This window comes from Lates calcarifer, linkage group LG20, assembly GCF_001640805.2.
Source record: "Lates calcarifer isolate ASB-BC8 linkage group LG20, TLL_Latcal_v3, whole genome shotgun sequence".
Lineage (NCBI taxonomy): Eukaryota > Metazoa > Chordata > Actinopteri > Centropomidae > Lates > Lates calcarifer.
Genome location: NC_066852.1, coordinates 1595431 through 1703724, shown reverse-complemented (window position 1 = coordinate 1703724; position 108294 = coordinate 1595431). Strand labels below are relative to the sequence as shown.

Below are 108294 nucleotides of genomic sequence, written 5' to 3'. Positions count from 1 at the left end.
GCCAAAGACACTAGCGGAGGAGACTCCAAAGGTCTGAAGTCTGTTCAGAAAAAACTTAAGCAGACATTTAACGTCAGAGCGGGTATTTCTAAAAAAAAAAAAAAAGAAAAAGAAAAAAAAGAAAAGAAGAAAGAAAAAAAACCATCTTTTATAAACACAAACTAAACCAGAATAGAAACTTGTACAATTAGTTTGTTTTAAAGGGCGTTTTGATATAAACAGCAGGTCCCACAGTTACATGTGGTTGAGTCATTTTTCCCTGTTACATCTCACATATCTGCTCCAATTCCCTTGTAAATTCAGGATGTCCTGGAAGACAAAAACTTACAGGCAGTTTTTAGTTTTAAGGAATTGAAACTTAAGTTTGAATTTGCTTTTGGTACACTGGACTCTACAAAAAGAAAAAAACAACTAAATGTCATCTGAGGGGGGATATGAAATGTTTTTTTTTATAATTTAGGCTGATCAATCAAGAAATCAGGGTTTCCTTTAATTTTGAGAAATGAATTATAATTCTAAACCTATTCAACTTTTTAATCTTCCACCCCAGAACCTGGAAGCATCAGAACCAAAAAAAAAATTACTGAAAACTGTTTTTATTTGTCAAAAAAGCTCCTTTACAGCGCCAAGATTTTTCAACCTGTAAAGTCAGCAAACATGTAAAATACAACCCTTACAATACATTAGAATCAAAACAGGTACCAAAAAGTACAGTAAAAATTACACTTCCATCGATGGAAATGTGGAAGGGACGAGAAAAAAAAAACACTAAAGGGAAAAATAAAACTTAAAAATGATAGGATTTAAAAAAAAAAAAAAAAAAAAAAAAAAAACAAACCAAACAAAACAAAACCAAACATGGAAAAGTTACATTTCAGGTGTTTTCTGTACAAATGGTCTTCTGTCATAAAAGAGGTCGAGTTCAGCCCAGTGTGCCCGTTCAGCAGGATCACTGGAGTCCTGAAGGAAAGACACAAAAAAATCTGGTTAAATACAAAATGTCTAACACACCAACTCAATGATGCACAAAATGATGAATGGAAAAGAAAATAATCCTCTCAGAGATTCAGACATTTTGTCTCATGTTTCTCTTATTCAATATAAATCTAGGTAAAGGTGTCTCCACTGTCACTGACAGGCTCAGATTGTTGTTATAGGCGTCTAATAAAGTTTTGGGCAAGATTCGTAGAGACGCGTTTTTATTACAAGAGTAAGATCCTTCTTTCAGCCAGAAACATTGTGTGATTGCTGCCAGACTCCATTGACAAAATCAGTCATTTTAACGAGATGAGCGGGAGGTTTGCTAGCATACTGCTGCCTCTATTTTGTGTTATTGTGTGACTTTCACTGGTCAAAGAAGTATTCAGGTCCTTTACATAAGCAAAAGTACCACACAACAACACAAACTAACCAACCGATCGAGGCATTGTATTCCAGGATCTCCTGTGTTCTGCTCAGTAAAATTAATGATTTTGTCAATGGAGTCTGGTAGTGATATGTAGAGATGTTTTCAGTTAAACAAATGGATCTAACTCTTTAATAAAAAGTTCTCTCTCTGTAGGAATCCTACCCTTAATCATAATAGGTTCAGACAGGCCGGGGTTTACCAGCTGTCAGTCCTAAAACTGAACTATGACCTCATGCAGATGGGATTTCAGTTTCAGCTTGTGCTTACAGTATGTAAGGAGGAAGGTACTTATAGCTGTGGCTTACCTTGCAATACCATGTGATCATCAGTATGGCTTGTAGTTGCTCTGGTGTGACCCCCGTCTTGGGGTTTTCCCGTAGCTGGCGTTGCCCTGGTCTGTGGAGCACAGACGGGTCAAACACAAGATTTTCCAGCTACTACTTCTGGTAACTTCCTGTACTCAGACTATGGCATTAAGGTTATCATAAAGAGAACTGTCTCATCAAATCACTGACTGACTGTACTTACTGTAATCATATCCGGGACCGTATCCATAGTAACCAGAAGAGTAGTCATAGTTGCCATAGCCGCTGTATCCACTGTAGCCATAGCCTTGGTTACCGTAGCCCTGGTTCCAGTAGTTTCCGTAGCCCTGGTTCCAGCCCTGGTTCTGACCTGAGACACAAAGTTATTTACAGTTATTTACAAGTCACTGTGTGTCGTGTTTGTAGGTTCAGATTCCTTCTCTAATGAGGTTTTTACCAGGAGCTGAATTATCCTCAGAGGTTTCGACCACTCCAAAACAAACAGACCCCATAATTAAAACTGAAAAATCACTGAATAAAGTAGTCTCGTTAAAAAAAATCTGTTTTCCTGCTGCTCTTCAGTGGACACAGGAAGTCAGTAAGGGGCTGACAGCTGTTAGCTGAGCTGCCGCTAACGTTAGCCTGGCTTGTTTTTATTGTGGGAGGATTTTTTTTACTGGGAGCCAAATTATCCACAGTGGTCTCCTGTTAAGTGTTAAAATAACACTGAGTAAAGCAGTTTAATGCTACAAATCAGTATTTCTCTGTGGTGCTGTTGAGCTTGTTTCTCTGATTACTTAAGAACCTTCAGAGTCCCAAAGGGGACATGGAGGGGGAAAAAAAAGATCCCAAAAGACCTCGCAGAAATTTCTCAAGATCTTGCAAGGTCGAGCAATTTTTGCGAGATGTTGAGATCTTGTGAAACTACTTCTTCAAAGTACAAAGTGCATCTTTTTTCCCCCCAACCTTAAAATTTCTTTTCTCTCCATGTCCCGTCCTGGGCTCTGTAAGAACCAGACGTCCGACGACAAAAATCCTTTGTCCGGATTTTAAAAAGAGATGTAACTTAACAGTAAGAAAATATTCAGCTGAAAATGTTTCAATGTCCGACGATTCACAGAGATAAAGCTCTATCTCTGTTTGGTCCTGTTTATGTCAGACCTTTTACTTTACAGATCATTTATCAAAATGTCAATATGGCCAAGTGTGACAGTCATTACAGTCTCCAGATGTGAAGGGAACAGGGTTGTTTGATACGCCTGCAGGAAAAACAAGCAGACTCCTCGTTCTTACCTCCACGGCCCCTGCCTCCCCGGCCGCCATAACCGCCACCGCGTCCTCCTCCGTACTGCTGCTGCTGCTGATACACCTCCTTTGGCTGGGCGATCTTCAGCTCACACTAAAAGGAGGAGACGCAAACACACACTTTAAATCCTGAACTCATCCGCCTGAAATCCTGAGCATCATTAATCATCCAGAGCTGCTGAGGTAAAACTGTTTGTGTGTGTGTACACGTACCCTGCTGCCCTGGATGTTGTGGTATTTCTTCTCCAGACACTTCTTGACGCTCGCTTCGTCTTTGTATGTGATGAAGATAAAACCCCTCCTTTTCTTCGATTTGGGGTCGATGGGGAGCTCGATGGTTTCAATCTGGAAGGAGGCATCCGTCAAAAACATGTTTCAAAACATTTCTAATTCTGGGTAGCATTATTATAACACAGGTTCCTTTCTATCAGAGGCTTGTCCTTTGAAGCTTGAACCAGAAACTTGGTTTTAATCAGCCACTTGTTCATTAGCCAGTAGCTTAATTAGGAAAGGCATCCGTGTCCAGCTCAGGGATTGGACTGATTAACCAAAGTGTTGTGCAGCAGTCGCAGGATTAAAATTGACTAAACCATCCTCCCTTTAGAATTCTGTAGGAGAGAAGTGTGTTTGCTCTCAAATTACGTTCAGGTCAATAAGACTGTGATTTAATTCTGTAAGAGTGTTCAATGCCTGAGCATTCAGGGCTACTGGAGTCTAAGAAAACTAACCTCTCCAAAAGCGCCGAAATATTCCCTGATGGTGTCCTCGGTCGCCTCAGGGCTCAAACCTCCGACAAAGATCTTCTTGACGGGCTCCTTCTTCATGGCCATCGCCCTCTTGGGGTCGATCTGACGTCCATCCAGTCTGTGTTCTTTCTGCTCCAGCACCTGCAGACACACACACGTTTTATTAAGAGCATACACAGGAATGAAATGATGCCGTGAGAACATGGACAGATGCTCCTGCATTGATCTTAAGTCACGTCAGTGAGGTTAACAAAAACGGTCTGTGTAAAAACAACAACACACTGCACCCAGTTCACTCCATGATCTTTCTGGTGCTTTAACTTTAACAAAGATCCAGATGTTACTCGTGTTAATCCTCAAGCATCAGTCCTCATCTGATCATAACAGAACTATTAATGTGTTGGTTTCTCTCGACTTTATGACTCACCTTGTCCACGCTGGCGGGGTCTTTGAAGAGGACAAAGCCGAAGCCCCGGGATCGGCCGGTGCTGGAGTCCATCTTGATGGTGCAGTCCGACACCTCGCCAAACTTACTGAAGTAATCCTTCAGGTCTTTTTTACTCGTGTCCCAGCTGAGGCCGCCCACGAACATTTTACTGCAAACAGAAAAGGGACGCCGTGGTGTTTATTTCTTACTTCTGACACAGAAGACACACCTCGTTTCTCTTGGCTAACTTCTATTTCTTGTGTATCACTACGTGATTTGCACTTGACCCACTGACCATCAACATCCTTGCTAACAGCTGCTTGGCAACTTCACACACAATTATCTCTAATGTTTTTATCACCACTCTGTCCTCGACAAGGCCCCAGTTCAGTTTTTAGTTGGCCGGAAATGAAACTATGTTTACCGTTTTTACTGAAAACCAACAGTGCCGGTCCCAGGGGGAAAACCAGAAACACTCACCCTGCATCCTCCTCTCCTTTGCTAGCATCGATCTTGCCTCCGTCTGTGCCGTTGTCCTGGCTTTCTTCTTCTTCTTCTTCTTCTCCTCCTCCCATCAGCTCCTGCTCGGCTCCGTTCTGGTCCTCCTCTCCCTCGTTGCCGTTCTGCTCCGATGTCTCCATGAGCAGATTCTCAGTGTCTGACATTGTGACGGTGGGCTCTTCAAGAGACTGAAAACAGGACATGGTCGCTCTTTTAATGGAGTGAACAGCGGCCGATGCAGCAGCAATGGGTTAAAGTGACGCATCCTTAATTTATATCAAGTACAGAGCATAAACAAAGAAAGACTCCTAAGCTTTAGCATTAAATAAACATGTTGTGTTTTTATCACTAGACCTTTGCTATTTATTAATCTGAACAGTTTACAATGCAATCTATTGTGAGATCATTTTCCATTTTTCGTTTGGGGACCCTGAGGCACAACCAAGCAGTAGGGCTGCATTTAACACTTATTTATTTTAGCTTAAAACAAGCAATCGTTTAGTGTATGAAACAATAAAGTTTGTGTCTTCAAATGTCACGTTTTGCTCGATCAAAAAGGCCACTAAATGTTATGTTTACAATGATATATGTGCAGAAAACTCTCTTTTCAGAGGACTGAAATCTACTTTATTATTTGCACTTTTTTTTAAATGACTGAAACGATGCTGCTTATTATTCTGTAAATCCAAAGCCAATAAATCGACTGTTTCAGCTCTAAAACCTGTGCATAATGTAATTATTATTACTATTATTAAAAAGGGCATGAGGCGCTAAGAAATAAAAACGGCATCATCTAAATATTTATTCACATTTATTTATTTATTTTTAAAGTCATAACAATCAGTATAACACCGTGAAAGTTTATAGTAAGTTACAGTTTCGGGAGCTATTTGCATGCTAGCATATAATTTCCACAATACAATTAATATCTTTTAACCGCATCAGTCGTATGTTTGTGGTCATACACCTTGCTTATTGTGAGTATTGTGACAGAGCTGGTTATGAGTGAACACTGCTGAATGTGTACATGTTCACAAAGACGAAGCAGCAGCAAAGACCAGTGTGAATGGACCGCGCTTTGCTCCGTTACCGCTCGTCCCGAGTGAAGGCCCGGCGGCTACTAGCTAAGCTGCTGGTCCTGAATTTAAAAAAAAGCCGGGAAAGTCCCTATAAATGGTCCAAGTAAAATCTCAATTACCGTTCAAAAAAGCCGCAAGTGCTTCGTTTCTACTACAGCCCGCAGACGAGCTTTCATTCAACGTAATTACCGCGATAAACTACATTAGCAACTCGGTGGCTAACAGACGGCTAGCTAGATTTACTGCTAACAAGAGGACACCGCACGGATAAAAGTGGGCGGGAGGGAAACAACGCGACGAAAGAAGTCGCTACGCTGAGCTGAACTTCCTCGCCCGAGTTTCAATGTGCAAATAAAAACAAGAAAACGTGCTTACTTTACGGGGAAATACCAGAGACACCGACTCGCTGCTCAAAATGGACACTCTCCAAATTCGCCGCTAACTCGTGGCAACATATATACCACCGGATGTGACCAACCGCTGGCACACATCGTAGTGAGAACGTCTGTGATTGGACGCGAGGCTCTCTCGTGCGAATGAAGGCGGCATATGATTGGCCGATTGCCCGCACAGATGAGAAAACATCAAATAAAGCAGCCAAACGTCCTTCCTGCTTCCTGTCCTCTCTCCGACTCTGTTGTTTCATCGTTAATGAGACATTTTTTTTGTTATAGAATCGGATAATCTTTATTTTAATCTTTATTTTTCTACTATTTTGCTCGATAAAATAGAAAATTCTCAGAAGCGGCTTGAAAAGTGTAAAAGCTGTTTATCTGTGTGCGCAGTTTCTATTTTGAGTACAGGCCGGGTGAAGCTCCTGAGGAGACCCGGGGCAAAATGTGTTTTTGGGCCCCTATTGACTGTCGACAATTGATTACCATGTCCACACTAACCCAGTTGTTGTAATTGCTAGAATAAAAGTCCAACAAGTGCGTCATTATTAAATCTATAATGCTTTCATGCAGAAGCGTTGCAGTAAATATAGATGTTCATGTGCAAAAAGTAAAATTATGAATAAATTATGCAGAAAGTCTAGATGTAAAATATTTTTGTTGACACAAAATTTTTATGAACTTTATTAGCGTAATTTAAAAAGGCAGCGACCTACAGATTAAAGGAATGGTTTGTCCCAAAATGCTTCCTCGTGGATTGAATCTCAATCACAGTTTGTCTTTCTCATGTGATATTATTATCATTTGAGTTACAGAGCTCGGTAAACATTTGTGTTCCTGAAAGTTAAATCCCTGACAATCCAGAATTACCAGTGACACAATACTTCTAACATCTGAAAAAGAAAATATTCAAGACGCTGCACATTAGAAAAGATTTTTATCCCGCTTCTCGGAGCTGAAAAACTATTTCCTGTTCCAAGGAAAGGTGTTTCCAAGCTGCTTCCAGTTGGGAGCTGTTGTCAGATGTCATCCCCCTCTCTCTGGCCTGTGTTTCTCATGTCAAAAATCTCATCTTTAAAAAAAAAACTGCAACAGCAAACGACACATCTCTGGTATGACTGGGAACAAAAATCATTTTATTATCAGGTTGCATGAAATAACATGAAGCTAATGTCAATAAATATGGGTAAAACAGACAGAGAGTTGCGGTCACATGAAACACAGCAAAACTGGCAAATCCTGGGGCTCAGGGTGAATGTTTTGCCTCCACCGACTGCTTCACCCATGGCAACATCAACTATACCTGCCAGCCAGGGGCAAGTTGAGGCATGACCTGAGATATAGACACACACACACACACAATAAAGTGTAGCTGTGGAGACGGTTGTGTTTCTTCAGCAGCGGTCACTTGTGAACAGAGCGGCGAGACCTGCAGCGACCACAGGTAAGAACACAGCTCCCGTCCATTCACATATATACACATTTTATACAGCTCAGTAATAATCCACTCCAGCAACAATCTGCTATCGTTTACAGGAATGTTGCTTATCCAATCAAACTTTCTTCAAGCAGAAAGTTTTCACTGTAATCAGGTGTTAGCAGCCAATCAGATTCCTGCTTCCAGTGTGATTCAGCTTCATGAAGATCCAACTGAAAGGAAGTTCAAAACAGCAAATGACTCATTTTACTGTTTCCTATTATTTCTGACTCACATTGCATAATTAAATATTTGCTAATTAGTCTGAAAAGCATGAAACCGATGGCAGAGCTGTCTACATGAGAGAATTTAACCTCAGCATCAGAGAAATTAAGTTTTTCCCCCTTCTCATACAGCTCAGTCTGGGACCTCTTCAGGGGTTGGTAAGCTACTTAAAACAGATTTATAATCAGATTATTTTGTTGTCTTTTGTAAATTGCAATGTACTAAACTTTTGTGTTTGTCTTTACAGATTTAAAAAAAAAAGAAAATAGGAAAAATTGTAGTACAATGTGGTGACTGGATACTTTATTATAATTCACTGGACTATTTCTTGGCTGGGACCAGTGGTGCGAGTACCAGGAAATAGTCTGGCACAGAATCTTCTGTGAAATCGTGAATTGTTCTTGTAAATCAGGTCACTTTTAGATTAATTTAACTCATAAGTTAATGAGTGAGCTTTATAGAAGCGAATGAGTGGGGTTTTTTTCTTTGGACTGACCCAGGCTGGCTGTGTCCAGTCTTTGTGCTAAGCTAAGTTAGCCGTCTGCTAGCTTTAGCCTTACATTTACTGTACAGACATGGCAGTGGTTTTGGAACTTGCCTCCAACTCAAATTATGATCAGATAATCTTCATCAAACATGGGTTTTCATGTTAATGTCCTCAACAACCTCTGTAGTCTCATTTACTTACTTGTTAGCATTGTTAGTATTCCTGCACCACTCTCCTAACCAGGCGATGATCTTACCTAAATCCATCAAGCAAAACCAAGTGATTTTTTTTTTTTGTACCAACATGTTTCTACTATGTCGGGCCATTTTCACACTCCTTCCTGATGGTGATTGGGGTTGCTGTGCAGGCAGTGTTGTTAGCTGATTGTTCTTAAACACCAATCACTAACTACACTACCAGTACAACCACCACCACACACAGGCGCTCAGACAGGAATGAAATCTTAAACCAAGATTGTACAAAACACAGACGTGTACGATCATAGTTACGGTTTTTAAAAATTTGTTCTACAACACTGCCATTTTGCAGAATTGAAGTTTTTTTGTTGATTGTAAAACTGTGTGTTTCTTTGGGGTGAAGAAACTTCTGATCAGCTAATTTATCCAAATGACCACTGGACTGTGATGATATTTATGATGGCTGCCATAAATAATTTAGTTTATTTGATGTACTTTTAATGTGTCTAATACCCAGAGGACATTAAAGTTTTTCTGAGTTAGAAAGATGGACCAAAAAAATGAAACAGAAGAACCACTTTAGAATAACCAGCAGAGCTGACAAGACGCTTTTATTTCTTTTCAATGACAGTTCAATGTTACTTTATTCACACTTACTTTAATTTAAAAACACATTTAGAAGGGAAGGTTTTAGTTAAAATACTTGAATAATTCAATCTGTAAAAACATGCTTTGACAGCATTCCTTTAAATCATTATTACTTTAAACCATATATGAATAATAAACTCTCATCCTTTAAAGATACATAAACTGTCCTGACACTTTTTTCCCCCCATGGTGCTTTGATCCGGCACCGCAGCTGCTGTCCCGAGCAGCGACCCTGCTCTGGTTCTGGGTTGAAGGCTTGGTTCGCCCTAGGATCGGGATTTACTGACCCAGTGGTACTTGTCAACGCGAGGCCCAGTGAAGGTGAACGTGGCTCGGTAGGACTTGAAGCCTTTCTGGCCGGAGAACTGGGAGGTCGGACCTCCAGGCGGGGGAACGTGAGGTGGGAAGGAGTCCCCGGCGAAGGCCTTTCGCTTCTCCCTCAGCCAGGTCTGAGGGGCGCCAGGAGAAAACTCACTGAACTGAGGAGGAGAGGGTTGGAGGGTTACAGTTAATTTATATTCCAGACTATACCTTAATCCTTTACTGTACTCTACCTACCCGATAGACGCTGTTGGGGTTGCTGACAGTTGGGATGGTTTTGGGTTCAGGGTTGGTGGGTGGGGCTGGAGCAGGGCAGACAGTCGCTGACAGGCCGACGCTGCTGCTGCTGCTGCTGCTGCTGCTGCTGCTGCTCATGCTGTTGTCTCCGCCCCCCTCCTCCTCGTCTGAGGAGCTTCCTGATTGGACGTCAAGGCTCGCCCGCTCCACAGCGTCATGGATGCGGCGGGAAAACTCCCCATCTCCACGCCGACAGCTGTCCACCACAGAAACGCAGAAAGGAGTGCTGTGTTCGCCGTACCTGCACGGACGGAAAAATCAGAACCGTTCCTTTAAGGTCAGTTTTAAAGGAATAGTCTAAAGATGGCGGCAATCTTAGCGAACATGGTTAATTAGGAAGTTCTCATTTGAGGACATTGCGAACGTGAACGTGTAAAAGTATGGGAACATAAGTTGGGAAGTTCTGAGACAAAACCAACAGTTTACAATTGGATAAATGCTTAATTAGTAATAGTTTACATTTATTTTATTTTTCTTGTGTGATACATTTACAGGGCAAAAAGTGTGACTCTGCTCATACAGACAAAATGGACGTTCCTAGTTTCAAGTATAGAGGAAGGAAAATTTGTAGAGTTACGAAATGTTAAATAGTCATAAAGTCTATCTATTTGATGTGTTGCCCTGATGGCAATTTTGTTTTTGCACAGCCATGTTTAGGCATTAAAATAGTTTTCAAACAGTTTTATACACAGGAAAATAAACCCATTGTCCCCATATATGGGCTTCAAGCGGCCTGACCTGCAGGACACCTCTCCGGGGTCAACCCACACCGTCAGCTCCAGGGGAAGGCCGAGATCCTCGTACCGTACCGTACTGCGCTCACAGGCCTGCTGCAGCACCGGGTCCTGTAGCCGCACACGGTTCATACGCAGACACCTGAAACACACAGAAAATTAATAAACAAAACAACTCTTAGAGAGCTTCTTTAACCTTCACAAGTTTCAGCATTGCAGGAAATGCATTTTCTAGTTTCAGTTACATTTCCTCTCTTGCCTCAAGTGCTTGTGATGAGTTAAACTGAGGTTTCAGAACTCATGAAGAAACTTACATACATTTTTAAAGGGCAACAGGGAAACTATCATTTTCACGCTGAACCGGCTTGAAATGATTTGTAGTGTAGCTCGATGAAAAAAAGTGTTTACTGACCTGTAGGCCTGTCCCTTGGTGGGTGCGCTGGGGTGCCAGTGGTTCTTGTAGTTCTCAAACAGAACGGAGGTGAGGGCGGCAGCAAATCGCTCCCTGCTGTCATTATCCAGACAGCCATATCTCTTCACCAGCCGAGCCACAAAGAACACAGCAGCAGCGATCTCCTCCTTCATGACTACACACTCGCTCTCTAACCTCTCGTTTAATAAACCCAGCCAGGCTCAGCAAGCCGAATCCTGTACTGTTAAAAACTCCTCAGACAATAAAACACGTGTAGGTTGATCCTACTGTCACAGAAAAACAAAAGATAACAAATAAAACTAACAAGACAAACTGGAAGCAAACAGATTTGCTGCTGCAGCTCTGGAGAGAACTCAGCTTTGATTTCTAATGCTGCTACACCAATAAATAACATATGTATATTTATAACTGTCTGAATCTGTGTATGAAGCAGCAGCTTGTTCAGATACAAAAGAGTCACTCCCTCCTCAGTTTCTCATGTGGTTTAAATGAAACCACAGTTCAGCTGTGTGACCAGGTGACACACCTGAAGCTGGTTAACTTAATGACCGTCTCTCTCTCATGGCACAGAATGTTAAAGCACATTTAGATACCAAATTTGTCTCTAGAGAAAAAATATTAAAGAGTCAGGAAAACAAAGACTTAAAAGTTAAATTTTTGTTTTGATGAGTGTTTCACCGACGTACTGTACTGTAATCTATTTCACCTCCTTCTTCTGTCAGCTCATGTTTTACAAATGTCCACCAAGACTATTGTTTTAATCAGTTTAGTACAGGAGTTTGTTATTGTTGAGGAAGTAATGCCCGTATAGATCATATTTTTGATCCTTCATATTTAAAAATTTTTCTGCTCCCGTAGCAATAAGGTGACCCCTGTTTTCAATCCTCAATAAAACAAAAATAAAATAAATGTAAAAAAAGGTTTTCTCTCTGAAAGTACTGCTTTAGTAAGTATTACATGTGTAACCTTTCAACCATACACTTTAGTTGTTAGTTAGTTCATTCGTCTAATTTCAAAAGAGATAACGACTAAAGTTAATTACCATAAAGCCGTGATGATGAGTTCAAGCATGTCAGGTTTCAGATCCAGGTCATATGATTGCAATTGCATCAGTTTTGAGACCTTGTTTACCATGATTGGTCTCATTCCTGAAATAATCAGATGCATGGTCTGTGGTAGATGCTGCTGCACGCAATGGATCAAGGTACCAGAGGGTGACAGCAGCCCCTCAGCCTCCAGGGACCTTTAATTAAAAAACAAAAAAACAAAACAGTGCGTTTAGAGGTACAGCAGGGGCCCTGTGAAGTTACTTATTCTTCGTTCAACAGAGAAGTCATTGACATTCTGATGGGAGCAAGTGTTGTTTCGAAACAATATTTAATTGCATGTTATGAGTTTTTTGGATGACTATTCCACAGATGGACCGCTGCCTGTCAATGAAAAGGTTTGCCTTGTTTGAACTGTTGTCAGGGTTGGATATAAATGTCAGTGTTTAACTGCGCTGGTCAGAATATTTCCCTTAACTGAATGGAAAACACAGCAGGTAATGTGAAGGTAAAAAAGCTGCTAAATCTGCATCAGCCACTAGGTGGAGGCAAACATCCAATAAAAATGCATTTTAAGTGTTGCGAGGTAGGAAAATCCTCAAATGTTAGAAGCTGTAAGATAAACTGTTTTATGTTTATGAATTCAAAAATGAATTAAAACAATCAATTACCAAATAGTTAGATCTACTGACATCGGACCAGGTGTAGTACTTTTCCAGAGGGGAAAAAAGCATGTTGCTTAAAGGAAAACTCTTGAAAACTTTTGAACCTGGACCGATCTTTTCCTATGTTTATGTGTGTAAATGTTTTACACACATCAAGTTGATTTCACCCGCCCAACTGTACAAAGAAGAAATAAATGGATACAGAAACAATCACAGCATATATTTTATTTGAGTGAACACTGAATTTATATAAAGCCAAACCCATTTTGTCAAAGAAAATAAAAAAGTGATCTCCACTTCCACCATAGAAATTCAGTGAGTCAACGAGGGAAAAGGTTATAGACAGTAACAGTACAAGCTGAGCAGACACCAAAGTGCAAGTGATCAGTGGAAGTGAGGAGAAAATTTACAAAAATATTTATAGATTTTCTATCCTGTCAGACTGCTGCACAGATGCAGATTTGTCACTTAATTTCCACACTATAAATTATTTTTAAAATCAGAATGACGAAACATTTTGCCTGAACTCAAGCCTCTGAAACAGCATCTTAATAGAAGGGACAACAAAAACAAACCTACATGAAGTTTGGAGTAAATTTATTTTATCAACTGATAAAATAAATGTCCAGATGCAACAATCAATCAATCAATCAATCAATCTACAGGTTTTTTCAGGTTGTTTTATCAGGAGGAATGATGCTGACTTGGCTAGGAATCCAATAATAAATTTATGGCGAATATCTTGAGACAGGGAAATGTGGCTCTGGTTACGAAAACACAACACAAAAACAGACAGATTTGAGTCAGTCACAGACAAATAAACAGACTGTAAGGAGAAAGATGGTGCCTGAAAGGTAAAATGAATATTTAAGGTTGTGAGAAATCTGACGAATGTTGAACTACTTTTGAGGTAAAACAATAGAAAAGCATCAAATTAAAGAAACCACCATAGTAACTGAGGAATCCACTGATTTAAAGCATTTAAAGATGAAACCTTAAAAAACAAATCACATGGCACACACTGGTGAGGTTCTCTAACTATTTACTGACTTCCTTCTTTCTACCAGTCACAAGCTCTCTCTCATTAACACAAAGCACTACCTAATCACAATCAGTGTATCTAGTGAGAAAACAAAAACACACATTATTAAAACATGCTTTAGTGCCACAGAGCAGTTTTCTGGATCTGTTTCCTTTTAGTTCCTTCCTTCTAAGCAAAGCTAATACTTTGCCAAAATCATCTTGACTCAAGGTCCACTTTCCAGAGCTTTCAACTGAGAAAAATCCCATCTACTGATGAAGACTGTGAATGCAGGTACAGTATTATAAACGGATAGCGAGACAGAAACCTCACTGAGAGGAAGACTGTCAACACTACATCACAGAACAACAAATCCCATGCTCTAAGCCAGTATTATTAATTAGCTGCCAACTCATTTTACACACAGCTGGTGTGAGACGAAGAAAATATCAGTTTACACTCAAAGTTTCTGCTAAAATTAGGCCACACAAGAGGTTCCCTCTTCAATTAAATATTATTTCTGAACTCTATTCCTTCCAATCTGTGAATCACAAATTATTCAGGTCAAGTTCAACTCACTAAACTTGCACCATTTACCAAATAATTTGCAAAGATGCACAGATTTATTTCACTGGAACTATTCGACAGTTTGGGAAACACTCTTAGCATAAAGGGGAAGCTCTAAAGCGCACTAATTCATATGCAGTAGCTTGTTTGTTTAATCCACTCCGGGAGAAAAAGCATAACTGGTGAAGTTGTGGTTTAGGAGGGAGTTACAAGCTGTGATTATTTCTTTACTTCTTACACACCTCAATTTGTTCGCCATGAACACAAAATGGCGGCTGAGGGGAATGAATCATGAGGCAAATAAGTGAAGGGTTGTCAGAGCACTTGGCAACAGTTCAAATTAAAACAAAACAAAGCAGTTTACAAAAATGAAACAGACAAGACAAAGCCAGTGTCAGCATTAATTACTTTTTAAAGGAATCAAAGCAGGAATGAAAAGCAGCATCAGCTGAGCTGTATTCAGGTTGACTGAACACAGAGTCGAATAAATAGATCACGCTCATCAACATAAAAGCAGAACTCTTTCAAACAATTAGAAAATAAAAAGCTTAAAACAATTTTAAAAATCTCCCAAAAAATGATTCAACAACAACTACAGGACTTTAATTTGGATCTTTTAAAAGGTGCCACTCACTGCGCTGGCCTTCTAATTTACCAGACCAGGTTTCACATTCACAACACTGTGCGAAGGAGCAGCTGTTAAAACCAGCCTGAATCTGCTGCATCTCGTCAGTCCACCTTAAGAATGTTCATCTCACAGTTAATTTAGTTCCATTCACTCAGTTTTCACTGAATTAAAATGATGAAATTCACCTTCCAATGTACATTTACTGCGTGCTGTGATACTACTGCAACTTATATGAACACTGTATTGACCACACTAATATGTATAAATCTGAAAGTGCTGTTTTCTGAGAGGTTTCCATCCACACTGGCTTTTTAATTTATCAATTATTTAATCTATGAAATGTGAAACAAACCCAAAGAACCCAAAGAGGAGAGCTTCAAGTTCATTGTGTCTGAAATTAAGATATTCAATAATTTTCTCTGATAGAAATCAAATAAAAGCAACAAATTTTCACATATGAGAAGCAGGAGCTAGTTAATGTTCTGTTCGTATTGCTCAGCTAATTACTTTGGATCTAAAAACAACAGAAAAACAGCAAATGTTCTTTTTCTTCCATCTCTTTTGGTCTGTTAAATAAATGGTAAGTGGATTAATCTCAGGACTGTGAAGCATCGTCAGTGTGGATGGAAACCAAAACCAAAGGAATGAATGAATGAATCTGTATCATCTTTGACAGCCTGACACAAATCTTAGCTGCATCTCCACCTGACCTCTGACCCCAATCCGGAGTCCTGAACCTGTTCCTACGAGTAACCCCGGCCAGCTGATAACATGTGGTCACTCCACAAGCTGATTAAACGTCATACGATGGAGACAACATGAAACACAGACAGTTTAAATGGCTCAGGAAAGCATGGCCACTGCTGAGGTAACAGAAGTGGGTTTTAAAACTTCAATAATGAGAACTGTATAACACAAACAAATGAAAAAACTCCTCAACTCAGTATGTTAATGAGGCATCAGAACAGGCAGAGGAGCAACATTATCACATTAACAGGTGATCATTGTAAAGTGTAAGGCTGTAACAGTGGGAGTCTCCCAGGACTCCAGGACTGCATTAAATTATCTTTACACCAAGTTCATGAGAAAGGCAGAAACACACCGGGAACACCTGACGTTTTCCAACACGCACTGGAAACCGCATCCCAAACTGCACGACATGGAAAAATGACAAGATGAGGTACACTTTAAAATGAAAAAAAAACAAACAAACAAACAGAGCAAATTAAAACTGGCTGTGAAAGTGCTGACAAAGCTCAAAAAGAAACTAATAACTGCCTGGAAATCTGACTCTCTGAGGTGACGTTAAAGGCCAGCAGATAAAAGCAGGATAAAACAGAAGAACGGATGAAACAGCCGGGCTGGTTCACAATTCGAGCAAACAGCAGCACAGACCAGGGGATATGAAGGATCGACCAGCATCAGCTTACATGTAGAAGTTACAGCCTGTTTTCATTGTGCGTCGGTTACAGTACAGGATTCACCAAGTTTGCACCGTTACAGCAGAAGAAAGACGACTTGTCTCTTCTCAAGAAAACTTCGAGACACTCGTCTGATCAAAATGGCTGCCAGGAAGAGAATCCTTCGACTGACTAAAAAAAAAACAACCCTGCTGTCATGAGAAAAAAAACCCATCAGCTTTTAAAATAAATAAAAAATACTAAAAATATAACAACTGACATTAAAAAAAAGTCTGGTGATGAAGGTGGATGAAAGGATGAGGTCCACTGACCTCACCTCAGACGAGACACACAACTGGTAAAGATAGCGCAACAAGGCATCGTATGTACACCTCAACATGCCGAAGATTAAGTACATCCACCTGTGTGTGTGAATGAGTCTGTACAGCCATTTACATCGTGCACCGGGTTTGTCGTCTTGTGGGGTCGGTAAAGACAAACGGCAGCAAACCACAACTCGTCACCTCCAGACACTGCAGCTGACTGGAGGTGAGGCAAAACTGAAAAAATAACTCTCTACAGCAAAAATAAAAAAACTAAAACCTTCAATCGGAGTGATTAATCTGGAGTCTGTGTTTCTTTAACAATATAAAATAAATTATTATTTGGTTGTGAATGAATAAAAACAGCATAAACATGTCTCCCTTTTCTCATTAGAGGCTTTGGTTCAGATTTCTGATTGTTCTCTTTAAGATCACAGAAGTCTGGAGTTTATATTTCAAAATGTCTGAACAAATACTAAACAATAAATAGAGAAGCTTCAGATTATGTTCATGTGTTGAGTGATTTTCTGGTAACTGACCTACATAAAGTTAAAACTACACAAATTTCAGAGGCTTTGCGACCCCATTTTTTGACACCAAACCAAAGCTCATAATATGTTGTGGTCAGGGGTGTAATGATTTGGTTCAGACCTCGATCTGTAATCTCAGGATTATTAGTCATTTTAAGTTTATTAAACTAGGCTAACCAAAACAGTCACGACACAGACTGTTGGAAGAAAATAAAGTAGGTGTAATGTTCTGCCCTAACTTTAAACAGGATAATTTTGTGGTTTAAATGTGCTGTGGACGGTTATTTTGTGGGTTCGGTCTGCGTTTCAGAATCGTTACACCCTCTAATCACTGCATATCATTTCCAATACAAAGCCTATCTTCTTCTGGAGTGCCACTGAGCAGTATTTCCTCCACTCTGTGCATTCTCTCGAAGGACAGTGACTACTCGTAACAGTCAGTTTAACATCCATGCAATTCCTCAACATTCAACAGGTAAGTCTAGACTTCCTTGCACATTTCATGCCATGCCTACGCCCTTAAAAAATACAGGGTTCCTACACATTCAGTCATTTTTAAATTTTGTATTCTTTTCTTCTTTTACTCAGTCATGTTTTTCCAGATCTGCGTTTCAATCGCCAAAGCTCACGAGGTTCCACTCACCAAATCCACAGTGGTGAACTCCATGATTCTCAACAGCTCGCGGAAATAAACCTAGTCTTCCAAACTTTCAGTCTTCAGCTACAAGCAGATATTTAGCTGCCTGAGGGGGGAGGGGTGTCAAAAGGTGGCTGAGGGCGACAGTAGTCATCAAAGCAACAGTCCTTAAAACTGCATGAAATAAAAGAATAAGTGAAAATAAATAAAACACAAATAAAAAGCAGAAATCATTATTGGATTTTGATGAGCATGTGCATGAGCATATCATTTCTATGGATTCAGAGGGGGGGGGGGGGGGGGGGGGGGGTGAAAATACTGGTGTCAAAACTCCAGGTGCTGCCGCGCTCACACTCCAATTAATCCCTGGCACAGTCTGCAGACCGGCGAAGTCCCACCTCCCTGCTCGTGTTAAAACGGGAGCTTCTTCAGCTGCTCGAAGGTGATGAAGAACTGAGCGAGCGTGTTGAGGAAAACCTCGGGATTTACATCATAACAGGCTGTACAGGCACACAGCTTTACCCTGAAATGGACAATTAAACTGGAGATTTCAGAGCATTTCCCTTCATTTTATGATCAAACTTACTCTCAAATAAAAGACTATATTCATATAGAGGCAACAAAAACACTGACAGATGGTTAAATGTACATTTCAGCACTGACTCTGTGAGAGCAACAACATGGTCATGTTTCTGTCACTTCAAATCAGCCACAGTTTCTTTTTCTTTAAAACTGCAGATATTTGAAGCCTTCCAGAAAGACTGAGAGACTTATTCTGAAACATCCGAGCTGGAAATGTTGAGTTTAATTGACTGTAGCTCAAAAGTAACTTTAAAAAGCCAAGAAATAGAAGTGACTGGAGAAAACTGATGAAGAGTACTTTTGTTAGAGTGTTAGAGTTTCTGAACTGTGAAGTCAGAATTTCCAAGTTCTCAGTTGGAAGTTTCAACTGGAACACCCCTTAAAGTCGGATTTACTACTTGGAAAGTCGCAAGGACCTCAACAGCCCTGACCTCAAAATCCAAGATGGCTGCTCTGCGCATCACCAGCACTGGAAGCTTCGGAGAAGAATGGAAACTGGAAATAAATTGAGTCTCCTATATAAGCCTGCATCAAATTAAGGCCTGGTTCGCTTTAAGGCAATAAATAAAATAATACAAAGCAATAAGAATGGTATATAAAAATGAGGTAGAAAAATTAGACTCAGGCTGTCAAAAGAAAACAACTTTCCTTAAATATTCTTCCTTTTACCGGTTGTCCCATCGCTGGCAAGTGGGTTTATGAGATTAAAGATGCAGCTATTTCAGTATATACTGAAAATCCTCTGATGATTTCATCTCATTATCTCACTAAACTCAAAAAATGTTCAATTTCAAAGCTTAAAGAGTCTAGTGTACATTTCAGATTCTATTCCAGGCTTTTTACCTGGAATTCTGTTTCTGTTTTTCCCACCTGTGAAGGAACTGTTTGGTTTTAAAGGATACAATGATGTTCCAAGGCCCCAGTCGCAGCCAGTTCGGCCAGAATCCCTTATAGAGAGCGAAGAAGCCCTCGTTCTTCCATGTCTGCATCACTCCATCCAGAGTCCCTTTGTACATGGGGCTTCCCGACAGAACTCGCTGGTTCATCATACGAGTCCGGACCACGTCTACAGGGTTGGAGGCCAGCGCCCCCGCCAAGCCACACGTGAAGCTGGAGCTGTACACACACACACAAGGTTAACGGACGAGTTCAGAGCTGAGGAGTTTCATCACTGAGGTGTTATATGTGTAGATACTGTTTACAGTTTAGGCTCCATCGCAGTTTTAAAACACCCACCATCTTTGTTCTTAACAAGAACTTCAGAGCTCAGTTTAACATGGCAGTCTATCAGTGTTCTCTGCGCTTGGAACCAATTTATTCAAAAACAGTGAGTCACGTTACAATGAGAGTCACGCTGGGTGAAAGAGGACACATTTCCCCCACATCTTCATATATAAAGTGTCTATGTAGGTTGGACATTGTGGGAATTAAAAGAGGTTTGAATCAGATTTTTGGACAGAATTTTCAGAGGTGGCAGTTAGTTTTCTCAAAGCTGCTGAACTAGTTATGCGCTGTAATTTGAGAGCGAGCACATACTGAACTTACATGAAATGAGCCAAAATGGTGTCTCCCATGAGGCCAGAGCGAAGCAGGTGCTTTTTTGTGATGTCATAGACAGGAAGTTCCACCCCGACGACAATGGCTGCCCGTTGCGCAGTGGGAATGACACCCTGAGGAAAAGCAGGATGAAGAAAATAAGCTTGACTGTAACACTGCTATAGTATAACTGAAATTGCTATATAGCATTGTGCTAAGCTAGGCTAAACAAAAATCACACAAAACAGAATGCAAAATTGATTCATAAGTCATCGTTTTACAGGGGGTTATGTGCCAGACTAGTTCTTGTCTCGCTTTTCTCCTGAGAGCAGTAACATCCTGGCAGCTACAAAAAACTTGATCTGACTTGTTCTGTGAAACGAGCTTCAGTTAGCAGCTCTTCAATGAGTGAAAAACTGTACCCACTCAGCTCTCAGTGCAGCTGTTATTGGCACAGTATCACCACCACTACTCACTCTCCACAGGCCTCTGGTTCCCTCTGTCTGGTAGATGTTGATGAAGTTGGACATCATGCTGCCTTGGAGCAGACTGCCCTGCGCCTGCATTCTGATCTGGAACAAATACAGACACACAAGAGAAGTTCAAATACACTTGGTTTTCTCCCCTGATTCACAAAAATGCTTCCCTCAGTGTCTGAATTCAGATCTAAAGATTCATTTGTACGGTAAAGGCGTAGGATTATTTCAATATTCAATGTCTACACGACTCATTTCAATGACCCTACTGCTGTGGGGTTAGTCACACAGTGAAAGTAAATGTAGGTTTGCTGGATGTTGACAGAGAGTATGAAGCTCTAATGTCTAATGCGGTGGTCAGGTACACTATTCTTAATCAATACTGCACCAATTCCAAAGGTTTTTGTCCCTATCAATCGTTTAAAACCCAAAAACACGGAGAAAATGAGGCCCCGGTTCACTTTGGTAAATTCCCAGACATTTTAGTTTGAGCCTCGTCCCGAGCATTAAGAATCACCTTGAGGACGTCAGTGGGGTTGGCCAGAGAGGAGGACAGGACTCCAGACACGACACCACAGAAGACATTGAGGACCATTGTCTCATCTGTCGGAAAAGAGACAAGAAATTATATTAATTCACACACACACACACACACACACACACACACACAGCCAAAAGCACACAAACACAATGTAGTTATGATTAGCCTGTAATATAATATATATATATATATGTGTGTAGAGGTCTAAAGGAATGTTTTTTCATTCCCATAAATCATAAAATCATTGTGCAGACTCTCCACTTTAAGAAATCATGTGTCACTTTCAGCACATTAGTTGATCTTGTTTGTGTTCATGCCCTGATGTTTCTGACAGACGGATGTAAGCTAATTTACCTTGAGATAAAATCATTTTACACAAAAACATCCGAGCCGGAGTATGTCTTCTAGTAAATATCTGCCTTAAGTTTCACTTCATTAAAAACTCTGTCATGGCCAGCAGGTACTTTCTGGATCTAATTTAGAGCCTGACTGATAAATCAGCTGAGCCTATATTAGCTTAGCGTTGTTTCTGTATTATAGTGTAGGTCTGCTGATAAGTAACAAGAAACTTGCACTTTATATATCCTAGGGACGTGTGATTCAGGGCATAAAATCTTAGTATGCATATGCAGTCAAATTAACGTTTCATGTGTTTAGTTGTTGTTGTCTTGTCTTGCGCGTTGGTCCCAGAGAAATGTTTTCTTATTCTACCGTGTACAGAGATGTACAGTAAAAAGACAATGAACTAGATTTGATGCTTGAATTCCCCAAACAAGACACAATCTAGAGTGTGTTGAAAGTGACACATTCTGTTTTTTTTTTAACATCCTGTTTGATCCTGGCTACAGATTTAGCATCGCTCTAAGTTATAAAATGGAAATTATTATTTACAAACTACAGCTTCACATGTGTGTGTGTATTTAAGTCATAGAGAGATTTGTTATTGTCAGAAATAAGAAATTATCATGTCTAATCTGTTGGAGAGACTGCACACTCTGTACATTGGCTTTAAATAAACAGAAGCCATTGTTAGCAAATTAGCCTCGGCAGAGTTTGTCAGTGTTAGAAAGTGGTGGATCTCATTAGTAATAACCCAGTGTGGTTTCTACAGTAAAGTAAGAGAAGAGGAGGAGGAGGAGGAGACATGGATTGAGTTTAGAACAATAGTTACAGTAATCCTTGATCAATCTGACCAACAGTTAGTGTGGCGGTCCTCGCGCCGCTCATTTTATGGGGGGGAGGGGCAGGGGAACGGACGTTCGATCCCACCACAACCACAGGGCAAACCCAAGCCTGTATCAAAACAAGCATTCAAAACACAGTGGCACCATCGTGGCACAGGGCATGCAGAGTGGAAAGGCAAACAATCAACACAAACAAAAAGAAAAAACAAAAAAAGAGCTCTTTATATTTTGGCTAAAAACAAACATATTAAAAAGTTTTGTTGCCAAAAAGCTTTGGCAACAAAACATCTTCATCCCTTCATTAGTTTCCCTCCAGGCACCCTTCCCTTCAAACCTCTGACTTCATATTTTCAACAAGTACACAAGACGTTTACCCTGGTTTATTGGTGCTGACGTGTAGGCGTGGGACGATATACGATTTCATCGCCCATCGCGATAAAAAACACAATAAGTTGATCATAGTGAATTTCCATCATTGGGGTAATCGTTAATATCCTCAAGAGTAAAAAGCTCACCAACGTTCAGTCCTGTATTGATTTTATTTTAAATTACCACAAGGGGGAGCTGCATCTTTCCAGTCATTCCAAAATACTGAGCCTGTCACCGTAGCTGAAGGTTCTTCCCGTTAATATTATCGTCAATTCCCATGGAAAGTTTCCAACTTTGAAAAGTCCTGGAATTTTGCAACCCTAGTTATACTAATGTTGACGTTTATCTAAATGTTTGTTACGTTGTGATGCTATTTTAGTGACCAGTGAATTAAACTTGTTTTTCACTAGAGATAATGTTCATTAAAAAAAAAGATGTGTCTTGTCTGTGAAGCAGTAAAAATGTTTGTTTCTTACCAAAATTTTCACGATCATGGCAATAATATCATTACTCGCAAATATTCTGGCGAGGATAATTGTGACATGAAATTTTCAGATCATCCCATGCTACTCACATTTGAAAAACAGACTTGCTGCTGTAGATGCAGAAGCAGATAAATAAAATAAAATAAAACTCCCTTTAACCACACTTCTGTTCTTCCTACCTTGATCTGCTCTATTATTCATGTCATCTGGCTTATGTACACTAATTGGCCATTAAATATTGAGAGGAGCAGAAGGAAAGAGAAACAAAGTGGGAGAAAGAACAAACTCGGACTGGAGGTAATGAAGGGCAGGGCCGGATAAAGAGGGAAGCAGTCAGTGGGGAAAAAGAGAAATGACAAATAAAACAGGGTGGAGAGAATAAAGGAAGAGAGAGAGCCTGTGGTCACAAACCTCCTGTGAGTCTTAGAAACGTGTTGGCACCGGCTAGTCGCTGATAAATATAGTGCAAACCCATTTCGGCTGATAAGTGAAGAGGCTCTCTGAGTCTGTCAACACAGGATCGTCCTCTGAGGTCCTCCTGGATTCCACTACTCTCTATAGGGGCCTGAATGTTTCTGGAAAAAATATCTAATTGCAATTTTTTCTGACAGATATTGCGATCACAATTAGATTTGCGATATAATTATTGAAAGTCAAGCTGTCAGTGGGCGTATACACAGTCGCTTTGACTTGGGCCAAGGTGATTAAACACTGCGTCAGAGTCAGGAGTTGTAAAAATAACTGACACCTTGTGGTGGTAGTAACGCATTACTTACTCCAAGGCAAATTATGTTTTTTAAGTAACAGAAATTTACTGAGTTTTTGCAGATTCAAGAGGCTGAAATCAACAAATGTTGACTTTTTTTTAACCTGAAAAATGATCATTGTAACACTGTAGTTCCAGACAGCTCTACTCTAATTCTGATGAATGTAAATAATGAAGTTTCTCTAAACATCAATCATGCAGTTTTGTGCTATACTGTTTATAAAATGAAAAACACATCGCTCTTACAGCTGCAGTGTGAATGTTGCCTGACTCACTGTCTAATTCTCCCCTACCTCTCTCTCTCTGTCTCTACTATCCTCTCTCCCTCTCTCTTCCTTCCTTCCTTCCTTCCTCCCTGGAAGCTCTTTGCCTCTTATTTAGCTTGCAAATTAGTGCCGGAGGGTTAACACACTCACTCTGCTGCCAGACGGGTCAACACAGGTTGTCACGACACATCCAGGGGGTGTGCGGCTTACAGTGACACACTCAAAGGCACAAACAGTACACCTAACAGAGATCTGTTCAGTGGGAATTTGTTGGTCACTGCACCAGTATCACCAGGGTAAACTGCTGTGCACTTTGTGTGGTACAATTATCTTATATATATGTATACTTTATTGGTCTCCAGAGATAAATTCACATTTTTAAATTTCTGAATTGAGTCCAACCATGTTGTGCCTGAAGCCATTTGCAACAAAACAAATGATTATCAACTTTTCATCCATGTAAACAAACAACCTACCAACCAAAACACCAGACATGCATGATAAGTGTCCCAACACAAGCAAAAAGCAGAGAAGGCTGGTGAGAGGTTTGTGCAGTCTGAGGCACAGAAGTTGTTTTGAGTCCAAACAGAAGGAAAAGAAATGAGAGAATCAGAAGAAGAATGCAGCATAAGCAGGGTCATGAATTTACTTTTTTGGTTCACCTGCCTCAACTTTTAAAGTTTAGAAACATACTAACAAAGATTTGTTGAAACCCATAAGGATTTACAAACCGTAAGGTTCATTTTAAAGGTGCTACATATAGGTTTTTGCTATTGCTACATAGCCAATGTTAGCATTAACAGCTGTTTACTTATCAGTTTAGAAGAAACGTGCAAGTTCAGCATCAAACTTCATTCCTTTGCTCGAAAAGCTGCCTCCACAGGTGGAAAACAACAGCAATATTATCTCGTTTTGCTTCTGTTCCTATCACCTCTTTTCTTCTACTGAAGTTAGCATGCTATCTGGCTAGCCCCAGCCCCAGCTCGCTGAAGCTCTTGTTAAGTAAACAGCTGTTAATGCTAACGCTGGGTATATAGCAATAGCAGAAACTTACGTATAGCATCTTTTTTTGTTTTATACCACATGACAATGTAAAACTACTGAAAACATCACTGTGGTATTTTGCTGAGATGATTCTTTGTTCTATAAATAAGATTTATTTAATTAAAATACTTTGGCTGGATGCACCATTAGAGTAAAATATTTGACTGCACCTCAGGTTTCCTTCAGTTTAACTACATTGAACATCAAGAAGAAGGAAGAAAATCCGATTTTTTCCCAAAATCATTCAGCCCTACTACATGGCATCATCCTGTGCCCTGATAGCATTATCCTAATGTCAATTCATGCAGAATAAAGGTATTATAGAGCACTGCACCATAGACTCATCAATCACAGGTGCACTGCATTCAACCTTATTCTGTCTATAGCTCACTTTGAATAACACCATCAGTTAAGCTGCTAAAAATGTACATTTAAGTAAATGACTTTGCTGCGACTACTGAGGTGGTCTATCCTCACCAGTCTCACTAAGTTTAGGTTGTTTTCAATCAAAAAATCACACTGGTCTTTGAGAGTCTTGCTCATCGTGGTCCTGGAGTGCTCACTGCAGTTTTCGGTGGGGGAGGGCTTCTGATGCTTAAAAACTAAAACTTACTTTACAGGAGATTGCATCAGCTTTAAACCAGTCAGAGGCTGAATGCAAATATCAATCTAAATGTCAGATACATCACCATTAGTATCATTCAAATCACCTCCCATAGTTCACTGCTGAGCACAACTGATCGTCTGTAAACGCAACTAATATCCTGTAGTTGAAAATGCTGTCAGGGTTTCAGGTGACTTCTGTGGCACAAAGCAACTGAAGCCTGTGAATTAAGAAGCTAGTCACCTCTCCTGGAAGTTTTAGACCCTTAAGATGAAAGAGTTCACAAGAGAAGGAGATCAGAAAGGAAGGAGACAGGATATTCGAGGCAGCAGCAGTGACACCCACCTTCTGGTCGACTGACAAACAGCCTCTTCAGAGAGTTGTAGGTTCCTATCTTGATTGTGCCATAAGAAGCTTGTCTCAGCAGAGCTGGAGAAATCCTGAGGGAGGAGGTACATCATGTTTATTAACCTTTACCCCTGAAGGCAGGTGCTGAAGAGGAAGGAGAGCTTATCATTTACTTCCTCACCCAATTTTTTTTCATGCGGCTCAGGATGCAAATCAACAAAATTTCAGTTTCATTCAGGAGTGTGACATCCAGGCTCATTTCACATTCGAAAAGCAGCGCTGAATCTTAAATAACTGTGGCTGCGAAACACTTGAATCACACCCTCCGCTTTAAAAGTCAAAAGAAAAGCTCCTTGTTATCCTGTTTCAAGACAGAATACATTTTCTGTCCCACTGGGAACTCTTTCAAATCTGTGGTCGGATTCAGCGGTGTCACAGTTCAACCCACAAAGTGTAACAGCTCTCAGTGCGGAGCTCATTACTGCATACTGTAACGAACACAAGCTGTTTGCGTCACTGCGAGCGTGCAGCAAGAAGAAGTGACTACATTTACTTAACAGCACGTTAGAGTTTAACCAAAACCTCTCTCCAAGTCCCCGATGCTGAAAGAAATTCTTGTGATGTTTAGACGTAAAACTTAAAACTGAATCCAAGTGTAAAGTGTATTAGCTTCAGGTGAAAAACTTAATATACAATTAGTGCTGTATCACAGCCTGTTTATTTTATTCCCACCAACTGAACAGCGTTAATGGATTTAAGACTGCCCCTGTGTTGAAAGCATCATTGATTGCACCTACATCCATGTCAGTGATCATCTATTTTATGCAAATCTACCAAAATAAAAGCTCAGTTTGTTATTAGTTTACAACAGCAGTAATTCATCTTCACTTAGTGTCCAATTGATGTGATGTAAAAGCTAAAATGTCCTTTTTTTCCTATTATGGCTGATGCTGGTGCAACCTGCATGCTAACAAAATGTTGCCCTCCTGTGACCAACAGGGTTTAAATGAAGTATAGCAGGGGCAACAACACCTCCTCCACACTGGGCTAAAAGCTCTTGTTCATTCTCAGTAAGATCATCACCTGGGTGGTTTTTTGGTGAATTTAATGCCTTTTCAAATTGTAAAAAGTTGCTCCATACCCAGAGTATAGCGCTCGGATGCCCTCCTCTTTGCCGATCCTGAAGAGGGCGTGAAACATGCCTCTGTAGCGCACCTCCGTGTACTGGGACTGACCCTGGACCTGTAGTCGAGTCTTAGTCAGGTCAATGGGAAATGTCCCTGAGGATAAAGAGTAAAAATAGTAAGAACAATGCTCACAACAAAGATGGACTGTAAAAAGAAAATGAAGGTAGTTTTGCAGGTGCCCTGTAACTTGTAACTTTTAATCACGACAAAAAACCCTCAAAGAGAATCGATAAACTGTCAGCTTCGTACTGCCAGCTGGCTCCAGTCTTCTCCTCTTATGTATCATCAATACATTTAAGTTGCAGTCAGTTATACATTTTATTGTTTATTTTTGTACTCAACATAAAGGGCAACTTAGACAAGCAAACAAAACAGACATCAACACAGAACAACTGAAGTGACACATAAAAACATAACAAGCTGATAGAAGAGAGAGAGGAGTAGGTGTTTGTGTTATGAGGCAGTGTAAAGAGTAGAAAATTAACAGATGGGATAAGGAGCAAAAATAATTTTATTGGCGATACTGGTGACAATAACAACGACGCCAATGACAAAATTAACAGTGGTTATAATGTGATGGAGGAATGGGAAGTGAGACCACAGTTAGTGTGATAAACTGTGGGATTTTTAACATCTTTCTGCAGTTACCATCCCTGTCCAGGTTCATATTTCCTTTCTTGTTTTGTCTGACAAATTCTGCCTCAGGTCCTGTAATTATAAATTCTATCTTATATATAAAAAACATATGTGATAACACATGAAATTATATATCTATATATTAAAATATATATGAAAATATATTTTCTATTTTTTGTGCAGAAAATAAAGCATGCAGTATAGATATTTACCAACAACATGACTGAACTCTAACTCTATGAACTGTGTATATCTGCAGGTGCAGGATAATGCATACAATGTGCACCACAGAGCTGTGATATTTATTCAGCTGAATGCATCATTCCCGTTTTGAAGCCAGCGCTACCATCACCCTGCTGCTGCTGGTGCAGGATTTTTCATATGGATGAAAATTCTGGGAATGCGACAGACTATTTGCATAAATCCTGTATCTCCGTATCATAACAGCGAAAGCCTAATAACATATATGTCGGGCAGCGTCTGCATGATGTGGTGCATCACGTACCGAATTCTGCGACAATCGAGGCCATGCCTCCGTAGATAAACGGCTTCCAGTTCAAGTTGGTCATCTCCGCGGCGGCGGCTGCTTCCACCTGCTGCAGCCCCGCTAAAAACAAGAGTAGGCCGCCCAGACAGAGGTCAACACAGTGATGCAACCGCAGACAATACAACATGTCGAGAAACATTGAGACCAAATGATGCTACAGATCAACGAGGCTCCTCAGCATCAGCATCCCAGCACACTGCGCCGGAAAGAGACGCCCGCTGTGTCGAACACCGCTAAGAGAGCCATCATATTTGTTGTGGGGCTGCTATTGGCTGCTGAGTTCTGTCAATCAAACGTTCCGAGCGATTCAATTGGCTGGCGTGTCGGGGGAGGACAAACCATGAGTGACAGCGACAGCAACAGTGTCACGAGAATGAAAGTTATTTATTACCATTAACGCATATGGTCACATAATCAGCACATGAATAACGAAGAATAAATCACCCTGCTTGTTATGATGTGCAGTTTAAATAAGAAACCCGCCCAGTTTAACAGTCTTCATCACAGAAATGACCGTGCCAACTGTTTCTAACGGTTAGCTCGAGGCAGATGGCTCCTGCTAGGCTAACTGCTAACCCGCTAACACTTCTGTAAATTACTAGCCCGCTTGTTGGCGAGGTTACCGATTAGCAACTAGTTACCGTTACATTCAGCCGAGACGTCACGTGCCGGCGGTGTCGGTGTCAGTGTCGCGACCTGCTATTTGACTTGGTTTTCCATGACTTAATGTAAATCCGTGGCTTGACTTTGGTAAAGTGCAAGCAGAAAACTTCTCGCCTGCTGTTAGCTTCCCATTTCAGCTAATGTCAAGTACGTCAGAAACGGTAAAGAACAGGATTTCCGTTAATACTTTCAAAATAAAATCCTCTGTTGACGAACTGCGTTGGTCTCCATTAGTGGATACAAAACAAAACAAAATAATAAGAAATTTTAGTTTAGAATAATGTGTGGTAAAGTAGTGAATACAAGCCCTAAAAGTAAATAATACCGTGAATAGTTTGCCTCATACAAAGTGCAGCAATTCTCCTTGGTACACTTGCACATAGTTTTTCAAGGTACTTGACAGGTAGGTTTTTCAAAGCATCTTGGAGAACTTGTTCTGTGGATTTAGGTTGTTTCAGTGTCTTCAGAATTTGGGACCAATCAGAAGAATCTAAACATTTTACAAATACATTTTCCCCATGTTTTTTTCAACACCTTTCAATGGTTTGTTTATGTTTGTTTGAGGTCATCTGATGGCTGTATTCCCACACACCACGAATGCAGCATACCCTTGCAAAGGACAATGGGTTTGGCACTCTGGTAACTATAGAAACACAGGGGGTTTCACAATAAAAGTTTGCACTTAAAAAAATAATAATTAGACAACATAGATTTATTGTAGATTTATATCATTTATTATTGTTTTATTTATTCATCTACAGTACATTTAAATTATGATATGAAATAAGTCTCCAGACACACCAGCTGAAGCAGAACTTCAAGTTAAAGTCATCAATCGTATCATCTCAGTGGACAGTTGTCATAGCTCAGTGTTAACGCTCAAATCACCACTGTTTTCAACAGGCAGCACAGAATATTAGAGCCCATTCACTTCACTCAAGCATTACAACTAAAATTATATCTGTGATCAGCTCTTTTACCACAAAACTTCACTGTAGCACATTACTAAAGATTAGATTTTTTTTTGAAAATGCTTCATCTCGGCACTAAAAAGCTTGCTCTGGGTATTGCTGTGGACGTCTGTCTTTTTCAACATCTATGGAGAAACTGTCCTCATCACAACAACACATCAGCAGCTTTTTTCATACAGTCTACAACAACAACAACCCATATTTATGTTTTCCTGACAAGCTACCTCACTGTAAGCGTTTGAAAAGTTGAAGCTGTTTTCTTACGCAGAATTATTCCCTGTGGAACCTGTTGTTTTCTGTGGAGAATCCACCATAACAGGGACATGTTTTTAAGATTTAGATCCTCTTTTAAATGTCATTTTCATTGCTTTGAGCTCCACAAACTAAATTCCATTCACCTCCTTTCTGTTGCCGTAGAGGCACAAAGCTCAGAGATATCTCAAAACAGTATCTGCACACAACCAGTGGTATGTAACCTGGGCCGACCATCCCTCAAAGTCGTTTTAGTTGCTGTAAACGTGAAAAAAGTGCTGCAGCTTTTTCCTCATCCTGTCTGTAGGCAAGTGTTAGTGCTCTCTCTATTTCAGTCGACTGCAGTTTGGATCAGATCTGTTTATCCTCAGGTCTGCTTCAGATCGATTGTGACTCTCTCTGGGCCCCCTTCTTGATCCAGTCTCCCCTCAGATCTTGCTCCTTGTTGGGTTTGGGTTTGGTTAACCCCATCGCCTCACAGCAAGAAGGAGGTTCTGGGTTCAAACCCTGACTCACCCTGGGCTTTTCCGTGTGGAGTGTGTTCTCCTGCGGGTACTCCAGCTTCCTCCCACAGTCCAGAGACATGCAGGTTAGGTTAGCTGGTGACTCTAAATCACCTGTAGGTGTGAATGTGAGAGGTTGTGTGTATGTCGGCATTGTGATAGTATCAGCTGGGATTGGTTCCATCCGCCCTGCGACCCTTAAGGATAAGCATTTCAGCTAAAAGATCGATAGGTTTGGATAGGTTTACCCAAATTATAGACCTCAAATATGAAGGGGAGAGAATTTGCTCCGTCACATGTGACAGATTCTCTCAGCATCCTCTTGGTCACGAGCAAATTTCTTTGAGCTTCATTATTCCTCGGCATGTGCAGAGCAACTAGTGAACCTGCTTTAAAAGCATTTAAAAGAGGACTGCTGACATCCTTCCCACCTCACTCGCGTCATTATGTTAACCTGCATCAATAGAAAAAAATACATTTTTTAGATTCTCTTCAGCTGAAGTACAGTCAGAGAAACGCAGTGTTGAGCAGATCAGAGAACACGACGCCATTGCTCTTCCTCTGTTTCTTCTTTCTCTTTTTAACTGGTAATGTGCTACTGGAGGACATGCTGGACGCAGCTGGCCACGGAGACGGGGCAGGTTCAGGGTTAACGGTTCAAAACAGGATCACAGAGTGGTGCGCAGCAGGCGAATGACGCGCTGGTAAAGCTGCTGGACGACTGACACCAGATTCCTGAGAGTAAGGAAGAAAAACGAAAGGGAGTGTGAGGGAAATCCTAAATCAACTGTTACACCTGTGATTTACAGGTCTACATGTCTCCTGAGAGAAAGGTCCATCAAATTATACTCATAATTAACAGGGTTTTTCATTAACCACAGAAGAAGAGCACTTTCTTCTTCTTCAAGCAAAAGCTCACAGACTGTGGCTTGTAGCGGAGGCTTCACCTCCTGGATAGAGGGTCCTGGCTCTCTCTCCCTCATCTTGTCATTGCTCCATCGTCTGTCTATAAAATACTGCTGGCTTTCTTGTCAAGTTGAACATTTGGACTCACTTTCACATTATCTGGTACTTTCCTTGTTAATAAGTCACAGCTCCAAGAAAAGGGCAGAGTGAACCTCCAGACTAAGAGTTTCACTCTTAGCAAATACAGTAACTCTCAGTATCTGTTCCTCCAGGTTTCTCCATTGTTGCCCACATGAAGCACTGAAGTCCCCAAAGAGGACCAGAGTCCCAAGGTCAGATATTCCAATCCTGCTACAGTCAGAGTCTTCCTCTAGTCAACGTAACAAACACATTCTTAAATGTTCACGTTTAACAACACGTCGACGCACACGGACTCACCGAGCTCCGACAGAGAAGCAGTTGTTGCGGTTTGGGTGGAAGCAGAAGATCGAGGCCACGCAGTAAACACAGCACAACAACATAGACAGCAGCCGCCTCTTTAAAGACATCTTCAGTCTGATAGAGACACAAAGGCAAGAGGCTGTCACTGTCACATCATCTACGACAAGATCAGACATGAAAAGGAAATGTAGATGTATTCTTGAATTCTTATTTCACTCCTAGACTGAATGTGTTATATGTTTTTAGCTGGCTGTAGAGCTATAATTATGTGTATTAATTAGCCTTTAATCAACCAGGAAGTCTTTTGACTTCTGTTATCTTTTCTACAAATGAGACCTGGCCTTAATGGCAGCACAGTTAACACATAAAAACTCTTTTTAATTCATTTACAACTTTCATTTCGAGCATATCGCACAATAACACAGTCTCTGAGAGACTTTAGAATGAGAACTGGACTATTTAAAACTCTTAAAGAAATTAGTTTTTAATGAGGCGTTTGAGTGCCTGGTTTTACAGTGGTGTTTCTAAATGAAGTTTGTCTAATAAACGATTTCAAAGATTGGATGTAGAGAAGTAGGGAACAAACTTTGGAGACGCTGAAGTTCATTCATTTTGATGATGTGACGTATAAAACCATCTGAGATGCTCTTACTAGTATGTTTACATTCCCCACTCATGTTAAACTAAAAAGTTCATTTTTACTGTTGTCCTCCATGTGACCAGAGCAGAGTTGAAGCAGGAATGAAATAGTGAGATTTGAAAGAATAATAAATTTGGGATTTTGGTCTTGGGACAACTCCAAGGCCTCTGACACAACTCAGACTCTGCTGCAGGCCACAGTGGTGCGTAACAACAACAGGAACTAGCAGCTAAATCCACACATCAACCCCCGGACAACATCATCACCTTAACAATCCTGCCCGAAGAACTTTTTCCTTCCAAAACTGGAGAACTCCTCACTTTGGTCTCAGAAGTTCCTTCAGAGCAGATCCCAGGCGGAGGTGGAGTTACAAGTTTCCGTCAAAGCGGGTGGAGGATGGCGCTGGCAGAGGTGTAAACAGGATCCCAGCTCCCATGGGTGCTGCTGGGCAGTGGGCACAATTACTGCTGACCCACACTTTGTTTTGAAAGGTCCTGAAAGGTCTAGCAGGGGATGAATAACATTCCTACATTGTGCGTCCGTTGGAGCTATTTTGGTTTGTCGGGATGGGGAGGCGCAGTGAGAGGTGATAAAAAGAGGATCTTTCCTCTCAGGTTGCGTTGCGCTCGGCTCATATTGAACCTGGTGAAATGGTGCTCTGCTGCTCTGGGCCGGCTGGGATTGCAGTGCTAGATGTTTGAGGATGTGTTTGTGTGACTGACTGAGGAGTGAAAACACAGTCACACTGAGCTAACACGTTCATATCACTTCTGTTTTTTCTCTCTTTGTGGAAAATTTTCTGCCAAGAACCAGTAAAGTTGTTTAACCATCAGCTTAAGACCCTACAGCACAGCAATGCTGTAAGCTGAAAGCTAACATCAGTGTGTAAACATGGTTACAATAATATTGATTCGCCATAAAGTAATTCTCAGATTTGGGAAGTCAATCTTCTGGTGTGTTCACATGCTTTTAAGTCAGAATGTAAAAACAACATAGATGCAATAACGAAGATGTGTTTTATTGCTCACACGAATGTTGGCACCAAATGCCTTGGCAATCCATTCAGCAGTCGTCACAATATTTCGCTTTAAACTGCTGCTGCTGGTGATAAAGGAAAAGTCAGGGGAGGATCAAAGTTGCTAGGATTCATCCTCTGGGAACCATGAATGTACAAAGTTTTCAGCCAATCCGTGTTACTGATGTCAAGCTATTAAAGTGAAAACTCTGACCTCCTGGTGACACTACAGGAAACGCCTGATGTCGAACCACAGTTATCAAGATTAATCTGCTGGGGACTTTGAATATCTGTAAATCCATGCTGCTAGCATTGCTAACATCTAATTTCTGCGTCCTTCTCTTTCATTTACTTAACGTTTAAACCTGATATATCACAGATTTTCACAGTCTCTTACAGTGTGGAATATCTGCAATCAAATAAACCTCCAAAGACATAAATAAGTCACACATATGATTCATTTTCAAGGCAGTTTATGGCATCGTGAGACTTTGTGAGACTTTGATGAATGAAGTGTCCTCTCTTTAGTTGTGTCCAGCTCCAACATCCTGTTTTAGCTGCAACTATTTTGACTCACGGCAGCAAAAATGAAATACATTTCCTTGAGACAAAGCTAAAAGGTCAATCAGGACAAATCATTAACCAGTTTAAGTTTAGGTAGGGTGTTTTTTTTTCCTTGTGTTTTTCTCATGTTTTCTCCCAGGACATAGTGTAGTTTTAGAAGCTGGTGCGATGCCAGATGATGTTTTGAGTGTGTGCAGCGAGATAGCGTCATTAGCCAGATCTATTTGTGTGTGAATCCTGGTGGAAAATGGTCCCTTCATGCCAGATGTCTCTCCTGGGGCCTGAATGGGACGGCAGCCAGCAGGGTTAGAGTTTAACTAAGCCCATTCAGCTCTACACGGCTCATAAACACGGCTGTGGCTGGTTGTGTTTTATACTACTGAATGAATTTTAGAAAACCAAAATCAACAACCCCTGGACATTGCAGTGGTCTAAGGACTGCCAGGGGTCCTCAAGAGGTTTTATTTTATAGCAAATATCTAGGCGCTCGTGGACATTTTGCTTTTACACCATTCTCATTTTAAGTTAAGTTTTTAAAAACTTAATGGAACAATAAAGTGCATTCACATGAGAAATAAGTCTACCAGTGTGTAATGCTGCATTTAACAGGCAGCATCTCGTCACATCCTCATGCAGAAGATGACAAACTATGCATTTATTTAAAAGCACAAAGCCTCACGATTCTAGCAGTGACAACTATTTAAAGATCTGAATAAGAGCAACTTTTTTTGAGTGCATACAAGACATAACAGTAAAATTCAAAAAGGAGAGAGAGAAAAAGTTTGTGCTGCTGTAAAATTGGTTCAGTATCTTTTTTTAATAGTAAACTCCAGAGAGTTATGATGATCAGGAAATATTTATGTGGGGTTATGAATAGATAAGTTGTTTTAATTCCACATTATTAATTTTTAGATTTTGCTGTCAGCTCTGGATTAATGTGCTCCCTCAAACCAGTTGCAATTAATTAGCGTGCGAGTTCTTGATTTATGGCCAAAAACCCACCAAAATCTACTCAGTTCAGAAATTCCCTCAAAGTGTTCATGAGACGGGGGACGTCTGGACGGACAACTTGAAAACATAATGCCTCCAGCAATGGCCACCGTCGACATAGAGACATAAAGACAAGTCCTAAATGGGGCTAGACTTTTACACAAGTCAGAAAGTTGAAAGTCTGTCCAAATAACTCTGAAAGAGCCCAATACAGAGCAGCCTGCTGGTCCTACATTCATTTATCTATTCCCCAATTATTTATGCTTCAGTTCTCTGTGATATATCAATGATAATCAAGCCTTAGCTTTAAAAATCTTCCTCATAAAAACTGATAAATAAAGTAAATTTATAATAATGATAGAGATCTTCCTGCCTGGGACGGAGCCAGCAGGCAGACGGCCGGGGCAAAGGTCAGTCCCAGCGGAGCAACAACAGCAACGGATAAGCAACGGATGGGTAGTTGTGTGTGCGTGTGTGTGTGTGTGTGTGAGGGGAGAGGAGGGGACAAGCGAGACCTGCTGATAATCCTGTGAGTGTTTCTGTCCTTCTGCATTTGTTAGCAGGATTTAAAGGGCAGTGATGAGATGGGGGTGAGATCGATCGGAGAAGTTAACTCCCTAAAACTTTGGTATCAGTCAGCGGGGAAACGTTACAAGACTCTGGATTAACACAACAGGACGATTTTTGGCTGATGTGACTCTTCATCAAAACATTTTGATGCTTGAAATCTTTTCTACTTGCGTGCAATCACATTTTTAGCTATTTGATATGGTTTACACAGCCTTTCTGGAAGTTTTAACCTACTTTGTTTCTGAGCATCTGTGAAAATCTCTGTTTTTTCTGATGGTAATTGACTGTGAGTGCCTGATTTTGTGTTAGGATGGACAACGGCTGTAACGGGTAAAACACAGCCCCTCTCAACAGCACAAAGGTGTTGAGAAATTCACCTTAAACTCTTGTTTTTTTTTTTTAAATATCACCATGTTATATTTGACTGGACAAGCGAGCACTGAGCCCTCCGTTAGCCTGACCCCTGGCTGCATGGACTCCCACGAGCTGACGACCCAGAGCGACGTGGGGCCTCGGGTCATGGGCTTGATCCTGAGCATCGCCGCCTGCCTCATCATCTCCACCAACCTGCTGGTGGCGGTCGCTCTACTGAAGCTACTCATCAAGAGGAGCAGCCAGAGCTGGTGCTTCGTCCTCAACCTGGCGCTGGCTGACACCCTGGTGGGCGTGGCCATCACCGGCTTGGCCACGGAGGACTTCAACAGCAGCAACAACAACAACAACTGTATCCCTCGGAACCAGCACGGCCACATCACCGCTGATCATCCCACGAACACCACGCCTCCGGCTCAGGGGAAAAGCCGGTGTTTGATGCGGATGGCCTTCGTGACGTCGCCCTGCACGGCGTCCATCATGTCCATGTTCCTGATCTCACTGGACCGCTACGCAGCCATCAAGATGCCCCTGCGGTACTCCCTGCTGTCTGGGAGGGGGACAGCAGTCGGGTCCTTGCTGACTCTGTGGATCAGCTCACTCACTGTGGGGTTTATGCCAGGTGAGACTTAAAACCGTTTAACTTAAGCTGATTTAATATGTTTTTAAGAGAAAAAAACCTGCTGGCCAGGCAGTCAAGTTTGAGTAATATATCCATCCACTTTACTAGCAGGGATCATTTTATAACCTGCCTATATATATATATATATATATATGCCTTGTGTCGCTGCAGAAGTTAAAATAACGTTTTTGTCAGGTGATCCTGTGGCTGTATTTTCTCCCCTTTCTGGCAACAAGAGTAATTAAACAAAAACTGGTGACACATGCTTCAGACGTATGATAATCTGTTTTCCTTTTTTAAATTGATTCCTCTGAACGCCTGGAGCATCCTAAACATTTCATGGATGCTTCCAAGGTTTTTCCACCATACTCTTAGTTGCTGTACTTCCATCTCCATTGCTGCAGTTGCTCCATCTGGCGATCCAATCGTTGCTGGTTGACGTTCAGTCTCTAAACAGTGTGCACCTTTTGTGCTACGGTTTCCAGGTCCAAATTTTTTTTTGAAAGAGTGTGCAACAGGCGTTAAAGAACATTTCTTCTCGTTTGGTGGGTGTGTCAGAGGTGCTGCACAGTCAGCAGTTTGACAATTCACCAACCAACACCTTTAACTCTGAAAACAATTACAGGGTTTGTAGAGAAGTTGGGAGTTTCCCCTAAATGTTAAGTTGCATTTTTGTTCGACGACTGCTTTCTTGATCATCGGTTTGTATGTAGTAGTAGCTTCGTATGTGAAATAACCCATGTCCTCTGCTACACAGTCATGGTCCGGCAGCTGCAGACGGAGAGCTACAACGGCTTTTGTGCCTTCTTTTCCGTCATCCATGGAGGGGGCATCGTCGTGCTGTACAGCACGTGCTTCTTCCCTGTGCTCTCCGTGTTCATCTACATCTACCTGGACATCCTGAAGATCGCCTGCAGCCACCAGAAGCAGATCTGCCGAGTCAGGCAGGCAGGCTCCAGGACGACTGACCACCACCACCACGGCCATCAACACTACCAAAATCACCACCAGCATCAGCAGCTGAGAAGCGGTTACTGGAGTCACGTCAAGGCCCTGAGGACGGTGGCGGTGCTTGTGGGCTGCTTCTTAGTGCTCTGGTGCCCCTTCTTTGTTGTGTGCATAGTTCACATCCTGTGTGAAAGTTGTGAACTCAAAGGCTTGTTGGAGAATCATCTGTGGCTGCTAGGACTGTCCAACTCACTGATCAACCCCCTGGTATACGCCTTTTGGCAGAGGGAGGTGAGGCTGCAGCTGGCAGCCATGTTTTCCTGCTTTAAAGGGAGATCGTCGACTGCCGGACCCCCAGGTATCGCAGAAAGACATGACCCTTCGTCACCTGTGCAGACTCAAGCTCCCTCACTGTTGCGGCCGATTACCTGCAACAATGAGACCCACACTGTGGTACTATCCTCCACAACAACCTTATGAAAGAAAACCAGAGAAACTAGCATCTTATCAATGTGAATGATGCTTTTAGAAACTGACTCAAAATAGAAGTTTTAAAGCCAAAAATAAAGATATATCACCATTAAACACATTACCCTTAAGTACTACTGTCAATATTACATTTAAATTTGTACACTGCTCATAATTCATATGAATAAGTTTGGCCTTATGTGCCCCAGAATCATTGTCTGTCTTTAAGTGCTACTGGGGTTAAGCCCAATTCAACCCAGTTCCTTTAGGCTTCAGACAAACCCATCAATAAAGTTTTAAAGTCAAAACTTTTGCTCCTTTTCTTTTTCTCCAGTTTTTGAACTATCCATACTCACACGTTCAGCACTAATAGAACTGGAAAATTTGTTGGCAGTGAACGAATAACAAACATCACGTGGTATTCAAGGAAAAGTCTTATTTTTAACCATGCTGGTGCCGATGGTTTAGTGGCTTAGTGTTGGTCTTTTTGTTAAAATATCTCAACAAATATTAGATGCATTGCCATGAAATGTTGAGGACATTCATGATGATCATCTGAGGATGAATTTTAATTACTTACGTCACCCCCTGACTTTTCCTCTAGTGCCACAATGAGGTTGGCATCTGTGGTTTTGAGCGACAACTATTGAATGGATTGTTATGTCAGTCATTTTAGCTGCTAAGTGATGAGAACGGGGCAGGAGACTTATTAAAATAAAATTTACAGACTTGTGCCCCAGTTCCCTGTGAGACTAACCGGGTCAGAGGACAGTGGCAGCAGGAGGCAGGAAGTTCAACAGTCCAGTTTCACAGTGCTACTGACAAGCCCACAAGGGTTAATGACTGTCCCACTGTGGGATTGCCGAAGGCATGACGAACTCTCGCTGACTTTATACACTCGCTGCAAGTCTGATATCCCACAAAGAGGAGACACTGTCTGTGTGCAGCCTGGGGAAAAACCCATGAGAAAGCAGGATGTAATGTTGAAAGTACTGTTGTATCTGATTTGGTGATAAATAATATGCAAATATCTTGAGAAACAAGGAACCATAGATGCTGCATGTTAGTCTGAGTTTGTTGTTTAAGGGGTTTCAATGACGACAGTGCTGTGTTGACCATAGGAAGTACCTTTATCCCTCCTACAACCAGCTCTTCAGTGTTGAGGCCTGCCAGCAAAAAGTTAGGCTATATCCCTCCTTTCATCTGAGCAGCATGAATGATATTGACAGAGCCCAGTGTTCAATAAGCTCAGCTGGACACAAAACGACAGATAACTGATGACTGTCAAATCTAACCCTTAATGTAACATTATCTAAAATGCTTTTATTTCATTTTCTTTTATGACTTCTGTAACACATTTTTCATGATGATTTAAAGGTGCTACATGCTCTATAGCTAACGTTAGCATTAACAAATGTTTACTTACCAGTCTAGAAGAAATGTTACAAATTCATCATCAAACTTCTTTTCTTCTTCTTGCCAGGAGCTGTCTCCGGCAGTGGAGAGCAACAACGATGTTAACTCTTTTACTGCTTCTATTTCTATCACTTCTTTTCTTGTAGTTAGCATGCTAACCAGCTAGCCCCGTCCTGCCTCACAGCACCACTTCACGACAGTAGTCTAACCTCTTGTCTTGTAAATGCAATGATGGCTGAAGGTGGTGATAGCAAAAACCTACATATAGCACCTTTAGGTTTTCCTACTGATAAAACAGAAAACCAGAGGTGATGGATCACAAACTGAAAAAAGACTTTTATGGCAGCTGGGCAGGTTATAGGTCGGTCACTAACATGAGCCTTAAATTCAGAATTTAACTGCTCAATTCATAGTCGCCAGGAATTTGTTTTGGTGAGCTCCTTTGTAAAAGAAAGCCATTAAAAATGTAGAATGAGTTTTTCAAAATTACAAAATGTTCAATACTCATCAAGAGCAAACAATTATAAAAACAGATATATGCAAAGAAAGATGTAATTAATTTGATAATTTATTGATTAAATAAGCTATATATTCACTGAGTGGCTCCGCTAAAGTGCTGTGTCCTGTTTAAAAAGTAATAAGTAGTACAAAGGCTTTACTAGTACATAATTTTGACCATCATCTAAACACCAAATCAACTTGTTAAGTTAGAAATATTCAGGGTTTACCACCAGAAAATAACAAACTCTGTCATATCCTCCAACAAATCACACTTTCTGGCTTTAGATTTGTGCTGTCTCTTCTGTGCCAAGTAAACTAAATCAGGACACATCGCAAACAACATGCAGCAAAAGGTCATGAGACAGACTGGAACCCACGACATTATACACAAATTACGTGCCTTGGCCCACTTTGCTTTATACTGCTTTATTACATTCATGTGATTTAGCAGCTTTAAAACTGATGTTTCTCAGATAGCAGACGAGCCCCGCTGTTTATCCGAGTGGCCGCTTGCACATGTAATATTTTTATAGCTGGGTAACTATTCAGTCATGGAAACTTCCTCGGCTGCTCGAGTCTTGATAAGTATCATCCACTTTACGTGTCAGCAGTCTGTATCAACAAACCAGTTTTACCAGTTGATGTCAGGGATTTCTAGGTGGGATTAGATAGCTAACATTTACTTTATGTAGTGTCTACATAAAAACTGATGAGCGGAACTGGAAATGGGGCTAATTTGCCTTTGGTTGTTTTGTCATGTGTCAGGTCATACAGACTTTCAGCAGGGTGCCCATCAAGATTTCCGGGGCATTTAACTGATATGACTTTGTGTGAGGGCAACAACACTTTCTTATTTCACTTTCTCTTGGTTCATATGTTCATTTATGTCTTTAATGATGATTTTATTCTAATTTATAGCACTTTCATGCTTTTTCCCTCCAAAATTGCTGTATAACTTCTAAACTCCGGTCTTTGAAGGGTGCAATATAAATAAAGTTATTATTATTGTTTAATTACCTACCCACCTCTGATAATGTCTGAGCTACAGTAACAGTTGTAACGCACTAATTCACAGAATTAAAACACACCAAAATGCAAAATATCTATTAACAAATCGCTAACACAAATGACTCAAGAATCGATGATGGAAAACATGGAATTGCTCTGCATTAAAATGGACTTTTTACAACGACATGCAGACTGTAAATGTGTCTTAAATAAACAGGAATGCTCACCACAACTGATATTATGACTGTAAATGTCAATGAAAATCTTCCAAATCATCAATTCAGAACGATAAACCCAAAGAGTTTAGCAATCGCAATGCTGAAAAATACAGCCTGAGGTAGATGCTGAATATATAAATATATATACAGGATGTTTTTGTGTGTGTTTGTGCTAACTACGCTGATGCTTTTGCGGCCTCATCGGGCTGAAGAACGGGTGCCACAGCGCCTCCTCCAGGGTGATCCGCCGGGAGACGTCGTACTCCAACATGCAGCTGAGCAGGTCGAACAGCTGCCGCTCCTCCTCACTCTTCCTCTGCATGTACTTCTGAAAGACAAACGGACACTCTGACTTTACAGCTGCTGCCACCTCCACTCAACCTCAAAGCTGCAGCTGACTGGCTGATATCGATGCTTTGTACCTTTAGAGGTTTACAGTGTTTCCTGATGTAATTGTCAGAGGAGCTCTGCCTGTCCCAGTTCAGATGCTCATTGTGAACGTAATGCTGCTTTCTACACACAACACAGAACAAGAAATGGCAGCAGATGAAAACATCAGATCTGCGAGGAAGCTCAGGTGGGTTGAAAACCATGTAATTATACCTAATGGCTGTCTCCCTGGGTATGACCCAGAAGATTAGTTAAATGATTACTGGAGGTGTGTGTGTGTGTGGTGTGTGTGTGTGTGTGTGTGTGTGTGATTACCTGGTCTGTTTCAGCAGGTGGACGGGAATCGGTCCGAGGACTTTCTCCATCATGGCCAGATGTTCTTTACTGTCATGGGTCTGAAACATGAATTTAGAATTAGGTTATAGGTGAGGTTCTATCTGAGAGGGTCCTCTGTCGTTATACATTTACTGAGCGTATGTGTGTGTGTGTGTGTGTGTGTGTACCGGGAAGAGTGTATGTCCCAGGTAAAACTCCATGAGAACACAGCCCAAACTCCAAACATCACAGGACTGGTTCCAGCCCAGATCTGAGCACGAACACACACAGTTAAAAATAAAAACATGAATTATATGATGTGTAGCTGGTCCCTGGTATTTAGTGACCGTGTGTGTGTGAGTGTGTGTCTGAGTTGTGTATGTGTGTGTGTGAGCTGTGTGTATACCCAGTATGACTTCTGGAGCTCGGTAGTGGCGGGTCGACACCAGGGATTCGTGGTGTTCATGGTCGAATGTGGCAGTGCCGAAATCCACCACCTTCACATCCAGACTCCTCAGTTTCCTCTCCTTACACACACACACACACACACACACACACACACACACACACACACACACACACTAATAAACATCATTTACTACTTGATAAACCTTGAAATGACATTTTCTGACACTTAGTACACATTTTTTTACCATCTTGTCATCATACTCCGAGGACACAAACAGGATGTTTTCTGGCTTCAGGTCCGTGTGCGTCAGTTTGTTACGATGCAGGACTGTAAAACACACCAAAAAAACACACACCGTGACAGCCAGACAGGACGCAGCTCACTGGTAGAAAGTTGTTTAAACACACACTTGACTTACAGCAGATGGCTCTGAAGATCTGGAAGGCCATGTGCCTGATCTGCTCCACGCTGAACGGCAGGAACTGGTTCCTCCGCAGGAACTCGAAGGTGCTGAGGCCGAGCAGCTCGAACACGATGCAGATGTGACCTTCGTGCTCGAACCAGTCCAGCATCCTCACGCAGGCACTATAAAGAGACACACCAGAGAAGATGAGGAATGCAAAATAAAATGCAAAACTGACCCCTGATGACAGTTTAAAAATAAAAACTAACACAGCTACTGCACTCACAATCTGTTGTCATCATCCAGGCTGTTGATCTCCTCCAGCACTGCGATCTCAGATTTCGCCACTTCACGGAAACAGTCGATGTTCCTCACGATCTTCACGGCCACGTGCTCGTCTCTGTTGAGCACAGGTGCAAAAAATGAGTTGTCCTGAATCCAGTTTACACATGAATAAATTTTTGGTTTGCTTACCTGTGTCTATCAATACACTCCACTACTTTCCCAAAGGCTCCTGCCCCCAGCGTAGAGACCACCTCATCTGGGAAAACAGACAAATGTTTAGTGTAAGCAGTAATTTCCTGCAAGGCTCGTTTAATGGTTAGTGCAAAACGTAGGTAATGTCAGTTCTAGACAACTTTTCTGCAACTGGTGATCGTAGCGACAGAAAACTAAGGCTGGGCAATAAAATCGATCTCGATCTAGAATCAGGATAAAATTTATGGCGATTAAGACGATAAGGTGTTTTTATTAAATTTAGGCATTTTAACAACCTATCACACAGCAGCATTAACTCGACAACAGCCAATCAGGCTAAGGTACACACTGGTACACTGACTAACTTTCACCTCTACACAGAAGGTCCTATCAAAGAAATTTGTGATTGTAGTCGTCACAGATTTTTGTTTTATAAAATTTTTTGATAAGTTAACACACAAGTTTTAACGTTTAATTAAGGCAGATAAAACATGTTTGCATTGAATTGTTGTTCTATTTTGGTTAATAATTAAATTATATTCCCAAAGTTTAACTAATGAGTTTCTACTGGTTTCTTTAGGCTTCAGTCATTATCAGGATTCTCTTCAAACTTGCAGTTATATATCTTTATAAATATCAATATTGGGATAAAATCGTGATCATATTTTTTGCCCAGCTGTACAGAAAACTATTTCTGGAGTTGCTGGTAGTGTGAATGCAATGTAACCTTTATGTTAGAAACTCAACACGTCAAAGTGATGACAAGGACAATAAAAGACACTGAAGATAAAAGAAGGCGTTGAGTACATCTTTCATTCATCACAAGGCCGATGTGATAGACCAGGTGGCCCTCCTCGTCGTTCTCGCAGCTCTCTCCCTTGTGACTCCTCTTTACTCCGTCATCATCAGCAGTGACAGCGCTTTCACCAAGAGAAGCAGATTTGAGGCGGAGCGAGTCGTCCTCAGGCTGCATTGAACACTGGACATGCGGGACAAATGGTGGATGACGAGGAGGTGGTTGTGTCCGAGACATAAAGGTCGACAGAGAGTGGACAAGAAAGACAGGGCAACAATTTTAAAAATCAGTTTCTTTACCACAAAAAGAAAGAGATTTAATTCCAATGAGCTGAAGTTTGAAGTTATATCTCATAGAAGAATGAAAATTAACATGAAGAGGAAGACAAACACAGTTCCTCCTCTTTGTTTTTATCACTAAACATCACTACCGGACTCCACTGACAAAAACAGTAATTTTACAGAGCAGAACACAGGAGCTGCTGAAATACCGCTTTCTTACATCTGTTAGTCTGTTTGTGTTATTGTTATTGAAGTATTCAGGTCCTTTACATAAGTACAGGTACCACACAATAACACAAACAGACTGATGGAGGCAGCAGATTTCCAGCAGCTCCTGTGCTCTACTCGGTAAAATGATAACAATAAGTACTCCCCGTCGGGGAATCGAACCCCGGTCTTCCGCGTGACAGGCGGAGATACTGTCCACTATACTAACGAGGAGAGGTGCAGAGGGGAGGTTTCTGAAACTATCCAATCATCCACAGCTTTCTAGACAAACTGTTGCATAGATCGGCAGAGATCTGCTCTGTAAAATTCTTGTTTTTATCAATGGAGTCTGGCGGTGATATATACTGATTTCTCTGGTTCATTTTATGTAAAAATCCTGTTTTGTTTCGAGGACTACAGCAACTCCTTGGAAATGCTGCTTTTGCAGAATTAGGTGAAACTTTTAGGTGTAAATAAGCCATAAGCCAAAACTATTATTTTAGTCCATCTGAAACAGCATGAAATGCAACAAGACCCACACAGAGGGACTGAGTCAGAGACAAGGAGGAGGATAAAAAAGAAGACAATTATCATACCGCTTCTGGGGAGGTCTGGTGTGTGCCCTGGTTGAAGCATCTGGTCTTTCCTTCAGTGTGGAGATCTGTTTTAGAATCATCACCATCTACCAGTAGAAACAAAAGATGTGGTTTCCTGCTGTGTGAATACATTAATATACAGCTTAAACGATCATGTAATACACAAATATAACTTTAGGTAGCCTTTTACCATATAGTTATTTTTTGAAATAATGTGGACATAACGTCACCTCTCCACAGACCACGGTCGTTGTCTTTCATTCCCATAGTGCTGCTGTCCACGCTGGGCTGTGTGTCCCCACTTTGCTTCCTCTTCTCCAGCCTCTGGATCTGATCTGATGATGACTGAACAGGTAAGACAGAAAAACAAACAGGCAGAGGGGTTTTAAGTCATGTGAGACTCTTACAGCTAGTGAGGTAAAAAATGGAAAGTATGGGCTGAGAGTCAAAGTTAGCTAAACTCTAATCTGTTAACTTTGTACTTAAGCATTAAGATATGAATACAGATTAGCAAGATAACATCAGCATGCAACATTTCACTCTGAATGGAACTGAATTTGTCAAATGAATAAATAATACAACTGACTACCAACTAACAAATATTGACCACCTCTAGCTCACAAGACTAAAAACTGCATTCCTTTAACACAACTCTACTAACACGCTGTTCCATACTGGTCCAAGTGGTTGTAAAAATAGTGAAGGGGAGAAATATAACTCACGAGATTTGCTGCCGCACCTGAATGAAGAACTCGGCTCCTATGATTAAAGGTCAAAACTCTTCAGCGTCTTCCCCGTTCTGCCTCTCTGCAAAAGGTAGAAATATTTAATTTGGAGCAAAACAAAACAAAAAGCTGAAATGTCACGTTTAGCTGTAAAGAAAGGTGCAGCTCGTCCTCTTCGCTCTGCCTGGTATTCAAACCCTCCATCTACACAGGGGCAAAGGTTTCCCTGTCTCCTCAACCCCTGGTGTCCTCTTCTCTGTTTTCAAAGCTATACATAGTGCTGGACTCCTCCAACCTAAAAACCTATTGGTTTCTCTATCTCCAGGGCTTCCCCTGCCCCTTCGGAGAGGGCTTAGTTACGACCCCGTCCAGCCGGGCAGCCTCCACACGCGTGAGCAGCAAACATGAAACTGTAATGATCCTTATGGGGAAATTAGGTTTTTAGAGCAGTCATTGGATATGGCAAGGTAAGACAGAGTAAACACCTCAATAAGAAAGGTGTTATACACAACTGGGAATTATATCAATGGAATCGATTGCTGTTTGAAAAAGGTCTATTGGTTCCCTCTGAAGAAACAACACTTGAAAACAGATCACAAGCACTTAGTTTAATTTTTAGAAACAACAAACTGAAGTCAGGAGTTCACAAACCTGGAGTCCAACCAGATTGGAGGCATGATCTAGAGATAATTAGATTTATAAAAACCAAGCAAGAAAGAGATGTTGATCTGTTGATCTGCGTAAATCTCAAAGAGTTTAGATATTCATCAGTCCACAGTCAGACACACTGCCTATAAATGGAGACGGTTTAGTTCTGTGGCTACTCTCCCTAGTAATGGTCGCCCAGCTAGAATGACTGCAAAGGCACAACGCAGAATGATCAATGAGGTAAAAGAAGAAGCCCAGATAAAGTAACAGCTAAAGGCTTAAAGGAATCATTGGAGTCACGGGAGTCTGCCATATGAAAGTCATGGTGCATGGAGCATGAATAGATGCAAAGAGCAAAAGTAGATGCTTGGGAAAAACATGCAGCCCTACATACAGTGTAAAAAGAAAAACGTTATCCCAAAGGTGACACATTGTAGAGGAATGATTTGTTTTGCTGCCTCTTGGTCTAGACCGCTCGCCATCATTGAGGGAAAAATGAATTCCCAAATTTATCCAGGTATCTTACAGGATAATGTCAGGGTGGCAGTCTTGTTTGAGGTTATAGCTGCTAAAAGAGGTTTGAACCATTATCAAAACCAATAGGTGATCTACTTTTTCCACCAGCTCTGTGAATGTTTAATGTGTGTGTTCAATAAAGACCCAAAAGCCTATAATTGTTGTGGATTAGCTTAAGCAGTGTTCGTCTCTACTTGTGACTTAGATGAAGATGAAGACGTTTTATGACCTATTGAGGCAGAAATCCAGGTCAATCCAAAGGGTTCACGTACTTTTTCATGTCACTACATATTTTAAAGGTCTATTTTGAGCCTTTAAGTCTCTAATACTGTTTTCCAGCAGCTGGCCAGTGTATGTGGGATTGGCTCAAAATAAACCAGTGTTACCATGTTCATGATCATGTTTATGATGTGTTTTTTAAGTTTTTGGACAACAATGGAGCTCTATCAGACACACAATACTTATTAGTAAAATTTAATAATTGTTTGGTTAATGTTTAAGGTCTGACAGAGAGAAAAATATCTAATATTCAAGTAGGTAAATCAGTTTTTCCATTGGTGAGTGACATCTTGACAACAGCACGTCCACAACCTTACAGTTTGCAGTAGAAAATTTGACGGCACGCAGCTTTGTCGCATTCACAGGCCCTTTGGCATTTCACCTGTCAATGCCTCTACTCTATCTTCATGCAATAAGAACCTCTCCCTGTGCCTCCACCACAAATAGCAGACGTGCCATTCACATCAGGGTTTTGTTTCTCCCTGCGTGTTATTTCTTATTCACCTCCTCCTCCACTTCTGCTGTAAGCCTATGCCACGTCATTTTACCCTAGCAGCTGAAATTAAATGTTAAGGTTAAACAACCTACAGAAGTTGCCAATAATCCAGTTTCTCCTCATTTTTTCAGGTAAGAGAAAGTTGAGTTAGCCAAAATATTGCTTTCAGATTACTTTAAAATTCAGGTACATGCTCCAAAAGAGTTTCTTATAATGCTTTTTAAACTATATACGGTTTTGTTTTTTATTATTTTGCTCTAGTATTTATTGAAACATTAACATGTTTTGGTTGACTGGCCTATGAAATGCCAAAGGACTTTGCTTTTTATAGCCAACAATGTGAAGGAGCAGGGTTCTCCTCCTCCCTCCCTCCTTCACTCAGGAATAGATACGTCTTTCCACACCGCTCCGGCTCAGCTGTGTCTGATCGACTATAAATCAGCTGCCAAGGACGACACACTCCTGCTGACAACTTGCAGGACCGTTGTCACTCACTTAAGATCCCGCAACACTCACTACTCACGAGTTGGTGCCAGTGGTGTTGAGGGTTTCACTCTGCATAGAGGTTGATAGGCGCAACAAGGTACTAATATGGATGGAGTTATGAGACCCGTTGCAACTGCAGCCACTAAGACTTGATGTATCCAGAACAGGCTAGGTTATATGAATTCTTTCAAAACTTGGCTGGCATCACTGATGATTTTATCTTAAACGGTTTTAGTCTTTGATGGATGAAGAACTTCTCCTCCTCAGCGGAAAAATGACTCTACAAAACTAAACATCTACTGTTATTTTATCGCTCTTGGTTAGACCTTTGGAGGCAGAATTGTGAGCTGACTCACAACTCTGTCTTTTCCTGTTTTCAACAACAAGTTGCCCAACTTAAACATCAAAATTTGTTGCTTACAATTCCCATCCAAAGCAACACATTTAAGTGTTTTTTGATCTGACGCCTCTCTAGTGCAGGTTTAGGGAAACAGTTAAAAGAAAGACTACTTGGTTAAAGTTTACTGATCTCCATGTTGTTTGGGTTAAACTGGTACAGTTTAGGCACAAAAAACACTCTGTTAGGGTTAGGGAAAGATTGTGGTTTGGGTTAAAACCATTAAATCCTGTTTAATGGCACTAAAACACCTGACGTGACAGTTAAACCGCATGGTTACTGGTCTTGAGAGCTTGCGCAGCTTCATTTTTTGCCAACAAAATCCCTGACCATCCACCCAACAGCCACCTCCTTCTAATACGCCAAAGTCCTTATTAAATGAAAAGAAAGTCCTATAGCATCAGAAATGTGTCACATGGCTGTGGGGTGAACTGGTGTAAGACATGTGCTATACACAATTCTGAAAATGTTGATACATGTACACAGACTGAGGAGAATGGTCTGCATTTAGATGTAAACGTTTTTGGGGACATTTGCTGCAACGACTGATGCTGGTCTAGCTCTTTAGCAGGTATGGTTAACTTCTCTGTTGACGTTTCAACGTCTTCTAACTTCCTCCTTTTAGCTCCATACCCTTGTACCCTGCCCTGCATTCACAGCAACAAAATATCATTCAAAAAAATTGTCCTGATCTGCAGGATATAAACCATGCTGCTAGAAATCTGATACAAACTAGAGCCCAATCTCTTTGCCGCAAAATACTACTCTTTGTGTCATACTGTATGTTTTCTTTTAGAACTGTTGTCTGTGTTACTATCTTTTTTATTGGTTTCGTAGGACAAATAACCACTAGATAATGTTCTACTAAGGGCAGGCGTTTTGCTCTGGACTAAAGTGTAGAAGTAACTCTCCTTGGGCCCTCTGATTCTTTAATCTTTAGCTCTACTCTGAATGCAATATGATTAAATTCAATCCAAATAGTTGAAATAGGTGACTGATAGCTCTAATTGAAGGGGATTATTCAGGCCTATCAGTTGTAGTTTAACGGTTCATCTGATACAGCTGAAAATACACTTAGATGAAATCTAACAACAGTCTTAACTTAAAATGACCAACACACACTGCTCCAACAATGAGCACTATGCCTGCTAACCACACTGCACTGTGTGAATGCAGTGTGTTTATTCATGCAGCATTACTGAGGATACAGTCACAGTCCTGAAGTGAAGGCGTGGAGCTGTAATACAGGCAGCTTAACATCAATTAAATCTCTAAATATTATCTGTTAATGCTCACTTCTGAAATAGATCTATCCAGATTTGTTACTAGCAACAACAGATGCTAAAATTATGAATACAGCTTTCCTTTTTGCCTACAGTCATGACACTGTGCTGTACTACAATGTTAAAATGGACCTGTCCCACCAAGACAATGCTTTAAATAGATGTGTTGGGCAAACGGACAAACAGCACTAGAGTAAATAAAAGCTGTCCCAGACAAACAGGGTAGGGCTCATCTTAAAGAAACTTCAAAAAGCTTTAAATGATTATTAGCTGTTCTATGAAAACACCTTTCTTTCTGTCTCTGTGTTTTGATATAAGGGCTATATTTGATTAAGATAAGCTAAGCTAAGCTAAGATAGGCAGTCAAGGAGGTATAGATTAAAAATACAACAAAAGCAGCAATGGGGAAAATAACTGTACAAAATAACAAATAAGGAGAGCAACCATACTGCAAAGTAGTATGGGTTCTAATGTAGTTGTTTCTGTATCGTGGGAAAGGGGGGCAAGAAAAAACACTGCACAAAAACTAAGTTACTGGTAACTATAATTCAAAAATAATTCTTCCAGTTTCCAGAAACTCTACATCAGTCACAACCCTGCAGAAGCAAAGAGAGATCCCTGCTCTCCACCTTTAGTAAAACTTTTTTTTTTTTACTTACCTGTTTTTATCATCGAAGCTCGGATGTCTTCTGCTGCTCCTCTCTGTTGGTTGAGTCCGATTTCATCTCCTGCTGGTCTGTTTGAGCAACATACCCTCCTCCTCTTCCTCCTCTTCTTCTTCCTACCAGTTTCCCCCAGGGGGTGAACGCAAAACACTTGTTGCCCCGCTGCATAGCTGCCAAACAAGGAGGAACAGAAATGGCGTCCATGCAATAAAACATTATGTCCTGCAGAAAACCAAGACGTGGACATTCCTGTGTACTTCTTGGCTGTAAAATCCTCAGCCAGCTGCAGTGAAAAGGGACACGGGGAGCTGCTCCCTCCTCGACCCTTGGCCTGACCCAGTAGGGGCTCTTCTTTCGTTGGGGGGGGGGGAAACATAGCGTACTGTGTCTGATCTGGAACCGTTGATGCAGGATGATGCAGGAGATTGTATGATGTCCTCTATTATGATACAAGACACTGATTGCACATTCAACCCGCATTTCCTACACGGCCATCGATTCCATGTAAACACAGTGTCACACAAGATCTGGGCCTACAACTGTAGGTCCATGTTGTTGTTTACTCTTAATTTACTGTAAGGAAAAGCTATGACAAGATCCTTTTTTTCTTATTTACAGTGCTTAGATAGAACATCTAAATGCAACTATAGTTTTGGCCATGCTAGCAGCTCCATGGATGGCAGTGTTGGTCCTGGTCCGGACTGAAATATCACAATAAATATTGGATGAACTGCCATGAAATTTGCTACTCACATATGTATCCTGCATGGGAAAAAATGAAAAATTATTTTGGTGTGCCATCATCAGGGCAAAACATCCCCTTTTCTGGCACTTCTGTTTATGCCCAAATACCTGAAAATCTGATGACATGCCCATTAGCCTGAGCTGAATGTTGTGTTTAGCGCCAATCAACAAATGCTAAGCTAACCCAAGATGGTAAACGTTATGGCTATGGATGGAAAATTGGTCACATTGTTATGCTTGCAATTTTCCAGAGAAAAAAAATTAAACAGGCATGGAACAATCTCTTTTTGTGATTCTGTGAAGCTGATCAAATCCTATATTGACACTGTTTGTCAGGAGTGAAGCTCTGTCAGTTCACAGTCATCTCTAATAGAAGGATTTTTTTCTCCCCACTGTTGCACATCTAGCAAATAGCTATCCAGTGCCTAGCATAGTTTGAGCAAGGAGCAGCATTTTCATACCAGCCTCCACTGACAAAAACAGGAAGTTTGGTAGTGATAAACAACTGTTTATTTTACTCTTTAATAAAAGATCTATCTCTGTAGGAATCCTATCAATAATGTTGTCAGACACTTGACAGAGCAAGCCTGCCAGCTAGTTAGCAGTACCCACGCACATGGCCCTTGATCAGTATTGCACCAAGTCTAAATATTTTGGTCCCTATCAATCAGTTACATCCAAAAATATGACAAAAATAAGGCTCAGATTCAAAGAGTTGTCCTTTAACTTGTGCAGCAGGCAAACAGCATGCTAACATTTTTACCTGTCCAGCTACCATCCTCTGAGTTAGCATTATCTTTGCTACTAGCTACTATCTCTCACCAGCATGTGTCTTGTCTTGTTAGCTAGCCAGAGTTGACAGCGATCAGAAACAACGTGTGGATTGCTTCACTCTTCATGAACTCAGGCTATCATGAACCCATGTGGTATGGGCACCATTTGGTGTATTACACTTGTAAAAAAATACTTTCGAGGTCATGTTTTCACTATAAAACATTCAAACAAATTTTACAACCAGGAACAGAGCTAAATCTGACAGCAAAGCTAAAATTAACATCACAACACCATGGCTAAACGACAGGCGGCCAGGCAGCCAGACGCCTCACGGATCCTCATACCAAATATTATCTGGTGTTTTCCATCAGCGGACAAAGTTCAAAGTTCCTGCAGCAGTTTTAACAGGAGTGAAGTCAAACTGGCAGCAGCTGCGGGTGATGACTGACTCAAACAGTATGTACTCTTTATCCTATATCATGCCACTTGACTGCATGTAAAAACACCCTGCGTATTTTTTTTACATTTCACCACATAATAGGTTATCTAGTTAACTTTACGCAAAAACTTTGGAATATTTATGATAAATTTAGACCCACTAGTGTAGCTCCCCTGCATGAACATATGCAGACTGACAGCCAAACTTTATTAATTAGATAAACAGGCTATTTAATGGACAGATGTTTGAATGCAGTTCGGTGTGAGGACATAAGCTGTGACAGAAGGAATGTTTACTGTGGCTTTGACACATGTCAACCACCAGCACGGGCTTGTATGTCTTTCCCTAAGCATAAAAAATAAAAATATCCTCACACCTTTAACAAGTAGCATAGTTCAAATTCTGAAACTAGAAGCTGACCCCATCACATGCACAAGAGCTCTTCTCCTCTGAAAAAGTGATTTATTTTAACTGGGGCTGCAACTGACAGCAGCTGTAGATTGTTTGCTACATTAATCAGTTAATCGTTTGATCTTTAAAAATCTGAAATTAGTGGAAAATGCCCCAGTTTCTCAAAGTCTGAGGTTTTGTCTTTAAAAGTCTTTTAAATACAGTTGAATACCCAAAGATGTTTCTTTGTAATGGGGAGAATTGTCTCCTCTAGAGGATGATGGTATTAGTATAAATGTAATACTCTCTCTAACCACAATATGTGTTGCAGCGCCCTCTGCTGGTGAAAGATGGGGGCTTAAAAAAAAAAAAAGCTTACAGCACCTGGTATTCCCAGGCGGTCTCCCATCCAAGTACTGACCAGGCCCGACCCTGCTTAGCTTCCGAGATCAGACGAGATCGGGCGTGTTCAGGGTGGTATGGCCGTAAGCAACAGTGCCTGATAAATTCAGGCTTTTTATACATGCTTCAAATGAAGCGTTTGGTTACATTTGACTGGAACTGCAAGTGACAATTGATTTCATTTTTAATTAACCTCCAATTTCTTTTCTAGATTCATCAATTATCTAGGAATATGTCTTTAAAATACAGTTAAAAGCCTTAAGCTATTTAATTTTACTACAAAACACAACAGAGAATAGCAGGAAATCTCCACATTCAGCAGCTGAAATCAGAACTTTCTGCCATTTTTACATGAAGATTTATTTTAAAGCAACATTATGTGACTATTTCACTTTAAAGTTGCTGCTTCAAAATCATTTTCATGCTACACTGACTTGTAATAGGGGGAGTAGTCTTCTTTAGAGGATGGCAGTGCTTGTCAGTATGGCTGTAATACTCTCTAACCACAATATGTGTTGCAACGCCCTCTGCTGGTGAAAGATGGGGGCTTAAAAAAAAAAAAAAAGCTTACAGCACCTGGTATTCCCAGGCGGTCTCCCATCCAAGTACTGACCAGGCCCGACCCTGCTTAGCTTCCGAGATCAGACGAGATCGGGCGTGTTCAGGGTGGTATGGCCGTAAGCGACAGTGCCTGATAAATTCAGGCTTTTTATACATGCTTCAAAAGAAGCTTTTGGTTACGTTTGACTGGAACTGCAAGTGACAATTGATATCATTTTTAATTAACCTGCAGATTCTTTTCTAGATTCATCAATTATCTCAGGATATGTCTTTAAAATGCAGTTAAAATCCTTAAGATGTTCTATTTTACTACAAAACACAACAGAGAATAGCAGGAAATCTCCATATTCAAGCAGCTAAAAACAGCATTTCCTGCCATACATGGGGATTTAGATTAAGACAACATCATGTACCTATTTTACCTTAAAATCAAAGCTTCAGAATCATTTTGATAATACACTGACTGACATACAGATGCAATATTCTCTCTAACCACAATATGTGTTGCAACGCCCTCTGCTGGTGAAAGATGGGGACATTTCAAAAAAAGCTTACAGCACCTGGTATTCCCAGGCGGTCTCCCATCCAAGTACTGACCAGGCCCGACCCTGCTTAGCTTCCGAGATCAGACGAGATCGGGCGTGTTCAGGGTGGTATGGCCGTAAGCAACAGTGCCTGATAAATTCAGGCTTTTTATACATGCTTCAAATGAAGCGTTTGGTTATGTTTGACAGGAACTGCAAGTGACAATTGATTTCATTTTTAATTAACCTGCAGATTCTTTTCTAGATTCATCAATTATCCAGGGATATGTCTTTAAAATACAGTTAAAAGCCTTAGGATATTTAATTTTACTACAAAACACAACAGAGAATAGCAGGAAATCTCCACATTCAGCAGCTGAAATCAGAACTTTCTGCCATTTTTACATGAAGATTTATTTTAAAGCAACATTATGTGACTATTTCACTTTAAAGTTGCTGCTTCAAAATCATTTTCATGCTACACTGACTTGTAATAGGGGGAGTAGTCTTCTTTAGAGGATGGCAGTGCTTGTCAGTATGGCTGTAATACTCTCTAACCACAATATGTGTTGCAACGCCCTCTGCTGGTGAAAGATGGGGGCTTTAAAAAAAAAAAAAAAGCTTACAGCACCTGGTATTCCCAGGCGGTCTCCCATCCAAGTACTGACCAGGCCCGACCCTGCTTAGCTTCCGAGATCAGACGAGATCGGGCGTGTTCAGGGTGGTATGGCCGTAAGCGACAGTGCCTGATAAATTCAGGCTTTTTATACATGCTTCAAAAGAAGCTTTTGGTTACGTTTGACTGGAACTGCAAGTGACAGTTAATTTCATTTTTAATTAACCTGCAGATTCTTTTCTAGATTCATCAATTATCTCGGGATATGTCTTTAAAATGCAGTTAAAATCCTTAAGATGTTCTATTTTACTACAAAACACAACAGAGAATAGCAGGAAATCTCCATATTCAAGCAGCTAAAAACAGCATTTCCTGCCATACATGGGGATTTAGATTAAGACAACATCATGTACCTATTTTACCTTAAAATCAAAGCTTCAGAATCATTTTGATAATACACTGACTGACATACAGATGCAATATTCTCTCTAACCACAATATGTGTTGCAACGCCCTCTGCTGGTGAAAGATGGGGACATTTCAAAAAAAGCTTACAGCACCTGGTATTCCCAGGCGGTCTCCCATCCAAGTACTGACCAGGCCCGACCCTGCTTAGCTTCCGAGATCAGACGAGATCGGGCGTGTTCAGGGTGGTATGGCCGTAAGCAACAGTGCCTGATAAATTCAGGCTTTTTATACATGCTTCAAATGAAGCGTTTGGTTATGTTTGACAGGAACTGCAAGTGACAATTGATTTCATTTTTAATTAACCTGCAGATTCTTTTCTAGATTCATCAATTATCCAGGGATATGTCTTTAAAATACAGTTAAAAGCCTTAGGATATTTAATTTTACTACAAAACACAACAGAGAATAGCAGGAAATCTCCACATTCAGCAGCTGAAATCAGAACTTTCTGCCATTTTTACATGAAGATTTATTTTAAAGCAACATTATGTGAATATTTCACTTTAAAGTTGCTGCTTCAAACTCATTTTCATGCTACACTGACTTGTAATAGGGGGAGTAGTCTTCTTTAGAGGATGGCAGTGCTTGTCAGTATGGCTGTAATACTCTCTAACCACAATATGTGTTGCAACGCCCTCTGCTGGTGAAAGATGGGGGCTTAAAAAAAAAAAAAAGCTTACAGCACCTGGTATTCCCAGGCGGTCTCCCATCCAAGTACTGACCAGGCCCGACCCTGCTTAGCTTCCGAGATCAGACGAGATCGGGCGTGTTCAGGGTGGTATGGCCGTAAGCGACAGTGCCTGATAAATTCAGGCTTTTTATACATGCTTCAAATGAAGCTTTTGGTTACGTTTGACTGGAACTGCAAGTGACAGTTGATTTCATTTTTAATTAACCTGCAGATTCTTTTCTAGATTCATCAATTATCTCAGGATATGTCTTTAAAATGCAGTTAAAATCCTTAAGATGTTCTATTTTACTACAAAACACAACAGAGAATAGCAGGAAATCTCCATATTCAAGCAGCTAAAAACAGCATTTCCTGCCATACATGGGGATTTAGATTAAGACAACATCATGTAACTATTTTACCTTAAAATCAAAGCTTCAGAATCATTTTGATAATACACTGACTGACATACAGATGCAATATTCTCTCTAACCACAATATGTGTTGCAACGCCCTCTGCTGGTGAAAGATGGGGACATTTCAAAAAAAGCTTACAGCACCTGGTATTCCCAGGCGGTCTCCCATCCAAGTACTGACCAGGCCCGACCCTGCTTAGCTTCCGAGATCAGACGAGATCGGGCGTGTTCAGGGTGGTATGGCCGTAAGCAACAGTGCCTGATAAATTCAGGCTTTTTATACATGCTTCAAATGAAGCGTTTGGTTATGTTTGACAGGAACTGCAAGTGACAATTGATTTCATTTTTAATTAACCTGCAGATTCTTTTCTAGATTCATCAATTATCCAGGGATATGTCTTTAAAATACAGTTAAAAGCCTTAGGATATTTAATTTTACTACAAAACACAACAGAGAATAGCAGGAAATCTCCACATTCAGCAGCTGAAATCAGAACTTTCTGCCATTTTTACATGAAGATTTATTTTAAAGCAACATTATGTGACTATTTCACTTTAAAGTTGCTGCTTCAAAATCATTTTCATGCTACACTGACTTGTAATAGGGGGAGTAGTCTTCTTTAGAGGATGGCAGTGCTTGTCAGTATGGCTGTAATACTCTCTAACCACAATATGTGTTGCAACGCCCTCTGCTGGTGAAAGATGGGGGCTTTAAAAAAAAAAAAAAAGCTTACAGCACCTGGTATTCCCAGGCGGTCTCCCATCCAAGTACTGACCAGGCCCGACCCTGCTTAGCTTCCGAGATCAGACGAGATCGGGCGTGTTCAGGGTGGTATGGCCGTAAGCGACAGTGCCTGATAAATTCAGGCTTTTTATACATGCTTCAAAAGAAGCTTTTGGTTACGTTTGACTGGAACTGCAAGTGACAGTTAATTTCATTTTTAATTAACCTGCAGATTCTTTTCTAGATTCATCAATTATCTCGGGATATGTCTTTAAAATGCAGTTAAAATCCTTAAGATGTTCTATTTTACTACAAAACACAACAGAGAATAGCAGGAAATCTCCATATTCAAGCAGCTAAAAACAGCATTTCCTGCCATACATGGGGATTTAGATTAAGACAACATCATGTACCTATTTTACCTTAAAATCAAAGCTTCAGAATCATTTTGATAATACACTGACTGACATACAGATGCAATATTCTCTCTAACCACAATATGTGTTGCAACGCCCTCTGCTGGTGAAAGATGGGGACATTTCAAAAAAAGCTTACAGCACCTGGTATTCCCAGGCGGTCTCCCATCCAAGTACTGACCAGGCCCGACCCTGCTTAGCTTCCGAGATCAGACGAGATCGGGCGTGTTCAGGGTGGTATGGCCGTAAGCAACAGTGCCTGATAAATTCAGGCTTTTTATACATGCTTCAAATGAAGCGTTTGGTTATGTTTGACAGGAACTGCAAGTGACAATTGATTTCATTTTTAATTAACCTGCAGATTCTTTTCTAGATTCATCAATTATCCAGGGATATGTCTTTAAAATACAGTTAAAAGCCTTAGGATATTTAATTTTACTACAAAACACAACAGAGAATAGCAGGAAATCTCCACATTCAGCAGCTGAAATCAGAACTTTCTGCCATTTTTACATGAAGATTTATTTTAAAGCAACATTATGTGAATATTTCACTTTAAAGTTGCTGCTTCAAACTCATTTTCATGCTACACTGACTTGTAATAGGGGGAGTAGTCTTCTTTAGAGGATGGCAGTGCTTGTCAGTATGGCTGTAATACTCTCTAACCACAATATGTGTTGCAACGCCCTCTGCTGGTGAAAGATGGGGGCTTAAAAAAAAAAAAAAGCTTACAGCACCTGGTATTCCCAGGCGGTCTCCCATCCAAGTACTGACCAGGCCCGACCCTGCTTAGCTTCCGAGATCAGACGAGATCGGGCGTGTTCAGGGTGGTATGGCCGTAAGCGACAGTGCCTGATAAATTCAGGCTTTTTATACATGCTTCAAATGAAGCTTTTGGTTACGTTTGACTGGAACTGCAAGTGACAGTTGATTTCATTTTTAATTAACCTGCAGATTCTTTTCTAGATTCATCAATTATCTCAGGATATGTCTTTAAAATGCAGTTAAAATCCTTAAGATGTTCTATTTTACTACAAAACACAACAGAGAATAGCAGGAAATCTCCATATTCAAGCAGCTAAAAACAGCATTTCCTGCCATACATGGGGATTTAGATTAAGACAACATCATGTAACTATTTTACCTTAAAATCAAAGCTTCAGAATCATTTTGATAATACACTGACTGACATACAGATGCAATATTCTCTCTAACCACAATATGTGTTGCAACGCCCTCTGCTGGTGAAAGATGGGGACATTTCAAAAAAAGCTTACAGCACCTGGTATTCCCAGGCGGTCTCCCATCCAAGTACTGACCAGGCCCGACCCTGCTTAGCTTCCGAGATCAGACGAGATCGGGCGTGTTCAGGGTGGTATGGCCGTAAGCAACAGTGCCTGATAAATTCAGGCTTTTTATACATGCTTCAAATGAAGCGTTTGGTTATGTTTGACAGGAACTGCAAGTGACAATTGATTTCATTTTTAATTAACCTGCAGATTCTTTTCTAGATTCATCAATTATCCAGGGATATGTCTTTAAAATACAGTTAAAAGCCTTAGGATATTTAATTTTACTACAAAACACAACAGAGAATAGCAGGAAATCTCCACATTCAGCAGCTGAAATCAGAACTTTCTGCCATTTTTACATGAAGATTTATTTTAAAGCAACATTATGTGACTATTTCACTTTAAAGTTGCTGCTTCAAAATCATTTTCATGCTACACTGACTTGTAATAGGGGGAGTAGTCTTCTTTAGAGGATGGCAGTGCTTGTCAGTATGGCTGTAATACTCTCTAACCACAATATGTGTTGCAACGCCCTCTGCTGGTGAAAGATGGGGGCTTAAAAAAAAAAAAAAAGCTTACAGCACCTGGTATTCCCAGGCGGTCTCCCATCCAAGTACTGACCAGGCCCGACCCTGCTTAGCTTCCGAGATCAGACGAGATCGGGCGTGTTCAGGGTGGTATGGCCGTAAGCGACAGTGCCTGATAAATTCAGGCTTTTTATACATGCTTCAAAAGAAGCTTTTGGTTACGTTTGACTGGAACTGCAAGTGACAATTGATATCATTTTTAATTAACCTGCAGATTCTTTTCTAGATTCATCAATTATCTCGGGATATGTCTTTAAAATGCAGTTAAAATCCTTAAGATGTTCTATTTTACTACAAAACACAACAGAGAATAGCAGGAAATCTCCATATTCAAGCAGCTAAAAACAGCATTTCCTGCCATACATGGGGATTTAGATTAAGACAACATCATGTAACTATTTTACCTTAAAATCAAAGCTTCAGAATCATTTTGATAATACACTGACTGACATACAGATGCAATATTCTCTCTAACCACAATATGTGTTGCAACGCCCTCTGCTGGTGAAAGATGGGGACATTTCAAAAAAAGCTTACAGCACCTGGTATTCCCAGGCGGTCTCCCATCCAAGTACTGACCAGGCCCGACCCTGCTTAGCTTCCGAGATCAGACGAGATCGGGCGTGTTCAGGGTGGTATGGCCGTAAGCAACAGTGCCTGATAAATTCAGGCTTTTTATACATGCTTCAAATGAAGCGTTTGGTTATGTTTGACAGGAACTGCAAGTGACAATTGATTTCATTTTTAATTAACCTGCAGATTCTTTTCTAGATTCATCAATTATCCAGGGATATGTCTTTACAGTTAAAAGCCTTAGGATATTTAATTTTACTACAAAACACAACAGAGAATAGCAGGAAATCTCCACATTCAGCAGCTGAAATCAGAACTTTCTGCCATTTTTACATGAAGATTTATTTTAAAGCAACATTATGTGACTATTTCACTTTAAAGTTGCTGCTTCAAAATCATTTTCATGCTACACTGACTTGTAATAGGGGGAGTAGTCTTCTTTAGAGGATGGCAGTGCTTGTCAGTATGGCTGTAATACTCTCTAACCACAATATGTGTTGCAACGCCCTCTGCTGGTGAAAGATGGGGGCTTAAAAAAAAAAAAAAAGCTTACAGCACCTGGTATTCCCAGGCGGTCTCCCATCCAAGTACTGACCAGGCCCGACCCTGCTTAGCTTCCGAGATCAGACGAGATCGGGCGTGTTCAGGGTGGTATGGCCGTAAGCGACAGTGCCTGATAAATTCAGGCTTTTTATACATGCTTCAAAAGAAGCTTTTGGTTACGTTTGACTGGAACTGCAAGTGACAATTGATATCATTTTTAATTAACCTGCAGATTCTTTTCTAGATTCATCAATTATCTCGGGATATGTCTTTAAAATGCAGTTAAAATCCTTAAGATGTTCTATTTTACTACAAAACACAACAGAGAATAGCAGGAAATCTCCATATTCAAGCAGCTAAAAACAGCATTTCCTGCCATACATGGGGATTTAGATTAAGACAACATCATGTAACTATTTTACCTTAAAATCAAAGCTTCAGAATCATTTTGATAATACACTGACTGACATACAGATGCAATATTCTCTCTAACCACAATATGTGTTGCAACGCCCTCTGCTGGTGAAAGATGGGGACATTTCAAAAAAAGCTTACAGCACCTGGTATTCCCAGGCGGTCTCCCATCCAAGTACTGACCAGGCCCGACCCTGCTTAGCTTCCGAGATCAGACGAGATCGGGCGTGTTCAGGGTGGTATGGCCGTAAGCGACAGTGCCTGATAAATTCAGGCTTTTTATACATGCTTCAAAAGAAGCTTTTGGTTACGTTTGACTGGAACTGCAAGTGACAATTGATATCATTTTTAATTAACCTGCAGATTCTTTTCTAGATTCATCAATTATCTCGGGATATGTCTTTAAAATGCAGTTAAAATCCTTAAGATGTTCTATTTTACTACAAAACACAACAGAGAATAGCAGGAAATCTCCATATTCAAGCAGCTAAAAACAGCATTTCCTGCCATACATGGGGATTTAGATTAAGACAACATCATGTAACTATTTTACCTTAAAATCAAAGCTTCAGAATCATTTTGATAATACACTGACTGACATACAGATGCAATATTCTCTCTAACCACAATATGTGTTGCAACGCCCTCTGCTGGTGAAAGATGGGGACATTTCAAAAAAAGCTTACAGCACCTGGTATTCCCAGGCGGTCTCCCATCCAAGTACTGACCAGGCCCGACCCTGCTTAGCTTCCGAGATCAGACGAGATCGGGCGTGTTCAGGGTGGTATGGCCGTAAGCAACAGTGCCTGATAAATTCAGGCTTTTTATACATGCTTCAAATGAAGCGTTTGGTTATGTTTGACAGGAACTGCAAGTGACAATTGATTTCATTTTTAATTAACCTGCAGATTCTTTTCTAGATTCATCAATTATCCAGGGATATGTCTTTAAAATACAGTTAAAAGCCTTAGGATATTTAATTTTACTACAAAACACAACAGAGAATAGCAGGAAATCTCCACATTCAGCAGCTGAAATCAGAACTTTCTGCCATTTTTACATGAAGATTTATTTTAAAGCAACATTATGTGACTATTTCACTTTAAAGTTGCTGCTTCAAAATCATTTTCATGCTACACTGACTTGTAATAGGGGGAGTAGTCTTCTTTAGAGGATGGCAGTGCTTGTCAGTATGGCTGTAATACTCTCTAACCACAATATGTGTTGCAACGCCCTCTGCTGGTGAAAGATGGGGGCTTTAAAAAAAAAAAAAAGCTTACAGCACCTGGTATTCCCAGGCGGTCTCCCATCCAAGTACTGACCAGGCCCGACCCTGCTTAGCTTCCGAGATCAGACGAGATCGGGCGTGTTCAGGGTGGTATGGCCGTAAGCGACAGTGCCTGATAAATTCAGGCTTTTTATACATGCTTCAAAAGAAGCTTTTGGTTACGTTTGACTGGAACTGCAAGTGACAGTTGATTTCATTTTTAATTAACCTGCAGATTCTTTTCTAGATTCATCAATTATCCAGGGATATGTCTTTAAAATACAGTTAAAAGCCTTAGGATATTTAATTTTACTACAAAACACAACAGAGAATAGCAGGAAATCTCCACATTCAGCAGCTGAAATCAGAACTTTCTGCCATTTTTACATGAAGATTTATTTTAAAGCAACATTATGTGACTATTTCACTTTAAAGTTGCTGCTTCAAAATCATTTTCATGCTACACTGACTTGTAATAGGGGGAGTAGTCTTCTTTAGAGGATGGCAGTGCTTGTCAGTATGGCTGTAATACTCTCTAACCACAATATGTGTTGCAACGCCCTCTGCTGGTGAAAGATGGGGGCTTTAAAAAAAAAAAAAAAGCTTACAGCACCTGGTATTCCCAGGCGGTCTCCCATCCAAGTACTGACCAGGCCCGACCCTGCTTAGCTTCCGAGATCAGACGAGATCGGGCGTGTTCAGGGTGGTATGGCCGTAAGCGACTGTGCCTGATGAATACAGGCTTTTTATACATATTAAAACACCCTTAATAGTGACCAATAATCTGGCACGATATCGCCCTACATTGCATGAACACACTAAACCTATAAAATAATAGGAGGATCTTCACAAGTGTCATCCTGCACCAAATAAAAAAATAACATATATAGGACAGACTTTACCATATGTAGGGAGAGAGGAGGAGGACTCTGAATACATCTTTCCACATTGTCCCATCGGTTTCTGTTTCAGGGAGCAGGAAAAGATACTTCCTCCTCAGGTGCTGCAGCGGCCTCAGGGTCTCAGACCAAAAGAATGGCACTGGAAAAGAAAAAGGTGAATACTTTAAGAAGCATAAATAGCAAATATTGAATAAGCATAAAGACTGGAAGCACAATAGCAAATGAATGAAGAGCAACAGTAAAGAATTTAAAAATTGAATGCAAAGGACAAGCTTAGATTTCACTGTAGTCATATACACATCAATAATTAAAATAATGCCTTCAATATAGTTTGGGTTAAGTGACTTGTGTGAATTTGCACAGTTCCTCCTCAAATGCAGGCTTCACCCTATGTCACTTTTAATTCTGGAAAACATGGGCATCATTCATGGATTCATTAGCTAGCTAATATGCTACTTAACGAGCTAAGCTAACAAGCCAAGTAGTTTAAGGGCTTTCACTGTTACCTGCTAATTAGTGATAACGTATACATAAAATAATAGCAGAATTTTACTCACCGAAAAAAAACTGGAACACGGCGTCTTGGCCGGTCTGTTAACCTAACAGCAAACCATGTTATATGTCCATATTTGCGTGAAGAAGTCTCCACAGGGCACAGGAAACATGGCGGACAGGTTACTCGGATTAGCTGAGGTGACGCCTAGCAGACCGCTAACGGCTAACCGCTCGGTGGCTACTCACTCAAAGCAGCCACGCGCTCACTAACGCACCACTTTAAGTTAACTTAATACACTTTAAACAGTTTGTATGACCGGGGCAATTAGCTATAGGGAGGAAAGCCACTTTGCGTATCAGGCTATGAACTCTAAAGTTGGGCACTTTTGGCTTTTACCTGGCTTAACACAGGGAGGTTGCTGACAAGTGGCTAACTGAAACCACAGAGGTGTTCAACGTCATAACGCCGAATCTGGTCCCCAAATTACATCCGCTTGATTGGAAGACCGGACCGAGTGCCGCTCCAATCAGGATCCAGGATTCAGGCAGCGGGAAAAAAATCAGCAACGCCCACAGCATCTGGAGCCAATCATGTGTTGGGAACCACACATCGTCATTAGCATATACACCAACATTTCATAAAAATGGTAGTTTGTCTACAGGTGAAAATAACAACACATAACTGAGTGAGTTTTGTGCAGATCACTTTTAAGACATATTTTTCATCTGTTTTTCCGTTTCTACTGAACCACATCACTCAGTCCTCAGCTGTAAAACAATCTAATCTATTCATAAAGAAGCCGCGGCCTTCACTATCACATTATATATTCCCCTCATCAACACAAAACACCAACCCACAGTTGCATTTCTTCATATTTGAATTTTAATGAACAGAACAAAATCAGCATCAACATATTTCACCATACAAACACTGTCATTAAGGACCACCATTTAACACAGTCTGACTAAAGGCTAGAATCAAGTACCACTATCGTTGCAAAGAAGAACCCAGTGCTATAACCATGTTGTGGTCTTTATGTGCACCTGAGAATCTAGTCTACATCTCAGCAATGACTGGCAGTATCGGGGCCTTAAATCTCAGGGGTTGCCTGCATTTGTTGCGACAGCCAGACGTCCAGATAAACACAATGCCTTTCTGTCTTTCTGCCTGTCTGTAACCTGAGGATACGCCTTCAGCTGTCTGTTTTACTTCATCTGCCTTTTTCTCAAAGTCTGTCTCTCTGTCTTCAGCCGTCTTCCTGCTGTTCGCATCAGAAACCCGTCTGCTCCAGGGATCCTTTAAACAGATCTCAGCACGGTTTGAAACCTGATTCCCATCTGACTTGGTCAGACGGGGATGATGTGCTGAGTGGTTGAAACTGGAAATCTGCCACCCTGTTTTCTTCTCCTCCTCCACCCATCCTCTGCGGACAAGCCGAGCAGCAGTGAGGAAAGAGTCTGTCTGGCTGTGGAGTGTCTCTGGAGGCTCTGGGAGTGGAGGCCCAGGCATGGCTGGTGTCCTACCCACGCCAGAAGGCATGCTCTCTGGGTTACTGCTGCCCTGCATTCCCCTCCTCACTCCAGTCTCCACCTCAGCTGCAGAAACACCTGGTTTGAGGCAATAAATCTTTTGTTCATTTTGAAATACCTGTACATTGCATGTTAAGGCAGATTAGAGGAAGTGATATCAGATGATATTAGATCAGTGGTTCCCAACCTAAGGGTCAGGACCCCATGAAGGGTCACAGTCTGAGAGATTGTGAAATCATGACAGGATAAAAAACTACTTTTCAGCTTTTCAGGCTTTTTAAAATCTTTGCCTTTTTTCCTTTGGTGGTTTTATTAGATTTTTTTGTAGTTGTTAAAATTGCATTAATAAACATTTCTGAACAAGGGGCAGTGCTGAAAAGCAGTTAAGTTTATTGCTGTGTTTTTTCCAACTTATACAGCTCATATACACATAGAAATAAATAATAAATGAGTGCAGATCCTTTTAGGTTTATACACTGAAATTATCTAAATATTTTTTATATATAAAAAGTACCAAGTCCCGAACAAAGATTAATGTACTCATCATCTTATTTTAAAATGTATTTCCTTTTCTGTTGTGACATGTTTCTGTCCTCGTGATGAATCTAAGTTCAGTGTTGATAGTCCCTATGTTTTGAAAACACAGGAACACAACAAAACTACAGAGAGGGTGATCATCTCTGTGCAGCTCTGAGGTGTCTTCACCAGGGGGAGGTAGAGAGTGTGTGAAAGGCCTCCAATAGGAAGATAAATGCAAAGACATGCAGCAGTGAAATCAACAGTTCCTAGAATAACAGGTCATCTGTTTTTCTTGGCTATATTTAGTCATGCTTTTGTCATGCAAGTGAAACAACCAAGCTGAACTAACCTGTTCCTCCTGAAGCTGCTGTCAAAGCGCCTCGGACGAGTAAATAATAAATCTGTCCTGTGGGTTTGGAGACCCAGAGAGCAGGGCTCAGGGTGACTGAGGTCGTCCTGGTCACTGTAAGAGAGAGCAGGATCCCTGGGTTCAAGGTACACCTGCAGTGGTGGGGGAAGAATGTGAAAAAGATCAATGATAAGACACATATCATTATAGGTTATCATGATGTGATATATTATGGCTGCAGTCCCAGAATAATCAGTGCACATTTTGATGTGGTTGAAATTTGACGTCAAAAATCTCCTTTGTTAAATTCAATATTCTTTAAAAGCACAACACAGCTTTAACCAGTTGTTACTTATTGATTTGTATAAACTATTGATGGAAATCTGTTCACTGACCTGCTCTGCCATCACAAACTCATCCTCATGCAGAACTTTATTTTACATTTCACGGACACCAGATATTTCAGCTTGAATTTTGGGAAACTTTGATGCACAAGACATCAGAATATTTTGATGTGATGGATTGTTACAATTGTAAAACAGCATTAACATCACACAGTTTCAATGACGTGTTGAAACAAGTGGATACAGATGATCAATGATGCTGTAAGACAAGATTTTTCCAACTTTTACACGACTAAAATGGAAATAAATGAGCTTCACCACTTTCCCTTAAATAAACCTGAATTTATCATCATAACAGAGAAGCTCAGCCAGTAATATGTAACCTGCCAAGCACAAAGGAGGACACTTCACGAATGAAAGACCATGGTACACATTAGATAAATGCTCACAGCCTCTAATCACATCAAAGTGTTTCTCCATCTCTATCTCATCTAAACAGACACATATATGAACACATATAAAATCAAACAGTTCCAGTAAACACAAAGTAAACTGCCACAAAGCTGCAGATTCAGTTTCTGTAGATACCAGATTTCAGTGTGAGATCCTCATTTCTCTCTTCTCTCCTCTTCCTCCTCTCAGGACTGACTGCTCCATCTGACCCACTTTCTCTTTTTCCTCCCCCCTCTCTCTCTAACTCTCACTCCTCTCTCTCTCTCTGTGGTCCAAAGTCCATTTCAGAATATAGCCAACATTTTGAAATACAGTGAAATACTGAGTTGCCTGTGATGACAAAATAAAATAAACTGTACCTGTTGCTTTTTAAACATCAAAACAACTGAAAAACAGAACATTCCCATCATAAGGTCGACTTGCCAGTTTTTCCCAAGCTGTCAAACATATGTGGTATTCATCAGCAGATGGAGTTTTGTTATGGAGATGCATTTGTTCACATGTGAGTAGCAGCTGTTGTGTTTTAATCCACAGCACTTTAAGAACGTCTTCTCCAGCCTGAGAACATTTTCTCCAGCAGCAGCAGGGCGGCTGTTTTAAGTGGAAGAAGCTCTGATAAACCTCCTGTATGCTGCAGTACCTGCACCAAACAACAGACAGAAAAGTCTGAGACTCTCTGGGGAACAGAGTGGATCATTAAGGACGTGAAGATGTGAAGAGGCAGATATTTTTCTCAGGAGTTGGTGCGGATAAAACAGAGCTAAGAGGAGAGTGAATACTGGGTTTGCATTCATCAGGTGTCCAGAGGAAGGACTCCAAATAAATGCTAATGTTACATGTATAAATAATAATGCATTTGCTAACATATTTTTAACCCTTTAACACTCCTCCCAGCCGCTGACCCTAACCCTAACCTCAAAGTTTAACCCTATATATTTACAAAGTAAATATGTATGCCATTTAAAAATACTGAACCAAAACTTTTTTCCCCAACGTTGCCCAGGTTGATATGAGAGGATACTATAGGGAAACAAATGAAGCAATTCCATTTCTTTCAGCACATATTCGGCTGCTTCTAATCTGTTTTTCTCTGCACTCACTGGGCTCACTGGTGAACTTTGTCACCTCTGCTGAGAACCCTTTTTCTGAGACCAAACGTCTGCATTATATTGACAGGAGTCTGGACTGTAACCTCAGTCTGCAGGGCTGCTGCTCTGCTGTCTGTTTGCTCTGATCAGACTTTTACTCTCTGGTCATCACTTCCTGAGTTCAGCAGGTTTATCTGATGAGGAGAAATCATCAGGACTATTGGACTAAATAAACTCATCTTACCACGTTGTACAAGTCATGTAGTAAAAACAAAAACACTTGATGACCCAAAAGTAATAAAACTTCACCCAGATTGAAAATGTATTGATTGATTGAATTTCTTTGGTGATTAAAAAACACATAACACAGCACTGCAGTCATTACATACATCAAGAAATCACTGAGGATAAAAAAAAAACAAAACAATAAAGCATGAAGGCTTATTTCCATTGTGGTCCTCTAAAATAAAACTTAACACTCCACATGATAAAAAACAAAACAAACAACAAAAACAATAGTCCTAGACAATGCAATTAACACAAATGACAATTAAATAGGTGGGTGCTCAATTTTCTTGGTCACAAACCTTAAGATTATAAATTGAGTACACTACATTGGTAACATTTCTTTAAGGCCATTTTAATGAGTTCTGTGAAACACTCAGTGGGCAGATTATTCCACCGTACTGCTGCTTATTGAATCGAAAAGGTTTGAAATTTGTTGAGCTTCCTCTTGTAAAGTCTCTTACCAATGAGAAACAGTTACCCAGATATTTTGGAGCCATATTTCGAACTATTCTGTAAGTGAGTATATATTTCTTTTTTCAACCGTCAACCAGTTATGGTCATTGTTGGACATATCACATGATTATTTGTTGTGGTATGCCTTTAAAAAATGCATCATCCCAAAATACAAGTCATGAATTTTCTGTTTTCCATCTACTGCTTTGTGTCATTTCTGTTGGCATATTTGTGGCTGTTGCACATGAGTAAATAAGCTCAAAGGTGTAAGTCAAGCACACGAGACTGTAACCCCCCCTGCTCTCAACTATTCCAAATATTTAAGGATTTCATCATGTCATGTGATCATCAGCTTCTAAAAGCTGCTGTTCACATGTTTGCCATTTGTGCCAATTCATAGTGGTTCCTACTGATCTGGGTCAGAGGTAATGGGAAAGCTGTAGCCACTGGTAGTCAAAGCTCTTGAAAAGACCAAATCCATTGCCTGCTGGTGGAAATGCTCACTAGGATGCCAAATCTGTATTCATCCACTGCTGAAAAGTCCCCAACAAACTCACATTTTATTTGTGTTTGAGTAAGGACCAGTTCAGCCAGTTCAAACTAACACGTGCATGAAAAATCTCAATGTGATCTCTGACAAGGATTTAAATCTCAGTTCCCACACCGAGGCTGTAACAAAATCTTCCATGGAATTTTAAAAACATATCTAAAATGAGAAACTTTATGTCCATGCCTCTATCTTGTCTAAAGTGGACTACAGCGATGCACTTCTCACTGGCCTCCCCATTAGACAACTCATTAGCAACTCATTCAAAATGCTAGATAGCACTGGCTCCTACTTAAATAAAATATAGATTTCAAGGCCTACCCTTATTGTTTATAAGTCTCTCAATGATCTGGGCCTGAAATATATCACAGATATGTTTGCTTAATACAAAAGTAGGTCTCTCAGATCTGCAGAGACTGGTCAGCTACTGGTGCCCAAGGTTCAAACCAAATGTTTCAAAATGACTTTTTTGCCTTGGATGGGTGTAAACACACAAACATAAACTCTGGCAAAGTCAGGAAAAAAATAAGAAGGGAGGAGGAAACTACTGAGGATATTTTTTCCAATTAGGACACTAGCAGAGTGAAAGTAAGAACTATCCGGTCACAGAGAGCATGAATTGACAGCTGGTGGCTGCTCAGCTGGTGTAACACTGAGTCATGGATGCTTGAAGGACATGAAGCACTAACTGATGATCAAGTTTTTCCAGGGTAGATCCAATGTAAAGCAAGAAATCTGTGGCATTCACTGTTTGTTCAGAATCCAGGGTTGGGCAGCTCAGTGTCTGTGGCCATAAGCAATGATGTCAAATCAAATCACTGTACCCTTTAAAAAGTATTGAGGCAACAATTCTACATCTCTACAAGCTCTAAAAAGGTTGGTAAAAGAAAGGGCAAATGGACTCACTACCAACAAATTCTTTACCATTTGTCTGCTGTTGGATTTTATTTAAAACTTTGCTCCATGCTCTAGGCGCTTTCTAAGCTTTGTTCACAGAACACTTACAGCCTTTACTGTGGTTTGTGGCTTGCAATTATTGTTGAGCTTCATTAAAAGGATTCTTGACTGTAATTGTTAAAGTATGGGAGAGGTTTATTTGTTCCCGCCCTTATTTTCTAAAGGAGGACAAACAGGTGATCTCTTTGTCCCAGAACCATCTGTTACATCACTTCCATCAGTTTAATCACTTTGTGAACCAGTGTGACCTAAACGTCACAGGTTTAATCCCTGTAATTATTACTCACTGTACACTGTAACAGAGAGATGTAGCTGCTATTTTTACAGTGCAATTCAGATCATCCCAAACCAAATGTTTCACTAAGAAAGAATGAGTTTAAGAGACATGAAAAATTACAGAATGATATAAATAAGAAACCTCTTCGAGTAAATACTTTAGCCAAGTAGTTTTAGTTGTCTAAACTCAACCCTAGCCATAGCGCTCGCAAATCAGGTACAGCCCGACTCTAAATTTTACAATGTTCCAATGGTCCTATGTTCCTGGGGATTAAGTTCCCCAGCTCTGTTAAGCAAATTATGGGAACATGAAAAAAATTGTTCCCCCACTTAATATGAAATGGGCTATTGTGGGAACACAATAACAACTCAAAGGAATTTTCTTAACTTATCCAATAGGTTAGAGTGTGGGTTGTTGTAGCTGCCTTGAAGCCTTGTTCCAATAAAAAAGGATCATATTTATGAATTATGTTAACCTGAAATGGGTCAAATTTGAACGTATTAGGAGGGTTAATGTGTGTTAACAGAACACTGAATTGGGAACATAGATATGCTCCATTAATACTAGGTGCAAGACTCATGAATCAAATTTCAGTATACGGACAAAACACAAAACTTTGTGTTTTAAGAAAACAGAGTCACATAATGTTTGTTCATCATGATGATGGTCATGTCATGGCCCCACCTTCATTTTGATCTTGTCACTGGTTACAATAAATAATGGCTGAATAAGGTTAAAGGAGTGCAGGGATGGACCAGTTTGTCCGGTTTGCTCCCTCAGGTGTTCTGTTGTCTCAGTGTATTTCTGAACTGACTGAAATGACAGTTTCTCAGTGCAGACATCAGGTGTGACTGGACGAACGACTCAGAGATCTCTAAACACACAGGTGAGACTATTGTAATCTTTAAGATCAGAGCTTGATTACAGTACTGGTCTATATATTGCACATATTTTATTATCTCTTAATTTCATTTGTGTCATCTAGATGATTTTTCCACATTATGCTATTTGTTTGTTTGTTGTTTTTTAAATATTTATTTTCATCCCCAAAGGTCAGTTTGATATGTACAGTTAAATTACTAAGATTGAGTCAAAGGGGTATTTCTAATACAGATATTTTGCCATTTATACATTCATACATTCAAGAGTAAGTAAAGCACTCCATTAATGCTCCAAAATGTTTTAGCTTTTTTTTAAATCATGCTAAAAACAACAAAGATAAGTCTCAACACTGTGGTTTCAGTTTACCATTTCTTATGCTGATGCATTTCAGCAAACAAGTCTTCACCAGCAATTATATTTTATACTACTCAACTTTACATTTCGGTTTCTGCTTTAGACGCCATCATGTCTTCCACAATGATCATTAGTCAGCCTCAGCCTGTGATGGTGTCCCAGACGTCCAACGAGTGGGGATCTGGGATATGTGACTGCTTTCAAGATGTGCCTGAGTGTAAGTGTCTGCACCTCTGTGGCTTATTCCTATTAACACCAGTGCAGCAGCTGGGTGATAAAATTATGTGTTTTTTATCTGATCATTCAAACGTTTATCTAGTTCAACTCTACTTTGATCAACTCAGTTTTTCTCTAGAATGTATTGAATACACTCATTTTGTTATTATCACCTACAGTACAAAATTATTTAGCTGTTTTCTCACAATAAAACACCTTAATAGTCTAAATTATACCAACAAATCAGACGAAAGAGAGATAGTAAGAGATCACAGCACAAATACTTCTTGAATGATGGCATTAAGGAAATACATTTGACCAAAACAAAAGGAGATTCATTTACTTCCTCATATCTTCATTTGTATCTGAAAACGTTGTGTTGATGTTTCTTTGAATGTTTGTGGGTTTATCTTTTCCCATTATCAGTGTTTTAATCTGAGTATTCTCCTTTTCCTGATTAAGGCTGTTTTGCTTACTGGTGCTGTCCCTGCTTCGCCTGTAAAATCTCCAGGGACTATGGTGAACCTCTCTGTCTCCCCCTGCTGGAGATTTTCGGAGGTATCATCCCACCCATCACCATGTCCATGAGAGTCTCCATGCGACATCGTTACGGCATCAAAGTAAGGACAAAAATTTTGTTGGTTGTTTTTTTGACAGTGAAGACAACCCAATATTATCAAAATCTCTGTAAATATTAACAATGTATATAGTGTCCATTTTGAAGGGGTACATTTCTTTATTTCTTTATATTTTGAAGATTGGGTTATATCACTATTTTCTTTTATTTTTATCATTATATTATCTTATTTCTCTTTATTTATCTGTACTTGTGAAATGGAGCACTGCAATGCAACAATTTCCCGCAAGGGACTAATAAAGGATTCTGATTCTGATTCTGAAGCCACAATGACATTCAGACATCATTTGACCATAGTTTTTTCTTTGCTTTTGCTTTTCTCTGCTTTTGTTTAAGAATTGAACCATTTTCAGTTTGTTTTATTTAACTATGTCAGAGGTGTTTGTATTGTTTTCAGTTTTACCAGATCATTTTTCAGTTATTGAAACCACAGAAAATCTGATTAAAGTAGAAATCTATCTAAATCTCGCCTAAATTTTAAACTTAAATTTTAAAGTTAAAAATTGTAAAGATGTCTCAAGCAGTAAAACAACAGCAACACAGCTGACAATGACAACCTTTCTTATGAGTTTAGAAGACTTGTTGCAGTGTAAAGCTAGGAATAATTGTTATTTTTCAGATAATCTTTATATGCCAACGGGGCCTTACTGTAATTAAAACATCTTTGAAAAAAGAAAGGAATTGACTGTGCATCTGCTGGCCAACATCATGTATTCTTTTGTCTGTAGGGCAACCTGTGCACTGACTGCGTATATTCAACCTTCTGCACCTCCTGCACCTGGTGCCAGATGTCCAGGGAGATGAAGAAAAGAAACATCCAGGTCGTTCTGGTCAGCGCCAAAAACTCATGACCTCTTTCTCATCATTGCCCAGAGTGGAGTTAAGGGGGTGTTTTTACTGCCTTTTTACACTGTAGACTGAAGCCCTTTGAAAAGCACTAGTGATACGAAGCCTGAAGGGCTGACTGAAAAACACTAATCATATATTTCTGCCTGCAATACTTAGCTAAAAATTATTAATAAGAATTATTAAAGCTCTTGCTGCAAAAAATAATGAAAACAAGTTGGTTATAATTCTTTGAACGTCTGTTGTATGTATTTGTACTTTGTTTAAAAGATATGTTCATGTTTTTCTAAGTCAATCTCAACACAGTACTCATTGACACACCCCACTGTTCTTGTTAATGTTATGTCTTACTCGTATCCAGTGGTATCTGTTGCAAAAACTCAGCTCTCACAAACAAGAAAAAAAGTTAATATATTGAGAATATATTACTTAAGGAAATTATCTGCCAACAAAACAGGAAAATTTCACTTTTTCTAAAAAAAAAACAAAAAAAAAACCGATTATTTTACTTAGCTACATCCCCAGTATGGGGCATTTTTGCAGCAGCTTTGCAATTCTGGTAATTCTAGTTTTAAGCGTTAAGTGAGTCTTTTAGAAAAAAATATCCTTGTTTTTTTCGCCCACACATTGTATTTCTTTGATACAGTGCAGAGGGGAAATAGTCTTTGATACAGATAGCAACTTGATAGATGCCTCTGTTTAGAAATAGTATGCACAGACAATGTGAATCCCTCATCCCCCAATTTAAAACTAATTAAACTTAAATTGGTACATAAAAACACAGAGCAAGTGCAGCCTTTGATTGTTTTATTTTTGCTTTGTTTACTTTATAAAGCTGCATATTTATTTCTTATATATTCATGTTTTGAGTTTAAGTTTTGTAATGTCATGTTTAACAAGCTGACTTTAGTTTACGGTCAATAAAATGAATTAAAGTGTCTATAGTAAGATGTTATTTAGACTCTAGGTGAAAAACCTTTGAATGGAAAAAACATGGAGGAAATATGTATGCTGTTGTAAATAAATGTATAAAGTTGTAAACATTTGAACATTAAGCAGCAGTGTCTTATTTCACTTCACTTACATACATATATTATTTACATTTATTAAAATAACTTTTAATCGTATTTATTTAAGGTATTTAAAATAACATTAAATTATGCAGTACTTTAAATCAAACATTTATCAGAACATGCTGTGACTAACGTCCACATCATCACATCGATTTACAACCATTAAATTGGAAACAGACACACACACCAAAGGGATGGAGCGTGAAAGGGTTAATCTATGGAACCATACGTCACCATAACCCAAACTGTCGGCACCAGTGATTCTCACCAGGGAAACAGAGGAACAGTTTTTCAAATAATTCAAAGCTCAGCATTTCTTACCGGCTGCCTCCTCTGACTTTGCAGATGCTCAGTCCTGCACTATGTTACCGCAGATCACACGTTTTAATAAACAGTATCCTCTCCCGCCGCTGTGTTTCTTAACATGCTGCTAATTCATTTCTGGTCAGCTGCGACGCTGTGTGGTGCTTTTTAATGCCCCGGGCAGCGCCTGCAGATTGCAGATCAGTTCCCTCCAGGTTGCTTCCGTCTGCTGCGTGTCGGCTGGTTGCAAGTAAAGCTTTTGATTCTTTTACTCCTGTTGACAGTAACAATACATGATTACATAAAATGTGTAAAATTCAAAAGGCACACTACATAGAAAGTAGAAAGTGCCATTTAATGTAAAACACTACTCATCCATTAGAGGGAGACATACTCTTCATAATAAGACAAGCCTTGGATTTTTGAGGTTATGTGGGGTCACAGGTGATCAAAGTGATAATCAGATCGTGCTTATACTGTACTTATCACCTGTCTACACAGGAGGTCAATCTATTAAAAAAAAACATGAACAAAAGATACCTTTGTCTATATCAGATAATGTGTCAGTGTTTGACACCGTGAACATATGTCCTTTTCCCACCTCTGTAAGTTGCCTGATGTTGCTTTAGAAGCTCAGTGATGAAGATGGGGACACTCAGGTTCAGTTTACTGGAAAGACCCATTTAACTACTAATTACACCAATGTGCAACTGATAAATTATTCATTGCCATTTTAAGCTTGAGTCATTCAGTTCGGTGCATAAAATGTGCACTTTTTCTACAGGCAGGCATGAAATTCAACATGTGAAATTTCCAATAATTAATAAATAATAGATGAATGTTTAGTTGGGTTTAAATTAATTGCTAAGAAAAAATCATTTACATTTTCTTTTAAGGACATTCCTATTTTCTCTAGAATTACTACCACACTGTGGCTTTTTCTGGGAAATTTCTTGGAATATATCAGCAAAAAAAAAAAAAAAAAGGTAAAAGGAAGACAAGTAGATTTTTGATGCCATGTTAAAAAAAAGTAGATGAAGTAGTTTTGCACAAGAAGAATATAAATAACATAAATAGTAATGATTCAAAGTTATGAGATAGTAAATGATCCTTTTGACTTAAGTGAAAATTATGGGATTACGTTTCAGCTGAATGCTATATTATAATTTTTGTTGGCTAAATTAAAAATTAAATTTTTTATTGCATAATTTTGACTTGCTATGAGTTTTTTTTTTCTTTTTCAACTTTTCATGTGTTTGTATTTGATGTCATGGGTTGCAAGTGATGAAATATCTCATAACTCCGAAACCCCATGGAGCCTTTTAGCCCGTTTTAGTACTTTAATCTATCTGGGAGACCCACTTTATGCTAACCACCCAGCACCAAATGACAAAGTTAATACGTAGCTGGTGAATATAGTGGGGCATTTGACAGTTCGTGGAGTTCAAAACAGAGCTAAAAGACTGAGAATATTGGACCTACATTCTTGGACTTTACCAGTGGTGGTTGCGCATTTGTTGGCTTGTTTCGGTGTTTTTCTGCCCTCTAGTGGCCAAAAATTGATTAACACAAACATCTGCAATGTGTGGTCAGCAAAATGTTTGCCAAGAGCCATTAATTTTAAATACAGGATGGAGAAGGAGAGATTTAACCCTGTTTTCTGTTGTTCAGTTTGGACGGTAATCTCATTGAGTCACTATCATGTCATATTTTGTCAAATTACTCCCAATAAACTTTGCCATTTGTTTAGTCCAGTTTACGTTCCAGTGGAAGCAATCCTTCCCATCTGCTGGCAAACTTGGCCCCGGTGTTCACTGTAAATTGCTCAGTGGGTTGTTTTTAATGGGATTATAATGACAGTTATGGTTTGCAAGAATTGATGTTTGTGACTTTTATGAGGTGTGAGTGAAGGGGCGGGTCCAGGCGGCTCATAAAGGCTGCAGGAATGTTAATTGGTCGAGGCCACTGCTGCCCTCTTTGTTCTGCTCTCTCATACTGGGCTTCTGTTGCGCCCGTTAAAGGCCAAAGAACTGATTTAAAATCTGTGACTTTAACCCCGCACACCCCCCCCAAACACACATATGTACACGACTTATCCCACCTACAGCCCCCCCCCTCTTTCTTTCTTCCAGGTTTTTCCTTCCCACTCCTGAAGAAAATGGACCCCTTTGCTTCCCTCATTTCCTCCATGTTGCTTAATCAGGTGGTTGGCGCTCCCCTCCCCGCTGGGTTTGATCCAGTGTTGGGGGAGTAATTTTATCACAGTTTTTTTTCTCTTGTGGCCACACGGACGGCCACACTTCAAGCCAGATGACTCTGTTCTGAGGTGAGGGAGGTTTCTGAAAACCAGAAGGGGATTTGTGTCAGAGGGTCATTTTTTATGGTTTGGTAATACTTCATAAATAAGTACAGTTCTAGTTTCAGTTTTAATGTTTACTGTCACTATCTTTAATATCAAAGTCTGAAGATAACCAAAGGCATCAGGATTCATCCTCTGGGAACCATGAACATTTGTGCAAAACTTGCATGCAGTAGTTGCTATTTCAGCCTGGACAAAAGCAGTGGTCAGCATGTGATAGTGTAGTTTAAATTTTTAGTGTTAGGGACTCACTTGCATCATCAGTGGCTCATTTGATTCATATTTTCCTTAGCTTTGTATTACCAGGAGATTTACAGTAATTAAAAGACGACCTTCACATAAACCACACTGTGTCCTCCTGGCAACAACTTGTGGATCTTCGGAGACATAAGTGATCTGCTCCTTTTAAAAAAAATCGACATATTTTTCAGTGGAAATTGGTCAAAACTGAGCTTTAACTATATTTAATCCTGTGAAGACAGAGCCTGAGATGGAAATCAGAGGTCATGAGATGGATTTGAACCTGATGTGCGAGGAATCTGCCTGAGTCTCTCCGTCTGTCCTAAGGTTTCCACCGTGACAGACAGAAACGCCGTCTATCTGCCCGAGTCTCTCCATAATTTCCTGGGGAAGTGTTCCTTTTAAAAAACAAGGTTGGAGTTGCCGGGGAGTCGGCTGATAAAGGCTCAGGTTAAGATGAGGCGGGAGGGGGGAGGCGTAGTCCGACACACGCTATCAGACGACGGGCCTCCGAGCAAACAAATACCTCTGACCTCTCAAAACAACGGCAGCAGGGAGCAGCTGATAGGGAGGAGATGGATAGGTAGAGGTTGGTGATGGTGCAGCAAGTGTGTGTGTGTGTGTGTGTGTGTGTGTGTGTAGGGGAGGTGGAGAGCTGGGGGCAAAGGGGCATGCAGGGCAAGAATTATCTGATCCCTCCGTGATCTTAGTGTCCCAGTGTCTATTAAAATCAGAGGGCTGTGTGGGCATGTGTGTTTATGTGTGAGTGGTAGTTTTCTTTACGTTTAGTGAGTCACTGTGTCTTAAACAACAAAAATAATCGCAACTCTGGTTTCACAGGAGAGTGTTTGTGTGCCATAATGCTCTACAAAAACCTCAGAGGGAGCTGACATTCACGTAAGAGAGACGCATCTTTTACATCCTTACAATGCTGCTCTGTCACTGTGCTACATGGAGATTAGCAACCTCTTTTTCACGAGACGTGTACATGACTGCAGCAATACAAGTTTCAGACAGTTGGACCAGTCCCAGCCTGGTCAGCTGCGAACACGAACTGATGAAGCCTCTTGGATGAGAGGTGAAACGTCTTCTAGACTGCAACTAAGTCCAGCTGCTTTTGATTAAAACTTTCCTTGAGATAACTATGACCTGGATGAATATTCACAGGCAAGTTTCAGACAGGATAATACAACACCAGGCACACAAATAAAACAATGACAACATATGAAGAAAGTTCTCAGTATATGCCAAAGGGCCTGCAGATGAAAATGATCTTTAAGCTTTTAACTCTGTGAATATACATCAAAGAGTAAAATTAATGTTAAATATCGTACGTGGTCTCTAGAATAAATTAATAAATAAATAGATATAGCAGTAAACTTAAACATGACTACCTTCCCTAGGCTCAGGTACTGATACAGTATTCATCTGATAAACTGCAAAATCAATTTCTTTTGCGATCATAAAACATAAGATGCAACGTAGTGAACAAGATGCGGGATGGTCATGCCTCTGTGGTCATGTCTTAGGTAAGTTTAGGCAACTTAACCTACTTAACTGTTTGTAGGAGATGGGACGCAAACAACAGTCTCTGGTGTTTAAGTCACCCTGAGCCCCCTCCCTGACCGTTCAGACTGAAAACAGAACTATGTTAAAACAATACAACAGGCTGGTTCAGGTATCTGATCCATGAATTAGTGGGCTTATCAGACACCAAATCACTAGACAGGTGATAATAATATAAAAAAATGTAGGGATAACCAGTTAAAAACCTTTTGGCATTAAGCATTTGGGAGAAACAGCACATTCAACATTAACCTTCTGCCCTAAACCTCTAAACTATATTTAGTTAATGTGAAATAAACTTGCATATGGATGTCATTTGTAGATAACAGTGGTTCCATGTAAGCCAAGATTTAAAAATATGGTTTGTTTTTGGTGGTCAGTAGCTCACTAATGCAGATCCACTTTCAGATTTATTTGCGTTTCTGTGGATGTGGCGTACATGCATTTGTCTGTGACACATACAGACTAATGAGAAGAGAGAGGGATGGGAGGCGCAGCAGCAGCAGAGGAGAGATCAGTGAAGGGGAGGGAGGTGGTGGAGGGTCAACAAATTCTTTGATTACTGAACCTTGTCAGTCAGAGGAGCTTTAGCGAGTGGGCAACACAGTCTCATAAGACTCAAGACCAGAAAACAATATGCATTTCTACTATGCAGCTGCATCTAAACACAACTTTTAGTCACTGTCATAAATCAGGTCTATATGTGTTTTTTTATTGTTGTTATTGCTCAGTGGTCAGTTAATTGATTAAAAAAAATGCTTTCCAGTAGTTGTAACTTGTTATTAACAGTAGTAATACTTGGAGTCTAGATGGAGTTTTATGAAGGCTCAGTTGGCCTTTCATGTATTCATGGGAATCTTCTTCCACTAGGGGGCAGTACTGAAGCTTTGACTCCTGCCAGGCTCCTCTGAAGTGGCTCTCCACTGTTGTTAGCCTTGATATACGACTGCTGCAAACATCCTCTAAGTGCATCTCAAGGTTCATTGAAAAGGTGAATAAGATCTATAACTCTTGTGCAGATGTCGTCTCTCTGCTGTTGTGTCAGACTTGTTTAGTTACTTTATTTGGCCCTAAAAAGGACTATAAACACATCTGTATATATCTCATTTGCATTTAGCAAACACAAACAGCAGCAATGCCTCACTCAGTTAGACACACAAGTCTGGTGAGAGTCTTCTGGGACTGCTGTCCATTTAGAAAGGCTTAAATTTTAATCTTCTGTAAATAGTTTAACCTCTAATTACCTAAAAACCTAAATACTGAAATTGATCATCACTTTGCATCTATATTTTTGTATGAAGATGATGGTGAGACAAGCTGTGCTGTCAGTCATTAATTTTTTTTTCATGATTTTCTGATTAACATCCTCAAAGGATTTGCTCTACAAATGTCTTAGAGGGAAAAAAGAGTAGTGTATATTGCAGGGATTATTCTATAATCTGAGATTGAAGTCAGAATTCTGAGATTAAAATTGGAATTTTAAATTTAAATTCAGAACTCTGAGATTAAAGTCAGAATTCCAAGTTTCAAGTCAGAACTCTGAGATTGAAGTTGGAATTCTGAGATTAAAGACGGATTAAAGACTCTTTCCTCAGCCTATCAGATGTCACCAAAGTCAACATTTAAATCTTTGATTTGAACTGAACATAAATGAACATAAAACAAATCAAAAAGTAGCCAGTCAAACCAAAGCCAAGCTTTTAAACATCCCCAAATACCTTACATCCCACAGTGACTCCAACATTTGCAGACAGCCGAGAATTAATGTGTGTTACGGTAAGAGTGCAGCCTCACTGGAATTACCTTTCACAGTCAGCAGGAGTTTTAAAACTGTCCAGAGCAGCTGTGGGGGTGCCTGAGGGGGATCGGTGGTTCTGCACAGTCACTGTTCTCCACTGCAACAAACCCTTTGAAAACAGTATTTAGTGAACAACTAACATACAATCTAACACATAATCAAGTACATAACTCTTTGTCTTAAACTTGTCTCTACTCTAAACCAAAGACTTTTATCAAGACTTGCAGCTCTGGCCTCGTTTCAGGAGTATTTGCATTTTTTATCTGGCTATGAGCAGATTGTGTTTGAACTTGTTTTAATGTCTTAAACCCAGATCTCCTCCCTTTAATCAGCTTTAAAACACGAGAAAAAACATTTTACCCACAATGTTTTGACAATATCACAAACGTACCGCCATCAGCAAATTTAATGTAGATTTTAAAAGATTTTTAAAGAAAAAACGTTCAGGTTTGTCTGATCACTGTAAGTGGTAGTTTCTGATCTGAATATTTTGGATGTTGCTCCTCTTGTTGATCACGGCAAAGCCTTTACATCAGGCCATGTGATAATCTGAGGTCAGCTGGTCTGCACTGACAAACACAAACTCTTTGCCTCCTGTTCGGGGAACGCGATTGGCGACGACTTTTCTTTTTATAACGGTACTTTTACAATCATTTTCAGTCTTTGGGCTTTTGAAGGCATCACATTAGGCTCTGGGATCTTATAATGGCCATTTTCTTACATCTTACAGACTAAACAATTAAATAATTAATACCTTTTAACTGAAAAATATATATATCTTTAAAGTCTTTAATAGTCTTTTTAAATAATTTTTAATCTTTGAGCTTTGTGGGCGGAAGATATCAATTTAAATTTCAAAAATCAAAGAGCAGTCAAGTGTTAATTTCAAATCCTTTATGTTTATCTTGACAGTTATACTTTATTTTTTATTTTTTATCATAATTTGCGCCTGTGATACATAAAAAGGCTAAGTCATATGACTGAGTTTGTGGCTCTGGCTGAAGGTATATGATGCTTACATTAAGAAAATAATTTGAGTTTAAGAACCAGTGTTTTTAAATCTTAACCATCATTTTGAACACATTTTATCAACTGGAATTTGGAATAAATTCTGTGGGTCATGCAATGTGAATTTATAAGTGATGGTGTCAGATGCTAAAGGGCGGGTTAATGTATTTACTTCCCTTGCAGATTGACAGCTTCATTGGTCGCTGTCATTGTTCCTCTTGCCATGACTGACTGCAGAGAGATCCCTGTAAATGATGGAGGACTGAATCCACAGCTGTAGGTCTGTGTAGAAATGCATTTCAAAGTTAAGCTTAAGATAATCTGAGTCCTCGGCATCTGCAGCTCGGTAACATAAAGTGGGAACTGAACTGAAAGGGCTGTAACTTTAAAAGATATCGACTTTGTGTTTACACAGTAACCAGACTGCAGATTTTTCTCTCATTACTTACACTGGAGTTGCATCAACAGGGAGTCTCTTTGCAGCCATTACAGACAGGAGAACAATTACAGCGATCAACTGTGTTCACATGTGCAAAACCTGAACTTTAGGACTTGAACAGTTTGAAATTAGTCATTTCCGGTGCTTTGAAAGCAAATGCCACAATATATATTTTTACATGTGTGTGTATTTTCTGCAGCACAGCCCTCCCTGAACAACAACACCACTAACTACCCTGACCCACTAGACCCCACCCCCACCCCTACCCTCACCTCTACCCCCCTCCCAAAAAACCTAGACTCTTTGTCACCGTGGTGATTGGTAGACTAAACAGCGTGCAATATTCACCAGATCCACAACCCGCTGGATCATTACAAACATTAAGACGATACAAAAGGAAACAAAACTCGTGACCCCGCCCCAACCATGTGCCACCCCCCCACCACCACCACCACCACTCGGCCTCTCACACTCTCTATTTTAAGTGCACGGTCACGTGGACATGCAATTACACACACACACACAGACACACACACTAACTGAAGTCTATATTCTTAACATTCTTCGGCCAGTAAACAAACGGGTCGGACAGATGCATCAACCCCCGGCAGACAGACAGATTCTGAAGGCTGGGAATGTTTACACGGTCCTGTCGCCCTACGAGGCCTCATCCAGAGCCGCCGAGGACTCAGACAGAGGAGAGAAACACTGAGAGACAATACCCGTCAAGTCACGAATTAACTGATGCAGCTTCTGATAAAACTGTAAGGAATGGCTCACAAGGAAACTGACACTCAACGACAATCACACTCATGCAAGAACCACTCGTTTGGAGTTAAAGTAAGCTACAGAAATCAACAAAAATAAAATAAATAAAATGTAAAATTTCAGCCATTTATTGTTTTCTGTCTGATAACCCCCTGCTCCTGACTCTCCAGGGGGCCGGGGGGGGGCACAACCCCCAAAGCCCGAGCATTCCTGCAGCAGTGAGGCATTTCCAGGTCCTGGTAACGTGCAGGATTCGATCCATCACATTCTGCACCATAAGTCACCTTACAGCCGCTGATATTCACACTGTACCACCGGTCCTGTTCACACCTGAACCATCTCTCAGATCTGGTTTCCAGTTTTCATTTTTTAACCGCGGTGTCATCAAGGTTTTGGGTGTTTCCATTCAGTTTTGCCCTCAAAATTCAGGTAAGATTCAAACTTGTGACCCCCGAGTTTCCAAGCAAGCATCTTAACAGCCTGCGCCGTTTTATCTGATTCCGGGTTGGAGTCCTGAACGTGCTGGCCCATAACCCAGAGATCGATGGACCACAAACAACATGGCGTCATGGTTTGTGGTCATTTGATGAGGCCTTTCGTCTGGGTGTGCTGCTCCTCTGTAGGAGGTCTTTTACACATCTGTGTCATTGTGTCATTATCCATCCAGTGGTTTAGACAGATTATACAGGTGAATGTGCTGTTAATGTGCAACCTTTTTCTACTTTAAGAGCTGATTAGCATCTTCTCTGAGTAGTGAGAGGACTGTAAATTTGTTCAGTAGTGTAATGTTGCAACTGTGAAGCTGTGGCACTGCAAAACCTTTTAGGGATGAGACCATTGTTCACATCCCGTCTTCTGCCCACCAGGGTCTTTCCTAAACCATCACCACACAGATAGATCAATAACACAAACTTATACAAGATCAGAAAACACTCCTATCCATACAAGTTGTTTGACAAAATAGCCTCAAGTCAAATCCAACTTTCTAGCTTTTCCAGAGCTTCCCACATCTCACACTCTCAGTGGATGGAGTTTCCTCAGTTGTCTTTACAGAAGTGTGGGAGTTTGGTCACATGACAACAGGTGGCTGCATACAAAGAGAAGACAGTAACATCTTTCACTCCTGGTTGATGATTTTTATGTTTGGTTTTGGTCAAAAATACAATCTGTTATCGTGTAATCCATATACTGAAGTCACATGATGACAACTGAGCAAACTCTGCTTGTTGATGAAAATCATGAGATGCAGTTGAAAACCTGAGGAGAAATGCAGTAGGTAGACCTTGAGTTAAGATTACTGGGTCAAGCTTTTGTTTCCAAAGGCAAAAATGAACTTTCACATTCAAGTCATATTGACTGTTTTGCAAGACCATGAGAAAAAAAATAGTTAATGTATGAGGACTTGTTGTCTGGGTCACTTGGATGGATAGTTTTGCTGCCCCCCTCTGGATAAGATAAGATAAAGTAACACTTAGTGGATCCCCAGGAGATAGTTTAAATAGCAGGCTGCTGTTCCCCCAAAAGGAGAGCGTCTGAGTTTATCATGAACTTTCTTTGCCTTTTCTGAGCCACGGCCATGCGTTAAATTGGCACCAAACTCTTTAATTTATCTGCCTTCAATGAAGATTTCGGGGTCGAGTTGACCCTGAGCACAGAGCAGATTTTGCGTGCAGCACTTGGACGATTCGTGGGACGGAGTAAAAAAAAAAAAAACCCAGCCAGCAGACATGTTGGAGTCCCCGCGGCCCCGGATACGAATGAGCTGACCGCATTCTACCGTGACTCCACATCAGTCAAAAAGATATACGCCACTTCCTCCACACACACACACACACACACACTCAGAAAAAGCCTCCATCCCCGTCTCCATCAGTCAAGTCCTGTGGCCGATGAACTTCCATCGTCTCCAAGGTTGATAACAAGCCTCTTAAGCTTGGCGGCTAATCAAGCTCAAAGGAGGGAGAGAAGGAGAGATAGTGGAGGAGAACAAGAGCTCTGCCTGTGGATATGGTGATGTCTCTCTCTCTCCCTCCCTTTCCTCTTCATTTTCAATTTTCCCTTATCTCCCTCTCTCCACAGGGGGAGGCGGAGGGAGGCCTAATAGCTCGTGAGGGGGGCTGTGGACTCTCTCCACATACCAGTCATTTACTTTAACTGAAGAGAAGAGAGAGAGAGAGAGAAAGAGGGGGGAAAAAAGAGAGAAATGTCTTGATAAATCATCCAGGGTCACAGGGCTTCCATGTTCCCCTGAGTTACGGAGATAGTGTGTGAAGAAAAAAATGAAAGAAAAATGAAAGAAAAACCAACAACAATCTGTCTCAGATGTCCGTCTCCTCTTTGATGTCTGTCCCATTAGACAAACATCATGAAGCTGAAATAAACAGAAACAAGTGGCTGCTGCTGCTGCTGCTCTTTGGAGGCTGCACTCAGGTTCAACTTCTGTTACCGGACTTCCTCCACTCGCTCTAACGAGTCCTGCCTGCTGTGGAAAAATGGGTTTAGGTTTAATTTTGACCACCGTGGAGTGGAGTATTTCTGATTCAGAGGTTCAAGTCACTCCGTCTGCAATGCTCACTCACATCTCTGCACGGAAGATTAATACAATACATGGTGGAGATGTTTGGGCCTCTTTTTTGTCGTATGATCAATGACTGTGTTGGAAAATGGCTGGGAGGTATGATAGCAGGGTTGTTATCACTCTCAAAGCTTTCTCTTTCTTGCTGTTTTTCTTATTCTTTCACAACTCTTTGTTATATTTCACTCGGTTATGTCTAATCATTTCTTATAAACAAGAGCACATTATCACCATAAATCGAATGACAGTGAGGGAACTGGGAGCGGCAAGCTTACCAGCAATTAACAGAACATGAATGAATCAAGAGCAGCTATGCTAGTGGTGGTGGTTGTGCTAAAGCTGAGTTAAATGGTTCGTTCCATTTACATCGGAAGTCGGACGTCTGAACCATGTTCCAGTTGAGGAGTCAGAAAAACAAGGAATGGCTTTAATGTTCTCGCTCTTTTGGAGAATCCAAACAAATATGGACTCCACCTGAAGAACACCTCAGAGGAGGTTAAAACGTCTTAAACGTCATATCTTTGATTTTCATTGCGTAAAAAACGTTTCAATTATGTTTGTCATTCCATAGACAATACATGACTTTCCAAGTTGGAAATCCAACCTCCGGGGACGTTCCTCTAAAGTACGTCTAAAGCTGGTGGAATCTCATAGATAAATATAAACTCTTTATTTTAAATTAAAACTTTGATCTGATGGTGGTGCTAGATGAAGGCGACGGTATAAAAAGTACTGACAGGACTCCAGGTTCAAAACTAAGACGATCATCAAAGGTAAAACTCGTTAACCAAACTTAGTTGTGTGTTTTTGCTTTTTTTTTTTGAAATGCACAATTTGAGTTTTTATCTTTATTAGTCACTGTTCACTACACTGGTCATGTACATTACTCTGAATTCACCTCACCTGTTTCATTAACGTGGGGCAGTGTGTTCTGCCTTTGTAGCTGCAGGTGTTGCAGAGGAAAAACAGTGACTGATTGTTTTTGTAATTCCACCTGGTCACCTGTAGAGGCTCACATTAGAGATATATATTGTAGTTTCTCTCCCTGTCTCGTTGCTCTTTCTCCTCTTCTTCCTCTCATCTCTTTCCCACGAGTCTCTTACCTCATCTCCTCTCCTCCCTGTGCCCCCTCCTCCTCCTCCTCTCCTCAGCTCTTGTCATCTCTCCGTCTCAAATCACCTCCTCTAACCCTCGTCCCATTCAGCCTCTCCTCCAGCTCTGCTTTCTGCTCGTCGTCCTTTTAACTACTTTTCCCAGAAGCAGGAGGGCAGTCTCCTCTTTTTCTTTTTCAAGGAGTCGGATTGTTATCACTGTACATAAAAATGCAAGAGGTAAAACAGGAGATTCGTCTCTACTGTTTATCGCTCTCACAAAAAGTTTCTCATATTCATATTCAGAGTAACAGATTATAAATGAATACATTTCATGTGCAGATATACTGCGGCTGACAATGTACAGTTTTTTTGTGCGATTAATTCAAACGTCAATTTATTTTTTAAAAGTTGTTGTTTTTGTTCAGTATTTCCTCACAGAACGCGAATGTTACGCAACGAAAAAAGATTAATTTGTGATCTGAGCGAATCACACAGGCTGCCAGAGGCTGCTCCTGGTCAAAAGATCCTGGTAGTTGATCCCCTGCCTCCCCAAACGTGGTGGTCACCTCCCCAACAGGACCTCAAACTGTCCCACAAACATCCTGAAAAATACCTCCACAACTGGCCGCGGTGCAGCTTCAGCTTCTGTGTATTCGTGGGCGAGTATGTCGCATTTTCCCGGTCTATATTTGCATTGCGCTGTGTGTGAAAAGGCCTTTAGAACAACAATCTGAGCCTGTCAGTGGCAAAAACAAGCACTTTAGTGGACTTTCTTGGACAACATCGAAGCAGGTGTTCCTTCTCTGCCCCTCTGTGTGTCAATACAACCACAATGAAACCGTATCCTCTGCGGGTCGACAGAATTGTTGGTCACTACGAGATATTTCTTGTCCTTGAAACTGATGTGAAGGCTCCCAGCTTTAAGGCTTTTCACATTCTTTTCCCAGGTGACTCACGGTGAACGGAGCGTAGTTCAGCTTTGAGATCACCGGTGTTAGACAGTCTGTGGTTTACCAACAGCGAGGAGGTGAAGAGGTCACGGCGTCAGAAAGTGGAGAAATAAAAGTGAAGAAGACTGTGAAGAGTGTGTCTAGCTCTCTATCTGCCTCCCTCTCTCCCCCCTCCTGGCTCTCTAACGTCACTCCTGCAGAGCAGATAACACCGAGCCTGGCTGTCAGCGGACGCCATGTCTGTTGCACTGTTGGCACACACCGACAGTCGAGGAGGATTAATATATCAGTTCATCCATTATGGGGCCAATATTGTCCTTTTGATTGGAGCGTAATCAGATAGCTCTGACCAGTGCCAGTACAGCTGGAAATGCCCTGCAGAGAGAGGACTGTAGTCTGACTGTCTAAACCACCACTGACCACATTAGCTACCAACAGTAAATATAATGTGTCTCCAGTTGATTCAGCAGGGGATCAGAGTCAACAGGCAGCTCAGACGATAACAAGCTACATCTGTTAAAACCCATATTACAGGAAAGTACATTTATATGGAACCTCGTCTCCTTGAAATGATGTTTATATACTACTAATCTGAGGGCTTTGAGGGAAATGTAATGCTGCCTGGATTATGTTTGGTGCTGACGTGTTTTCCAATGAACGGTTGGAGAGGAAGGTGAACTTTGGTACCGAAGACCGAGGTTCACAACGTCCTCGACAACCTCTGTAGTCTCATTTAGACACTCGTTAGCAACCGCCTTTTTTAAGACGCGTAAAAGCCTAAAAAATCACAAGTGGGGTATTTCTGATGTATTTCGTAGAATAAAATGTGAAAATGTCTTCAGCTTGTGTTAAAACCACAGACCTTATTTTAGACATTTAACCAGAAACACACTGACTCTGGGATGAAAGAACCAGGAGCGCTAAAATGCTAACACCACTCTGCTCTGATTAACTGAACTTTAATCTTCAGTTTAATCCTTAAAACCTTTAACAGCTCTGACAGCAAGTGTTACAAAAAAGGACCAATAACTGAAGATATGAAATTGAGCTTTTCATAGGATATGTACGAATGAAAGTTAAAGGTTATAAAGGTTATAAACACACACACACACACTTGGTCCTTGTATGCATTCCTCGGGACACACACACACACACTCCCATCCTCTGCAGGAAGACTGAAATAGAGGCGACATTATACCATTAAGGCGGTCACTAATCATGCTCGACCTTTTTCCTCCACGTCTTAATGTGTCTCAGCTAAACCCCCATTAGTGGAACCACCAACCCCCTCAATGTACACACACACGACCCCCCCCACCCCAAATCCCTCGACATGAGTTAAAACCTCAAATTTATTCTATGTTTCTGTAACAAAAAATCTCCAAATCTGACCTCTACTTACAAATCTGACCCTGATCAGGCCCTACTTAAGCCCCCCCAGGAAAGCTGAGGAACCCGGTGCCCCCCTCCCTCACCCAGAAACATACCCCTGCACTTAACATTCAACAGCATCTCTGGAGTAATTTCTCTGAAACTGCAGCCTCTTAAAAAGCTCAAGGTGTTAGATATTGTCAAGGCTTAACACAGGAGGTGGAGGGGAGCAAAGGAGGTGTGTGTGTGTGTGTGTGTGTGTGGGGGGGGGGGTGTGTTAAATAGAGACGAAAAGAAGCAATAAAACAGCCAAGAAGTAGTGAAGAATCTCAGCAGACGAACATAAGAAGGTGAAGGTTCAGGGCGAGTGGAGAAATGTTCGTTTATTTACTCTTCATCCTAAAGCATAAACTGATAATAAGTCACTCAGCGGGGGCTTTTGGATCTCCTTCCAGCCGTTTTACAGTAAAGGATTATGGGTCATTAAAAAGAGGAACTGGATCAAAACAATGTGTTGCGATGAAAAATGGAGACGCCTCCCAGACACGATGTAGCAATCGCGCTGAAAACGCACTGCACTTCCGTGAATAAAATATACAGGCACGCTCTCGGACGCTCTGACACTCAGCCAAGCTCTGACATGTATCCCACGATTCCTTGGGTCCCATTACCAGTTGCTTTTCTTGTAAACATCAGCTGTGCAGAGGACAGCGGGGTGAGGGGGGACACGGTGTTAAATCCTCCAGAGGTTGAACCCCGCAGAGAGACATTTTTCTTCTGAGCTTCACCTTGTGCTGAAAAGTAAATGTTTAAGCGAGCTGCGATAAACAGCCCTAAATCATCATTGTGAGCCGTGAGCGCACACCTTATGGGGAAATGGAGGAATTCTGGGGAATAAAAGTTGTCCCTTGGCTGTATCTCTGGGTGTATCAGAAGCGTGACAGAGCTGAGGAGTGCGTGGACACAGATAGAGACGTGAGGTAACGCACTCCAAAAACAGATTTTTGTTTAAAGGTTGGAGTTGCCAGCTTCCTGGCCGCCGTCCCTGTCGATGTTTCTGATCATGCCAAGATAGGACGGCAGGTCAACGCATCCCTCAGCCTGCAGGCTCTGCACCCTTAATCCCGGGCGGCACAGATAGAAGCAGTGGAAAATTGGTTGGAAATTTATTTTGAAAGCGCACATCTGTGGGAAACACTATCTTCGCCCGATTCATAATGAAAACAAATGCCTGTCTTTGCTTGGGATGTAAACACGGATTAGGCTTTTTTATTTAACAATATATTTGCTTGTCTCCCCCTCCCACCTCTGTCTTCCTGAAACCAAAACAAATCATTAATGTAATCGCAGTTTTTCCAGCAGGACGGCGGCTGGGTGGCCGGGAGGTTAAATGCCAGTAGGAAATAGAGAGCCAGACGTTTCTCTAGAAAAGGATTTGACCTGACGTTGCCTCTGAAGGTCACGGCAAATTTTACACAGAAATTTAGGGATGGCATTGCTGTATCATGAGAAATGACTGATGGGATGCTGTGGTTATATACACAGATGAATACGCAGCGAGAGAGAATTTCAAGCATTAAAATGATGTTTTTAATGAGAACAAAGGAGGGGGAGTATTCACATCGGCCCTGTTTGTCTTTTAAAACTACATATTAAAACTTGTACTCCTCCTGTTTTCAGTGTGGATCTTGACTGAGCTGGAGAAGGAAGAAAAGCTTCAATGACACCACCCACAGAATACTAAAATATCCACCTCACCTCTGCCAAACCCTTGTGAAGTCACAGTAACCTTGATCTTTGACCTTTGACCACCAAAATCTAACCAGTTTATCCTTGAGTCCAAGTGAACATTTGAGTCAAATCTGAAGGGATTCCTCTGAGGCCTTGCTGAGATATCACCTTCACGAAACTGTGACAATTCAAAAACAAAATGCCTCCATTTTTTTCTTTTCGCTGTTTTCGGGCGGCACAGAACAGGACACAGAAACACGAAGATGTGGGCTCTTAGCAGGGTGTTTCTTGCTCATCTATTTTCATGTTTGCTGGGCGAAGATAGCTAGCTATGACTAGCTTTATTCACCTTAGCTGGGCAGCACAGAAAAGGACTGTGCTATCTCACAGGGATCCTGTGCTGTTTACACCCGATGAAACAGACGATTTTTAAGTAATTTATCATTTTCCCTGTGTTAACATAAAACAAAAATAAAAAAATACTAGTTATTTGTTTTCTGATTTTATTCCAAAAACCAGAAAACGGCTCGTTTTTTTGTTTCCAGTTTCTTATTCTGAGATGAAAAACTGGAAAAGGCTTGTCATCTGTAGACAGACCTTTGTGTCTCTGCCATAAAATCAGGTTGGCTGATGCTTTCAAATGACACTTTACTTTCAAAAATGAGGTGATTATTATTATTATTATTATTATAGTTTCTTTACATTTTTTCTTTTTTTTTTTTTTTAAGAAAAACTCCTTTCACCCACTGTCTCACCTCACATACAGAGGACCGACACACCCACTGTGGATTATCCGACTCTATGGACAGTGCAGGGCACAGGCGAGCCCTCACCCCCCCACCCTCAACCCTTTTCCCCAACACAACCCCCCTCCCCACTCCCCACCATCCTCCCCCTCAGTATCTCTCAGCTCCCAGGAAGCTGCCGGGCTTGGCTGGAGCCAGAGTTCTGCCCCATCCATCATCCTTATCAGGGAGAGTCTGGCTGCACTGAGGAAGAAGAAGAAGAAGAAGAAGAAGAAGAAGAGGGAAGAGAAGAACAAGAAGAAGGAGGAGGAGAAGAAGAAGATGCTCTGGAATTAAAAGAAGAGTCTGTATTTTTACCAGATGAAATAACAAAGATGAAAACCCTGTTCGATGCACTAAGAGAGGAGGCAGTGGAGCAGGATGGGGGTGAGGTGGAGGGGGTGGGGAGGTGGAGGGGTCGGCCAGTGACAAGCCCTGATACAAACAATAACAACAGGCACCATCCAGCCACATCAAAGCCCCCCATTTAGATTTGGGGTTTTTGGCTGGTTGGGGCGGGGGGTGGGGGTGTATGTGTGGATGGGGATGAGGGTGAGGATGGGTGCAGTTACAGTCGCTCATCAAAGCCCCGGCAGCGCTCTGACCCCGCACCAGGGCGGTTCGGAACATCTTTTACAACTCTGTTTGAAATAAACACGACACAGCGAACAACACAAAGACATGAGAGGAGGAATGTCCAAAGCCACGGCGCTCCGGTCCTGATAAAGAGTTTACGGCCGGAGCAGACGGCGCTGTGACTTACTGTCGCTGATCAGCTGTGTGTCCTCAGATGTCCGAGGAAGCGTTAACACAGTTTGAGAACACTTTCACTATCAAAGCAAAGACTGAGGACGAGCTGAACCGTCTGATTATGTAGCAGAAATAACTTTATACTAAATTATAATGCGGCTAAAAAAAGATGATAGCTACACAAATATGTTGGGTGGATGCAAAGGTGTAGAAAATGATGCAGTGCACAAATTCAATCTGGATATTTCACTCCACAATTTGATACAGCTTCAGTTAATTTGTGAAACAATTAATTTTGACTTGTGTTATCATACCTGAGAGGAAAGTGTTGAAATCTTTAAACTTCAAACTTCTGCCTCTTCAGCCTGACTTTTGATTAAGAATGGTTCATTACTTAGTTTACTCGACTTATTTTATCTTCATCCTTTTATTTATTTATTTTTTATTTTATTTATCTGCTTATCTATTATTTATCTTAACCCATTTTTAGCACAGTTTTAATTAACTCTGATTTTATGGTTAAAATTCTATTTTACTGTTTTTTATGTTCAGCATTTTATTTGTTTTGTCTTTTATAATTTGTTCTGTGAAGCACTTTGAACTACACTAACCTGTATAAAAGGTGCTCTACAAATAAAGTTTGATTGATTCATTGATTATTACACACAAAGTTTTTTTTTTTTTTACCTACTTGACAGGAAAGTAAAGTGGAATACTGATTCTGAAGAGGTCTGTATTTTATTCTGCGGGACAGGTTTAATTTGCAAGTGATAGTTACAAGTCTCATCACTTGTTTCAGCTCCTCAGAGTTGCTTTAGCAGCAGCAAAGCAGCTTTAGCATCAAACAAAACCAGATTAAAAATCAAGCTCCTGAGGGTAAATGAGGTAAAGTGAATTTAAAGATGATTTTTTAAGAAATGAGTAAAATATAATCTGTGTTTTGTGCCCTCCTGATTCTGTAGAGATACTGTAATGCAGGCACCATCTACCCCTCCACCTCCACCACCACCAGCAGCGCCAGAGGGAAACATAAACTCATTCATCTTGATGATCACAAAAAACAAGAGCAATCCATCTCGTTGGAGATGAATGGGCTTCTCCAGGGGCTGCAAACGTAATAAAAGTGACTCTCTAATGGAGTATAGTTGTATTAGGGCTCGCTTATAAAAGCCATAAGGCCATTGTCAGACAGGCAGGGAAATACAGCGTCATTACAGCGCCGCACAGACGTGGATCAGTCTCTGATAACATTAAAGCAAAGCTTCCTTTGTGTGGCGGCGGTCTGCTCTCCACCACTGTAACTGGTTTTGGCGTGAGCCAGACGAGCAGCAGCTTTGAAGCTGCAGCGCGTCGCAGCCGCCGAGGCTCAGCTGATGTCGCAGAGCTGTGCAGCTGACAGGATGAGTGTGGGCTGTTTGAACTGGAGGTGCTGCCCGCTGCGTGATGTAATTAAAGCTACATCCGAGGAGGGTCTGACAGAGTGGAGTAAAGAGGCACTATTACAGGCGATTAAAGGGCCATGCCAGAGTTCATGCATGTTTTATTGATTTACTATCAAGAGTTGAAGTATATAGTTTGGCCTGAGGGAACAGCCTGACTGAACTAAATACGGTGGCCATTTTAGGACATCTCAGACTCAGAAGGCTCAACATCATCACAGCTTTTAGCAGTTTTATGCTCTACAACCCAGTTTGTCAGAGTTTCACCTTCAGCTGAATGCTCCTGTTTACCTGCCTACAGCTAGCATATTAGCATGTACATTAGCAACTCCTGAACGTACATATACAGATGTTTAGCTCCTAGCATTTGGCTTGTTAGCATGTTTAGCACACTTTAAGCGCTCGTGTCTTTCTGTACACCAACACCAACATTAGTAATAAACCCTGTTTAAAACCGTCCTTCAAAGATGTCGATACAAAAATGTTGAGGAAATGATGTAATTTAAAAAAAGATTTAAGGGTTGAGACCTTCTTCATTTATAAACGTGTGTTTTTGCCTACAAGTCTTTATACGTTTGATAAACTCTCTAAAATGACTCCAAAATAAAAAGAGCACTTTCATTTACATGTATTTGTTTTTTTAGCTTGTCATTTCATCCAGTGTATTTCCATCCACGACATTTGACTGAACCCTCCATTTGCTGCGTTGCACTTTTGCAATGACAGCTTGATTTACTTTGTGAAGTCTTGACAAAAACAGTTAGCATGTGTGAGCTGAAGCTGGCCAAGAATTCATTACTCATATTCATTCATTCATTGTAGAAGTCATTAGTTTGAGCGTAAACTTTGATCTGCTGTGACACTTTGTGAAGGTGACACTTTGTAATGAATATGTGCCCTAAGTGGCTTATCAATCTGTCCGGTATTTGTCAATATATTTAAATGTCAGATATTTATTTGCATGATAATGTTGTGCAGACGCCTGAAATCACTCTGCACTCAAAATATTGGCACAAAATGATAAGGAATAAAAGCAGACTTGAGGTTCACTGTGATTGATTATGTTCAAGCTTGAAGTCCCTGCAGGTTCTTTAATTTCACAGCATTGTGAAATAAATGAAAACCAACAGCTGCCTGTAAAGTTTGAGGAGCCATCAGAAATCTAAAACCCTGGTCAGTGTGGACAATAATCTTTTTGGCACAACGCACATGTGCGCAATTTGAAGCAAAACAGTATTAAAACATGCAAGAACGCAGTGAACTGGCATTTTCATTTTCCTACAGAGAAAAAAAAGTTTGGATGACGGTGTTTTTCAAATTCGATTTTGTTTGAGTTGTGTGTTTTCCATCATTTCAGACAAGCTTTTGTAACAAACACATCACAGCTGGAGTTGGTCTGGATCGACTCGATTCACCTCACAGTTACTGAAACGCTTCCAGTGAAACCAGCATCTGAACACCACCACCACCACTGGTCCGACTGGTCCAATCCAGTCCGATAAGGACCCCTGTCGCTACACTTTTATGTCAAAAACCTTATGAATAAAATTATTCGGGTTCATCCAGTGAACCGGGAAGCAAGCCATGTGACCTCCCTTTATCTCTCCTCATGTTTCCTGTCTCTCTCTGTTCTGTAATCTCAGTCCCAATAAGGCCAAACAAACAAATTCCTGTCCTGAACCAATTAATATTAAAACCAAAATCATGTAAACCGCATAATAATATCTGTAAAAACTGAGCCACATCTGAAACAAACTCTGAAAACTTAAATCCAAATAAGCTGATAAAGTCTCCACAATACATACACACTTTAATGTTGCAGCTGGTGGAGTGGGCTGAGCTGAATTTCACCTTTATCTTATCTTGACCTGTAAGAATAAATATCAATTTATCTGCTAATTATATTTGTAGTACTTAAATCTGCAAGAAAACGAGTGATTATCAACTAAATGTGAAGAAAAAACTACAATACTTGTCTCTAAACTGCAGTGGAGCAAGAGAATTAATTAGCAGGAAATGGAAATACTAAATTTTGTGTGGTTACTTTCCACCAATGTAGTGACATAACTGTGGTCTAAAAGGTATTTTCTAGTTAGATAATACTACTAAGGACATGACATCTATGTGCTCAGTGTAATCTGGTAGCTTTGGCCTCAAGTACAAATCTCCTTTTTACCGTAACACCTAATTATGTGGTTATGAATAATCATTTGAGCTGTTGATGCACAGAAAACAATAAGAAACTCCTGCAGCTACACTGAACAGACAACCATGTAACTGAGAGAAGGATTTTCCTCAGCTCAGATACAAATCACAAACTAATATTTCCATGATCCCTCGTTCTGCTTCATAATGATACTGTATGTAATTTAAGGCAGAAGAAGCCGAGACATGATCAACCAGAACTGCTCTGGGCTTCAAACAGCCAATGCAGATCCCTGCTGTCCAGACCACAGTGGCCTTGCGTGCTCTTGTGCCACTCGTTGTTTTCATAAAGGGCAAAGCTCGGAGGGCCCCTGACAGTTACAGAGATGTAATTGGAAGCGTCTGGCGTTGCGTGTCTGCCTACGGCCTCAGTGCTTCTGTCTACACGTACAGAGAGATTCCGACCTGTACACACACTTAAAGTCGAGTCACAGTATATCATGACCCGACGTCACAGGTTTGCTTTTACACTGATCTATTGGCTGCGAGAGACCGTGGGAGAAGGGAGTGGATGCGTGTCTGCCCAGAGGGCTTGCCCACATTTGGTTCTGAAGTAGTAAAAGGAAAAAAAAAAACAAGGTTAAGCACTGAAGAAGAACACAGTCATTGTGGTTTGTGTCATTTTATATTTAGTTCAGAAAGTTTTATTTCTGTGCAACACTTGTGTGACTCAAGACGAAGGTTTATATTGAGAATCTGTTAAGGTTGTTGGGAGTAATTCATGTCCGCTAAGACTACTTGGCGTTAAAATTTATGTATGTGATGGTTTGAATGTACTATATACTACTTTGTACATGCTAAGGTATAATAGAACTCGGTATGTTGATATATAATACGTTCCAACCCCTCCAAAATAAAGGAAAAAATATGATCTGCCCTCCAGCAGGACACATAGAAGGGTTTTCTGATTGGATAGCCCAATTTCTGATGGTCAAGGTTTGGTTAGGGCTTAGACACAAACATGACTTTGTTAGTTAAGGAAAGGTTAGAGGACTTTCCCAGTTACAATAACAAAACCACATGGTTAAGCTGAGGCAACAATTGTGGTCATTGCTTGAAGAAATCAACAGACTATCTATAGGAAATGGAAAATGAACAGCAGTCTCCTATAGGCAAAGTCCAATGATTTGTTGACCTATCCATCCACCCAACATCCTCCCTCTGCGGATTTCAGTCTATAATAATGTCACTCGACTTCCGTCTATACTGAGTGTAAGGGCCAGTTTATGGTCTGTCAGAACCAGTTTGTAAGACGTGCTATCCAACAACGTTGGAAGTCGAACGGTCTTGTTTGAAGGTGGAGTGAAATGCCGGCTGTCGCAGAGACGGAGGTGGGAGGGTGTTTAAAAATGGGGATAACAGCGCACAATTTAAGATCTTCTCTCCAGGAAGACACTTACTGTGTTGCACTCAGTTGTTCAGATTAAAAGTCGCACAGCAGACCTATCACGGTGTGATGCTGGTGTGAGTGTTAGTTCGTCAATTTGGGAAAGGTACAAAAATGGTTGACATTGACAACCTCTGGTCTGGCGTCAGAAAGGTACTGTCGAAGGAGGTATTCAAAACTATCCAACCACTGACATGCCTTCTAACTGATTTTATAACAGCGCACACATATAGTGATCCAATTTGTGGATGCTACGAAACTCAAATGCGTGCTGTGTTGACTATCGATACATCAACAGTGAGCTTATTTTCGGAGAAGATCATGGTTTGGGTTAAAGTTAGTTGTGGAACGGTCAGGGATTAAAGAAACAACTACTACTGGGTTCAAACAGGAACCAAACAGCAGCCTCCTGTGTTTTGTTGACCCATTAATCCAAACCCAACCTCCTCCTAACATGGACTTTCTTGCTCTTTATACAACATCATCTACCCTGATCCTGTCATAATTACTACAGCCACTAGATGTCACTAAACAAGACGTAGCTGTAGGTTGTAATAAACTGCCGCACAGACGACTCATGGGCTCGTTTTACAGAAGAAGTCTCGAAAACTAACAGAAGTAGTTGTGTGAGGAATGAATTAAGACAGCTTGAGAGAAAAGTTCAAACCCTGCCCACTTTTTGATCCCCGCACACCTGGTCTAATTGCTTCGTAAAGCGAGTGTGATTGTCAGATTGTCTGTTACGTAAAGTTTATGATGTTGGAGAGATCATAAATTCAGACGCTGCTAGATGCTGGATGACCCAAAAAATGTATTACTAGTCTATGTTTAACCCTAAACAGCCAAACCAGCTACTAGTCTTCTTGAAATGAACAGGATAATTTACAATAATATTTTTTTTTTGGACAAACCAAAAATACTGAGCACAGACCAAGAATTAAAAAAAAAAAAACTATATTGTGAAGAGAAACTGCACAAAATTATATTTGGCGTTTGTCTTAAACATTATCTTTAAAACAGCCAAACACTTCAGAAAACACCAGGACTCACAGTTTATTTCTTATTTTAACATTAATTCATCCAGGTTGCTTCCTGCTTATCTCCAGGGGAAAATCGTCGGCAGCAGTTAACACCCTCAGCTACGCAGCCACAGTAAAGCACATCTCACAAGCAAAAGACCATCTTGATACAGAAAGCATTACACAAAAATCCCAAACATCAGACGGGACGGTACCAGCATGAGATCTCTGATAGGGGAAGCCGGACTAAACAACATGTGACACGAGCAGAATGGACCATAAATCCCATCCAGGGCTCAGCGAGAATGAGCAACAATGAGTGGCTGAAGCGAAACGTCCAGATGTGGAACGGTGCTGCTGAGGAGGGAGACAGATTTATGGCCTCTTCTTTAATGAGGTAACATCCTTTTCACTCATAAGACTTTTAAGAACTTTTTTTTTTCTCTCCCACATGCAAGAAAAAGCAATTCCTCGGGAAGCGAGGCGAGGATGTAGAAGGGAAGGAGAAGAGAGGGGGAGGAGGGAAATAAAAAAGATGCGAATGTAAAATTCGACTTCTTTTTCTTCCTACGTCATTGAAGCAGCCTGTGCAGGGGGGAGTTTCGGGAGTGAGAGGGAGGATGAAGAACCTGATAGTACAGTAACAGCAACATAAACAGAACAGTATGATCTACAGTGCCTTATTGTCTGAGGTGAAGGAAATGATTTGCAGTTTCAATGTTTGCAGTTGGTGGGAAAAATACAGAATTACAGACACTTTCTGTGACAAAGTTACAGTGTATTAAAGTTTGAGAAATAAGACGTCAGTGTTTATGCTACGTCTGAATTAGCAAACTTCAGATGCACAAACCAGGTTTAATTCATGTTGTTTTATTTTTTGAGCGCCTCGTGTGTGGTCCGTCTGTCTAAAGACAACCAGTTGTTTTTTTGTATAGGGTTTTCTTTATGAGCTGCTTATTGTTTCTTAGCATGCGAGAAAAAACTCTATAAGCTGATAAAATGCTAAATACTCAAGTATCTTGTTGTCGATCCAAATGTCATAGCATTTTGGGGTTTTTTTTGTATCTTGACAAATAAAGAATTAGAGGACAATTTCAAAGCCAATTTATACGTTTTAATATTTAATCAAGGAAGAAAATCTGACTTTAGCGTGTTAACACACTAACCTCGTACTTTCACCATTTGTGATGAAAAAAGAAGATACTGCAAGTCATGATGATAGAAACTTAGTATCTCAAAATATGACACCATCATTACTTTGAGAAAATTACTCATTTTTTCCTCCGTCACAAGAGCTTCCATCGAAATAAGTGTTGATTGCAGTTGTACGATTGATGGATGAATACAACTTTACTGTGGGTTTTCCTACTAATTACTCGACAAACAGAAAAAATAAATTGGTAACAAACACTTGTGCTTAATTAAAGTGTTTAGACTCAAATGATAAAGATAAACCTAGAGCTTTTGATTGCCCTGGACGTCTGAGACTTGTGTTAATAACAGTCACTTCACACAGAGGCTCTGGGGCCCCTGGGCCTGTGGCCAGGAGACCCCATTTAAATGCTGATCAGTGCACGTTTCTGTTGTATTACTCACAAACCAACGAGGGTAGCTTTTAGTTTTTCTTAATCATGTTGCTCTGACAGTAACATCTAGCTGTTCTGTCCTCCGTATCACCTGTTATCAAACCAAAGCCTCAACTATAAAAAAATCCAGAGGAGTGATTAGGGCCCCGCAGCAGACTGCACCGTATAAAACCAAAGCTTGTTTTTGCTGAGGCGGTGGGCAGCCCTTTATGAGCTGCTAACATGAATGAAACAAGGTTTTAAAACAGAGTAGGTAACAGAGGATTTGTGTGGCTGCACTCGAGGGCCTCGGCCCGAAACACTGGTGCAGATTGTGCTCGGGCCCTTGAATGGCAGAGTCATCACCCTCTAACTCCTCTGCTCATTATACAGCCTCTCCACTTTCACTCAGCGGTGTTTGAACAGCGCTGAAGGACCCTACAAGAATGAGAAAACACGCCACCCAATTTCATGAATGGGCACCGGCCCCTTTTCAAAATAAATCTGAGGCGGGAAAAAACAAGGTGGGTAAATACCGGCGATTCCAGCAGTGACCGAGAGCGTCAAGAGTCAAAATTGAATTTCCGTGGAAGTGATGTAATCTGCCAGCCCAGGTCAGGCTGAGATGTTATTATCTTAATTTGGGGTTCATTAATCGCCGGTGGAGCGGGCTGATGACAAGGTTTCCACCTTGTCCCAGCTGCACGGAGCTGCCAGCTGATTTAGGACGGCTCCCTGCCTCGGTATGTAAACCATTTGCAGCAGGAATGTATAAGCAAGCTGTAAAAATAGGATTTGGCCCTGAGACATACAAGACAGATCACGCCGTAAAACAACGCACCCCATCTCCACTGCAGCCTGGCGGGGGCGGTCGAATTGTTACGGAGGTCGACGTGGTGGTGGTGGTGGGGGCTGATTGTTGGTTAGTTCTCACAAGCGGAGGGAAGCCCACAGGTTCAGAGTTCGGGTCTTGGCGACAGGCCGTAGATTTGAGGAGGTGAGGTGTGTTTTTAAAACTGAGAATGGATTATAGCCTCCAGAACGCTGTAATCCTCCCCAACAAATAAACGATATATAACGTTTGACTCTCATCGAGGGGGCTTACAGGGAGGAGGCGCTTTCACACGCAGGCAGGCGAACGTACACTCATTCACTCATGCATTTGCATCTGCTCACACACATGCATGCACATATCTCAGACCAGCGAGGATGCCCCTGTACTAAATCTGAGCCAGTAAAACATACTGGCTGTTAGCTGAGAGATAAGACATGGCAACTGTGACAGCATCAGGAGGATTACTGACAGCACAATGTGAGGTAGCAGCTCTCTGAAATCAGAGTCCGTTACGTTTAAAAGCACATAAGAGCGGGAAAACTCAAAGATGGAAATCACAAAAAGAGAAATAATTCAAAAAGAGACGGAGCAGCCTTTCTGACAGACTGAAGAGAGATGCGTGAGCAGACATCATGCACAGATCTCAGTTATGTCTGCGCAAGAATGTTTAAGAAACAATGACTTAACTTTAATCCTAAACCAAACAACCTGATACAGACTCGGGGCTTCTTCGTCATTTAAGGAGCGTTTAACAGTTTTCTTCAACATGTTAACTGATTAAACGTCAAAACCGGCGCTGGGGCCTAAAAAAAGAAAGAAAGAAAGAAAGGAAGAAAGAAAGAAAGAAAGAAAGACGTCCGTTTGTAGGAAGCTGTGAGGCGAAGGCAGTTATGGAGAAATTACGTGAAATGATGCTCGTTGTTTGTGCGGTTCAGCCGACGACAACCACGACTTTTCATTCATGCAGTGACAAAAAGATTTACTCTTAACGTGTCTGTGAGTATTTGATGCTGTAGACTGCAGGAGTTTAGTCCTCTCTTCCTGCTGAGGTCTGATTCTTTCACTTTGAGGCCTAACACATTTTTTGGAGGATGTGTATTTCATTCCTCGCGTGTGATTCACCAGCTGATACCGAGCAGCAGGGCTGCAGCCTGGAGTCCAAATCACCCCCGACACAACCCCACCCATCAGAGAATTTCTTTAATGACTAGCCACTAGTGAAATTTTCTGAAAATAAACTCACGTTTTATTCATTTTCATGCTATTTTATCTCCCTGTATTATGCTTTAAATATGGTTTCAGAGTCTGGTGGAGAATACACTTTGATTTTATATACTCAGTTTTTGTTTTGCCTAAAGATTTAACTTATTTTGTCTAAAAAATAAATGAGAAGCAGCTTTGAAAAACCCAGCATGTGTAATTGTGGAAGGTAAACTTCTCTTTGTGTCATTAGACCCCTGAAATATCAAGACATATCACTGGGGTCATGACCTCTGTGTCCTTAATGGAAGCTGTGGCTTTAGAAACACAGAGCTAATACTTTTTTAAAAACAATGTTTACAATAATATTTTTTATATTTCTATGCAGTTGCCTTCTGTCTGAATGGTGCTATATAAACAAACTTTCCCGGTCTTACATAAACCTTTTATAACGTGCAGTTTTGTACAGTTGTAGATGATACAGTCTTTTTTTTTTACTTAAAGCTCTTTGATACAAATAAACAAATGTATGTGTCAGTGTGCAGATGTATGATGACTGTTACAGCTTCGATTTAATAGCAAAGCAAAATAAATAATAACAGATAAAATAATGATAATAAATCAGGAGAAGTGATATTCACTGACTAAAATAAGTGTAAATGTCCTCCCTACTTTAACTTCTGAGTGTCCTATGGTCGGATTTAAACAGTGACCCTGAATCACGAGCTGCCTCCAGCAAGAAACGGTTAAACTAGACAAACTGACGGGGGCAAAGTTTAGTTTAGATTTTAAAGTGTACCAGGCACATGCACGTTTGAGGTTCATACATGTCACGACTTGAGCATTTATCATATCGCTGTGTCTTGTGTTCGTGTATGCCAGACGATATTATCCAACATCTATATCCAGTCTTTACGCTGACGTGAAAGATCTCACTGTTTGCACTCTGATAAAAGACGTCATGTGTTTTTCGTTTCTTTTTTTAGGGCAAAACATCATAATATTGAATATAGAAGCAGAGCAAAACGATTTAATAATAAAAATAATTTTATCTGTAGAGGACTTTTTAAGCAAAAAGCACAATTGCAGCGCTTCTCTTTCATTCAAAACACATTTTATAATCCTAGTGCCAAATGAATTACCTGTCTTATGTTGAGTGGGTGGTTAGAATAATAATAATGATGTGAGGACGGAGGAAGGATTTCATTTCTACGTGAAGTCTTGCATGTGGTTCCTCTGTCTTGAAGTCTGGAGAAATTCAAGAGCAAAATGCTTAGAAACGGGCCGGAGACACGGCAGCACGTCAAATTAAAACAATCAAATTAGGCCTCAGAGAAGGTTTTTTTCTATCCAACCAAAGAAAAGCTGTTTCCGTTTTTCAGTCTTTCCTATTTGGATAAAAATGTTTGCCTCCATCTTATATTGTTATTTCTGGCTTCACTGTACATACAACAGCTTAGGCCCTGTTCACACTCTTAGATTTCTTCCTCAATGTTTTAAAAAGTGGTTTGATTGGTGAGCACAAAAAGACTTTTTCAGAGGATAAATTATTAGGTATAAACATAAATTAATAAAGTAATTCAAGACAATCAAATGCTTTTTTTGCACCCATAGATCTCACTGATGTTATGCTTTTTGCATGTTGTATAGACTGATGCTAAAACTTTAGCAGATCTGGTAGATTTCTCCCTGTTCTCCTAATAGTTTTTTGGGAAATTTTTCATTTCTAAATTAAAGGTCAAAGGTCAGAGAGTCTCGTATGTTGCACTGATTGGATTTTGGGCTGAGGCTATATAAATAAAATTTGTCTTGAGGTGAAGTGAAATAAAAAAATGCATCAATAATGTTGCTTCAAGGTTTGAAAGTTTTAAAAGGTGCTATATGTAAGTTTTGCTATTGCTACATAGCTAACATTAGCATAACAACTGTTTACAGACCAGTCTAGAAGAAACTCTGTGTGTTAAGCATCAAAGTTAATTTCTTTACTCATCAAGAGTCTCCAAACAACGCCAACGTTAACTCTATTTCTGTCACCTCTTCTACTGAAGTTAGCATGCTAACATAGCCCCAGCCTGTCATGGCTTGGACTAGCCTAACACTTTGTGATAAGTGAGTCACTGTAGTGTTCAGTCTGGCCTCAGTCAAACATGAGAGGATGAAGTAGTCCAGAGGATGTATTCAAACTTCCTGTCTTGTAAAATCAACAACAACTAAAGGTCTTGGTAAATAAACAGCTGTTAATGCTAATGCTGGCTACGTACCGATAGCAAAAAGTCACTTTGCACAGCAACATAACTGATTTGGCTGCTGGTCAAATAGGTAGTGGAAAACGATAAAAATTAAGAGGCTTACAGCACATGAAAAAAAATACATAACTGTGTTTTATTAAATAAATATGTAAATATTTAATTTAAATGAATAAGTTGATCTGTTGCTTTTTAGAGTTTTAAAGATGCCACGATTCAACCAGAACTGTCAGATCAGGTGGGTTTTCTGTGGATGATTTCTGAGGTGAAAGGGAAGCATGACTTCCTGTTAAATCTTTTTTCTCATTCAGGTTGGTTATGATGGGACTGTTTAGTATTCAAAATGGCAGTATCAACAAAAAAAACCACCCTCATCTGCAAGTCATGGACACAGAGGCTGCGGACGCCATAACTTGACACAAAGCTGCTCTCTTGTAATGAGCTACTCCCTCACTTCCCAGCATCGCTCATAATTCAGCCTCCGTTATTTAGATTGAGAATAACCGCTGCTGCAATTCGTTCAGCTCGGCGGCGGGCAGCACAAACGCTTCTCATGCAAATGAGGTAAATGTGTACACCAAATTACAGCTTGTCATGCTGCATAATGCCGCGGCCGGCCGGACGAAGCACAGCAGCGATCGTCCAGACAGGGCAGCACGGGTGGAATAAGAAAAGAGCTGAATGAAAATCTCCACGAGGCAAAGATGATTTCTTGCTCTCTGAGGCTGCTGTTTGATTGGATTAAAGTACAAATGTGTTTTGCAGAGAATAAATCAAAATGCTGTTATCGCTGCTGAGAACTGGCAGAGATGAAGATTTGGGGGAGCTGGACTCACCTCACAGAAACACTCGAGTAACAACATGCACGTTCAAGAGCTCAGTTCATACTTTATCACATGCTGTTCTTGTTTTATTTTGTTGTGTATGAATGTGTACATGCAGTCTAATGGATGGCAGAGGTCATGTGTTAGAAGCCCTGCCATAAAAAAAGCCCATGGGGCAAAGAGAGGGATGGTGGGGGGGGGGTGAAGAGAAGAAAGCCGGCAGAGGAGGAGGAGTGAGGGGGAGGGCGGCAGCAGAGGAGGTGTCTGTTTTTCCTCAGGAGCGAGGCTGCAGAGCGAAGTCGACATGGAAAAGCCGGGAAATGGGAAAATGGTGCAGGGAGCGTCGGGATCGCGCCTCGGCCGAGCTCCCAAACCCTGCACTCAGTTTTACTAGACTCGGCTCCGGTGGGTTCAGTTCTGCTCTGCTGTGGTCGGTTGTGTTAACGTCGACTCTGCCCTCGCAACAGGTTGTACAAAATTTCGTGAGAAGAGCACGAACTCTCAGTTCTCTCTCAACACTCTCGTGAAGTGGTCAGTGATTTCCAAATGAGATTTTTCTGCTCATCTTTTATAATATCATGTGTACTACGCATCTTGCTTTGTCTACTTAAGCAAACTGGGGGACTACAAAGATCAAAAGGCATCCTGGGAGATGTAGGAAATCATAAACTAGAGTTTAACATGTAGCTGCAGTAACAACTTTAGTTGGTCTGTTTCCAGCTCCTGTGGGTCCAAGGCTGCAACTAACAACTACTTCCTGTAGTGAGTAATCTGTTACTTGTTCTCTAAATTAACTGATAAATCATTTAATCTATAAAAATACTCATTACAAATTCTTGTAAGACAAACAAACCCCCCAGATGTTTGGTTTTAATGTCACATAAAGCAACAAAAAGCAGCACATTCTTGCAGCTGAGACACTGGAACTAATGGACGTTCGATGATCAACTGATCACCAAGAAAGCAACTGTCATGAAAGACCAAACACACCTGGCTTTAGAGGAACACCTATTATATTTGATATTAAAGTGTATTAGTGTTTAATAATGTTTTATAGTGGGTCATTTTGAGGTGAAGTCTTGGCTTTATAAAGCAGTTCTACCGCAACTGAACTTACCTGACGCCATTACCTTTTTTGTTGCTCCATGTGATCAGAAACAAAGGCCAAGTCCTTCTCTTGGACGGTGTTTGACCTGGGTCTGATGTCAACACTGTCTCAGGGTCTGTCAGGGGAACCAAGGAGTCCACTGGCACCAGCAGGGCTTAGCCCAGATTGACCCTGAGTCTCTCATCTCCCTTTTCCCACAGGAGGACTGACCTGGGGAGCCACAAAGTCAGATTTATGTCCCAGCCACAGAATTACACCCAACAATTCTGCAGTCAGCCAAGGTGTAATTTGAAGTCGTAATCTTTATCTTTACAGTATTTTAATATGGTAATCCTTCATACATAACATTATGAATGCAGAGAGCTGTTGTAGACAAACATGGTCTTTCAATTTCAGCCATTTTGTGAAGAATAAACAGGAGGTAGTTGACAGGAATTAATATGCTCTGACAAAGAAAACAGTGCCAGCCACACCTACATTCACATTTCTTGGTAATGGTGACCAAGTTTGTGGAAAACAAGGTTTCCAAATTCTCTTTAAACAGTGCAACAAAGGTTAAAGCCAGTGCTAAAGTGTTTTAAGCTACAGGTTAATCCTTTTTCCCCCCACATCAATTTGAGTTCTTGACTTATAGTTTTGCCTCTTCTAATGTGTGTTTTAATGGTCATTTTTGAGAACTACTGCCCCTTTAAGAAAAAATCTTCAGCCAAAATCCATCTTTCGAGTATCAAACATTCATCTGATGTAGATTTGAAAGGTAAGAGTTGATTTTTTTCCAGAGAACTACAGCTGACGGTCAGTTACACTAAACCTCTCAAACCACTCCTAACCCATTTCTTCACATGAACTCCAAAGACAAGTGTTGCCAGTTTTGAGTCTATAACCCGCCCATTCATCATAAAAGTAACCCAAGTGATAGTTTATGCTGTGGGCTCAGGCAAATTCTGCAGGTGTAAGAAGCATCTTTTTCTTTAAGATTTCTACATGATCTTATGGATTTTTTGTTTTTTGCAATGTGCAAGTGACTCATCTGTCGTCACATAATTATGTAGCCTTGTGTAAGTGTAATCAGATTCTCTTAGCACCACTTCCATTGAGGTCAAGGTAAAGTGGTTAGGAAAGGACATAGCATGCACTTTTCTTGACTACTGTCCTCTCACCTGGATGATTGAGGAACTTCACAGACAGGTGGTGTAAGTCACAAACAACAGATTTACTGCACATACAGGTTCAGTTTAATTAATGTCACTACAGAGGCTGTTTGTCTCGGAGCAGAAGGTCCAGATCAGCCAATGAGAGTAACATAAATACAACACAGGGTTTTGTAAACTAAATTAAACAAAAGTCACACTAACAGGCAATGCTGCACATTCCTGAGAGCTGCACACACACCGGTACATCTCAAGTGAAGACATCACTCAGAGTTTTTTCTGCAGGTCAAAGGAGATTTTGAAGAATCCCAGAAAACAGAGACCTGCAGTATGAGTGTTATTTGTCCCTGTAAGATTAATGAACATGTTACATGCTCAACACTTAATCCAGGTGTAACTACAACACACACTCCTGAATGCACAGTGCAAGGACAGTATACCAGACATCTGAACAAAATGACCCGTATCTGTGTTTTGCCAAACTTTTGTGCCAATTTGTAGGATGAAGTCAAACTAAAATAACCACCAATCCATTATTCATTCTTTTGTATCTTTACATTTAATCCCTTTCCTGTTTGACTTCACAAAATCACCTCAAGGATTAAGATAATAAACCGCTTAAATAACTTCAGTAACAATCACACCATGGATGCTGAGGTGTGCCATCCATTTTAGGGTCACAGCTTGTCAATAATTACTATTTGCCATAACTGATGATGCAAATCTTGCAAACAAGAACTT

The 108294-nt window shown here is 40.6% G+C and overlaps 6 protein-coding genes, 2 long non-coding RNA genes and 19 other non-coding genes across 31 annotated transcripts; 2 read left to right on the top strand and 25 right to left on the bottom strand.

The window, feature by feature from the left end:
• Positions 1 to 580: 580 nt before the first annotated feature.
• LOC108899918 (heterogeneous nuclear ribonucleoprotein A/B) lies at positions 581 to 6280 on the bottom strand. The gene is made up of 9 exons (XM_018700662.2): positions 6147 to 6280; positions 4672 to 4880; positions 4192 to 4360; positions 3747 to 3905; positions 3232 to 3363; positions 3007 to 3112; positions 1937 to 2083; positions 1714 to 1804; positions 581 to 960 (listed from the first exon to the last, which is right to left on the bottom strand). The coding sequence occupies exons 2-8, from the start codon at positions 4854 to 4856 to the stop codon at positions 1734 to 1736; spliced, it is 969 nt and encodes a 322-aa protein (XP_018556178.1). The 5' UTR covers positions 4857 to 4880; positions 6147 to 6280; the 3' UTR covers positions 581 to 960; positions 1714 to 1733.
• A 2831-nt stretch (positions 6281 to 9111) lies between these two features.
• Positions 9112 to 11451, bottom strand: btg4 (B-cell translocation gene 4). Its single transcript, XM_018700641.2, has 4 exons — positions 10962 to 11451; positions 10554 to 10691; positions 9756 to 10056; positions 9112 to 9676 (listed from the first exon to the last, which is right to left on the bottom strand). Exons 1-4 carry the CDS (start codon positions 11132 to 11134, stop codon positions 9464 to 9466), a joined length of 825 nt encoding a protein of 274 aa, XP_018556157.1. The 5' UTR covers positions 11135 to 11451; the 3' UTR covers positions 9112 to 9463.
• slc25a14 (solute carrier family 25 member 14) lies at positions 11384 to 29181 on the bottom strand. Of its 4 annotated transcripts, none has more exons than XR_007815242.1 (9): positions 28329 to 29003; positions 27142 to 27280; positions 25998 to 26092; positions 20911 to 20996; positions 20394 to 20489; positions 19927 to 20051; positions 19284 to 19497; positions 17806 to 18252; positions 11384 to 12225 (listed from the first exon to the last, which is right to left on the bottom strand). XR_007815242.1 is itself a non-coding variant. In XM_051078429.1 (9 exons), the coding sequence occupies exons 2-9, from the start codon at positions 28390 to 28392 to the stop codon at positions 18211 to 18213; spliced, it is 861 nt and encodes a 286-aa protein (XP_050934386.1). In that variant the 5' UTR covers positions 28393 to 28430; positions 29012 to 29181; the 3' UTR covers positions 12904 to 18210. The 4 variants fall into 4 exon arrangements, 2 of the variants coding, with proteins under 2 accessions (XP_050934386.1, XP_018556154.1); XR_007815243.1 differs by lacking the exon at positions 11384 to 12225 and having other exon boundaries at positions 12904 to 17973; positions 18152 to 18252; XM_051078429.1 differs by lacking the exon at positions 11384 to 12225 and adding an exon at positions 29012 to 29181 and having other exon boundaries at positions 12904 to 18252; positions 28329 to 28430.
• A 613-nt stretch (positions 29182 to 29794) lies between these two features.
• Positions 29795 to 33112, bottom strand: LOC108899928 (uncharacterized). The gene is made up of 3 exons (XR_001963627.2): positions 33013 to 33112; positions 32104 to 32220; positions 29795 to 31494 (listed from the first exon to the last, which is right to left on the bottom strand). It is a non-coding gene; the product is annotated as an uncharacterized LOC108899928 (long non-coding RNA).
• A 3176-nt stretch (positions 33113 to 36288) lies between these two features.
• Positions 36289 to 38603, top strand: LOC108899927 (glucose-dependent insulinotropic receptor). Its single transcript, XM_018700669.2, has 2 exons — positions 36289 to 36879; positions 37637 to 38603. The coding sequence occupies exons 1-2, from the start codon at positions 36297 to 36299 to the stop codon at positions 38305 to 38307; spliced, it is 1254 nt and encodes a 417-aa protein (XP_018556185.1). The 5' UTR covers positions 36289 to 36296; the 3' UTR covers positions 38308 to 38603.
• A 2698-nt stretch (positions 38604 to 41301) lies between these two features.
• Positions 41302 to 63655, bottom strand: LOC108899930 (dual specificity protein kinase CLK4). 2 transcript variants are annotated; one of them, XM_018700670.2, is made up of 15 exons: positions 63530 to 63655; positions 50802 to 50977; positions 46035 to 46119; positions 45543 to 45657; positions 45313 to 45398; positions 44240 to 44411; positions 43430 to 43496; positions 43242 to 43355; positions 42971 to 43137; positions 42797 to 42879; positions 42550 to 42670; positions 42332 to 42414; positions 42144 to 42223; positions 41861 to 41951; positions 41302 to 41766 (listed from the first exon to the last, which is right to left on the bottom strand). In XM_018700670.2, the coding sequence occupies exons 4-15, from the start codon at positions 45577 to 45579 to the stop codon at positions 41611 to 41613; spliced, it is 1257 nt and encodes a 418-aa protein (XP_018556186.1). In that variant the 5' UTR covers positions 45580 to 45657; positions 46035 to 46119; positions 50802 to 50977; positions 63530 to 63655; the 3' UTR covers positions 41302 to 41610. The 2 variants fall into 2 exon arrangements, with proteins under 2 accessions (XP_018556186.1, XP_018556190.1); XM_018700674.2 differs by having other exon boundaries at positions 46052 to 46119.
• On the bottom strand, positions 44879 to 44950 carry trnad-guc (transfer RNA aspartic acid (anticodon GUC)). The gene has a single exon. It is a non-coding gene; the product is annotated as a tRNA-Asp (tRNA).
• On the bottom strand, positions 53527 to 53645 carry LOC127143730 (5S ribosomal RNA). The gene has a single exon (XR_007815338.1). It is a non-coding gene; the product is annotated as a 5S ribosomal RNA (ribosomal RNA).
• LOC127143729 (5S ribosomal RNA) lies at positions 54121 to 54239 on the bottom strand. The gene has a single exon (XR_007815337.1). It is a non-coding gene; the product is annotated as a 5S ribosomal RNA (ribosomal RNA).
• On the bottom strand, positions 54666 to 54784 carry LOC127143728 (5S ribosomal RNA). Its single transcript, XR_007815336.1, has one exon. It is a non-coding gene; the product is annotated as a 5S ribosomal RNA (ribosomal RNA).
• LOC127143726 (5S ribosomal RNA) lies at positions 55261 to 55379 on the bottom strand. Its single transcript, XR_007815334.1, has one exon. It is a non-coding gene; the product is annotated as a 5S ribosomal RNA (ribosomal RNA).
• Positions 55806 to 55924, bottom strand: LOC127143725 (5S ribosomal RNA). The gene has a single exon (XR_007815333.1). It is a non-coding gene; the product is annotated as a 5S ribosomal RNA (ribosomal RNA).
• Positions 56399 to 56517, bottom strand: LOC127143724 (5S ribosomal RNA). The gene has a single exon (XR_007815332.1). It is a non-coding gene; the product is annotated as a 5S ribosomal RNA (ribosomal RNA).
• Positions 56944 to 57062, bottom strand: LOC127143723 (5S ribosomal RNA). Its single transcript, XR_007815331.1, has one exon. It is a non-coding gene; the product is annotated as a 5S ribosomal RNA (ribosomal RNA).
• LOC127143722 (5S ribosomal RNA) lies at positions 57539 to 57657 on the bottom strand. The gene has a single exon (XR_007815330.1). It is a non-coding gene; the product is annotated as a 5S ribosomal RNA (ribosomal RNA).
• LOC127143721 (5S ribosomal RNA) lies at positions 58084 to 58202 on the bottom strand. Its single transcript, XR_007815329.1, has one exon. It is a non-coding gene; the product is annotated as a 5S ribosomal RNA (ribosomal RNA).
• LOC127143720 (5S ribosomal RNA) lies at positions 58677 to 58795 on the bottom strand. The gene has a single exon (XR_007815328.1). It is a non-coding gene; the product is annotated as a 5S ribosomal RNA (ribosomal RNA).
• LOC127143719 (5S ribosomal RNA) lies at positions 59222 to 59340 on the bottom strand. The gene has a single exon (XR_007815327.1). It is a non-coding gene; the product is annotated as a 5S ribosomal RNA (ribosomal RNA).
• On the bottom strand, positions 59816 to 59934 carry LOC127143718 (5S ribosomal RNA). The gene has a single exon (XR_007815326.1). It is a non-coding gene; the product is annotated as a 5S ribosomal RNA (ribosomal RNA).
• Positions 60361 to 60479, bottom strand: LOC127143717 (5S ribosomal RNA). The gene has a single exon (XR_007815325.1). It is a non-coding gene; the product is annotated as a 5S ribosomal RNA (ribosomal RNA).
• On the bottom strand, positions 60950 to 61068 carry LOC127143742 (5S ribosomal RNA). Its single transcript, XR_007815350.1, has one exon. It is a non-coding gene; the product is annotated as a 5S ribosomal RNA (ribosomal RNA).
• Positions 61495 to 61613, bottom strand: LOC127143741 (5S ribosomal RNA). The gene has a single exon (XR_007815349.1). It is a non-coding gene; the product is annotated as a 5S ribosomal RNA (ribosomal RNA).
• On the bottom strand, positions 62040 to 62158 carry LOC127143738 (5S ribosomal RNA). Its single transcript, XR_007815346.1, has one exon. It is a non-coding gene; the product is annotated as a 5S ribosomal RNA (ribosomal RNA).
• LOC127143727 (5S ribosomal RNA) lies at positions 62634 to 62752 on the bottom strand. Its single transcript, XR_007815335.1, has one exon. It is a non-coding gene; the product is annotated as a 5S ribosomal RNA (ribosomal RNA).
• Positions 63229 to 63347, bottom strand: LOC127143716 (5S ribosomal RNA). The gene has a single exon (XR_007815324.1). It is a non-coding gene; the product is annotated as a 5S ribosomal RNA (ribosomal RNA).
• A 1229-nt stretch (positions 63656 to 64884) lies between the features above and the next one.
• LOC108899874 (uncharacterized) lies at positions 64885 to 67489 on the bottom strand. The gene is made up of 3 exons (XR_001963621.2): positions 67355 to 67489; positions 66423 to 66574; positions 64885 to 65632 (listed from the first exon to the last, which is right to left on the bottom strand). It is a non-coding gene; the product is annotated as an uncharacterized LOC108899874 (long non-coding RNA).
• A 4077-nt stretch (positions 67490 to 71566) lies between these two features.
• LOC108899873 (cornifelin homolog B) lies at positions 71567 to 74285 on the top strand. Its single transcript, XM_018700568.2, has 4 exons — positions 71567 to 71715; positions 72169 to 72282; positions 72744 to 72901; positions 73647 to 74285. The coding sequence occupies exons 2-4, from the start codon at positions 72177 to 72179 to the stop codon at positions 73767 to 73769; spliced, it is 387 nt and encodes a 128-aa protein (XP_018556084.1). The 5' UTR covers positions 71567 to 71715; positions 72169 to 72176; the 3' UTR covers positions 73770 to 74285.
• Positions 74286 to 108294: the final 34009 nt, after the last annotated feature.

What these genes read in the sequence shown, in the direction of transcription:
- LOC108899918 (XM_018700662.2), bottom strand. Translation starts at nt 4,856, where the DNA reads ATGTCAGACACTGAGAATCTGCTCATGGAGACATCGGAGCAGAACGGC. An exon ending in AAAGGAGAGGAGGATGCAGG is followed by an intron (nt 4,361 to 4,671) that starts GTGAGTGTTTCT and finishes TTCTGTTTGCAG; the next exon opens with TAAAATGTTCGTGGGCGGCC. An exon ending in ATTTCGGCGCTTTTGGAGAG is followed by an intron (nt 3,364 to 3,746) that starts GTTAGTTTTCTT and finishes GCCTCCTTCCAG; the next exon opens with ATTGAAACCATCGAGCTCCC.
- btg4 (XM_018700641.2), bottom strand. Translation starts at nt 11,134, where the DNA reads ATGAAGGAGGAGATCGCTGCTGCTGTGTTCTTTGTGGCTCGGCTGGTG. An exon ending in ACCAAGGGACAGGCCTACAG is followed by an intron (nt 10,692 to 10,961) that starts GTCAGTAAACAC and finishes TGTGTGTTTCAG; the next exon opens with GTGTCTGCGTATGAACCGTG. An exon ending in ACCCCAACAGCGTCTATCGG is followed by an intron (nt 9,677 to 9,755) that starts GTAGGTAGAGTA and finishes TCTCCTCCTCAG; the next exon opens with TTCAGTGAGTTTTCTCCTGG.
- slc25a14 (XM_018700638.2), bottom strand. Translation starts at nt 28,509, where the DNA reads ATGTTTCTCGACATGTTGTATTGTCTGCGGTTGCATCACTGTGTTGAC. An exon ending in GAACCAGAGGCCTGTGGAGA is followed by an intron (nt 20,052 to 20,393) that starts GTGAGTAGTGGT and finishes GCTTTTCCTCAG; the next exon opens with GGTGTCATTCCCACTGCGCA. An exon ending in ACCATTTTGGCTCATTTCAT is followed by an intron (nt 19,498 to 19,926) that starts GTAAGTTCAGTA and finishes GTGTGTGTACAG; the next exon opens with CTCCAGCTTCACGTGTGGCT.
- LOC108899927 (XM_018700669.2), top strand. Translation starts at nt 36,297, where the DNA reads ATGTTATATTTGACTGGACAAGCGAGCACTGAGCCCTCCGTTAGCCTG. An exon ending in CACTGTGGGGTTTATGCCAG is followed by an intron (nt 36,880 to 37,636) that starts GTGAGACTTAAA and finishes TCTGCTACACAG; the next exon opens with TCATGGTCCGGCAGCTGCAG.
- LOC108899930 (XM_018700670.2), bottom strand. Translation starts at nt 45,579, where the DNA reads ATGGGAATGAAAGACAACGACCGTGGTCTGTGGAGAG. An exon ending in CGGAGTATGATGACAAGATG is followed by an intron (nt 42,671 to 42,796) that starts GTAAAAAAATGT and finishes TGTGTGTGTAAG; the next exon opens with GAGAGGAAACTGAGGAGTCT. An exon ending in AACACTGTAAACCTCTAAAG is followed by an intron (nt 41,767 to 41,860) that starts GTACAAAGCATC and finishes TTTGTCTTTCAG; the next exon opens with AAGTACATGCAGAGGAAGAG.
- LOC108899873 (XM_018700568.2), top strand. Translation starts at nt 72,177, where the DNA reads ATGTCTTCCACAATGATCATTAGTCAGCCTCAGCCTGTGATGGTGTCC. An exon ending in CTTTCAAGATGTGCCTGAGT is followed by an intron (nt 72,283 to 72,743) that starts GTAAGTGTCTGC and finishes TTCCTGATTAAG; the next exon opens with GCTGTTTTGCTTACTGGTGC. An exon ending in GACATCGTTACGGCATCAAA is followed by an intron (nt 72,902 to 73,646) that starts GTAAGGACAAAA and finishes TTTTGTCTGTAG; the next exon opens with GGCAACCTGTGCACTGACTG.